Source organism: Cannabis sativa, chromosome 9 (genome assembly GCF_029168945.1).
Source record: "Cannabis sativa cultivar Pink pepper isolate KNU-18-1 chromosome 9, ASM2916894v1, whole genome shotgun sequence".
Taxonomy (NCBI): domain Eukaryota; kingdom Viridiplantae; phylum Streptophyta; class Magnoliopsida; order Rosales; family Cannabaceae; genus Cannabis; species Cannabis sativa.
Window position 1 is genome coordinate 47,054,517 of NC_083609.1, and position 144,179 is coordinate 47,198,695.

General features: G+C 33.7%; 4 protein-coding genes and 1 long non-coding RNA gene across 6 annotated transcripts; 1 reads left to right on the forward strand and 4 right to left on the reverse strand.

The window, feature by feature from the left end:
* The first annotated feature begins 7,615 nt into the window (after window positions 1-7,615).
* Window positions 7,616-8,215, forward strand: LOC133031432 (secreted RxLR effector protein 161-like). The gene has a single exon (XM_061104930.1). The coding sequence runs from the start codon at window positions 7,616-7,618 to the stop codon at window positions 8,213-8,215; it is 600 nt and encodes a 199-aa protein (XP_060960913.1).
* Window positions 8,216-33,786: 25,571 nt separating this feature from the next.
* Window positions 33,787-34,224, reverse strand: LOC115723623 (uncharacterized). The gene has a single exon (XM_030653108.2). The coding sequence runs from the start codon at window positions 34,222-34,224 to the stop codon at window positions 33,787-33,789; it is 438 nt and encodes a 145-aa protein (XP_030508968.2).
* Window positions 34,225-37,500: 3,276 nt separating this feature from the next.
* On the reverse strand, window positions 37,501-38,044 carry LOC133030767 (uncharacterized). The gene is made up of 3 exons (XM_061103629.1): window positions 37,923-38,044; window positions 37,740-37,832; window positions 37,501-37,660 (listed from the first exon to the last, which is right to left on the reverse strand). Exons 1-3 carry the CDS (start codon window positions 37,995-37,997, stop codon window positions 37,502-37,504), a joined length of 327 nt encoding a protein of 108 aa, XP_060959612.1. The 5' UTR covers window positions 37,998-38,044; the 3' UTR covers window position 37,501.
* A 3,611-nt stretch (window positions 38,045-41,655) lies between these two features.
* On the reverse strand, window positions 41,656-66,478 carry LOC133031433 (uncharacterized). Its single transcript, XM_061104931.1, has 5 exons — window positions 66,168-66,478; window positions 64,203-64,381; window positions 57,334-57,456; window positions 42,067-42,145; window positions 41,656-41,956 (listed from the first exon to the last, which is right to left on the reverse strand). Exons 1-5 carry the CDS (start codon window positions 66,476-66,478, stop codon window positions 41,656-41,658), a joined length of 993 nt encoding a protein of 330 aa, XP_060960914.1.
* A 75,191-nt stretch (window positions 66,479-141,669) lies between these two features.
* On the reverse strand, window positions 141,670-143,130 carry LOC133030769 (uncharacterized). Of its 2 annotated transcripts, XR_009684304.1 has the most exons (3): window positions 142,801-143,130; window positions 142,627-142,696; window positions 141,670-141,902 (listed from the first exon to the last, which is right to left on the reverse strand). It is a non-coding gene; the product is annotated as an uncharacterized LOC133030769 (long non-coding RNA). The 2 variants fall into 2 exon arrangements; XR_009684303.1 differs by having other exon boundaries at window positions 141,670-142,696.
* Window positions 143,131-144,179: the final 1,049 nt, after the last annotated feature.

Genomic DNA, 144,179 nt, shown 5'->3' on the forward strand with positions numbered 1-144,179 from the left:
ATAATATTATTTATTTATTGCGAAAATATGAATCTCATTTTTCATTTGATGATGACTATAGCTTGCTGTTTAACCATGCAACTACCACTTTGACGATAAAAGGGACAAAATTGATTCCATAATAATAATAATAATAGTTTGTTTTGTATGAATTTTTTTGATTAAGTTACCATCAAAAAAATGTTTTTTAATTAGTTGTTATGCAAGTTGTAAATATGGGCTATAGTAATTTTGGTAAATGGTTGGATCCATGTCATAAAAATAGTTGCCCTCGAAAAAAAAAAATAGATAAATGGTTGGATCCATGTCACAAAAATTCAACCAATGTTTGGTTGGTTGTGCAGATGTTTTTACCACTTTTCATCATGAGCTTTTGTTAACTCTTTAATACTTTAAGCGAAAATGATTATTGGTCAACAATTAACGTGGCAATAATCTATTCATCACTTTTTGTTAAGAGGAAAAAATATATGAAAGCGATTTTTACTAGTGAGTGTAGTACAATTTCCATTTTATGAATTCATTTATTTATTTATTTTAAAGGTTATAAATTCATTTATTTGTTTGTATATAATGAGAGTGAAAAGGTTGCTTTTAAATTTTCATTTTAGGTGATACTTGTGTTTATTTTTCTTCTATAAGTTTACGAGTACTTTTGTGTCGCCGGTGTTTAATATAGATAGTTTGACAAAATTAAGATTTTCTTTTTTTTTTTTTTTTAAACCACAAAATTAATCCTTTTAAGGTTTTCGGTTTTATGTGGCTCTAATTAGGAAATTAATACTCCGGTTACGGTATAACAAATAATCTTGTTTGTCCGGCTAACATATGTATATGAAAGTGTATATTACCAAAAAAGTCTGTTACATAACAGAAAGGGTCACTCCCTACACAAAGATGTGGGGCATATTTGCAATTTTTTATTTTCTTTTTACAATATTTATATTTGGCACTATTTTTTACATCTTAATTATAATTTTCACTTGCCACATTTAATTTACAATATTTTTTTTTTTTGCTGATAGATTTATATTGTTTTTTTTATGCTGATAGATTTATATTGTATTCTTTTAGTTTGCTATATTTGAGACTGATTTTTCAAATATATTAAGAAAAATAGCACGTGCACGTTTGACCTAACATTTATTATTTTTATTTATGATAATTAAAAAACATAGGATAAAACATAAATGTATTACTTTATAATAATTGTTTGTACTTTTTTCTAAATAAAACGGAAATATTCATCGATAAATAAAATAAATAAAGTCTATTCCATGATATATGATATGATCACTCTAAAGAGTAAAATCAACAAAAATAAATTATTAAATCATTTACAATAAAATGTAATAAAATCTTAAAAACAAAAATTTCTTATTAGAGAGCATAAATGTAATTAAATTAAAAATTATTTTGAGATGTTAGTAAAATAAATTTATATATGGCACAATTTAATAAGTAAATGATAGAAGTAGACATAGAAATAACTTAATTATTAGTTCCACTTACACTTCTTCTCACAAAGAAAAGATTCTAAGTTTGGATCTTCTCGTGTAAAAAAAATGGATCTTCTCTCCCCTATGAACAAAATAAATAAATGGTAGAAGTTTTAAAATATAAAAATTATGCAAACATACATAAATAATATTTTTTAAAAAATTATTTTTGAAACATAAATGTTGTAAAATAAATTATACTAAAAAACTCTGTATGGATAATCTTTAATGTATTGATTATTTAAATAGCATAATTTAATTGATCTTTCAATATATGTGTGCTTAAATATATTTTGTAGAATAAATAGGATATATACTCCCCGATTATTACCAGATATAATTCTTGCTCCTTGAATTTTTTCTTTCGTTAAAAATCTTTCCTAAACTTTTTTCTATTATAAAAGTTGCTCTTTTAATTCCATTCCTTTATATATTTTTAAATGTTGAATGATATGGCTATTTTCTTGCTTGGTGGCACATGATGAGGTGGTTATTAATTTACACAGTAATGGCACGTTTACTATACAGTAATCAGAATCGAAATAAATTAATGGAGAAATGTAACGGAATAAATGAAAAATAATCGGAATCAATATTTGTAATATGTTGTTTACTAAAATTTTTTAGAAATGGAATAGTTGTGATTTATCTTGTTTACTTTATTAGGAAACGTAATCGGAATGCTTAAATTGACTAAATTGCCCTTTTGAGTTAAACTATATTATATGGTAGTTATTTTGCAAGACATATTTTAAAGGACAAAATTGTCATTATATATTTAATAATAAAAAATAAAATAAAAATAATTAAAATCCATTACCCTTAATGGCATTCCTTATAAAATTGGTGGGAGAAGTTCTCCCTTTCTTTTCTCCCTTATTTAATCAACTTCTCCCTTTCCTAATTTTAATAATGCAAGTAAACAAATGTAAGGGAATGATTACCTTACTATTGATTCCCATTACTTATTAGTAAACATGCCATAAGTGAATAATCCCCACCTATTAAAAAATAAATGATAGAATGAGTTACATAATAGGATATATATGAAACCCTAAAATCTATCTACTTTCTTTTTTCTTTTTTTCAGTCGCTCAATTTTTTTCCCTTCATTGACTCATCTTCTTCAATTTCAATGATCTAGTTTCTTTAAAATTTAGTTGTAATAGTTTTTATTTTTTTTGGCAACTCAACACAATGTCTTGCTCAAGTAATTCCATGAAAAATAAGGATAGAAGATATGATGAAATGTTGAATTGGAGTGGACCCAATTGTCTTTGTCACTTAGAAAGTGACTCGCAAAGACAATGAGAAATTGGGGAAGAAGGTTTAATGGGTGTCCAAGATACAAGATTTGTTATTAATGTTTGATTTTAGTTTATTGTTAAACTTTTTGGGTCTAATTTACCTTATTTTTCTCAGAAAAATGTGGAAGATGGTTGCGGGTTCTTGTGTTAGATTAATACAAACCCAAATGAAAGACATGTGAATGATTTAGAAAGATTAGCTAGAAGGGTAGAAGAGGTTGAGTACAAAGTTGAGGAGATGCAACTTATTATTTAGAGAAGAGATGATGATGTTGCAAGAATAATGAAGTGGGCGAGACATATTAAATTGTTATTTTGATTTGTGTAGAAATCTTAGTTTTTTTTTTGTGAGTTATTAATTAAGTCTAGTGCAAAATGTGACTTGTGTAATTTGTTACAAAATTTAGTACTGTTAACTTTCTCGAATGAATGTAGTTTTATGACATTTACAAAGTGCTAAGAAGACTACTACTGGAAGTTTGTTGTAAAATGAAGAAATTTTTTTTTAATCAAATGTATGTGAATTTGCATTGTAAATTAGAATTCATTACTACTGAAAGTGAATAACAATTTGATTGAGATAATTGAAACTGAGCTTACAACTTTAGTATCACTTTAGTATTTAAATATGTGTTTCATAATATAAGATTATTAGGAATGCTATAGACAAAAAGAAACTCAAAATATCCACTTGCTGTTTCAAATGCTATACAAAAAAAAAAAAAAAAAAAAAAAAATCTAAATTGCATTTCACAGAGCATGAAAGTGATCAAAAAAGTTGATATAATCTCAAGCATTCCAACTACAAAAAAGATGTCCTTAAAATATTGATAAGGTTGTTAGAAGTCATCACCTCCTCTAAACTTCTAGAAATTTCTAGTTATTATATATTTGTTAGTTAATTTAAGACAAAGCCCATTGTAATTGCCAAAGATTAGTAGAAAAGTCTAGATAAATGTAAGAAATGACTAGAAATTAATTGTCTAGAAATTTTTAGAAACAATAGTCACTAGATGTTTCTAGTTATTTGGGACAAGCCCAATGCTAGAATTCTCTAGTAAATTGAAGTAGCTTCATCAACCAACCATGAGGCACTATAAATAGACCCTTGGTCTCATGGATGTGGGTGCACAAAATAAGTGAAGTCTTAGTGTGTGCTAAGTTATCTATACACAAGTGTGTGTGTTCTTAACAAGTGTCTAAATACAAAGTGTCCCAAAAGTGTGAGTTATACACAAGTGTGTAGTTAAGGTGTCTAGTGATAAAATAAAAAAGTGTGAGTGTTTGGTGTATTGTGGTCTAGTAAAAAGTATTCAAGTCTTGGTGTAATTACTTTTACAATAATAAAGTAATTACGTTTTTCACGTGTTGTGGTGTCCAACAAGTGGTATAAGAGCCGGATTGAGTTCGTTCCGAAAGAGTCTTTTGTTGAGTTTCTTAGAGTGATCGTGTGTGGTTTAGTACTACAGAGTTTGCACGATGGGTGACCTTCAAGTGGTCGGCGGAATTAAGAAACTTAACAACCAAAATTACAACACGTGGTCGATGCACATGGAGGCATATCTCCAAGGCCAAGACTTGTGGGAGATCATTGGTGGCAATGAAGTCACACAACCGGAGGATTCATCCGCTTTAAAGAAATGGAAGATTAAAGCGGGCAAAGCCATGTTTGCGATTCAGACCACAGTCAAAGATGAGATGTTGGAGCACATCAGGCCGGCAAAGACACCAAAAAAAAAGCATGGGATACTTTCACATCATTGTTCACCAAGAAGAATGATACGAGATTGCAGCTTCTGGAGAACGAGCTTTTCTCAATCAGGCAGCGCGACATGACGATCAACCAATACTTCACCAAGGTAAAATATCTTTGTCGCGAAATCTCTGCATTAGACTCTGGTGCTGGCATGTCAGATGCTAGAATTAGAAGAATTATTATTCATGGATTAAGGCCAGAATTTAGAACTTTTATTGCTGCAATACAAGGTTGGCCAAACCAACCTTCTCTTGTTGAGTTAGAAAACTTGCTAGCTGACCAAGAAGTGTTAGCTAAGAAAACGTTTGGAGTCTTATTAAAGAGTGACGAAGAAGCACTCTTTAGTAGAGATAAGAAAGGACGACCCCGACCAAATACTAGTCGAAATACTAGAAAATATGATGACAAGGATAGTCATCATGGGAGCTCCCAAACAGGAAGAGCTCAGAATAAAGACAAACGGGGTGGTCAATCAAAGAACAACAATAAATTTGATGGAAAATGCTACAACTGTGGCAAGTATGGCCACATGGCTAAAAGTTGTTGGTTCAAGAAGAAAACTGCAGAAGGCAATGCAGCCACATCAAATGCAGAAAGGACAAGCGATGAAGAATGGGACGCAGAAGCATCATTCGCAGTGGAGGAAGAAGAATTAGCTTTGACAGCTTCTGTTCCAGGAAAGATCGACTACAATAATGATTGGATAGTCGACTCTGGCTGCTCAAATCATATGACAGGAGATGAAGAGAAGCTGCAAGATATGACAGAATATAAAGGTGGTCGCGTTGTGGTGACAGCCAACAACTCAAGATTACCGATCGCGCACATCGGTAAAACAACAATCATCCCGAGATTCAGCCCAAAAGAAGTTTCACTCCAGGATGTCTACCATGTACCTGGGATGAAGAAAAACTTACTATCAGTGGCGCAACTTACGGCGACAGGCCACCATGTCGTATTCGGCCCTCAAGATGTCAAGATCTATAAAGATCTTGAAATCTCTAGAACACCGATGATGAAAGGACGCCGCTTAGAGTCTGTCTATGTAATGTCAGCAGAGTCTGATTATGTAGACAAGACTCGGAAGAATGAAACAACAGATTTGTGGCATGCAAGGCTAGGACATGTCAGTTATCATAAACTCAAGGTGATGATGAAGAAGTCTATGCTGAAGGGTCTTCCTCAACTCGAGGTCAGAACAGAGACCGTATGTGCTGGCTGCCAATACGGTAAGGCGCATCAATTACCGTATGAAGATTCAAAGTTCAAAGCTGAAGCACCATTGGAAGTGGTCCATTCTGACGTGTTTGGGCGAGTCAAACAACCATCAATCAGCGGTATGCAATACATGGTTACATTCATCGACGATTTCTCAAGGTACGTATGGGTTTTCTTTATGAAAGAAAAATCCGAAACTTTTTCAAAATTTAAAGAGTTTAAAGAAATAGTAGAAGGAGAAGTCGGCAAGAAAATCCAATGCCTCCGAACAGACAACGGTGGCGAATATACCTCAGATGAATTTTCTGAGTATCTTCGAGAATGCTGCATACGCCATCAATTCACATGTGCAAATACGCCACAACAGAATGGAGTATCCGAGAGGAAAAATCGCCACCTTGCAGAAACATGTCGAAGCATGCTACATGCAAAGAATGTTCCAGGGAGATTTTGGGCTGAAGGTATGAAGACAGCCGCTCACGTAATCAATAGGCTTCCCCAAGCTAAGTTAGGGTTCGTTTCACCCTTTGAAAAACTGTGGGGTTGTAAACCTGCAGTAAGTCACTTTCGAGTATTTGGTTGTGTGTGCTACGTATTTGTGCCAAGCCACCTACGTAGCAAATTTGACAAGAAGGAGATACGATGTATCTTTGTGGGATACGACAGCCAACGGAAAGGGTGGAGATGTTGCGACCCTACAACTGGAAAGTGTTATACATCAAGGAATGTGGTCTTTGATGAGACATCATCATGGTGGTCATCGCAAAAGGAAGCATTACCAGATTCTAAAGAAATGGAAGATGAATTGCAGAAGAAAATGGGGGAGCAAACTGTTGAGTTACCTACAACTCAAGATACAGATGAAGAAGAAAACACCGAGGACGAGGCACCTCAGAATCCATGGAAAACGGGGGTGCATCAAAGAGAAGGACATGATGATAGTCAACCAGAACTTCAGAGATCAACAAGAGTGTGAAAGCCAAATCCAAAATATGCTAATGTTGTTGTAGCTGAAGAAGAAAAGTTCAGAGAACCAGAGATATGAAGAGGCATACCAAAACTCCAAGTGGCTAGGAGCTATGAAAAAAGAAATTAGTGCGCTAGCAAAGAATCAGACTTGGGAGTTGGTGCCAAAGCCGAAGGAAGTGAAACCCATTTCGTGCAAATGGGTCTACAAGGTAAAAACTCGTCCTGATGGTTCAATTGAGAGATACAAGGCTCGGTTAGTTGCTCGAGGATTCTCTCAACAATATGGGCTTGATTATGACGAGACATTTAGCCCAGTCGCTAAAATTACAACAGTGCGGGTTCTGTTAGCACTTGCAGCTAGTAAAGACTGGAGGCTATGGCAGATGGATGTGAAGAATGCATTTCTACATGGAGAACTGGATAGAGAGATATACATGGTGCAACCAAGAGGATTTGAGGATAGAGCACATCCCGACTATGTTTGCAAATTGAAGAAGGCTCTCTATGGATTAAAGCAAGCTCCACGAACATGGTATGAAAAGATTGCCGAGTTCTTAGTAGAAAGCGAATATTCCATGGCACATGCAGATTCAAGCTTATTCATTAAAGTAAGGAAAGCAAAGATTGCGCTTGTTCTGGTATATGTCGACGATCTCATTATCACTGGAGATGATGACACAGAAATTTATCAAACAAAGGAGAACTTATCAGTACGCTTTCAAATGAAGGAGCTTGGATAATTGAAACACTTCCTTGGATTAGAAGTTGACCGAACTAAGGAAGGTTTATTTCTCTGTCAGCAAAAGTATGCTAAAGATTTGCTGTAAAGATTTGGAATGCTCGAGTGCAAGCCCATCTCAACACCTATGGAAGCTAATGCTAAGCTATGTGCTCATGCTGGGAAGGACTTGCAAGATGGAGCAATGTATCGACAACTGGTGGGAAGTCTAATCTACCTTACATTGACTCGACCAGATATTTCTTATGCAGTTGGAGTAGTAAGTCGATATATGCAGCAACCAAAGAAGCCACATTTGGAAGTAGTACGACGAATACTGAGGTATGTCAAAGATACCATTAACTATGGTCTCTGCTATAAGAAAGGTGATGAGGTCAAGATCGTTGGCTACTGCGATGTTGATTATGTTGGAGATCATGATACCCGACGATCAACTACTGGGTATGTATTCAAGATTGGATCTAGAGTAGTGTCTTGGTGTAGCAAAAGGAAACCAACAGTGTCTTTGTCAACCACAGAAGCAGAGTATAGAGCAGCAGCAATGGCAGCTCAAGAAAGTACGTGGTTGATGCAACTAATGAAGGATTTACACAAATTCACAGATTTTGCAGTGCCACTTTATTGTGATAATCAGTCTGTTATCCGCCTAGCAGAGAATCCAGTATTTCATGCTCGAACAAAGCATGTGGAAGTGCATTACCATTTTCTCAGAGATAAAGTACTTTAGGGAGAATTAGAAATGCACCAAGTGAAGAGCGAAGATCAAGTAGCAGACTTATTCACTAAAGGACTCAGCACAACGAGATTTCAAAAACTCAGAGAACAACTCAATATGAAGAGTCAGTGCTGAGGGGGAGTGTTAGAAGTCATCACTGTTGGAAATTATTTTACCAGGATCTTAGATCTACTCACAAGTATGTTTATTAACACCCTAAATATGAACTTTCTAAAACGATGAAATAAACACATACAAAGTTTAGGAAACCTTACATTGGGTGCAACGGAATATAATGACTCCTTCCATTCAGATATCTAGCCCTTGATTCCTTTCTGTAGCAGAGCATTATCAATATCTGAACCTGGATCTCTTTCTCTGAATCTTTGATGCTGAAACCTCCTTCTTGCTGAAAGTCTTTCTTTACAATTTCGCCCTTACTTAGTGAAAAATTCACAAATAGACATAGTCTAATTTGAGAATTATAATTGATTAATCAAAACCAATTACATGAGTCTTACAAGCAATATTATCTCAACTAGTGCGGGGACCATGGGTCTACATAACCGAGCTTCCAATAAGTAGATCAAGAATTTAGCACTAAAATTCACTAACGTATTAATTCTTCGTTGAATCCACGCATAGAACTTAGAATTGCACTCTCAGTATATAGAATGCTCTATATGTTCCACCATATAGATGCATCATTAGTTATCCATTGTTATAATCCTAATTTGATCAATGATCCTCTATATGAATGATCTACACTGTAAAGGGATTAGATTACCGTTACACCCTACAATGTATTTATTCCTTAAAACACTTGACCCTGTATAAATGATATTTCAGCTTATGTGAAATGAGTACTCCACCATTTATGTTCGTTTGGTCAAGCTCGAAGGAGATCATCCTTTGCTTACTATTCGCCAGATAGAAGCTATAGATTCCATGTTTATGCTAGCGCTCCCACTCAATTGCACTACCGTGTTCCCAAAATGTACGTATCACCCTGACCTAAAAGTAGGCTTAACTAACAAATCAAAGAACACGAATAGCCTTTCAAGATTGAGCCTAATCATAATAGGATTAAGAACATTTGATCTAGGATCAACTAGGCGATATTGACTTGAATAGATATTACGGTAAGTTTAATAAATCTAAGTCAAAGTTCAATATCGGTCCCTTCCGATGCATACTCCATGCATCCAACCTGAGCTTTACTTTAACCAATGCTCTGGAAAGAACATAGCACTTCTCCAAATGCAAGTAAACTCTGTTGTAGATTATCATATCAGTAAAACCCTATGTGTGATAAATCTAGGAAACTTTATTCACATAGTCATGTTTACTTTCCAATGTGTTGACGGCACAATAAACAGGATCAAGTATGTGAAAAGGGTTTCAGATGAATTTATACATTATGTACATATAATCATGAAATAAATCATGTGAACCATGCAACATTAAATGTTATTTCTGATCTATATTAATAAGTAAATCTGATTATATTGAAATGAGTTTTATTTAGGGCATAAAACCCAACAAACTCCCACTTGCACTAATATAAAACAAAAAGTGCGTTTCAAATAATCTCAACACCTTGATATACAAATCAAGTGTAGTAGTAGTAAACTCCTCGTAATAGGATCTGAAAGGTTGAATTAACTACAACCTTTTCTCCACCATTACTCTTCCTTAATCACAAAATCATTGATAATGTGAAATTCCTCTCTATATGTCTACTCTCTTGGGATACTGGATTCTATATCTTTGGCAACTACTTTTGGTTAATCAGGAAATTAACACTAGTAGTTTAAGGCAATTTGGAATGGTTCCAAAGATGTATAGAACTTTCCTTAGACTGAATAAGTACCTTTCCTGCAACTTTAACATTCAGTCCCTTCCTGGTAGACCTAGAGACTTCAGATAGGTTTTTACACTTCTCCAAAATCACTATTCCACCCCCAGAGTAACCACCATCTTATCAGAAAGATTTACTAGCACAAAGGCAAATTTCGAAATCTGATATGGTGTAGTCTAAGAGTTTTAAACACACCCTTATAGACTAACATATAGTTCCTCTTCTTAATCTTAAGATTTACTTGATTGTCTTCCAATGTTCTTCTCTTGGATTAATCTGATACCTACTCATTACTCCCACTCAAAAGCAGGTGTTTGGTCTAAGGCATACAAAAGCATATCTAAGACCTCTCACTGTTGATTTAAGAAATTCTTTCATGGCTTTATCTTTTCTGGAATAGTAGAGACTTCTCCTTAGATAAATAAAATCTATGCCTAAGAAGTTGTGAAGCTTCTATAGATTGCCATTAGAAAGAAAATGCTTCAGCATCTTACTAAAGTAAGTTGCTTGCATTAGAGTAAGTAATTACCAGGTATACCATAAGCCATAGGTTTAGATAAACTCAAACCTATAATACTAGGAACAGGAAGTTTGTTAAGTCCATTGAATAGACTTATAAACGAAAATTTCCTTTTATGTCCTTGTAATAGAAAACTTTAGGTTACTCCATGTGAATGGATTAAACCATAGTTCTATTGGCTTTCTTCTTAGTTTCTTATCTTGACAATCCATTACTTGTTTAAACTCACAATGGATTTTAATCACTAGTGTCTCCTAAGTCATAAGAAAGTGAGTTCCTAGAAACTCTCCCACTACGACAAGGTACCGTGAATTATGTCGAAGAAAACTAAATGGTATTAACCTCTTTGGTTGTGACAAGACAACAAAGGCAGTGAGATCATCATATGTAAGATGGTAGAACACTTATGGAATCAAGAATTAAATATCTCCTTTATTTGCTACTTGCTTTTCAGACTTAGTCATTATCTTAGAAAAGTAGTATTTGTTTGAACAAACACTTTCTTATCTATTGACAATGGGATGACCCACCCCTAATCACTTAGAACAGCTAACAAACCATGGTTAACAGTTCTAGCTTTTCTTAAGATTTTGATTAGGTCATCCATGAATCTAGTAATGATTTACATTAAGTATACAATCATTACATCATTCTGAAATTGTATTACCATAGAAGGAATTAGGCAACGACTAGTAACTAATCATCAACATGCAACTCGAAATTTACGGGAGGTAAGTTTGGATATAATTCAAAAATCAATTTAATGATCTTTGAACTGCATATCTACTAACTATTTCTCCACCCCTATCAGTTCGCAAGATCTTTAACCACTTACCTTAATGGTTTTAACCATTGCTAGAAATTAATGAAATTTTTCAAACATTTCAAATTTCTTGCTAAAAGGTATAATCTAGAGTGATCGTTTTAAGAATACAACGAAAAACTCATATCCACCCCTGAATGTACATCCATCTGCGAATGAGATGAACTACTTTCAGTGGATATAGGCATATTAACTCTTTGCAGAGATTGATCTTGTCAAATCCACTATGAACAAGATACAAATGCCATAGATTAAAAAACATGTGGTAGTGTCTTTTGATGACTTAGGTTTAGTTACATCAAAGAATTCTTAGAATAGTGCAAGTGGATCCTGGTCACAGAATACCTAACTCATATTCCATATAGTTTTAATCCATTAATAAAAGATGGATATTAAACACTTGAGAAAGTGTAACTGTATTGTATCTGGAATTAGAAATATAAGAAAATTTCTGTTTGGATTCTAAAATTAAAGTCAAAGACTTAGATTCAACCAAATATAATGAGTAATTCTTTCTTGGACCACCACTACTAATAAACTCTAAGTCAGATTTGCCCATACAAGTAGGAGATTTCTAAGATTGAGGGTTTATATCAATTGGGAATAGAATTTCGGGATTATAATCATATGCGTCATTTAATTTCTTAAGAGAAAATATAGAATGACATGAAATGATTTATAGACCATTCATCCAATGATATATTATTGAGCTAATTCAAAATGAATAAGCTAAGAGGAATTAGGATAATTTCGTTTATAAATAAGAATCCAACGATGCTTCGATTAGCGAAAGACAAAGTAATCTTATTTATGTAATCTTCTTGTTTCATATTATAAAAATACTAGTCTAAGGTGTCATCAATCGATGAACAGCTAGATGTTGCATATACAATATTTATCTTTCAAGATCTTACACTATTATGTATGTCTAATGGTGAAAATCCATTAGGGATTTATCTCATTAGAAAAAGAAACATGTTAGACCAACAATGAAGATTCGAAATTAAACTACAACTTAATAACAGAAAATAACATGGTTCAATATAAATTCATACACAATTCAGAAATTATAAGCATATAGCAAGTAGGAATGACAAGTGAAAATACTAAAACTTACAATCCTAAATAATTTCCAAGGTTTTTGAACAAACTGATACAGTGTCCCGTTTAGGCGAGAGTCAAAGCATCATCCATTGAATAGAGTTGTCACCTCATCTGAAATGATAACCATTCTAGCAACCTTTTATTCGATCAAGATTGGAATTCAGCGTTGTCCCGTTTAGGCGAGAGTCAAGGCAATTCTATCTTATGAGCTTCCACCATTGTTTCATAATTTGCAAGTCAAGTATGGTCGCCACCATTAGGGTGATCCATACCATACAAAACACTTACAAACTACTTATCATGCGAGGTTAAACGGTGCGAAATTGCTAATGAACGTTCCTCCATTAGGGAGGATTACTCACTAAAACAAACGCGGTGTAAAACCCACAATGGAGATCGAATATCTGAATAATAAAGCTCATTATTTAAAAAGAGTTGTATTTTCTTTGATTCTCTTTATTTATTCTATTTATTTTAAATATATATTTATTTAATTAAAATTTCCAATTTAGAATGAAAAAATCTAAATATAAATTTTAATTTAATATTTATCAATTTTACTGAGATGGATATGAAAATAACATGAATTATTTCCATCTTAGTAATAATTTCCAATAAATATTTAGAAAAATATTCAATTTAAGTTGTTACAAAATTAATTTAAATTAATTTACAACTCAAATTTTATTTTCTATAAATATATATATTGCATTTCGAAAAATTAAAGTATTTAAGAATACAATTTTCGAAAAATGCATGTTAAAATAAAAAATAAATCCTGGAAAAATTATTCTAATTTAATGTTGGCCCAAAATTAATTAATAAAATTAATTTACAACAAAAAAATATAATTTTCCTATTTAATTAAATATATAAGAAAAATTTCAAATATTTAAGTATGATGATGAAAATCAACTTAAATATTAATTTTTTATTTAATTAAATACACTAGAAAAATACTTCAAGCAAAAATATCATATATCTAGATTTTCCTTTGACTAATTAATTCAATTTCTAATAATATACTTTAATTCAATTTATTTTTAAATTAATCAATTAATGAAAAAATCATTGATTTAAGTTGGTCCAAAATTAATTAAAATAAATAATTAATTTACAACTTAATCTATTTTTCAAGATAAAATTCGAAATTCCAGCATTTAAGAAATGCAATTTCGAAATTTGATTAATAAAATAAAGAAAAAATATATTTTGAAAATTATTTAAATTTAGTTGAAAAAATAAATTTCAACTAAAAATAATTTTCTATTTAATTAAGTGTCATGAAAAAGAAATATTTAAGTATCATGATGAAAATCAACTAAGATATTTAATTTTTCAAATTAATTAAATGTATTAAATTCAAGAAATAAATAATTAAGTGTAGAGAAGGCTTAATTATTAATCTCTAGTTTAATACTAGGAAAAAATATACTTAAAATAAATTGTACCAAAATTAATTATTTAAATAATTAATTTCACAATTTATAGTATTTTCCTATTTAATATTAGAAATAATAAGTAGTCTAGAAATAACTATCTAGAAAATATCTTATTTGACTAAGTATCTTTTCCACAAAAATTTGAAAAATATCTAATTTAAGTTGTATTAGAAAAATTCTAGAACTTAAATATTTTCAAATTTAAATTTAATTAAATATCAAAAATTAAGTTGTAACCACTTAATTTGAAAATATTCCATTTTAAGTTAATATTCGAAAAGATATTAACTTAAAAATATCTAAAATATTCCATTTTAAGTTAATATTCGAAAAGATATTAACTTAAAAAATATCTAAAGAATCTTAATAACCAATGCCTAAAATTCCTCAACTTAATTTTGAAATTTTAAATCCAAAATATATTCAGATTTAAGTTGGTTAGTTGTAGATAACTAAATATCAACTTAAATAGGAATATTTAATGAAAAATTTAAATTAAGCTTCAGAAAGAATCTAGATGGTTATAATTCTATATTTAATTAAATACAAGAAAATACATATAGTTTAGCTTAGAATAAAGAATTCTTTAAACTATAATTTTCTTAAATTAATTTCAAAATAAATGAAATTAATTATGTTGCTAATCAATTTTATTAGGTTAAACTAGTTTAATTAACCTAGTACAGTTATTCAAATCAGGCAAATGGGCCTTCACAATTGGGGTGGTTCATGTGAGGGGGTGCTGGGTTCAGTATGTCGTACCCACTACTATGGCTCCCAACTCTCACACAAGGCCCAAAAGAGAGGAATTTAACCTTAATAAGAACAACTGTTATTAATTGAATAGGCCCAAAAACTAAATGGGCCTAAATAAATTCTATCAAGAACTATGATAATTTATTTTAGCAACAGCAATCTATATGCATCTATAATAAAATTAAACACATAGGCTCACACAGGCACACTTTGGATGGGTCCTATCATGTTGCTAGGTCATACACAGATGAAAGAAGATTGTAAATATACCTGTTACAAATTATTAACTTGACCAAGGGAGCCATCAGATCATTAGATCTGGCAAAAAGTAACCATGGCTATTTGCAATCAAGTAATAATAGGTTTTGAAAACTTACAAACAAGCTAAAATACATACTCCTGCAACAAGGTTAGCTGGATAGTTGGATGTAGGATTTATTTAATTTTAAATTAAATAATTAATTTCGAAATAATTAATTAATTAAAAAATAATTTTTCAAAAATTTTAAAAAAAATTTGAATCATTCGAATTTTTAAAAAAAAATTTAAATTTAAAATTAAACCTACAATTTTGAAAAATTAGGTTTCAACCAACCTAAATATCATTTCAAAATTTGCTAACTACTTTTAAAATTTAAATGTTATTTTATAAATAAAAATTAGAAAAGATAAGTTAAATATCTTATTCAGATTTTAAATTTAATTTAAATAAATAAAATAACAAAATTTAAAATTTAGCAAAATATCTTACATCTATTTAAAATTACATGCTTATTTTAAATTTAAATAAGGTCAAAATATCTAAAAAAAAAATTAATTTAAAAATATATATAAAATCTGACCTTAAATTTAAAAATAAGATAAGATATAATCAAATTTAAAAATAAGATAGATTTTTAAGCAAGAAGATAGATACTAATTCTATTCAAATTCAAATTACACTAATATCTTGAATTAAATTTTAAAAATATTAAATTAATTCAAAATGATAATTAGAATTGAATTAGGAATAGTAATAGTATATATACAAAACTATACAAAAAATCGGAAGTTAATTCCATGAAAAAACATGAAAATCGAAGAAAAACGAAAAAATTGTGAGCTGTACGGACAGTTTTCGCGATCGCAGGAAAATTTCAGCACAGCTCCGATTTTTTTCGAATCTTCAAAAAATCATAACTAATTCAAATAAAATCGAAATTGAGTTCTGTAAAAGGCTAACTTGCTTAATTTTTTCCATACTATCCAATAAAAATAATTCCAGAAACAGAATCGCAATTATTTTTTACGAAAATTTACAAACATCAATCAATCATCAAATAACACTCAATACAACATGATACCATCCAAAAACAAACAAACAATCATTTTAAAGTCCAAATTTCTTGCAAGTAAATCAATTACCATGGCTCTGAGGCCAGTTGTTGGAAATTATTTTACCAGGATCTTAGATCTACTCACAAATATGTTTATTAACACTCTAAATATGAACTTTCTAAAACGATGAAATAAACATATATAAAGTTTAGGAAACCTTACATTGGGTGCAGCGGAATATAATGACTCCTTCCGTTCAGATATCTAGCCCTTGATTCCTTTCTGTAGCAGAGCATTATCAATATATGAACTTGGATCTCTTTCTCTGAATCTTTGATGCTGAAACCTCCTTCTTGCTGAAAGTCTTTCTTTACAATTTCACCCTTACTTAGTGAAAAATTCACAAATAGACATAGTCTAATTTGAGAATTATAATTGATTAATCAAAACCAATTACATGAGTCTTACAAGCAATATTATCTCAACTAGTGCGGGGACCATGGGTCTACATAACCGAGCTTCCAATAAGTAGATCAAGAATTTAGCACTAAAATTCACTAACTTATTAATTCTTCGTTGAATCCACGCATAGAACTTAGAATTGCACTCTCCGTATTAGGGGTGTACGTCGGTCGGTTTAGTCGGGTTATAGCATATTTTTATCAACCCAATATAAATATCGGGTTGCAAATATTTAACCATAACCCGCCCAATCAAAAATTAGAGAAAGTTCAACCCGCCCAATGATTTCGTCGGTTTGGTCGGGTTAACCCGTCCAAACCGTTCTTCAATTTTTTTTTATAATTATTATTGTTAGTTTCTACTATTCAAATAATTAGATTTTTTAAAAAATAAAAATATATTATTTATATTTCAAGTTAAAAAATACTATAGTTTAAATTAATTTTAAAAACCTTAATATAAGATAAATATAATTGAGTAAACATAAAATAATTGAATAAAAAAAGTAATAAAATATGGTAGAGATTTTAAACTTTAACTTCAATATCCAAATACAATAAAAACTATTAACTATAAAGTCTAAGTTTAAGTTAAACACTAAAATGTTTAAACTTTAAATACAAAATAGTTTAACTAATAAATGTAATTTATGTGATATAATATATAACTTTTATAAAAAAAATATATAAATCGGTTTAATTCGGTTTATTCGGGTTAATTGGGCGGTTTAGAATAATTTGTAAACCACCCAATATATTCATTGGGCGGTTTGGATTTTTATTGTATTATTTCGGGTTGTATTTTTTATCGGTTTATTCGGTTTGGTTTGGGCGGTTTATTCGGGTTGGGCGGTTTGTAAATTTTATTGAACACCCCTACTCCGTATATAGAATGCTCTATATGTTCCACCATATAGATGCATCATTAGTTATCCATTGTTATAATCCTAATTTGATCAATGATCCTCTATATGAATGATCTACACTGTAAAGGGATTAGATTACCGTTACACCCTACAATGTATTTATTCCTTAAAACCCTTGACCCCGTATAAATGATATTTCAGCTTATGTGAAATGAGTACTCCACCATTTATGTTCGTTTGGTCAAGCTCGAAGGAGATCATCCTTTGCTTACTATTCGCCAGATAGAAGCTATAGATTCCATGTTTATGCTAGCGCTCCCACTCAATTGCACTACCGTGTTCCCAAAATGTACGTATCACCCTGACCAAAAAGTAGGCTTAACTAATAAATCAAAGAACACGAATAGCCTTTTAAGATTGAGCCTAATCATAACAGGATTAAGAACATTTGATCTAGGATCAACTAGGCGATATTGACTTGAATAGATATTACGGTAAGTTTAATAAATCTAAGTCAAAGTTCAATATCGGTCCCTTCCGATGCATACTCCATGCATCCAACCTGAGCTTTACTTTAACCAATGCTCTGGAAAGAACATAGCACTTCTCCAAATGCAAGTAAACTCTGTTGTAGATTATCATATCAGTAAAACCCTATGTCTGATAAATCTAGGAAACTTTATTCACATAGTCATGTTTACTTTCTAATGTGTTAACAGCACAATAAACAGGATCAAGTATGTGAAAAGGGTTTCAGATGAATTTATACATTATGTACATATAATCATGAAATAAATCATGTGAACCATGCAACATTAAATGTTATTTCTGATCTATATTAATAAGTAAATCTGATTATATTGAAATGAGTTTTATTTAGGGCATAAAACCCAACAATCACCTCCTCTAAACTTCTAGAAATTTCTAGTTATTACATATTTGTTAGTTAATTTAAGACAAAGCCCATTGTAATTGCCAAAGATTAGTAGAAAAGTCTAGATAAATGTAAGAAATGACTAGAAAATAATTGTCTAGAAATTTTTAGAAACAATAGTCACTAGATGTTTCTAGTTTTTTGGGACAAGCCCAATGCTAGAATTCTCTAGTAAATTGAAGTAGCTTCATCAACCAACCATGAGGCACTATAAATAGACCCTTGGTCTCATGGATGTGGGTGCACAAAACAAGTGAAGTCTTAGTGTGTGCTAAGTTATCTATACACAAGTGTGTGTGTTCTTAATAAGTGTCTAAATACAAAGTGTCCCAAAAGTGTGAGTTATACACAAGTGTGTAGTTAAGGTGTCTAGTGATAAAATAAAAAAGTGTGAGTGTTTGGTGTATTGTGGTCTAGTAAAAAGTATTCAAGTCTTGGTGTAATTACTTTTACAATAATAAAGTAATTACGTTTTTCACGTGTTGTAGTGTCCAACAAAGGTTTCTTTGGTCCTTTCTTCAGCACTGTTGCTTTGCTACATAATAGAAAATATGACATATCATAAGTCCAAGTAATATAACAAAACAATATACAATAGAAAAACACATTATAAGCTCCTGCAATTACCTGGCTTGTTGGAGTTGAGGAACTAACTGAAGCATAAAGTAATTCACTTGTTGGAGTAGAGGACCTAACTGAAGCATGGGGTTGTGGATTGCTATTTCTAGCATAAGTTCCAAGATCTTGAACTAAATTGTGTTATTTTCCTACCAAAACTATTACAAGAATTATATATTAATGAACTCATTTTAGTCATGCAATATAGTTAATTTAATTAACAACAAAATACTAACCGAGTTTGCTTTATTCCTCACACAAGTTTGGAAGTTATGCCATGATATATCTCAACCAGAACATCTAAACTTCATTCCTATCCTTCTTACTTTGTGTGAATCTTTTGGAGCTAGTTGATCAAGTTCCACCCTTCACACTTCTTAAGTCTACCTGGTTATACTTTACTTTAATAGTTTTATCATTCCCACTTTTCCAGTTTTAGGCCATTCATCTTGATTCCTAAGTAGAAAAATTTGATTACAATAGGTCTTCAAGTAGTATCCTTTGGTGTACCATTTACTCAAAGGATCCTCTCTTTTTGACTATATTGCAGCCACTACATGACTACAAGGAATGCTAGTGAGCTCCTATATTCTGCAAGAACATACTCAGTTACATAAATCAAAAGAGTACATCCCACCATATATGGTGTCAACTTGACAAAACATGTCTGATGATTTCTGAGGCAGATGCGAACCTACTTGAATCTTATTTTTTTCAAGAATGGTTGATATCTTAGGAGCAATGTTGGTCTTCCACATTAATACAAAATTTCTATTTTTGACATCATTTGCATGAAATACATCCTAATACGCTCTAGAATTGACAATATTGGTCTATTTCTGGTAGTTAATATTGAAGGAGTTCCATTAAAACTCTTACACATATTGTTGGCAAGTATATCACACTTAGGACCAGTTCTAAAGTGTGATCTAGCCTAGTGTACAGACCTACAACCATTAACCATTTAAAAGTCTCCTCATTTAGTTTCTTAATCTCTTCCATGGCAACTTCAAATCTACGAATAATTGGTTCTCTACCAGCCTTCCACATTCGATCTTTCAACGTCTTATCCCTATATACCTTGATAAAATTCTTCACTAAATGTCTAGCACAATGCCTATACTCAGCCTTAGGTACCCCTTCATCTTACATACCCTTTAGAGCTTGTTCCAAACCTTTTTATTTGTTTGTGATGAAGCTCCAATGGTTCGAGTTTTCAATTTTTAGATCCACTCTCAACAAGTTCACAAACTAACTCTAAGAGTCATTATTTTCTATTTCAACAATGGCAATTGTAATTGGAACATTTGATTGTATTCATATATTCCTACTGAAGTAAGTAACTGCCCCAACCATCTAAACTAGTGACTGGTCTACAACCCTCATTGAATCTCTTTTTTAACCCAACATAGCATATGTGCATCCTTTTAAAACGACGTTGTCCATTCTCACCTAGCTCTGTCAAAAATTCGATAATAGAACCTTTGTTTGTACTCTTAATCTCCTTACCATAATCCCACAAAGTAGCATACTGCTCCTCGTAACTGTCCTCATTTTTTCTTGTTACAATTAGTCAAGCTCTGTTTGCCTTATCCCTTGATATTTTAATAATTTGTTCCTTACCAACCACATGCTAGAATGAAGTGATAGTCAATTTGTCATTCATCTTGAATTCATTTAAATACTTTTCACTTAGCCATTTTGCACTTGCAAATCTAATTTTAAATATAACCAATAACAGTTAGTTATATACAAACAACAACATTATAAAAAATAACAATAATTTTAGGTTTCTATAGATTAAGCAATAATAACAAATTAAGTAGTGACTTCTAATTCAATCCTTATATATATCAATATCCTAATATCAGTTTTCAAAGCTGGTCATATAATATGTAAGGTTGAATTTATTCTTAAAAATCCAAAGTAATAAATAAGGTAGTATATTTTCAAAGTAAATCTAAGTTGATCATATAATATGTAATCAATAAACAAGGTAGTGTATTTTTAAAGCTGATACATGATTATAATAAATAAATAAGGTAATGTCTACATCAATTTTCAAAGCTAATCATATGATATGTAAAATATAAGGTTGAATTTATTCCATAGAAATCAAAGAATAAATTATTCAATTAGGATAAGTTAGCATGTTTTCTTGATCAAAATAAAATATAGCATGTTCATGATACCTATTTTTATACTTTTGAGATCACTTGTGAACATCAAAACATGTTATGATGACAAATATTTGAGTTTCATCAACTTTAGAAGCATAACACACCCAAGAACATCCAATAGCCTTATATTGAACCCTAACTCTATGAAGATCATTCTTTTTAAACCAAATGCTTTTTCTATTCTTTATTGCATATTCTCTGATTGCTTGTCTAAATTCAATAGGTGATGAAAAAGCTAAACCCTTCTCAAATAATGGTTTTTCCATGTCAATAGATGTTCTAAACTAAGGCAACTCAGATAGCTTCACTTTCTCATATTTTTATTTGGCTTGTGTAAATTTGAACTTCTCACATCCTTTTCTTCACTTGTCTCACTGTCGGAGGAGCTATTCTTTGGCAGGTACTCACTGTCATCACTAAAATTTACTCCATTCTCTATGTCAAGATCCACATATGTCCTCCCTAACCCTCTCAAATTACTCTCAGCTCTCTCATCAACCTTCAAATCATCTTCACTTTGTGCATACTCGGGATCTACCTCATAATCTTCATAATCACTTGACTCATCACCATCATCATTTGATCCTCATTTTGTGTCACATTGATATTATTTAAACCACCATGAATGAAAATAGTTTCAGAATCAATAACAACCTTCTTACTTTTTGATTCTTGTTGCTCAACTAAACCAACACCACAATCTGTTGTTTGTGACCTTTGTGTGTTACCAAGCCCAACATTAGCACCCAAAGTATGCCTATTTCTATCTATTGCAGCCCCAATTCCCTCATCCAACTCAAGCCCAAATTCAACATCTAAATCTGGCGTTAAGGTCTCGCCAATTTCATTTTGACAAAAGTAACATTCAAGTAAATAAGTCTTCTTCACATTAGACCAATATTTTTCCCAAAAATAATGTGTTCATTTGTTACATATTCCAATACATCACTATTTTCCCACTTAAAATAATAGCCTAATTTGGATGGATTAGTGTATCATAAATTCTTGCAAAATCATATAGCTCATATAGACTCATATGATTAACATCACAATGATGCACATAGTCAACAACCCCACAAATAAAAGTTATACTTTTACCTTTTAAATTTGATTTTCCTTTATGATGCACCTTCAAAATAAACCTAGAAGATGATGGCTCTCGATAAAGACAAAACAACATAAAATACTTTAAGTTGTGGTCTCAAAATATTTTTTTTTATATATTTTTATTCACTGTTAGCCGACAACAATTTTTAACTCACATACACACATCGATGCAACCGTACATCATTTACACAGAGACAACACAAGCATACTCAAAAGGACCAAAAAAACCTCTCCCATTGTGTAAATAAAAAAAAAAAAACAATTTCCCCAAAGTTCTCTTCTTAGACGCATTAAAAACACTACATCACTCATCTCTCAAAACCAAAAAGTACCTATAATTAATTGAAAATGGAATAAGAAACACTTACCGTAAAATGACATAATCTTTTCATTTGATGGTTTGGGGTGTCTCTTCTCTTCAAAGCTGCTTTGCTTCACCATTATCGTGCAATATTTCTTTCAATCGCAAACCCAAACACTGAAGAAATCGCAAGTCTCCTTCAATCATACTTTAAGTCGTAACCCTACTATTTTTTCCCTAAACATATACGATAGAAGAAGGAGATTTATTAATCAATATTATTTTCTAAAAATAAACCTCTAATAATTAAAATAGTTTTTAAAAAGAAAATAATCTAATTATAATTTTAACCTCTATATTTTTGCCATGTATGAGGTTTACATGTCAACTAAGCTAACAAAATCCCACATCATTATTTATTTAGTAAAATTCCACATCATTATTAAATACACGAAATAGAGTTAAAGGAACAATCTTTATAACAGAGAAAGTTTGGGGGGATTTTTAACGAAGAGAAAAGTTTGGGAGACAAAAATTACATATGTTAATAATGTCCTACCTATTCTATTTTGTATGTATAAAATTGAGTTGTTACAAAGTTTATTTTTGTAACGATTCGTAATTTTCAGTTATGAGAATTTCATATTAGTTTTTTTTTATTTAAATTATGTCTTAGAACTTGTTAAAAAAATTTAAAAAAAAAAACATGTGACAAGCTTCATTTAAGTATATACTAATGAAGAATAAAATTGAGAAATTTGCAGTCAAATCCGTGTATATTTCAATTGTTAAACACTTAATTCATTTATTTATTTTTTTTTTGTGGTAATACCCCCTTATGTTTGATTCTATTTGTAAACACGATACATTTGTTAAATTTGGGTGTTAAGTGCCAATTAGGATTGCTACTATGTACAAATACATAAACGTGGCATATTTTCATTGACCCAAATAATTTTAATGATTTAAATATTATTAAAATTATTTTACAATTAAACATAAATAAAAATAATATATATTCTTTTATTTATCATATTAGATTCTTTTTTAAAATAAATAAATAAATAAATAAAAAAATTCTAATGCCTCTGTTGACCTCGCTTTTAGCCAACGACAGTGAGTCAATTAATAAGCGATTACAAATGTAATTAAGAGAGAGCAAAAATCAATAAGCAATAAAGAACACAATATTTTGAAGAGGTCGGCCCCTTTAGTTCGGTAATAGCCTACTCCACTAAGATTGTATTGACTTGAGAACAAAGAACACAGTGTTTCCTCTCTCAAAACTCTCACAATGAAATCTCTGAGTATTTTCTCTTAGATCTCTTTCTAAAGCAATTCTTTTGACCCCTTTCACAATGAAGCTAAATCACTATTTATAGGGCTAAATGCGTGAGGGAAGGTTTCCCTTTTGCTTACAATATCTATAATTGGTAAGTAATATATTACATATTTATAATACATGAAATGGGGGATTGAGACAGCTTGCGTATCTCTCTGGCACGATCCCATGATTGTAGGGATTGCTTTTGTGCTTGAGCTTCACGATATCAGCTCTGATATAGTTAAGTCTTGATACACGGCTCAGAGAGGTAACTTCACTCTTTGCTCGGATCATCCGCCCTTTGCTCTACTCGGTCAAGCAGACTTTGGGCGTGCAAATGTGTTACTTGAAGTTTATTTGAAACATTTCTCCAGCCAAGTGTAAGAAATAACTGACACTTGTCACTAGTACATGCCGCCACGTCAGAGTGAAAAAAATGCGATAACATTTGCCCCCAAGTCTGCACGGGACTTCTGAAGTCGCGCGTTGACTTCACTCAATTTGAATTCTTGTTTGAACGGGTGGCACGTGTTCGATGCGCCTGTTGGTGATCCGATGTGATTTTGACCAAAGGTCTCTTTGATATTCGGCTCATAAACGCTGATTGATTCGTACCTCGAAATCTTCCTGAGATTTGCATGCTTTTGACGGTTGCTCTTCTTCAGGTACTTGATTACTTGATTTCCCAACGTTTACTATTGGGGGAAATCGAGGCATTTAAATTTCAAAACGATTACACTTCTTCACTAATTTGCTTATAAATAGCGCAAAAAGTCTTAATAAACTATTTTTAGCATTTCTTTCTCGACGATTTCAGAGCAAAAACATCTTTTCCTTAAATTCTTCAAAGAATTTCCAGAAAGTGTCGATCAGCATCATCCAAGCAATCCCAAAGCTTCGAACAGTGAGTAAGTTCTTCATCTTTTTATTCTTTAATATTTGAATCTATGATTTTCTGGATTTCCTTTGTAGAAAATTCAATAGTCTTGAACTTGTTTTAGGAAAACCGGAGAGAATCTAGGTTTTGGAATATGAAATTTTGATTGTAATGGCATTCTGACTTTAATTTAACGATAATCGGTTTCACTTGCCCATTCGGGGTTTAGTGAAGATTAACCGTTAATATGAAGTCTTGAAATTATGGGTTATAAACCTAAATCATGCAAAATTTCCCCTTTTAATCCTTTGCTCGGACCTAGTCAATATACTTTATTTATTTTTGTTCGATATCCCAGCCAAATACTCATCTTGTGTCCTACCTTTTGTAGATGAACCCTGGTGAGCTTTGGGAAGGAGAACATCGTATTTACCAGGATCTTCTCCAACTTCTGTATGAGGATTAACCTCGTCTCTGTGCTAGTCCGTCTTCATCAAGCGACGGTCTTTCTAATTTGAGTTTCGAGGACTAGGAGGTAAGTAGTGAATGCACACTTCCCTAAAACTCGAGGTGCAACATAATTTCTATCCTGACAAGATAGTGCGTGAAGGTTATGAATGCTTCATTTAGGAACTCAAGAAGGGGTGGCGACGATATTTGTCGTCTAGCTAGACATACATCGTCCGGCCAGATATAGTTGATACTATACTCGTGGGTCGACCAGATCCTATTGCCGTTGGTATACCTATTGCCACCTTTGCCGTGAACGTTGCTAGGCACACCAATCAAATGTCGCCAAAGGATAGGATGATGGCCCGCACTAAACAAACAATGCAAAGAATTGCTTCAACTGATCCTCACGTGGCTCGGCTTGCCACGATGTCGAGCGCTGAACAAGCCTAGCCTACTGCTGAGGAGGAGGATAATGAAGGGGACATCGAAGTCCAGAGGTGGAGGATCAGGGTGAGGTCCATCCTGACAGTCCATCTAAAGCTGAGGAGGAGGAAGTTGCTCGGGGATCGCCCTTCGGTGGTTACAATGAGGAAGGCGAACCCGTGTCCGAGGCCGATGAAGTCTTGGTAGAAGGTGAGGACTACGTAATTGAGGAATACACCGAACCTGTTCCTCAAAGAAGGCAAGGTGCCTTAGGAGCTCGGTGGGTTTCTCTTCCATCTATAGTAACCCAAGCCAAGATGAGAAATTTGGAAAGAGACGAGGACCTGGGAGGTGTCAAATGCTTTTTTCCCTTCTCCAAATTACCGGGCAGCTAGTCCAAGACAGGGATATTGTGCCTTTTCGGGTGCTCATACTAAGCAGGGTGCAATGCTGCCTTTGTTTCTGTACTTCTAGAGGATTGCCGATTACTATCATCTCTGCCCAACCCAGTTCACTCCAAAGGGCATCAAATATTTATCCACCCTGTTCATCCTCTATGCTTCTCAAGGATGGGGTGAGCCATCTCCGCGCGACACCAACTGGCTTTTTGACCTGAATTCAACTCCTAAGTAGTGCAAGTCAGGGTATTTCTACTTCTGCCAATTGTACGAGAAATGGCTGAAAGGTACTGTGGACACTGATGTCAGTAAAATAGGGCATTTTGTGGACGAGTACTTTGTGCTGTGTATGGATACCGTCCACACTCAGTTCCAGCAGATTCCCTCGTACTGTCGTCCTCCTTTCGCATTGGGACTTAGGGAGAGGCACAAAAAATTCTTCAACTGCCTGAAGTTGCTCGGAACATCACTTTGTTGACCACTGAGGCCAACTATGTGAAGTACAAGCTCTTCCCAGAGGATTTTATGCTGAAATCCTTGAAGGAAAAGAAAAATAAGGCAAGCCAAGCCGGACTGGTGGTACCAAGGCTAAAATTAATTTATAGCCTTATTAATTTTAGCTGTAAATATGTGTTTAGAAAAAGTTAGTGTCAATTTGTTTTTAGGGTAAATACTATTTTGAACCTTATGTTTTGCAAAAGTTACTAATTGGACCTTCTGTTTTGTTAAATGACAAAATGGATCATATATTTTCCAAAATGGTAAAAATAAGACCCTCAACTTAATTTTTGACAATTTTTTTTTTTAATATAATCAACTTTAAGATAATTTCTAACACGAACAGATACAGAACATATAACCAGTTTTGTTATAACATCTCTAGATCGGATTATTATTAAGTCTTATTTTGGCAAAGAATCTGTTCAAGGTCCTATTTGTACAATTTTGGAAAATATAGGGTTTATTTTGTCATTTAACAAAATAGAGGGTCTAATTAGTAACTTTTGTAAAACACAGGATCTAAAATATTATTTACCCTTATTTTTATCTTTTATTTTTGTACACACCCACATGCCAATTCTTTCTAGTTCTTCTTCACCGATTAGTATCATCTATCATCTTTATAATTTTTGTAATGGTTATCTACCTTTACAATAAAAAAAAATAGCAAAAAAATAAATATGTAGACTATTATTTTTTCTCTTATTTCTTGAAAGTGCTAGCTCTCTCAATTCATATCACTACCCACCAGCAAATATTACACAAGATCTATAACCGTATATTAATTACACTTTATCACATGCAGTATAAATACAAATGTTGAATTTGTTATTTTTTTTAGGTAAAAACGTTTTGATCTAACTTTTTTTAAAAAAAAAAAAATTACACGAAAAGTTCTTTTTTTATATATAATTATTTGAATAATTCTATTTGTTTGTATTTTCAATTAATTAAATGTCTTTTTTTGAAAAAAATAATTATTATTTATTTCACAAATTTATCTTAAAAAGGGGTAGAAGTCTAATTTTTGTAAGAAATAATATTTTATTGCAAATATTATAATCAATTGGTTTGACTATTAAGAAAATTATATTATAGACCCCACAAAATGATAAGTACACTCTAATATTTTAAAAAAAAAAAAAAAAAAGCTTAAAATAATTTTTAAAAATTACTCTTCATATTTTCTTAAGGATTTTTTTTTCTCACATTAATTTATAATAATTTCAATACTTATTTTAATTTTATTTTCATAATTTTTTTTCTAAATCATGTATAACTCTTTTTATTTTTTTCTAATAAAATTTCATATAATTGATTATTTTTTTGTTATAATATTTAAAATACTTTTAGTAGGTATATATATTTTTTTAAGAATATGAGTTGGAAGAAAAAAATAAAAAGAAAAAAACTAATATAATTAGGATCAATTTGGCACAATTGGTTTGATAACATAATAAATGTGTATTTTTCGGGTAGATATGGTATGGGTGTAATTAGTTGGTGGGTTGGAGCATGTTGAATGGATATTTTTGTTTGAGTTATTTTATTTAACTAGTTTCTTTGTGTGAGTTTTTATCTTAGTTGTTTTATGAGAGTAATTTTTTTGTCATAAATTTTTAACTAGTTGATAAATATAATCTGTTTCTTTATTTTATATTTAAGTTATTATTTGTATTTATTTATTTTGTTATGAAATCGGTTCTTTTCATATTTATGCCTCAATATTTTTTAGAATTGATCCCTATTTTTTTTTAAAAAAAAAAAAATTATAATCGATTTTATGAGATATTATGTGGTATGATGTATTTTGTTATGGAACTAGTTTTGTTTTTAATTTATGTTTCAGTGTTTTAGAAACTAATTTCCTCTTTATTTTTTACTTGTAATCAGTTTGAGTTATTAAGTGTTACTTGTTTGTATTCATTATATTATATAACCGGTTCTATTTTAGTGATAACCAGTTTGAGTTATTTCGTGTTATTTATTTTTATTCATTATAACACTGTAATAGAACTGGTTCTATTTTAATTATAACTGATTTGAGTTATTTTGTGTTAATTGTTTTTATTTATTATGTTACGAAACCAGTTATATTTCAATTATAATCGGTTTGAATTATTTATTTTTATTCATTATGTTATAGAACTTGTTCTATTTTTTGTTTATATTTGAGACATTTACTTGACTTTTTCAGTGACTTTTTCCGGCGACGGTGACTTTTTCAGCAATTTTTTCGGCGACTGTGACTTTTCCAACAACTTTTTCGGTGACTTTTCGGCGAGACTAACTTTTCCGATGACTTTTTCGGCACCGACGACTTTTTCGATGCCTCTGACTTTCTCAGCAGCTTTCTGACGAACCTTATTATTAAAAATTTTAATCAAATTTATTTATTGTTTTTTCCCATATTTTAAACTTTAATTAATTTTTAACTCCATATTTTTTTGCATTATTTATTTATGCCATAAAAAAGTAAATTCTACTATAATTTTTCATATTTATGAGAAAACCCCATTTTAAAAAGGAACTTTTAGTTTTTTTAAAAATTGTGTGAAGTGGGCCTCAAAGATATATATTTTATGTAAAATAAAAATTATTGAAAAAAAAAGGTAAACTTATAAGGTTTTAGGATAAAATTAAATTCTCTTAAAATTTTTATTAATATTAATTACTAAAAAATATTTATTAAATATTTTAGTTAATCAATATTTGTAAGTATATAATAATTTAATTAATATAATTCTAAAAAAAAAGAAATTTTACTTGTTAACCTGATGGTTATATAATGTTACTATTGAGTAGTTTCTTATATTTTTAAATATATATCTTAAACTACTTTTTTTTAAAAAATATATTAAATTATTGTTTGAGATTTTTATTTTTATACTTCAAAATAATTTTGTAAGGGAGCTCTATTTACACTTCATAGAATGATAAATACACCCCATTATTAAAAAAATATAAACTCAAATAATTTTTAAAAATTATTCTGAATATATTTTTTAAAATTTTTTCTTCAAATTATTTTATGTTAATTTCAATACTTATTTTGAGTTCATTTTCATAATTTTTTTCTAACTCATGTATATATATTTTTATTTTTTTTAAAAAAAAAATTCATATAATTTTTTATTTTAATTTTTTTGTCATAATATTTAAAATATAATTTATTTTTGTTTAATAGGTATATTTTTAAAGAATATGAATTGGAAGAAAAAAGTTAAAAAAACTTAGTACAATTAAAGATATAAATTTTATATAAAATAAAAATTATAAAAATGGGGTGTGTTTAAAAATTTTAGGGGTGCAAATAAAATTTCCCATTTTTATATATATTTTTTTTACGTAAAATTACATAAAAACTACCGGAACAACCACCAAAATAACCCAAAGTATAAATTTTTTTAAAAAAAAAATAAAAACTAATATATAGAAATGACACTGTTTCAACGCCATGTGATGTACACTTAGAATATATTTTGTTATCAAGTTTAAATTTTATTTATAAAATACAGATTTTTTTTTTTTTTTAATATCTATTCGTTTAAAAGAGTTACAAATCTAGTTGTTTCTCAAACTTTAGTTAGAACAATGTCTTTTACAATAATATATTAGAACGCATTTGTAACAAAATTTCAGTAAATGTGTGTTACATAAATTATCGATATTTTTTTTAATAAAAATTAGAGAGAAGTTGAAGAATATTTCTTTTATATATGGATTAAAGGGATAATTACATAAGGCACCAATTTTTGTAAAAAAATTACATTTTTAGATTTAAAGATTTTTTTTATATATATATTTTTACGGCTTTCTATAAAAACAACACTAAAATAACAAGAAAATTACGTAAAAGTAACATGAAGATAACATCTAAACAACAACAAAAAATAGCATACAAATAATAAAAAATCAACAACAATTAACAAGAGTGCAACATAAAAAGACTGTATTTTTTGTAAATAAAATTAAAAAAATTGTAAAAATATTTAAAATTTCGTGAAACCGTATTTTTGTAGTTTTTTTGTTGTTTTTGTATATTTGTGAAATAATTCCCTAATTAAATTTACCTCCAAATAAAATTAATTCAAATATACCTCTTTTTATAAGTATTAATGTACTTAAATTATTCTGACACTCTCATATAATTAAGATATAATTTTAACTATAATAGATTCATGTTCTTTAGAGATGGATGTGTAGGTTTGTTGAAAAATTAGAATAAATTTTTTATTAGAGAAAAATGAAGAATATCGTGAAGTGATAGGAGTAAAATTAGTAGAATAATTGAGAAAAAAAAATAAACATAATAAATTTAAAATAAAAAAAGAGATAAAAATGAAAAGTATCAATTCGAAAGAAAGAGATATATAGTGTAATTTATGTAGATATATTTTGGGAAATTTACATGCTATACTAACTTTTGCCATTTTTTTACAAAAATACTGCCAGACGGTATTTTTTACTTTTTTACTGTATTTTTTTATAAGTTTCATACTGCAGTATACTGTGTTAAGTTTTCACTGGTGTTCTACTGGTGTTTTACTAGTGTTCTACTCTTGTTTTGAGTTGTTCTGCTTTGTGTTTTATTGGTGTTTTATAAAAGCATAATATTTTTGAAAAAAATTCCATGTGACAGTATTTTTGTAAAAGTTAACCCAAATTCCAGTATTTTTGTAAATTTCCTTATATTTTTGCATTCAAAAGCTTAGCCCAGCCCATATGTTAAAGATAAGTTGGCTCAACATTCATGTCCTTTTTTTTTTGGCTAATAAAGGACATGGCTCTCCATTGATAAAAAAATAACACATGGTTGTCCAAGTATATATGTCATTTTTTGATAATTTAGTTATTAAATATTATTAATTTATTATGCAATTAAAATAGCTTTTTTGTATTAATTTTGTGGCATTAATTGTTATTTTCCATTTAGAAAATTTTTATTTACCGTTGTTCTTTTTTGTTTAGGAAATTTGTCATACAAAAGACGAAATTTTCTTTATAGAAAGTTGCGTATTTTTAAAAAACTTAGACTTTTTCTTTCTTTAAATATTACTTTCGGTTTTGTTATGTATTTATCAAATCAAATAATCATTATTTGGTAGGTATTAAAGACCAAATCGTGATTAAACCACTTGAGGCTAGCTCAAGTGGCTATAAGTGGGTGTGTGAGTGTTGGAGGTCCTGAGTTCGAGTCTCAACTAAAACATGTTGTAATATATAAACGCTTAAATCAAAAAAAAAAAAAAAGACCAAATTGTGATCTTGGTCCTTTTTGAAAAGTTTTCCATTCTGCTGTAGTAGAATTCGATTTTGATGTTGTATATCGGGGATTTTTTTTAAGAAAGACTTGTACATCTTTGAAAACGTATTTGTAGCTGTCTTTAGGATTTCTATGTCCTATAAATAGAACGTAAAGAGCAGCCAAATGTTTATCATCTCTTCAAATCTCATATTTTTGTATCTTAGTTTTGTGAGAAGAGTGTTTTTTATTTGTAAAAACTTAAAGTGTTTGATTAGGTTTTGGCTTTCTTGTAATGATTTCTTGTTGTTCATAGAATAGATTGAAGAGAAGTTTTGAACGAGTGTGGGTCTTCGAAAGAAGACTTTTCTAAGTCTCATTTCGGAAGGAAGTGATCATATATCTTCGGCAGAAAATTTTTCAAAAGCCTTACTTTAAGCTTTAAGAGGAAGTGAGCACACATCAATAACTAAAGCGAGTTCATTAATTGTGTGTTTCAGAGATAATATTAGCGAGGTGGATTGAAACAAATCATTAGAGGGAATTTAATTTTGTTTAAGTCAATTGCTTTTGTAATCTTTGATATTTTACTAATTGATTTTATTCCTTAAGCGTAATTCTGTAAACTAGTAGTGTTTGAAAGAGTACTCATACCACGTATAATTTTTTGTGTCAAGTTTTAATTTTGCATAATTTATTTATGTTTTTATTCAATTACTACAATCATTACAGTCACCTTTAAGTTACAGTTTTAGTTTTTAAAGAAGTATATTGGGATTTACAAAAAATACAGTTTTTCATATAATTTCTAGATTTTCACAAAAAAAATGACATTTTTCTCTTCTTTTATAAAAGTCTAGCGGATAATGGCTTTTTCTTTTGACAATTTACATAAAATACCACTTTTTATAAAAATATTACATTTTACCTTCAAATATTTTTTTTTTTATATATTTTTACAATATTTTATAAAAATATAAAAATAAATAAATGAAAGTAACAAGAAAACAATATCATAACAACATAAAAAAATTTAATATACAAATAACAAAAAGATTAACAACAAAATAACAATATTACAACATAAAAATATACTAAAAAATTGCATTTTATGTAAATAAAATCTAAAAAAATCATAAAAATGCTAAAAATTCTTTACATACCGAATTTTTGTAAAAAAAAAATTTTTTTGTAACTTTTGTGTTTTTTTTGAAATTATCTGGTTTTTCTTTTGTTATGATTCAACATTTTTTTTCTGAAATGGGTTAAGATTCAGCTTAATGTATATTTTGATGTTGAGAATTGTGATATTTACAGAATTGAACATATATATAGAGCTAGCGAATAGAACAAGATTGTTTATTAATTATTATTATATTTTGAAGTCATTTTCAAATAATATTATATTTTAAAACTTACATCTCTCTGTTAATATTTTTTTTGACGTGTCTGTTATTATTATTAATACTATTACTTGGACAAATAAGTATCTCTATTATTATCCTCATTTTTTATTTGGAAAGATTACAACTGATAAGCATTAAGGCTAATGAAATTAGGAACCACAAACGGGTTTCCCCTCCCTTCTATGTAGAGGTCATAGCTTCACTAATTGTACACCTATTTTTGCTATGCTATCTGGCATCTGCGATAGCATTAACAGCTTTTTCATAATAGAGTTATTATAAGCACAACAATTGTTTTCATAATCTCCAAAACTCTCAATGAAAAAATACACACATGAGACATGACCTTCCAATCAGGAGGCCGCCTGGTTGAAAATCTTATATGATATTTACTCCACAACAAGAAATAATGTCTTATTAATTGTTGTTTCTAGCAAGCTATGGTAGATGGGTCCAGGACCCAAATTCAATAATATTGCAAAAATATTAAATAATGAAATAATAATATATTTATTTTTTATACACAAAACATCCCCAAACGTTACCGATGAGGGAATCCAAGAACAATATATATTAAAGTTTCAAAAAGAGATCTAAAAGTTTATAACATATTATATTATTATGTTCAATCAAGCTCTTCAATTAAACGGGTCCTAGTACCTGTACTTAATGATCACCATGTTGATCATGATCATGAGCCGAAATTATCTGCAAAGCCTTATAGATCTCAATAACCAATCTTCTCTCCACTTCATCCCCAGAATAAACGATTGTATTACGAGCTGGCTTAGATTTTGGGATTCGTTTTGCTCCAAAAACATTATTAGTGTTCAAAGAACCCACGTTACCTGCCAAGCTGACCATCATGTTAACATACCCACTCTTTATTTTACTCCACAGCTTCAGAGGCGATCTTCCAATTAATCGCAGTATTCGCAGCCTCTTTGGAGCTCTCAACTTCCACTTTCGCTGCACCGGCTCACTACCAAACCGCGCCACCGCTAGCTTCTTCCGCCCTCTTGCCGCATCGTCCAGCCGCCGGTATTTTCTCCGCCGCCAAAATCGGTTGATGTTTCTATACAAGGGTTTTGGAAGCAACTCCATAATTGTGCTGAGAATTTGGTAAGATAGAAGTGCAAGGAAACTTTTCTCTCTTTTTTTTTCTTGGTTGACGAAAAAATTAAACTAAGTCTGTTAAATAGGGTGATGGTAGAGAAAAGTAGTATGGTTGATATTTGAAAAGTATAGAAAAGCTATATATTTATAGAGCAATGTTTGAATGAAAGGGTATTATTGTCATAAACATTTATATTTGTCAACAAAGTCGGTAAAATGTATGACCAAATCGTTTGCCACATTTTTTTAATGGTTGCACACTTGTGTTTCTTACTCAAGGAGAGGTTGGTGCCACCCAATATTATTATATTTTACATTGAAATTGTTTAATTTTTAACATTATTGGTTCAAAGTGAATAACAGAAAAGGTCATGGCTTGTTCAAGTAGAGAAAATGTATATACACCGGATTTAATGTAGTGTTAAAAAAGTCAACAGTTATTTTACTATAAGAATACGTACTAAATAAATAAATTTGTAAAACTTTGATTTACATATCATGAATTAGAACTAGTAATAAGTTAAAAATATTAACGATTTTTTCCTTTTGTTGAGCTAATAATTAATATATGCCGGTGTAATAAGTGTTTGCTGAGCTTTTTCACTATATATCTAGAAGTATTTGACAATATTATACGTTGTGATTGGTAGTTAAAAGGGGACAAAGCAATTGACATTTAGAATTCATTAATTAGCGGATCGTATATATATATAAGCTTTTAAAAATTAGGTTTATTTATATCTGTTTTCTAAGTGTTAGCAAATTGCAATTAATTAATTAGAAGCATTAACACGTATTAGGACTATGACATACTCATGAACGATTGCATGTTCCAATTCAAATTCAAAGAGTCATATTGGAATAGATTATTATATTAATATCATTACTATAATGTGTCAAATGTTACTTCGATCGAAATATATGTATATTTTATTTTGAAAATCCGCTTAATTATAGAAGGAAAAGATATGTAGTCGTATGTGGTGTACGGTAGTGGTTTCTTGCACTTTGGTCAATTAGTCATGCTGTGCTGCCATAGTACTAATTTTCTACTTTTTCTTCTGAATAACGTTTGGAATGGATAACCCACCGCCGATACACTGTCCATATTACTTCTCTTATTGATTTTTCTTTTTCATTTTGACATCAGCTTTTCACTTTGCTATATGATTCTCCATTAATTTATTCATTTAGATATTGCGGAAAAATATGAAGTACACCCAAAAAAAAAAAATATGGAGTACACCCAAAAAAAAAAAATATGGAGTACACCCAAGAATTTATTAATTTAATTTTTTCTTCATGGTTGTTGTAGTTATAGTTTTTTTTAGGATGATTCTCAAATTTGTTAAAAAATTTTGAATGATTACTGAAATTTTTGAAAACTAAAATATTCAAGAAGTAAAAAAATAATAAAAAGCGGAAAATAAGAGAGAAATTTTTTTTACGTGGTTCAAGTATTAACAAATTCTAGTCCATGAGTCAGTCTATTAGCCTTGTTCAGCAATTTTGATGAATTTAATATTATGCAGGAAACCTTAACTCTTTTTCACTTAATTTATTTTCTAAGAAGAAAAAGAAGATCAATGATGATTTTTTGCAGAGTTTTTACTATGTGTTTGGTTGGCTTGTCCCTTTGCATTAAAAGGAAGGAGGTATTATAGGCTTAAGTGATGGGTGTGGGTCGCCTTAAACCCACCTAGAGTTTCTGCTTCGATCCCACTATTGGGGTAAATTATATATAATGTAGAGCTAACTGGTTGATCTCGTGGGTAGCATCATGCCTGTGCGTGTAGCAACTAGATAATGGACACCACCTTGTACCGCTTCAGACACGTGTCTCTCAAAGGTTTAACCTTTAAAATGAAAGGACACATGTCTATCAAAGTTGGTTCCTTTTTTACGTAGAAGTCTGTATTGTTCACCTGGTAAAGAGATGGTAGTGATGCGCGCACTACCATGCTTGATCGTGGGGAACGAGATCAAATTATGTCAGGAAAAGTGTAACCATCACTTGATGACATGTTATATGGAAAAGGTTGACATTTGCATTCACCCATGAGGGTTAGTGTCCATGTTTGGTCTCACTAGAACGTATTCGAGACCTTCTCAAAATGGGCCTCCTCGTTAGGCCCTTCTAGATCCAGGCACTACAAGAAAACCAGCTTTTACCGGCGCATTGTTGCGCCGGCAAAAGTACTCCCGATCGGCGGCAAAGCTTTGCGGCGCATGCGCGCCGCAAAGCTTATCTGGGAAGCTTGGTCGGTAAAGGACTTTTTACCGGCGCGTATATTAACTGCGCCGGTAAAACGTCCTTTTACCGGCGAGGAACAACGCCGGCAAAAAATAAGCGCCGGTGTAAAAAATGCCCTTATCCGCCTTGAACCTGCTATGATTAGGTTTTGCCTAAGATAGTGCCAAGAAAACAATTGGCGCCAACAATGATTGGCGCCAATTGTTTTTGCCACTTTTTACCGGCGCACTATTGCGCCGGCAAAAGTATTAAATTTTATTTTTAAAAAAATTTAATTAATTATATTTAATTAATTTTAATATTAATTAATTAAATATAATTAATTATATTTTTTTAAATAATTATAATATTATATTAACAAAATAAACCAACATAATTTACATTACAAGATAAACCAACATTAATTACTACTAAAATCAGTATATAAACAAAATGTTAAATGTTCGAACTGGATAATAAAAAAAGTACAGTTCTATAGGCGGGTAATGTCGTCATCGTTGTTTCTCTGAGTCTCGGGAGGCTGCGATGACGATCCAGCACTGACGACAGCTCGATGATCCAGCACCAGGAGTGGGCAATGGTGGAAGATCCATGGGAGGCAAGTTGAAACCCGCACGCTCGAGAAAGATACTCAAACTGATCTTGGAATCGTCTGAGGTAGAGTTGTTGTGTCTCATACTGCTGCCTCGTATGTTGAGTTGTCTGCTCCGCTTCCTCCACTTTTTTCTGTAAAGCCTCGTACTGTTCCATTGTAACAGTCGGTTGGGCTGAAGGATGCGTGGCAGGTGCTCTTTTGGCCCCAACTCCCTTCAGTCTGGGGAGATGGCCAAAGCCTCTAAGATGCCGAGATCGTTCCCCGAGTACTTGCGTCATAACAGGTAAGTCTCGGGGGTACTGTGTAGGATCGACAGCAGGCTCTTCGGGCTCATCTGCAGTGGGCGCTGGTTGAGTTGCCACTATTTCAACCATTTGCTCCTAAAACAATTAAACAAGTAAGTTAAATGGTTAATTTTAACACAAAATAAATTGAAAGAAATAAATAAAAATTGAATTAAAACGTAAACTTACGTAAGCTTGTTGCGCGAACTCGTTGCGCCAATCGTTGCCTTTATGGTGAAACTTTTGAAAAGTTTCCACCGCAGTTGGCAGTTCTCCTGTGTCGGGGTTAGCCTATTTTCAAGAGAAAATATATTAGTACTGTTATTTTACTAGAAAAAGTTAAATGAATGATAGTTAAATATAAACTTACCCCTTCGACAACATGTGAAACAATGGGCTTGGAGCCCCAGCCTCCTAGAAATTTCATCTTACCCCGACTTTCTTTATTTTTCGCTGCTCTCGCCTGAAATTAATAATTTTTCTAACAATTAATTATTTATTATTGACTATATAAATTAAACATTACCAAAATTTCAAATTTTAAAAAATGTACCTTTTGTTTGTCTGTGCTCCAATAAGCGATGCAGTCACTCCACACCTCTTGAGTTACTCCCTCAGGAGGTGACATGTCGGCCCTCTCCTGTCCAAGCTCCTCAATGTTTTGTATCCACTTCTTCTTGCGGTACCGCCCTCCGGTCACGTAAACCCTTTGACATCTCGTACTCACCGTAGTCTACGAATGTAGGGTTATCTCGTGGGAGGATAAACTTGGTCTGCAAAAAGTTACACATTAATACATTAATTACAATTTAATAAGAGTATAGTAATTTAGAAATTAAAAAAATTAGTAAGGCATACCTCAAGTCTATCCCAGAGTGCGTTGATGTCAGCTCTACTGACATCTTCCCATTTGAATTTATTAATGGGGATAGACATCCGAGTCATCCATTTGGCCATATTGTTGAATTTTTTACCGTTTTTGCCTACGGGGGTGCCAGTCTCTGCGTGCACCTCAATCGGTAACTTGCGTATTGTGTTTTGGAGAGCTCCTCCTCAACATTCTTGCCCTTGTATTTACCTCTGACGCCTTTCTTTTTCGAACTGCTGCCACCTGGTGTAGACATACTACATATACAACACATATTGTTTATTTAAAATAAACTAACATATTGCAAACATATTAAAGAAGAAGGGTTGTAATTTTTATTTTATTTAAAACACTATGTCAATTACAATTCATCATCCTCATCATCAGTTACATATACAGCATTATCATCACTGTCACTCTCTAATTCTAAGGAGTTGTCTTCTTCGGTATTTAGACCCTCGTTGTCATCATCGACAATGAAATCATCTAATTGTTGAGGCTGTGAATTCACACGATGGATGTTTGCAACTTCAGTTGGGTCGACATCATGGCGAACATAGTCAACATCATCCAACTGTGGAAGTTGAACAACGAACTCGGTTTCAGCTGAATTGTTTTCCTGTACAAAGGGTGTCTCCCCATCCGTGTCCGGGAAGTCCCAAACATTGCGCGGTATGTACTCATTTACAATCAGCCAGTCTTTACCGTTCTTTGAATCAGGAATGTAGTAGATCAATTTTGCTTGAGATGCAAGTATGAACGGTTCATTTTGGTACCACTGTCGGTTGACGCAGATGCTAGTAATAACACCGTCACTATCCATTCTACTCCCGTTAGTGTCAAACCACTTACAAAAAAATAAGAGAACACTGCAATCTTTCAAATAAGTGAACTCCATAATTTTTTCAAGTGTGCCGTAAAAATTTTGGCCATCTTCACCGGGGACCATGACACCGCTATTCTGTGTTTTGCGGTTATCATCCCTTTCCTTGACCAAAAATTTAATACCGTTCACTATGCACCCTGGATAAAAATAAATTGCTGTATTCGCTGGGTTAGCGATAGCATACAACTCATCTGACACTGCACTCTGGTTGGTCAACCATAGTTCATTAATCTACATATCAGGGAAAATATTAAGTTAAGAAAAGTTGAACAGTTATTGAGAACAATATTAACAGTATTGAGAGGCAACAAGGCTTACTTGAGTTTTGAACCATTCAGGGAACTCAGTCTCTTGCACTGTCTCAATATTGCCTACACCCCTTGCTTGAAGCAACTCCTTGTGCTCACTATATAATGTAATCCACTTATTAGTAAGTTAAGAATTTTTTTAGATGAAGTCGACTATTGTGTGTTTGTGTTTATGGAATTTATACTTACTTGATATACGGTTCAACCTCTGTGCAATTGTTCAAAATGTACCACTCCGCCTTACGCTTGCTTTGCATGGGTAAGGTGTCGACTGTCCTCATACCGAGGGGTCGACCAACATGCTTGAATACAGAAAATTGTCGAGTTGGCATGTTTTGGACAATGTCATTGTTCCGGTCAGGACGGTTGAATCGAGTTTCCACTTCCCGAAAGTACATTGAGCAAAAGGTTAATGCCTCATTAACCACAAAAGATTCAGCAATAGAGCCTTCCGGACGGGCACGATTCCTGACATATTGCTTGTACACAGACATTGAGCGCTCAATGGGATACATCCACCTGTACTGCACTGGTCCACCTAGTATAGCTTCTTTAGGGAGATGCATAACTACGTGAACCATTATGTCGAAGAAGGCCGGTGGAAAAATTGTTTCTAACTTGCACAAAATAGTTAAAATATTTGTTTGCATTTTTTCTAAATCCGAAACATGAAGTGTTCTTGAGCATAATTGTTTAAAATACACACACAGCTCAATGATTGTGTCCCGGATTTCTTTTTTCAAGAACTTACGGATACCTGCCGGTAGTAAACGTTGTAACAACACATGACAATCATGTGATTTGAGCCCGGAAATCTTGCCCGTATCCAAGTTGACATTTTTGTCTAAGTTTGCTGCAAAACCGTCAGGAAATCGTACAGACTTTATGAAGTCTGCAAATTCAATCCGTTCTTGAACACTAAGTGTGTAACTAGCTGGAGGCTTCTTCCACTTCCCGTTCCGGTCTTCATACAACCACAACTCTCGTCGTATTTGCAAGTCTTGCAAATCCATTCTCGCCTTGTCGGTATCCTTTGACTTCCCGTCGATACTTAGAAGAGTACCTACTAAGCTATCACACACATTTTTCTCAATGTGCATTACATCAAGATTATGTCGTAAGGACTTTGACTTCCAGTACTCAAGCTCAAAAAATACTTTTTTTAGACCAATTGAGCTCTTCACTAGAACGCTTCCGTTTCACACCCCCGAACTGTTTGTGTTTTCCAGGCAAAGTCAATGGAATTCGGTCTAATTGAGATAAAATATCATCCCCGTCAATACAGGAGGTGGTGCTCTCTTCTCAGGCTTACCATTGTACTTTTTGCTTCTCCTTCTCGGATCACTCATTTCGAGAAAGCGTCTGTGGCCAACATATCCAATCTTACTATTTAGGCCAATGGAAGGAGTATGTTCATTGCAAGTGGGACACGCCATATACCCTTTTGTGCTCCAACCAGACATTAGAGCATAAGCAGGAAAGTCATTTATTGTCCACAACACTGCCGCACGCATTGAAAACATGCCCGTTGTAGGCATCTCGGGTTTCAACACCCGTCTCCCACAACTGTTTCAGTTCATCAATTAACGGTCTCATGAATACATCTATGTCTTTCCTGGAGATGATGGACTCGGAATTAATAAGGTCAACAACAACGATTCGTAACTCATACACTTCCACGGTGGCAAATTATAGGGGACACAAATAGCGGCCACAGTCGTAAGAGTTGCTCATGTTGCCAAATGGATTAAAACCGTCAGTCGCCAATCCCAGTCTGACATTTCTAGGTTCAACAGCAAAAGACGGATGAAGGCGGTCAAACTGCTTCCATTCTTCAGCATCCGCAGGATGCCTAAGCACACCGTCTTCTTTTGGTCTCTGCGAGTAATGCCACCGCATATCCTCCGCAGTGTGTCTTGAGCAATATAATCGTTTCAGCCTAGGTGTGAGTGGGAAGTAACGCATAACTTTGTGAGGAACTTTTTTCCCCTTACCCTTTCTTTTCACCCATCGTGATTCGCCACATACAGGGCAAAACTCCTTCTTCTCATTCTCCTTCCAGAAAATAGCACAATTATACTTGCACACATCTATTGAGTCGTAACCCAAACCTAGATTGCGCAATCGCATCTTCGACTCATAATGCGACTTCGGTAATTTTGTCCCCTCTGGAAATAGATCAATCAAGATGGACAGCAACATATCGAAAGAGTGGTTGCTCCACCTATTCAAAACCTTGCAGTGCATAAGCTTTACCAAAGGCATTAAGGGCTGATTTTTTGCAACCTGGATATAATTCAGCCTCCATCTCCTTAAACAAGTCATCGAACTTGTTGTTGTCGTTGATAGGGTGTTCATTGAAAGAATCAGTAGTGTTAGCAGATTCGTCAAACCCAGGGTCCCCTCTTAACATGTCCGCCAACACATCTGCCATTTCCTCTTCGTCATTTTCAGGAAGTTCAACTGCGGGCTGAGAGAAAGTCTCCCCGTGGAAATACCAGGGGTTGTACGAAGGTTGGATCCCGCTGAGAAATAAATGAACCCTTATAGTTGCAGGTGTGTGAAAATTGACATTCAAACACCGCATGCATGGGCATCGAGCTAATCCGTCAGCGTTCACGTGGTTCGTTGCTACCGCAACGAACTCGTCAACGCCACTTCGAAACTCTGCAGAGCGCCTGCGCCTTCATCCAACTTCGGCGGTGCATCTTCCACTACGAAGTATTTAACAAAAACAATTTAAAAACAAACAAAAAAATGTGCAAGTGTCCTAATCCACCTTCTCACTCCATTACTAAAAGGGTAAAGAACCTATCCCATTCAGGTTTGTAATATACATATAGTGCAATCTACGCTCTTAAGATTATTTCATTTTTGTAAAAATTTCTAAGAAGATTTTCCCCACAGTTCTTATAAGTTAGCAAACTTGTAGTAATTAAGTTTGCCGACTTACAAGAACGTGTAAGAAGACGTTGTACCAAAATATCTACTAATGAAATAATCAAATAAGCAATAGATCATACTATAAGTATAAAACAAGCCCAAACTATCCATGCGGACAAACAGTCCTGGATAATTTGGAGAAGCGTATTTAAGAGTCCTTACTGACTCAGCCTCTCCAAACGGGTCTAAGGTATTTCGTGCATGTGTAAATTTAAAAAAAAAATAAAATTATCACTATGTGATAATACAATTTTACTATCCTATCTTTGGTGTATAACCAAAGAGATCAAGAAAAGATAATAAAAATTTAATTTTATGCTATTTTAATATCTTATGCTCATTTGTACTTACTTTATAATTACACTTACTTTATGCTAATTAGATTAAATTCTTACTATAATTACTTTAAAATTTTATTTTATTTTATTTTTAAATTATAAGTATAAATATTTAAAATTTATAAATATCACTTCATTACATTTTAAATTTTATAATAAACATTAATTTATAACTTTTTATTTAATTTATTTAAAATACCCCCCTCTCACTCTCTTCGTCTCTCTCTCTCTCTGACCGAACTGAAAAAAAAAACATATAGTCCGATGGTCGGACCACATGGTCCGATGGGTCCGACCAATCGGACCCATCGGACCATGTGGTCCGACCATCGGATCATGTGCATTTGTTTTTTTTTTTTGTTCGGTCCGAGAGAGAGAGAGAGAGAGAGAGTTTTGAAAAAAGTGTCATATTTTTTGTAGTGTAAAATGTATTGGTTTTAAAAAAAAAATTGACCATTTTTAAGTATAGAAAATCAAATTTCCCATTACAAATTACAAAATTTTTAATCTTCAAAATATCATTTGCTTTCATTTTCAATTTTGTAATAAATATTCATTTATAATTTTCTATTTTATTTATTAAACTTAAAAATTACAACCTTTTTAAAGTTCATCACTTACTTACTTTTTAAAATTAAACAATAATTAGTAATTACAAATTTTGACATTTATTCAATTAAATTAAAGATTACAAATTTTTTTTTTTTAAAAAAAAAAAATTGATTACCTATTATATTTTATAATATATACTAATTTTTTAATATTATTTATTTAAATTAAAGATTACAAATTTTTTAAAATAAAAAAGAAATTTTGATTACCTATTATATTTTATAATATATATTAATTTAAATTAAAGATTACTAAAACAAATATTTTGATTACCTATTATATTTTTTAATATATACTAATTTATATTTTTCTATTTTATTTATTTAAATTGAATATTATAAAGTTTAAAAATTTCAAATACATTTTTTGGAATACTTTTGACATTTTATGATATACATTATTTTACAAATTTTTATTTAATTTATTTAAATTAAAAATTACATTACATAACTATCTACCAAAATTTGGGCAGCATAACGGCTTAAAAAGCGTAAACCCAAAATTTTCAAAACCTATCAATATAGCACAAACAAACTTTCGATAACAACATATGAAAAATAATAAATCACACCACCGATCAGACTGCAGTATTTTATCACAGAACCTACTTCACTAACATGTATAGGCATACTAACTTATAACAAAACTATTAAATTAATTACTAATATAAAGAAAAAAAAATAAACTCCGAAGCCGGTCAAAAATGACAACAACAAGCAGAGGCGGTGCTTGGCCATCAACGGGACCTAATTTCATAAAAATAAAACTCAATAATTAAAATATCAACACACATATACACACATAAATATATATACATACACTTATACTTAAACTTAAATATATATACACATACACATACATACACACACACATAAACACATACACATATACATATACACACATAAACACCTATATACTCTCACATATTTACATATACTCTCACATAAATATATATACACATATACATATATATATACATACACCCACATACACATACACATATACACATACACATATATACATATATACACCCACATACACATATACATATATATACATACACCCATATACACATATATACATCCACATCCACATACACATACACATACATACATACACATACAGAAATACATATATATACACATATATACACTAATAAACACATTTACACATACACATACACATTTACATAAACTTTTCAAAAAAAAATTAAAAAATACCAGGAGGTGGGGCTTCGGGGTGTGCGGTGGAGGCTACTGCGGCCGGTGGTGGTGCCCGACGAACGGTGGTGAGTGGCTGCCGGCGGTGGGGATTTTTTTCCAAAAAAAAAAACAAATTTTTTTAGAGAAATGAGTGGGATTTTGAGTGAGATTGATAGAGAAGTGAGATTGAGTGAGAATGAGTGAGATTGAAAGAGAGGGATGAAGGAGATGAAGGAGAAATTTTTTGAGAGAAAAAAAAAATTTCTGAAAAAAAAAAAGCAGAAATGGGCTCTGCTCGTCGAAGGGGATATATGAACACTTTTACCGGCGCATTGAATTGCGCCGGTAAAAGTGGTCATATAACCCTAAAACCAAACGCACCGTTTGGCTTAACACTTTTACCGGCGCAGTAATGCGCCGGTAAAAGTAACCCCACCTACCACGCGTTTTATTTCCCCCCAAATTTTCACGAGGGCGGTTAACATTCCCACCAAAATTTGGGAAACTTTTACCGGCGCAATTGTGCGCCGGTAAAAGCCTTACAGAATTGGACATGTGTTCGCGCCATTTGGCGGTTCAGTATTCATCTTTTACCGGCACATTTCATTACGCCGGTAAAAGGTATAGCTGAATCCAATCCCAAATTCAGCATCTCATTAATGCTGACAACTTTTGTCGGCGCAATTGGTCAACTGCGCCGGCAAAAATTGCTTTTCTTATAGTGAGGTAGGACGCTCCTATCCTGCTCTTCGAGAAGTATATGATACCGTAAGTAAGCTTCCTCATGTTTGGCCCTAGGCTCGGGAAGATCTTTTAAAGTCTGTGTGTCTTCAAAAGACTCTAATCATGAAAGTTCGATTGAGCATTTTCCATCTAAATGCCAAGTGCTATGTCTTGTGTACAACACAGATAATATTTACCCAAAGCTTTCAGGACGTGACACGGCCGGTCCGAGAGCTTGCAACCCTTATCAATTTTTCGAAATAAACCAATGGCACGTGTGACTATCTGAGACCTTTTCTATTCCAAGAGTTGTTGTAGTTAATAAGTCACTGGATGTATGCATTGTTAACGTGGCATGTAGGCAGTTCCTTAAATGTGATTACTAGCGTCACGCGCGTGTGGGAGCGTGTCCCTCAAGGGTAGTCATAGTGACAGCTGAATGATTAAAACAACTCTTCTTTTAATGAACACATTACTCAAAGCAAGCAATGATGAACGTCAAGTGTTAGGGCTGAACATTAAATGATAACTTTTTAACTTCTCTGTCATTCGATTGGATGATACTCTTTATTTGAGATAATCAGGGTCGTCCAGTTCAAAGGGTAAGGACATCAATCGATGCATAAGTAAATTTTGAAAGTTTATTTTTCTTCAACCTTAGCAAGTTTCTTCTATCTTCTTAGAACTCAAAGCTCATAAATCTCAACTCACCTTACCCCCTGTTCGACGAAGACTTAGGCCATTCACGTTGTTGCAGCTGGACATTTGGGTAAGCCTTGGACACTTAGGCTTAGAGTCCAACACCCTTCCTTTACCTGCCTTATAATTCTATAACCAAGCCCACAATCTGCTGACCTTTGCATAATCTCGCGTTTGAGGTAGAAATGCTAAATTCAAGCTGGATTCGATACTTATTGCGTGTCAGACTTATAGGACACTTGTTCATAGATGTGCATTGTTAAGATTGTATTGCATGTGTATCTCTATGCCTTTATCTTACAGGTCTTATTCGAATGGGTCGAGTATGGTCATGTTGTAATTCTGAATAAGCTTGTATGACTCCGAGGCTAGAAAATTATTAGACTGACCCACTCCCTTCACTTTTTAATAGGGATAAGAGGTGGATCTTTTTTAGAAGGATACCTCATCCCCTCACGTGCGCCTGCTTAAGGGTTTGTTATTGCATGCCAGGTAACATCCCATGTTAATTATGTCTGTAGGTACCTTCTCAACAATTGAAATGTTAAGTCCTGGAAGGAATCTAGCTCGACAAGCTTTGGGTGCGAAAAAAATTCCCTGGGGAAGAGGAGGAGGCTAGACATCGACTCTCAACAAGCCAACAATCTAGCCCCACTTGACTCGTCACCCTCTGCCCCACAAATATATCAACAATATCTACGCTAGTACCAACCGCAACAACAACCTCCATCACTCGTTTTGGTTGTTGTGCCAGTGGCCTTCCTCTCTTCCTGAGATCCCAACGGTAGGTTTTGAATTTCCCACGAGGACAATTCCCTTGGATTTTGATACTATGCAGAAGAAGATGGATGCTAAAGAAACCTTGAGAAGGTGGCACACAAGGAAGAGAAGAGTATTTTGTGAATGAGGATGACTAGGCTTGTTGCCGTGCAAAGGGTTAAGACATCAGAAGGTCTCTTTGCCACCATCCCTAATGTGCCAATGGTGGATATTGAGGCTCTAGAAAGACGGATCACGCCCAAGGTGGGAAGGGAAGCCGCACCCTTTGCTGCTGAACTTCTCAATCAAGTGGCCAGTAGTACATCCAAGTTGTCCCTAGAGACATGAGCTGTTGGGTTTTATGCCCTAAATAAAACTCAAATTCAATATAATCCGTGTTATTCAATATCAATAAAGAAACATAAGTACTTTTCATTCATTTGTGTATGTTTTGGTTCACCTTATCAATTATTTGTCTATTTAATTTATAAATTCATCCAAACCCTTTTCACATACTTGTTATTGTTTATTGTGTTGTCAGTACAGTGGAAAATAAACATGACTATGTGAATAAAGATTCCTAGATTTATTAGAACACTAGGGTTTTACTGATATGACAATCTACAACAGAGTTTACTTGCATTTGGAGAAATGCTATGTTCTTTCCAGAGCATTGGTTAAAGTAAAGCTTGGGTTGGATGCATGGAGTATGCATCGGAAGGGACCGATAATTAACTTTGACATAGATTTATTAAACTTACCGAAATATCTATTCAATTCAATATCACCTAGTTGATCCTAGATCAAATGATCTTAATCCTGATATGATTAGGCTCAATCTCAAGAGTGTTATTCGTGTTCTTTGATTTGTTAGTTAAGCCTACTTTTGGGTCAGGGTGATACGTACATTTTGGGAACACGGTAGTGAAATTGAGTGGGAGTGCTAACATAAATATGGAATCTATAGCTTCTATCTGGCGAATAGAAAGTAAAAGATGATTTCCTTCGAGCTTGACCAAACAAAAATAAATGGTGGAGTACTCATTTCACTTAGCTGAAATATCATTTATACGGGGTTAAGTGTTTTAAGGATAAAATACACTGTAGGGTGTTACGGTAATTTGATCCCTTTACAGTGTAGATCATCTATATAGAGGATCACTGATCAAATTAGGATTATAACAATGGATAATTAATAGCGTGTCTATATGGTGGAACATATAGAGCGTTCTATATAGCTGAGAGTGCAATTCTAAGTTCTATGCATGGATTCAACGAAGAATTAATAAGTTAGTGAATTTAAGAGGTAAATTCTTGATCTGCTTATTGGAAACTCGGATATATAGGCCCATGATCCCCACACTAGTTGAGACAATACTACTTGTAAGACTCATTTAATTGGTTTTGATTAATCAATTATAATTCTCAAATTAGACTATGTCTATTTGTGAATTTATCACTAAGCAAGGGCGAAACTGTAAAGAAAGAGTTTCTAGGGTATATTTGTTAATTAAGAGACTTTGGTTGGTCTGATTAATAAATATAATAAATGACAATATTATTTAATAATTATTTATAGTTATTAAATAGTTGAAATTGACATTTAAATGGTTGAATTTGAAAAATTGGCGTTTTTAAGAAAATGGGATGGAGAAATGATAAAACAGCAAAATTGAAAAAGTGAGGCCCATATCCACAAGCCATGGCCAGCCACATGCATAGGGTTTATCATTTAATATTTTCATTATTTTAATGACAAGTAATTCAACCCTAACCCTATGTGGTATTCAACCCTAACCACATGCATCTCATTCCTTTCAGAGAAAAACCTGAGCCATCTTTCTAAACCTAGCCGCCACCTCTCTTTCTTCTTCTTCTTTAATTGTTTCGAAATCCCTAAGTGATAGATTAGTGCCCACAAACAGCAAGTGGTACTTCAATCATAGTGTGGAAGATTGTGAAGAATCCAGATTCAACAAAGAAGGACATTCGGGCTCAGATCTTGATAATACTCTGCTAAAGAAAGGATACAAGGGTTAGAGATCTGAGTGGAAGGAGATGTTGGAATTATTTTCCCAGGATCTTAGATCTACTCACAAGTATGTTGATTAACATCCTAAATATGAACTTTTAAAACGATTATAAATAAACATATATAAAGTATGAGAAACCTTACATTGGGTGCAGCGGAATAATATGTCTCCTTCCACTTAGATCTCTAACCCTTGTATCCTTTCTGTCGCAGAGTATTATCAAGATCTGAGCCCGAATGTCCTTCTTCGTTGAATCTGGATTCTTCACAGTCTTCCACACTATGATTGAGGTACCACTTGCTGTGTGTGGGCACTACTCTATCACTTAGGGATTTCGAAACAATCAAAGAAGAAGAAGAAAGAGAGGTGGCGGCTAGGTTTAGAAAGATGGCTCAGGTTTTTCTCTGAAAGGAATGAGATGCATTGTGTTACTTTCCTAAAGCCATTACTTTCTATTTATAGAATACCACATAGGGTTAGGGTTGAATTACTTGACACTAAAATGATGAAATATTAATTGATAAACCCTATGCATGTGGCTGGCCATGGCTTGTGGATATGGGCCTCAACTTTGCAATTTTGCTGTTTTATCATTTCTTCATCCCATTTTTCTCAAAAAATGCCAATTTTCAAATTCAACCATTTTAATGTCAATTTCAACTATTTAATAACTATAATTAATTATTAAATAATATTGTCATTTATTATATTTATTAATTAGACTAACCAAAGTCTCTTATTTAACAAATATACCCTATAAACTCTTTCTTTACAGTTTCGCCCTTAATAAGTGATAAATTCACAAATAGACATAGTCTAACTTGAGAATTATAATTGATTAATCAAAACCAATTAAATTAGTCTTACAAGTATTATTGTCTCAACTAGTGTGGGGACCATGGGCCTATATATCCGAGCTTCCAATAAGCAGATCAAGAATTTACCTCTTAAATTCACTGACTTATTAATTCTTCGTTGAATCCATGCATAGAACTTAGAATTGCACTCTCAGCTATATAGAATGCTCTATATGTTCCACCATATAGACACGCTATTAATTATCCATTGTTATAATCCTAATTTGATCAGTGATCCTCTATATAGATGATCTACACTGTAAAGGGATCAAATTACCGTAACACCCTACAATGTATTTTATCCTTAAAACACTTAACCCCGTATAAATGATATTTCAGCTAAGTTAAATGAGTACTCCACCATTTATTTTTGTTTGGTCAAGCTCTAAGGAAATCATCTTTTACTTTCTATTCGCCAGATAGAAGCTATAGATTCCATATTTATGTTAGCGCTCCCACTCAATTGCACTACCGTGTTCCCAAAATGTACGTATCACCCTGACCCAAAAATAGGCTTAACTAACAAATCAAAGAACACGAATAACACTCTTGAGATTGAACCTAATCATATCAGGATTAAGATCATTTGATCTAGGATCAACTAGGTGATTTTGAATTGAATAGATATTACGGTAAGTTTAATAAATCTATGTCAAAGTCAATATCGGTCCATTCCGATGCATACTCCATGCATCCAACCCAAGCTTTACTTTAACCAATGCTCTGGAAAGAACATAGCATTTCTCCAAATGCAAGTAAACTCTGTTGTAGATTGTCATATCAGTAAAACCCCAGTGTTCTGATAAATCTAGGAATCTTTAATCACATAGTCATGTTTACTTTCCACTGTGCTGACAACACAATAAACAGGATCAAGTATGTGAAAAGGGTTTGGATGAATTTATAAATCAAATAGACAAATAATTGATAAGGTGAACCAAAACATACACAAATGAATGAAAAATACTTCTGTTTCTTTATTGATATTGAATAATTCGGATTACATTGAAATAGAGTTTTATTTAGGGCATAAAACCCAACAGGAGACATATTATTCTGCTGCACCCAATGTAAGGTTTCTTATACTTTTTATGTGTTTACTTAATCGTTTTAGAAGTTCATATTTAGGATGTTAATCAACATACTTGTGAGTAGATCTAAGATCCTGGTAAAATAATTCCAACATGAGCTACTTACATCAGCACCGATGTGTTCACCCTTACCCACGCGACCAATCAGCAAGTTTTGGAGGTAAACTTAAATCCTCACATTCTCATTCTTATTTTCGTGCATTGTTTTTGTTTTCTCATATTTCATTCTTGTGCCAAGCATCTTTCATGGCGGAGAAGGCCGTAAAAGAAGTGGGCACCCTTATCACAGAGCTCGAGCAAGTCAAAACTAAAAATCAATAGTTACAAACTGCCAATAAGGGCTTGCTAGATGAAAATGAGGTTCTGAAGAGAGACCTTGAGGACCTAAAAAAGGAGAAAGACTTGTTGGATATCAATCATGGCCAGCAGGCTCTCCTTCGCCAAGGTGTTTACATGTGGTATTTAAGTGTATAAAACCAAAAACGTATGGTATTTATACCACAAATATCCCTTAATTAAATAATATATTTAAGAAAAGAAAAGATGACATCATATATTTTTAAATGGTTTCGTAATTAAATTTACATAATTCACGAGTTAACATTATTTCTGAATTTTAGTTGTATATACAATTTAGTTTTTTGTTTTGAACAACCTTTACTAAATGACAATATTAATTAGCTCGATCGAATGTTTTATGCATTAGATTTTTGGACATTCCATCCAACATTTGATCTGATCTAATTAGATATTCAAAAATAATATCCAATTTAATATGATCACAATTAAATATCCAATGTTTATTGGTCGATTGTAATTAGATCGGTCGGTTGTCATTGGATTGGATTGATTTATGCACACCGCACACTGTGTCCATATTGACAATACACTGTGTACACATTGACAACCTGATATAGCAGTTTACAATATAAAAAGAGTAATTTGCGACATAACCTCCTTAAGTGGTCAGGTTTTTTCAACTAACCCCCAATTCTAAAATTTTGGTGGTAAAACTCCCTAAACTCGTATTCTGTTAGCAGTTTAACATTTCCATCTATTTTTAGCTTTTAACTGCCATGATGGAATTGTTAGGATTTTATGCCCTAAATAAAACCCATTTCAATGTAATCTGATTTGTTATCAATAGAAGATTAGAATTCATTTATGTTTACATGTATTTTTCATGTTTATGGTTTAATGTGTACAAAATCTGTTAAATCCAGAACATATAGTTATTCACAATTACAGTGATGTCAACACAGTGGAATGAAATTGTGATTATATGCTTCAAAAGATAATGTCCCTGATTCATCAGTGCACTGGATTTACACTGATGTGATAATCAGTGATAAAGTATACTTATACCTTGGATAAGTGTTGTGTTCTTTCCAGGACATTGACAAAGTATGCTAGTTTCAGATGTATGGAGTATACATTGGACTAGGACCGATATTGATCTTGGTAAAGATATTATAATCTTACCATTGTATCTTTCTAAGTCAATATCACTCGTTGATCTTAGATCAAAAGATCTTAATCCTGACATGCTTAGGTTCAATCTCAAGAGTGTTATTTGTGTTCTTTGATTTGTTAGTTAAGCCTACCTTTTGGTCTGGGTGATACGTACATTTTGAGAACATGATAGTACAATTGAGTGGGAGCGCTAAACATAGATATGGAATCTATAGCTTCTATCTGGACATAGAAGTGAAATGATGATTTCCTTCAAGCTTGGCTTAATAGAGATAAATGGAGGAGCTCTTATTTTAGTGATTATATTAGTTTACTGAAATATCATTTATAGGAAGCTAAGTGTTTTAAGGATAAAATACATTGAGGGGTGAAACGGTAAATTTTTCCCTACTCGGTGTAAATCAACGATAGAGGATCTTGTTGGAATTATTTTACCAGGATCTAGATTTACTAACAAGTATGTTTTTAACATCCTAAAAATAAACTTCTAAAACGATATGAATTAAACACATATAAAGTTTCAGAAACCTTACAATGGTTGCAGCGAAATTTAATGTCTCATTCCACTTAGATCTCTAACGCTTGTATCCTGTCTATAGCAGAGTATCACCAAGATTTGAGTCCAAATCTCCTTCTCTTGAAACTTGATTCTTCACAGTCTTACACACTATGATTGAGTACCACTTGATGTGTGTGGGCACTTATCCTAATCACTCTAGGGTTTTGGTTTTGAAGAGAGAAAGAGAGAGAGAGGATTTCAAAATAGGTAGAGAGAAGGTGGCTCAAAATCTTACTGAAGGAAAGAGTTTGCATCATCTTTTCGTTTGAGACCATCACCACCTATTTATAGGAAACCACTTAGGGTTATGTTAAATTTATTTAGCATTAAAATAATAAAAAAAATAAAATGCTAAATTGCTCCCCAAGTGGCCAGCCATGGATAATGGGCCCCACTTTGCTATTTTGCCATTTTTCCAATTATTCATTTTATTTTCTCAAAAATACCATTTTTCCAATTTTACCACTTATATGCCAAATCTAATTATTTAATAATTAAAATCAATGATCCTCTATAGATGATTTACATTGCATGGGGATTAATTTACCGTTACACCCTTCAATGTATTTTATCCTTAAAACACTTAGCCACCTATAAATGATATTTCAGTGAACTAACATAATCACTGAAATGAGTACTCAACCATTTATCTCTGTTTAGCCAAGCTCGAAGGAAATTATCGTTTCAATTCTATATCCAGATAGAAGCTATAGATTCCATATCTATGATTAGCACTCCCACTCAATTGCACTACCATGTTCCCAAAATGTACGTATCACCCTGACAAAAAAGTAGGCTTAACTAACAAATCAAAGAACATGAATAATACTCTTGAGATAGAACCTAACCATGTCAGGATTAAGATCATTTGATCTAAGACCAACTATGTGGTATTGAATTGAATAGATATTACGGTAAATTTATCATATCTAATCCAAGTTCAATATCGGTCCCTTCCAATGCATAATCCATGCATCCAACCCAAGCTTTACTTTAACCAATGCCCTGGAAAGGACATAGCACTTATCCAAGGTGCAAGTAAACTATATTGTAGATTATCATATCAGTTAAATCCTGTGTACTGATAAATCTAGGAATATATTTAATCAGATAATCTAGATTACTTTCCACTATGCTGCCGACACAATAAACAATAATATCAACGTGATAAGGGTCTGGATGAATTTATAAATCAAATAAATTTATAAATGATAACATGAACCAAATGACACATTAAATAAGTGATAAAAATACTTCTCTCTCTTTATTTATAATTGAATTATAAAGATTACATTGAAATAGAGTTTTATTTAGGGCACAAAGCCCAACAAACTCCCACTTGCACTAATATAAAACAATCAGTACATTTCAATTAATCCTAAATTCTGTCGGTGCTTTTCAAATTGCAGTTCCTGCAAAATTTTTGGTGAATGGATCAGCTAGGTTGTCCTCAATGTCCACTTTCTCCACCAGTACATCCCCTCTTGCCACATACTCTCTAATGATGTGATATTTCCTTTCTATGTGTTTGCATCTCTTGTGGCTTCGAGGCTCTTCACTGTTGGCAATGACTCCAGTGTTATCACAAAGCAAAACCAGTGGCTTTTCCATTCTAGGAACAACACCGAGTCCTGTGAAGAACTTTCTAAGCCAAACAAGTTCCTTAGCAGCCTCCGCGACAGCTATGTATTCTGCCTCCATGGTAGAGTCTAAAATTGCAGTTTGTTTGGCACTTCTCCAAACCACGGCTCCACCACCAAGAGTAAACACCATCCCATATGTAGATTTCCTATCATCAAGACATGCCTGAAAATCTGAATCGGTATAGCCTACGGGATTCAAAGCACCACCCTTGTAGACTAATACGAATTGCATTGTACTTTTTAAGTACTTTAGGATATGCTTAACAGCATTCCAATGTTCCTGTCTTGGATTTTTCTGATACCTGCTCACAGTTCCTACTGAATAACAGATGTCAGGTCTAGTGCATAACATTGCATACATTAGACTTCCAACTGCTGAAGCATAAGGAACCCTTCTCATGTCCTCTATCTCTTGAGGATCAGTGGGACACTGTTCCTTAGATAGACGGACACCAAATCTAGAAGGCATTGCTGCCCCTTTGGTGTTTGTGATTGAGAATCTCTCTAAAACCTTATCTATGTAAGTTGTTTGAGAGAGAGCAAGGGATCTGTTCTTTCGGTTTTTGATAATCTGAATACTGAGAACATATGCAGCTTCACCCAAATCCTTCATTTCGAATTGAGTGTCAAGCCATTCCTTGATGTCAATCATTTTCTTGATATTGTTGTCAATAATCAAAATGTCGTCAACATAAAGGACCAGTAAGACTACCACTTGATTTTCCTTGAGTTGGTAAACATAAGGTTCATCTTCATTCTGAAGAAAGTCGTAGGTCTTGATGATTTCATCAAATCTTTTGTTCCAGGAGCAAGAAGCTTGCTTAAGTCCATAAATGGACCTATTGAGTTTGCAAACTTTCTTTTCTTGCCCTAGAAGAACATAGCCTTCTGGTTGCTCCATATAGATGGTTTCTTTAAGAATTCTGTTCAGGAAAGCTGTCTTGACATCCATTTGCCAAATTTCATAATCGAAAGCGGCTGCTATGGAGAGAAGAATTTGGATGGATTTGAGCACGGCGATCGGACTAAAAGTTTCCTCATAGTCCACGCCTTCTCTTTGGGTATAACCCTTGGCGACCAGTCCAGCTTTAAAAGTTTCGACTTCGCCTCCAGCGCCTCTTTTCTTCTTGTAGACCCACTTACATCCAATTGGACGATAGTCATCAGGTGCGTCTACATATTCCCAGACTTTATTCTTTTTCATGGAATCCATTTCTGAATCCATGCCGACTGACCATTGTTTCTGTTCGGGACTTGCCATTGCCTGTTTATAGATTAATGGGTCGTCATCAATACCGTCACCAACGACCATATTGATTTCACCATCCAAGCCATAACGAGATGGTTTAGTAGAAACCCTCCCACTACGACAAGGAGCAGTGACCTTCTAAACAGGAACTTTTGTGGTAGTTCTCTCAGTTGTAACATCTTGTGTTATTTCAACTAAGGGAGTGGGATTATCCTCTACTTGAGTAGAAGAGGATGGAACATCGGAAGAAGTTATACCTGAAAGCATTTCTTCTAACACAACTTTACTTTTTGGCTTGAAGTCTTTAATATAGTCATCTTCAAGGAAGGTAGCATTTGTAGAAACAAACACTTTGTTATCCTTGTGACTGTAAAATAGTCCACCCCTAGTCTCTTTAGAATTTTTGACAAACAAGAAAACTTCAGTTCACGATTCTAGTTTGCCTTCTTTCTTTCTTAAGACATGAGCAGGGCACCCCAAATCCTATAATGGCGTAAACTAGGTGTACGACCATTCCATAGTTCGACGGGTGTCTTAGGAACTGCTTTAGATGGAACAACATTTAGAATGTCGTTTGCCATCTGTATAGCATATCCCCAGAAGGACGTAGATAGAGTTGAATAACTCAGAACAGACCTAACCATTTCTAAAAGTGTGCGATTTCTCCTTTCTGCTACTCCATTTTGCTGTGGAGTGCTAGGGGCAGTATATTGAGATTCAATTCCAAGTTTAATTAAATGATCTTTGAAGGGCATATCCATATACTGTCCACCCCTATTAGTTCGCAAGATTTTTAATGTTTTACCTAATTGGTTTTGCGCCAAAACATGAAACTCTTGAAACTTTTCAAACGTTTCAAATTTCTTTTGTATTAGGTAAATGAAACTATATCTTGAGAAATTGTCAATGAAAGTGACAAAATACTCATAACCACCTCCGACTTTGACATTCAGGGGTCCACAGACATCTGAATGTACTAACCCAAAGGGTTGTTTGACACGCTCTCCCTTTGTAGAGAAAGAACGTTTGGTCATTTTTAGGAAAGATTCATATACTGGTAATTCACCCAAGACAACATTTTTCAATGGATTGTCTTTGGTTAACCTATGAAGTCTTTCATAGCCTATATGACCTAATCGTAAATGCCATAGATAAGTTTTATCATCATTATCGATCTCTTTTCTTTTATAATTTCTAGGTTTAGCAATATTGAAAAGTTCATTGTTAAGTGCGATTTGTATTTTCGGTCTTAAAACATAAAGCCCTTGTTCCATGTGAGCAACACATAATTGAAATCCATTATGAGAAATTGTGCAAACAGAACTCGAAAAATTCAATTTCTAAAATTGTGTTTGTAAACATGAAACACTAATTAAGTTTCTACTAAAATTAGGAATAAACAAAACATTGTCTAAAACTAAAAATTTCTTCTGAAACTTGAGGCGGGCTCTTCCTTTAGCTTGGACCGATACTAACTTGCCATTTCCAACTTTGAGCTTCAACTCCTCTGGATTTAGATAATCTCAAGTTTCAAGCAGCTGCAATGAAGAACAAACATGGTTAGTAGATCCAGAATCAACAATCCAGAAGGATTTGTCATTCTCTAAAACACATGATTCAAAAATAAAAGCATTACCTTCATTCGAATTATTTAGAAGTTTGGGACATCGTTCTTCCTGATGTCCCTTCTCATTACAATTTTGAACAATGAATAGTATTACCATCAATTGTACTTGAAGAAGCAGCATTGTTAGAAGCTTCATCCTTAATTCTTTTCCTCTTACACAAGTCTGCGACTCCGGGGGGTGGCATTGCAATCAAGTTTCGTTCATAAGCTCGCAATTCTGCTTTGGAAGAGTTAAAATTGTTGATCATATAAGATACAACAAATCCATTATACTCAGGAGGAAGACTATTAAGTATGAAGTGAACCCATTGTTCTCTTGATAATTCAATTCCAAGCAAGTTTACTTTTTGGAATTTCAAATTCATCATTAACAAGTGCGAGTTAATGCTCTTTTCAAGGAGCATTTTTACACTATAGAGTTCATTTGCAAAGGCATTTACTAGGAGTGGGTCGGGGTGTGGGTTGTTCATTTTGACACTACAAATATCAATAAACAGAAGTAAATCATTTGGTTCTATAAATTCATACACAAATTCAGAAAATAACAAGTATAACAAATATGTTTATAAAAATACCAAAAATGAAACATATTTTTATTTTCTAAGGTTTTCAACAAACTGATACAGTGTCCCGTTTACGCGAGAGGCAAATCATCATCCATTGAATAGAGTAGTCAACTCATCTAAAATGACAAACATTCTAGCAACCTTCTATTCGATCGAAAAGAGAATCTGATGCTGTCCCGTTTAGGCAAGAGCTAAGGTCATTCCTATTTCATGAGCCTCCACCATTGTTTCATACTTTTGTAAGTCTTACTAATAGTCCCACCATTAGGGTGATCCAAAAATAAAACACTTACTAATAATACTTATCTTTCGAGATTCTACGACGTTAAATTGCTAATGAACGTTCCTCCATTAGGGAGGATTACTCACTAAAACAAGAACTATGTAGAACCAACAATGGAAATTGAATGTCTCTTAATTAAAGCTCATTATTTAGAAAAAATGTATTTTTATTTAATCATTTATTTTAATTATATTTTAATAATGAAAATTATTAATTTAAAGTTGGTCCAAAATTAATTAAAAATTAAATTTTCAACTTTAATTTAATTTTCAATATTTAATTTTCGAAAATTATATATAAATATATAAAATTCGAAAAATAAATAAATTAATTAAAATATAATAAAATAAATATTTAAAAAATATCTAATTTAAGTTGTTCTAAAATAACTAAATTTCCAACTTAAATTAATTTCAAAACAAAAATTTAATTAAATAACAAATTAAGTTACTAACCATTTAATTTGAAAATATTCTATTTTAAGTTGATCCAAAATTAACAAACTTTCAACTTAAAATAATATTCAAAGAATCTTTCAATAACTAATTCCTAGAATTCTTCAACTTAATTATGAATTTTAAAAATATTCAAATTCAAGTTGATTTAAAAATTAGTTATAAATAACTAATTTACAACTTAAAAAAATATTCAATGAAATATTAAATAATTATGCATCAGAAGAATCTAATTAGTTATAATTCTTTATTTAATTAAATACAAGAAAAATACATATAGTTTATTTTGAAAAAGTTTCATTAAACTAAGTGTATTTTTCTTAAATTAATTTCAAAATATTCAAATGAAAAATTAATTTCATATATTTCGAAATTAATGATGTTGCTAATCAATTTTATTAGGTTAAACTAATTTAATTAACCTATAATTATTCAAATTAGGCAAATCGGCCTTCATAGTTGGGGTTGTTCATGTGAGGGAGGGCTGGGTTTAGTATGTCGTACCCACTGCTATGGCCCCCTAACTCTCACACAAGGCCCAAAAGAGAGGAATTTAACCTTAAAATGAATAACTGTTATTAATTGAATAGACCCAAATACTAATTGGGCCTAAATAAAATCTATCAAGATGTGACAATTTTCTTTAGCAACCTAGTCCATTTTAATTACAAAAAATTAAATGGGCTACCAATATACATCTAAGCCAAAAGCAAATATATAGGCTCACACAGGCACACTGATTTGGATGGATCATATCATGTTACTAGGTTTATACACAGATGAAAGAAGAATGTAAAAATTTGTTACAATTGAACCATGGGTTAAAATCAGATCATTGGATCTGTCAACAAGTTAACCATGACAATTTAGATCAAACAATAATAGATTTCATTAAAAATAATTTAATAATTAAACAACATATAAAACACACAAACATGTAACAAGTTGGATAGTTAGATATAGGATTTATTTAAAATTAATTAATTAATTTATTAATTTCGAAAAATAAAAATTCGGAATAAAATAAAAAAATAAATTAAATTAAACCTATAAATTTGAAAAATTAGGTCTCAACTAACCTAAATATCTATTTCAAAAAAAAAAAATGCTAACAACTTTTCAAATTTCATGTTATTTAAAAAATTAAATATTCAATAAAATAAAATGATAAATTAATATCATTTTTCTAATTTTACAATTTAATTTAAATAAAAATAACAAAATTTAAAAATTAGCAGAAATATCTTATTTCAATTTAAAATTTCATGATTAAAATAATCTTATTTTAAATTTCAAATAAGGTCATTTTATTAAAAAAAAAAATAATAATTTAAAATATTAAATATCTGACCTTAAATTTAAAAATAAGATAAAATAATAAAATTTTAAAAAATAAGATAACTAATGAAGCAAAAAGATAGATTTTTAGCTATTTTCAAGCTTCAAATTTCACGAATATCTTAAATTATTTTAAAAAATATTAATTAATTTAATTCTGATTATTAGATTTGAAATATGAAAAATAAAAATATAAATACAAAATTACACATAAATTCAAAATTAATTCCATGAAAAAGCATGAAAAAATGAAGAAAAACGAAAAAAAATTGGGTTTGATGCGGATGGTATGCACTGCATACCATCCACGCGCGCACACTAAGGGGGCAGGCCGAGAAAACTTGGCCAAGGAGGCTGCATGCAGCCTATCCAGCACGCGCATGGCCCATGCTTCAGACAAAACAAGCCCTTTAGATCGAGAAAACTCGGACAGGGCATTGTCCTAAGCGCGTGCAACCGAGGGATCACTCGGATCCGCGCGCGCATGAGGGTGACACCACCCCTATCATTTTTTCAAAACTTCAAAAAATCATACTAATTCAAATTAAATCGAAATTGAGTTTTGTAAAAAAGTGAATTGCTTAATTTTTTCCAAACTATCCAACAAAATAATTCTAGAAAAATATTCAAATTATTTTTTGTAAAAAATTTGCAAACATCAAACAATCATCAAAAAACACATAGATCAACATGAATCACATCCAAATCACACATATATCGTTTTAAGTCCAAATTTCTTGAAAGTAAATCAATTACCATGGCTCTGAGGCTAGTTGTTGGAATTATTTTACCAACATCTAGATTTACTAACAAGTATGCTTTTAACATCCTAAACATGAACTTCTAAAACGATATGAAACAAACACATATAAAGTTTCAGAAACCTTACAGTGGTTGCAGCAGAATTTAATGTCTCCGTCCACTCAGATCTCTAACCCTTGTATCCTATCTGTAGCAGAGTATCACCAAGATCCGAGTCTGAATCTCCTTCTCTTGAAACTAGATTCTTCATAGCCTTACACACTATGATTGAGTACCACTTGATGTGTGTGGGCACTTACTGTAATCATTATAGGGTTTCGGTTTTGAAGAGAGAAAGAGAGAGACGATTTCGAAATAGGTAGAGAGAAGGTGGCTCAAAGTTTTACTGAAGGAAAGAGTTTGCATCATCTTTTCCTTTGAGGCCATCACTACCTTTTTATAGGAAACCACGTAGGGTTAGGTTAGATTTATTTAGCATTAAAATAATGAAAAAGTAAAATGGTAAATTGCACCCCAAGTGGTCGGCCATGGATAATGGGCCCCACTTTGCAATTTTTCTATTTTTCCAATTATTCATCTTATTTTCTCAAAAATGCTATTTTTCTAATTTAACCACTTAAATGCCAAATCTAATTATTTAATAATTAAAATTAATTATTAAATAATATTGTCATTTAATATATTTGTTAATTAGACTTAATAAAGTCTCTTAATTAATAAATAAACTCTAGAATCTCTTTTCTTCACAATTAAGCCCTAGCTTAGTGAAAATTCATAAACTAGACATAGCTTAATTTTATAATTATAATTGATTAATTAAAATCAATTAACTGAGTCTTACAAGTAGTATTGTCTTAACTAGTATGGGGACCATGGGCCTATATATCCGAGATTCCAATAAGCAGATCTAGAATTTACCAAGTACATCCACTAACTTATTAATTCCTCATTGTATCCACCATAGAACTTGGAATTGCACTCTCAGTTATATAAAACGCTCTATGTGTTCCACGATATAAATACGCTATTAGTTATCCATTGTTATAATCCCAATAATCAGTGATCCTCTATAGATGATTTAAATTGCATAGGGATTAATTTACCGTGACACCCTTCAATGTGTTTTATCCTTAAAACACTTAGCCACCTATAAATGATATTTCAGTGAACTAACATAATCACTGAAATGAGTACTCAACCATTTATCTCTGTTTAGCCAAGCTCGAAGGAAATCATCATTTCACTTCTATGTCTAGATAGAAGCTATAGATTCCATATCTATGATTAGCGCTCCCACTCAATTGCACTACCATGTTCCCAAAATGTACGTATCACCCTGACAAAAAAGTAGGCTTAACTGACAAATCAAAGAACATGAATAATACTCTTGAGATCGAACCTAACCATGTCAGGATTAAGATCATTTGATCTAGGATCAACTAGGTGATATTGAATTGAATAGATATTACAGTAAATTTATCATATCTAATCCAAGTTCAATATTGGTCCCTTCCAATGCATACTCCATGCATCCAACCCAAGCTTTACTTTAACCAATGCCCTGGAAAGGACATAACACTTATCCAAGGTGCAAGTAAACTATGTTGTAGATTATCATATCAGTTAAACCCTGTGTACTGATAAATCTAGGAATATTTTTAATCACATAATCTTGATTACTTTCCATTGTGCTGGCGACATAATAAACAAGAATATCAATGTGATAAGGGTCTGGATGAATTTATAAATCAAATAAACATATAAATGATAACATGAACCAAATGACACATTAAATAAGCGATGAAAGTACTTCTCTCTCTTTATTGATATTTGAATGATAAAGATTACATTGAAATAGAGTTTTATTTAGGGCACAAAGCCCAACAGATCTTTGATTATTGGGATTAGAACGATGGTTAAATGTTTATAGCGTATCTATATCGTGGAACATATAGAGCATTCTATATAACTGAGAGTGTAATTCCAAGTTCTGGGTGGATGCAATAAGCAATTAATAAGTTAGGGAATTTATTTGGTAAATTCTAGATCTTCTTATTGGAAGCTCGGTTGTATAGGCCCATGGTCTTCATACTAGTTGAGACAATACTGCTTGTAAGACTTAGTTAATTGATTTTAATTAATCAATTATAATTCTAAAATTATGTTATGTCTAGTTTATGAATTTTCACTAAGGTAGGGCTTAATTGTGAAGAAAAGAGATTCTAGGGTTTAATATACTTATTTAGTACCTTGTGTTTTTACGAAAAACATATTTGGTACCTTATGTTTTGCAATAATACTTACTTGGTACCTCATATTTTTAAATTGTACATATTTGGTACCTTAAAATAAAATTTAATCAATACAATTTTATTAATTTAACCAAACAATTCTGAGTTATATGTAATCAAATAAATAAATTAAAATTTAGAATTCATAAAATTTTAGACTATTGATAGTATTGATAAAATTTTATCAAAAAAATTTGAATTTAGGGTACCAAATAAGTATAATTTTAAAATACAGGATACCAAATAAGCATTATTAAAAATATAGGGTACCAAACTTGTATTTAGATAAAACACAGGGTACCAAATGTGTAGACACCCTTTGTTAATTAAGAGACTTTATTAAGTCTAATTAATAAATATGTGAAATGACAATTTTATTTGATAATTAATTTTAATTATTAAATAAATAGTTTTGGCATTTAAATGGTTGAATTGGAAAAAATGGTATTTTTGAGAAAAATAAGATAAATAGTTGAAAAATGGAAAAATTACAAAGTGGGGGCCCACATCCATGGCCAACCACTTATGGCTTATTTTACCATTTATTTTATTATTTTTTAATGCCAAATTATTCAAACATAAACCTAGTTGGATTCTTATAAATAGATAGTGATGGCCTCAAATTAAAAGATGATGAACACACTTATCTTCACTCAAAATTATGAGCCATCTTCTCTATGCCATTTGAATCCTTCATCTCTCTTTCTCTCTTCAATATTTTGAACCCTATAGTGATAGAGTAAGTGCCCACACACATCAAGTGGTACTCAATCATAGTGTGTAAGACTATGAAGAATCCAATTCAAGAGAAGAAGAATCGGGCTCAGATCTTGGTGATACTCTGCTACAAAAAGGATACAAGGGTTAGAGATCTGAGCGGAAGGAGTCATTTAATTCCGCTGCACCCAATGTAAGGTTTCTCAAACTTTATATGTGTTTAAATTACATTGTTTTAGAAATTGATATTTAGGATGTTAAACAACATACATGGTAGTAAATCTAGATCCTCGTAAAACATATTCCAACATGAATGTCTACGTGGACACAGTGTACACGTGACACAATTTTATTGGTCCACGTAAATAAATATTTAAAAAAATAATTTTTTTAAAAATAATTAGAAATTAGTAAAATAAATAAATTTTGAAATAAAAAAATAAAACAAATTATAAATTAAAAATCAAAACAAAAAAAAACATAAAACCAAATTAAAAAAAAAAACCCTAACGTAAACCTAAAACACATTTCTTTCACCCTCTCTCTCTTACCGGACCCCAACCCCAAAACCCCTTCTGCTCCTCTCCAAACCAGGTACACCGCTGCCGACCGCCTCATAACAGTCAGAGATGTCCACGGCGACCTCGAAACCCCTTCTGCTCCTCTCAGCCGAAACCCCAACCCCGAAACTCCTTCTGCTCCTCTCAACCGCATCTCCCACTCACTTCCTCTGTTCATTATCGCACAACCACAGCTCAGCCATTCTCCGACCACCCCAAGCCAAACCACCCTCTGAATCAAACCCCACGACCCAATCCCAACCCGATTTCTTTTTTTTTTTTCTTTCTCTCTCTCTCTCTCTCTCTCTCATTTTTCTTTCTTTCTCACTCTGCGTTTAGCTCAGTCCAAGAAGAACAAGAGAAGAAGGAGGTGCGATTGGAGGTGTGAATAGAAGAAGATAGAAGAAGAAGAAAAAGAAGAAGGAGGAGGAGGCGTCAGGGAATGTGATAGGGAATTAGGATTTTTTTTTTTTGAAAAAGAATTTTTTTATTTTTTATTTTTAAAATAATTAATATTTTTTTTAATTTTTTTAAATATTTATTTACGTAGACCAATAAAATTGTGCCACGTAGATATTCCACCATGACAGTTAACAACTAAAAATAGATTGAAATGTTAAACTGCTAACAGAACACGAGTTTGGGGGGTTTTACCACCAAAAATTTAGAATTAGGAGTTAGTTGCAAAAATCTCACTTAAGGAGGTTATGCCGCAAATTACTCATAATAAAAAAAATATAAAAATGGTAAACTCCTAACAAATTTGGAAGATTTTATCGCAAAAAAAAAAAATTGAAAATTAATTAATAGGGAGTCGAAATTTTTGAGAGTTTTACCTTCTTTATTTAATTACATATAAATAAAAATAGCATGGTTAATCTAATAAATTTTAGTTTAAGGTAACAATTTTAAAATATAAGGTACTTCATGAGTATTATTAAGAACACATGACATATTAAACTTGTATTTTGGTCAAACTCGGTACGAACTGTCGTTTGGTTGGAAGTAATGAAATAGAATGGAATGAAAATGAAACAATTTTCATTTTGAAATGGAAGGAAAGACCATTCCAATTCATGATGAGAAAAAATTTAATAATTTTTTTATCAATTTTTTTTTTATACATTTTAAATTTTATTCCATTCCATTCCTATGCTTATTCCTATTCCTATTCTCATTCTTTTCATTTCTCCCAACCAAACACCACCTAATTATGTTATTATTATCCATTATAAATTATATTTTTATTGAGATTCACCTTGTTTCTAAACTCTCTTAAAATAAAATTACAAGCTATAATTTATTAATTTCTATTAAGTATGAAATTACACATTAACTAAGAATGTAGTGAAATCTTAGTACATGTTTCTTTATTTTTTATTTTTTTTACAGGAAAATTTTAATGTATTATTATTTTTTTTTTTTTGAGCTTTTTTATTTTTATATTTTAAAATAATTTTTTTTTATATATTTTTTCAAAATTCTATATAAAAATTATTAATTCAATTAACAGCAACTTAATTTGTATAACAATTCACATATAAACAGTTATTGCTATTAAAGAGTAGTAGCAGTAAGACATAAATTGACTTAAATCATTCAAAATTATATTATGAAAATTTAAAATTATAAGAAAATTAAAGAAAAGTGCCAAGAAATTCTTCCCGATAAAGAAAAAAAAAAAATAAAGAAAAGATCTCAAATCCGTTTCGAAAATAATAAATAAATCTCAAACATTATCCTCAAGAATAGGAGTGCCAAGAAATTCTTCCAATAATCATAAATCCCGAACATTATCCTCAAGAATAGGAAGCCAAGTACATAAAAGTCTCCCCAAAAACAGAAATCGTTCGTCCATGAAAGCAACGGGAAAAAGGGAAATGTCATATATTAATGAAACTTGTTTTGTTGGAGTCGGATCTGTAAGATTCTAGGGATTCAAAAGAGTATCCATACCCGATTCCTTGACCGTACCCGAATCCAATTCCAACACCACAGCCGACTCCGACGCCGAAGACAAGCTTCAAGTGGTTCCAGGGCCAGCCGCCGAAGCCGAGTCCGCCGACCAAACCGAACCCGAGTCCGGCGCCGCACCCAATACCAGCTCCGCCACCGGGACCCGCAAGAGTTTCATCGGCCTTACGCTTTGTGCGGTTGAGAAATTCGGAGATCGGTAATAGTGGATCTTCCTTACTATTCTTATTGTTATTCCACTTCCACAAGGAGGAGGACGCATCTTCCTTGTACTTTTTGGAGTTGGTTTTCATGGTCACACTCACTTTCTTATCCCATTTTTTCTTTTCTTTTTATATTGTTAATTTCCACAATTTTTACTTTTTGATCTTCGGAAAATATATAAAATAAGATAAAAAATAAGTTTTTTTTTTTGTTTGTGTTTTTTTTTTTTTTATACAAACAAAGAAATAAGTTTACTTTAATTAACGGAATTTTATGTAAACTAGATAGATGTTATGTATCTTAATTTTATTTTAGTTTTTAATTTTTTTTAATACTATAATTTTAAAATTAATAATATTCAATGTAATGATATAATCATTGAAATTTGAAAGTATAATAGTAATTTAAATAAAAACAAAAATTACTATTATACTTTGTAATAGTAATTAAAAAAATTATTATTCGTCCTAAATTTATCTTCGTAATTAATGAAAATGCGGTTAAACTATCAAAACATTCAAATTTAATTTAAAATTTAACTAATTCTAAATATCAAAATTTAAAAATATTTTTTAATAAAAAAATAAATAATATGAATAAATTTATTATTAATTGCAACACTTTATGTGGATTAATTATATTTAGGTTTAACTAAATGGATGTCTACCTTTTAAGTGACAACATCTAATAATTTGTTATTTTTTTTATTTAAAAAAAAAGTCACCCAATAATTTTTTATAAACCAAGAATTATGTTATATAACTACATTTTATATAGAATAGATATAAATATAGTGTGCTTTTCTTATTTACATACAAATTGTGTTATATTTTGAAAAAAAAGAAGATTTTGTAATATTTTTGTAAATGTAAAAATTATGTTATTTTTGGTATAAAGAATAATTTGTAATATATTTACATAAGTAAAAATTATATTATATTTTATAAAAAATAATTTTGTGATAAACTTGTATCTATTTTTAGCTTACAAAATTTAATGTTTTTTAAAATATATAAAAAAAATAATCACTTTACAATTAATTATATCATTATTATTTTACATTTTATTATGTAAAATAATAATAATAAAAATATAAATAGTCCATCAAACTAAGTTATAATTTCTTTCAAAAAAAAAAAAATAAGTTATAACTAAATATATTAATAAAATAATAAAAGTGACATAGAAGTAAGTATATAATGATAAAAATTTTACATTATAGCAAAAATTGTATTTTGTTATACCATCTCCAATAAAAAATGTAAAAGTTGAGCTATATTTAACACAAAAAATAGTTTTGTGATATCTTTGAATCAACTTTACTTTTGTGCTGCAATGTATAGTTGTAAATTTCGATTCAAAATTTACTATGCATGTAATGTTCACTTAATAATTTATTAAATAATAATAATTCAAGTTATTTAATGTAAAAGTGCATATTAATTAAAATTATGTCTTGTCGTATGACATTGTCTGAGCTTTTCTCTTTGTGTTAGTGAGCGACTCTTTGCTTGTTTTTTGGCAAAAATTTATCTCTATGAATCCTAGATAAAGAGGCGGTACTAGTATGGAACCACAGTTTGTGAGTGATAATATTGGTGAGGATGAAGATGTTGTTATACGATACAATGATAATGTAGATGATCTTTCTAAGATAGACGACAAATGGTGTTTGGTAGGACATTTTTTTAACAAATCGTTCTATTGACTTTCAAGCCATGCAACACAAAATGGCCACCTTGTGGCAACTAGGTAAAGGAATGTACTGAAGGAATTGGATCCTAATCACTTTTTCTTTCAGTTCTACCACAATGTAAATATTGATCGGGTTATTGAAGGAAGTCCCTGGACTTTTGATCACGTTCCCCTAATTTTTGAGCTCTGAAAATCTAGTGAAAATCCTCGGTTGGTCACTTTGAATCGCTTGAATTTTTGAGTGCAACTGCATGAGATGACATTGGGCTTTATGTTGGCACGTGTAACTAGAGATGTTGGTAACTATATTGGAATGTTTCTTGAATCAGACCGAAGGAATTTGGAGAGAATATCTACGGATTAGAGTGAAAATTCGTATTGATTTGCCTTTAATGTAAAGACTGCTTAATTTTAGTATGAGAATTAGCAGATAATTAGGGTTTAATTTAGAATTAGACTTTTAATTATGATCTATGAATTTATGGTGATGTATTTGAATTCTAGGTGTGCTATCTATGTTATATATAAAATTTCATATTTTTCATATTTTATGTCCAGTAAAAGTAGAACATGACGTTTGGCTAATAAAGTCACTTTTTTTGTATGGTTTAGTAATTTTAGTAATACCGGGGCAACTTAGATAGACATTGGGAATGTCAGGAATATTCGAGGTATTAAGTTTGACCAAAATGCCCCTAGTTGGTAAGAATGCTTTTTGGCTTAGGCAAGGGCAAATTAGTCTTTTGCCATAAGATTTTATTTGTCCTTCAGTGATTTATAATTGAATTAGTTAATCTGAAATTAAGTTAATGAAATGTTAGATAAACATTAGGTTTTATCCTTTTTATTTAAAATAGAAAATTAGGAAAAAAAAAACACTTTCTCTCTCTCCGTTCAACTCTCTCTGTTGACCTCTCAGGAAACCAATATCAATTTAAGGTTTCTTCATCTCAATTCAGGATATTCTAGCAAGATCTTATTGATTCAATCCAAGGTAAACATCATAACTCCCTTCTGTTTGTTTTCTTAAGTTCAAAGCTAGGTTATATGCATGGAGTTAGGGTTCTATAAGTTTGAATTGTTGTTATTCCTATTTTCAGAAGTGATTTTGAGGTTATTTATGCTAGATTAAGTTGAGTTAGAGGCAGGTTGTGAGGTTTGATCAAGGTTTAAACTTAAGAGCTCAAACTTTGCTCTTTAATGGTGTTTTTAATTTTTGGGTGTATTGCTTGAATTATGCTTGTTGTGGCCTAATTAGGTGGTCTGGAGGTGCTGGTTCTTTTGGGGATTGATTTGAGTTTATTAGAGGTTTTTGTGGTCTTTGCACTGAACTGGTCAACTGGTTCAATTTGGACCTGTAGGAACTAGTCTACCGGTTCCTCCTTTGGCAATCCCCATAGAACTGGTTTTCTGTATGGGAACCGGTCTACCGGTTAGGGCATTTTACGGTACCCTAGATTTTCTTGTTTTTATGATATTTAGGGTATTTCCATGTAATCCATCGATCGAGAAGCTTTTAGTTTGATTTCATGTAACACCCTAACTAGCATAGGCGTATTACGTGATTTTAAACATACTGTGCAGCTCGTTGCTAATCAACGAGGTTTATGGAAAAACGTGATTAATTAAAATTTTTGCTTTTTAATTAAACTTGTAAAATATTTATACAAAAGACTCGGGATCCCGATTACAAAACAATTTACAAAAGTTAACTGTTTATACAAAATATATGTCGCCTCGCGACTAATTACAAAAATAGCCTCGCTGTCCCGATGATCGTACGCTCCAGGCCTAACCGCCCCGACATGTACAATCTTCACCGGCTCGCTCACGGTCCATCAGCTCTAGCCTTGCCCTTACCTACACATAAACATAGCATTGTGAGTCGACAGACTCAGTAAGAAAAGCATAATAATACTCATACATAAATCCCGGTTATGATCAGACGCCCATACCCCTGACCATAACCCTAACTGCCGTGTCCAACACGATACTGAGTCCCCCTAACTGTCGTGTCCAACACGGTACTGAGTTCTGAACGTTCATAGGGATGGTACTATTGACAAGTAACAGCCTAATCGGTCGAACCGGTCATACTCTGGCTGCTGGTCATACTCCAGCCTGTACCGACGTGTTACAATATCAGCCTAATCGGTCGAACCGGTCATACTCCGGCTGCTGGTCATACTCCAGCCTATACCGACGTGATACGTCAAATAGTACGGAACCTCCAACCTAAGTATCAGCCTAATCGGTCAAACCGGTCATACTCCGGCTCGTGGTCATACTGCAGCCTGTACCGACGTGATACAGTGTCAGCCTAATCGGTCGAACCGGTCATACTCCGACTGCTGGTCATACTCCAGCCTGTACCGACATGACACAGTTGGATGGTTCGAAGCCAACATACATATCTAATGTAATCTAACAGGCTTCCTACATGCACGCTAAACATGTAATCTACATATGCATACTGTTATACTAATCTTACCTGGATTCCGAATTCAGGTGTGCCGGTCAACCTGACTGGAACTATCTGCGCGGCGGATTACAGGCTCCTAAACCATAAAAATCACAACACTATAAGTGATACGCTAAATCACTTCTCGGGGACTTAAACTAGGAACTAAAAGTTTCCCTATCGATAAAAAGCATGGCAATACCCCAAAAAATATAAGAACGAGTAAATCTAGGGTTCCTGAAAATTCCCCAACCGGAATTCCGGTTCTGAGAATTCCTGAACCCTCATCCGAAATTTCGGTTGCACAACCAGAATTCTGGATCCTCGCAGGAACTTTTCAAAAATTCACATCTCAATCAAATCCAACCCAAATCATACAAGACCTTCCAGACCTGTTCTATAGGACCCAAATAACATTTCTAAAGCAACAAAACCACCCAGAACTCACGTAATCAAAAATCACCATTGGAGGTTCAAGATTGAGTTCAAAAACTCAAAGCTTTACCAGACCTCCAAACAGCCACTAAATCAAGCATAACTAAACCTATTTCAGCATAAATTAACACCAGAAAACACAACATAACAGTAGCAGCAACCACAGCAACGAAAATCAAAACTTTACTTTGAAAACCATAGCTTTTGAACAAAATTTCTCAAACTTGAATAAAGATAACTAGCATGCATTACTAACAGCTCAAATATCCTCAATTTAACATGCTTAAATCTCTGAAAATAACAACAACATACAGCAGCAACAACATCCATTTATCATGCATGCAATACACCATTTTCATCAAAAATTCAACAAACTTAAAGAAGAATTGCTTAGAAGCTAACCTAGCTTGAATTGAACACCAAAGAGGAATGAAATCACAAGGAAAAATCCCAAGTCCCTTGCTGCACCAAGAGGCCGAAAAGAGAGAGAGCTTTGAGAGAGAAAGAGTTTTTCCAATTTTTTCTAACTTTGTAATTTTTTTGGTAAAATGAAATAAAAAGCTACTAAACACATAACAACTTCATTTCAGCCAATATTAACATAAATAAACATATATAACTCAATTACTAAGTCCACTAAAGGACAAAATATCATTGGGGCAAAAATACCATTTTGCCCCTCCACACTAAAATAACATAAATAACACTAAAGGTGTATTTTTGGGAAATTCTAAATTCCTGGCCATTCCCGACATTCCCAATGTCTAATAAACCGTCCCAAACTACTAACATACTAAGTTGTGATTTTACTGAGCCAAACACCGAGTTCTATGTTACCGGGCACCGGAAATGCAAAATTATGAAAACTACTGACTGACATAAAATGCATCTCAGAATTCAATAATAACAGTATAAATAATTATAAATAATTCCATAATTAAACGTGATTAACTGCTAATTTCCAAATTAAACTAAGCGGTCGTTACAACGATTTCCCCCTTAAAAGGATTTCGTCCCCGAAATCTAACCTGAATAACTCTGGATATTGAGCTCTCATATCTGACTCTAGCTCCCAGGTGGCTTCCTCCACCTTGCTGTTTCTCCAGAGAACTTTGACCAATGCTATGGTCTTATTCCGAAGGACTTTATCCTTTCTATCCAGGATCTGCACTGGCTGTTCTTCGTAAGTCATATATCTCTGCAGTTCTAGGCTCTCATAACTGAGTAAATGAGAGGGATCTGAAACGTATTTTCTCAACATTGAGACATGGAATACGTTGTGAACTGCTGATAAGGCTGGAGGCAACGCTAACCGGTATGCCACTTCACCTATCTTCTCGAGAATCTCGAAAGGTCCTGTAAATCTAGGGCATAACTTGCCTCTTTTCCCGAAACGTTTGATCCCCTTCATTGGAGACACTCGTACAAACACGTGGTCCCCTACTTGGAACTCAACATCTCTGCGTTTCGGATCTGCGTAACTCTTCTGTCTACTCTGTGAGGCAAGCATTCTAGATTTTATCTTCTCTATTGCCTCATTGGTCCGCTTCACTGACTCCGAACCTAAGTACTTCCTATCCCCTGTCTCATCCCAGTGGATGGGAGACCTACACTTCCTACCATATAACAGTTCATAGGTAGCCATCCCTATCATACTCTGATAACTACTGTTGTAAGAAAATTCTATCAACGGTAGATATTTATTCCAAGAGCCTTCAAAATCCATAACACAGGCTCGTAACATGTCCTCCAATATCTGAATTGTCCTTTCGGACTGACCATCTGTCTGAGGATGGAATGCTGTACTGAATTTCAGCTTTGTACCCATTGCTCGTTGCAAACTCTGCCAAAATTTGGAGGTGAACTTCGGATCCCTATCCGAAACTATAGACTTTGGTACCCCGTGAAGTCTTACAATCTCTCTGACATACAATTCTGCCAACTGATCCACTGTAAACGTTGTTCTAACAGGCAGAAAATGAGCAGATTTTGTGAATCGATCCACCACTACCCAGATGGAATCAAACAAACCCGTGGTCCTAGGTAACCCGACCACAAAATCCATCGTGATATCTTCCCACTTCCATTCAGGTAGGGTTAGAGGCTGCAACAACCCTGCTGGTCTCTGATGTTCAGCCTTAATCTGCTGACAAGTGAGGCACCTCGATATGAATTCTACCAAATTCTTCTTCATACCGCTCCACCAGAAGTACGGTTTAAGATCTTGGTACATCTTAGTGGTGCCGGGATGCAGAGAATAAGGGGTAGAATGAGCCTCCTCAAAGATCTCATTCCTGAGTTCCACACTACTCGGAACACAAACCCTAGATTTATACAGAAGCCTTCCGTTGTCTGACACCGAAAAGTCCCTGGCTTGACCAGTCAAAACCTCTTCTCTGATTTTCACTAACTCTGGATCTGTCATCTGAGCGGTTTTAATTCTATCCAACAGATCAGATTGCAGTGTTAAGTTGTGAAGCTGACCTACCACAAACTCAATGCTGGATCTAACCATGTCTTCTGCTAGCTGAGGTGAGATGTGAACCATGCTAGCCATCTGCCCGGGACCCTTTCTGCTCAGGGCATCGGCCACTACATTGGCCTTCCCAGGGTGATAGAGAATCTCACAGTCGTAATCTTTCACTAATTCCAACCAACGTCTCTGTCTCATGTTCAAATCTTTCTGAGTAAAGAAATACTTGAGACTTTTATGGTCGGTATAGATTTCACACCTTTCTCCGTAAAGGTAATGCCGCCAAATCTTCAATGCAAAAACCACCGCGGCCAATTCTAGATCATGAGTCGGGTATCGCTGTTCGTAATCCTTTAACTGACGGGAGGCATAAGCGATGACCCGATCGGCTTGCATCAACACACACCCCAGACCCTGTCTGGATGCATCACAATAAACTACAAACTTCTCATTGTCTGAAGGCAAAGCTAGCACTGGAGCGGTAATCAACCTCTGTTTCAGTTCCTGAAAACTAGCTTCGCACTTGTCCGACCAGACAAACTGCTGATTCTTCTTTGTAAGTTCGGTTAAGGGCATTGAAATTTTTGAGAACCCTTCCACGAACCTACGGTAATGCCCAGCTAAACCCAAGAAGCTTCTGATCTCTGTCACTGTCTTCGGTCTCGGCCAATCCCTGACGGATTCTATCTTCCCGGGATCCACCTTGATTCCATCTTTGCTGACGATGTGCCCTAAGAAGGACACCTGAGATAGCCAGAATTCACATTTCTTGAACTTGGCATAAAGCTTGTGTTCCCGAAGCCGTTGCAGTACCATCTGAAGATGTAACTCATGCTCCTCTTCTGATTGAGAGTACACAAGGATGTCGTCGATAAACACAATCACACAGATATCGAGGAAATCCTTGAATACTCTATTCATCAAGTCCATGAATGCTGCAGGAGCTTTGGTTCGTCCAAATGACATAACCAGAAATTCATAATGTCCATACCTCGTACCATTAGCCGTTTTAGGAATGTCCTCCTCTCGGATTCTCAACTGATGATAACCCGAGCGGAGATCAATCTTAGAAAAGGCCGTCTTCCCCTGAAGCTGATCGAACAAATCATCGATCCTAGGTAATGGATATTTATTCTTCACTGTTAGCTTGTTCAATTCTCTGTAATCGATGCACATCCTCATAGTCCCATCTTTCTTCTTGACGAATAAAACTGGGGCTCCCCAGGGTGACACACTGGGCCGAATAAACCCGATGTCAAGCAACCTCTGGAGCTGAATCTTTAATTCTTTAAGTTCAGCTGGAGCCATTCTATATGGGGCTTTGGAAATCGGTTCCACCCCTGGTGCCAAATCTATCACGAAGTCAATCTCCCGCTGAGGTGGTAACCCTGGAAGTTCTTCGGGAAAAACATCTAAAAATTCTCGAACCACCTTGATGTCCTCTGGCCGAATGGTATCTGGCCGAGTGGTGTCCACCACCACGGCCAGAAACCCTAAACATCCACCATGCAATAATTCTCTAGCTGACATGGCCGAAATCATCGGCATTCGAGATCCCCGAATTGAACCAACAAACACAAAAGGTTCTTTACTTTCCGGTTGGAAGATCACCATCTTCCTTTTGCAATCAATACTCGCCGAATATTTAGATAGGAAATCCATTCCTAAAATAATATCGAACTCTACTAGGCTCATCTCTATCAAGTCAGCACTTAATTCTCTACCATCTATTCTGATCGGCATAGACCTAATCCACCTTTTGAAGATAACTAACTAACTCTCCGCCAGGTAATAGGGTTCCAAACCCTGATTCATATCTATCATACGGTCTATCCAATTTACTAAAGACTCTGGCTGCCACATAAGAATGTGTAGCCCCAGAATCAAACAGCACTGAGTAAAACGAGTTATTAACTGAAAGCTGACCTGTTACAACTAAGGGGCTGGCATCTGCATCAGCCTGAGTGATGGCGAACACCCTAGCTGGAGTGGGTATCGCCGGAGCCCTCGGTGCCTCTGAGCGGAGCTGGGGACAATCTCTCTTGAAGTGTCCTGGCATGCCACAGTGAAAGCATCCCTGACCTTTGCATTCACCCTGATGGTGCCTTTTGCAGCTGGGGCACTCGGGATAGGAGAACCGGGTCTCTACACCACTAGGACGGCTACCTCTATTCTGGTTCCCCCGGAACCTCTTGTTCTGACTCGAGCCTCCGGCAGTGGATGCTCTCCTCTTCTGGTCCATGGCCGAACCACTACTCCCCCTGCTAAAGCCTGATGCAGGAGGGGTAGGAGCCCCGCCACTCGCTGGAGTACTAGCCGACTCCGACATACACCCAACTGCGCCCTCAGCTCGCAGTGCCTTCTCCACCATCTCAGCATAGGTGGTCTTGTCGTCAGTGGTGATCATCAAATCATGTTTAATCTTTGCATTTAACCCGTCCAGGTACTTCTCTTTCTTGCTGAAGTCGGTTGGCACTATTCCCGAGGCTAACCTCGCCAACCGGTCAAACTGAGTAGTATACTCGGTCACGCTTATATTCTCTCGCTGGGTCAGGTGGGTGAACTCTTTCCTCTTAGCGCTTCTGACCGCCTCGTTATAATACTTTGCGTTAAAGAGTTCCTGGAACCTTTCCTAGGTCATGGTGGTAACGTCATGGATCTGAGACACCATGTCCCACCAGACCAGAGCGTCTTCCTAGAACTGGAAAGTGGCACACACCACTCTGTCATTACCGGTGACACCCATAAAGTTCAAAATTTTGGTGATCACCGTTAGCCACTGTTCGGCCTTCATCACATCTGGACCTCCCACAAAGACCGGAGGTGCTTGCTTCCGGAACTGTTCATACAAAGGTTCCAATCTGTTGGCCGCCACCACTATTTCGGCCTGAGCAGCAGGGGCGGGTGCCACAGGAACTTGTGGCACAGGCACTGCAGGAGCACCCTGCTGCCTCAATCTCTGTATCTCGAGGTCTTGCTCTTCAATTCTGGCTTGCATTTCAGCAAACCTAACCTCCCAATTCTGGGCTCCCTGATCGGCTTGGGGAGCCTGGGCAGCCTGTGGCGGGTTCTCATCACCCCGACCACGAGCCCTGCCCCTGGGACCTCTACCTCGGCCCCTAGCTGGTGGGGGAAACTGAGCTCCCTGACCTTGATTCGACCCCACTGAATTGCCCTGGCTCCTGGTAGTCCGCCTGGCGTCCATCTAGTCGGAACCGCCTGCGAAACCAAGAGTTGGCATATCAGGTCGTATTCAAGGAGAGCTTACTAATGCCGCTTAATTTGGAAATTAAAATCGAAACATGCGCCTATTCTACTATCAGGCTACTAACATGCTTCCTATCAGGCTTTTCTTATTCATAAAATAAATAAATAAACTACTAAAGCAATAAAGGCTTACTGAACCGTAGAACGAGTTAACTGCTGATGATGATTGTACATGTCGTGACGATCTTCGGAAGACAACCTGGCGGCTCTGATGCCAAATTGTAACACCCTAACTAGTATAGGCGTATTACGTGAATTTAAACATATTGTGCAGCTCGTTGCTAATCAACGAGGTTTATGGAAAAACATGATTAATTAAAATTTTTGCTTTTTAATTAAACTTGTAAAATATTTATACAAAAGACTCGGGATCTCGATTACAAAACCATTTACAAAAGTTAACTGTTTATACAAAATATATGTCGCCTCGCGACTAATTACAAAAATAGCCTCGCTGTCCCGATGATCGTACGCTCCAGGCCTAACCGCCCCGACATGTACAATCTTCACCGGCTCGCTCACGGTCCATCAGCTCTAGCCTTGCCCTTACCTACACATAAACATAGCACTATGAGTCGACAGACTCAGTAAGAAAAGCATAATAATACTCATACATAAATCCCGGTTATGATCAGACGCCCATACCCCTGACCATAACCCTAACTACCGTGTCTAACATGATACTGAGTCCCCCTAACTGCCGTGTCCAACACGGTACTGAGTTCTGAACGTTCATAGGGACGGTACTATTGACAAGTAACAGCCTAATCGGTCGAACCGGTCATACTCCGACTGCTGGTCATACTCCAGCCTGTACCGACGTGTTACAGTATCAGCCTAATCGGTCGAACCGGTCATACTCCGGCTGCTGGTCATACTCCAACCTGTACCGACGTGATACGTCAAATAGTACGGAACCTCCAACCTAAGTATCAGCCTAATCGGTCGAATCAGTCATACTCTGGCTACTGGTCATACTCCAGCCTGTACCGACGTGATACAGTGTCAGCCTAATCGGTCGAACCTGTCATACTCCGGCTGCTAGTCATACTCCAGCCTGTACCGACGTGACACAGTTGGATAGTTTGAAGCCAACATACATATCTAATGTAATCTAACAGGCTTCCTACATGCACGCTAAACATGTAATCTACATATGCATACTGTTATACTAATCTTACCTGGATTCTGAATTCGGTGTGTGCCGGTCAACCTGACTGGAACTATCTGCGCGGCGGATTACAGGCTCCTAAACTATAAAAATCACAACACTATAAGTGATACGCTAAATCACTTCCCAGGGACTTAAACTAGGAACTAAAAGTTTCCCTATCGATAAAAAGCATGGCAATACCCCAAAAAACATAAAAAAGAGTAAATCTAGGGTTCCTGAAAATTCCCCAACCGGTAGATCGGTTCTGCAACCGGAATTCCGGTTTCCGAGAATTTCGACCCTCATCCGAATTCCGGTTGCACAACCGAATTCCCGGCTCGCAGAACTTTTCAAAAATTCACATCTCAATCAAATCCAACCCAAATCATACAAGACGTTCCAGACCTGTTCTATAGTACCCAAATAACATTTCTAAAGCAACAAAACCACCCAGAACTCACAGAATCAAAAATCACCATTGGAGGTTCATGATTGAGTTCAAAAACTCAAAGCTTGACCAGTCCTCCAAACAGCCACTAAATCAAGCATAACTAAACCTATTTCAGCATAAATTAATACCAGAAAACACAACATTACAGTAGCAGCAACCACAGGAACGAAAATCAAAACTTTACTTTGAAAACCATAGCTTTCGAACAAAATTTCTCAAACTTGAATAAAGATAACTAGCATGCATTACTAACAGCTCAAATATCCTCAATTTAACATGCTTAAATCTCTGAAAATAACAACAACATACAACAGCAACAACATCCATTTATCATGCATGCAATACACCATTTTCATCAAAAATTGAACAAACTTAAAGAAGAATTGCTTAGAAGCTAACCTAGCTTGAATTGAACACCAAAGAGGAATGAAATCACAAGGAAAAATCCCAAGTCCCTTGCTGCACCAGGAGGCGGAAAAGAGAGAGAGCTTTGAGAGAGAAAGAGTTTTTCCAATTTTTTCTAACTTTGTAATTTTTTTGGTAAAATGAAATAAAAAGCTACTAAACACATAACAACTTCATTTCAGCCAATATTAACATAAATAAACATATATAACTCAATTACTAAGTCCACTAAAGGACAAAATATCATTGGGGCAAAAATACCATTTTGCCCCTCCACACTAAAATAACATAAATAACACTAAAGGGGTATTTTTAGGAAATTCTAAATTCCCGGCCATTCCCGACATTCTCAATTTCTAATAAACCGTCCCAAACTACTAACATACTAAGTTGTGATTTTACTGAGCCAAACACTGAGTTCCATGTTACCGGGCACCGGAAATGTAAAATTATGAAAACTACTGACTGACATAAAATGCATCTCAGAATTCAATAATAACAGTATAAATAATTATAAATAATTCCATAATTAAACGTGATTAACTGCTAATTTCCAAATTAAACTAAGTGGTCTTTACATTTCAAGTCCCCAAAAAGTGATTTAGCATGTCACTCATCAGTTTTGCAAATATTGTGACCTAAGGGCTTGTAAACTATCGAGCAGTTGTTCCACTTAGGTTGACCGTCACACCTGAATTCGGAAAAAAGGTAAGATTAGTATAATGATATGCATATGTGATTACATGTTTAACGTACATGTTTATGATTAGCTGTTAGATTACATTAGAATAGCGGTATCAGTATATTTAGAATATTATTGGATACCGATAAATGTATGTTTAGCATAAGTATTTATTGACACTATGACATCAGTACGACTAGAGTACCGAGTATAGGTTGATATTATGGTCGATAGTACTGTCGTATGAACGGTCTTGACTCAGTACCGTGTAGGACGCGGGGAAGGATTATGGTTGGGTGTATGGGTGCCTAATTGTAATCAGGTTTATATTTATGTTATGATTATGCTTTTCTTACTGAGTCTATCGACTCACAGTTATTATATGTATGTGTAGGTAAGGGCAAAGCTAGGTTGAACAACAATGAGTGCGAGCAGATGAAGATCGTACATGTCGGGTCGGTTAGGCCTGGAGCGTACGATCTTTGTGACAGCAAGCTGTATTTTGAATGGTCACTAGGCGACAACTTTTGTATCGAATGTTTTGTATTACGATAGTAAATATCTTAAATACAAAAGATATTTATTTTCATTTAAAGATTAATTAAATAAAAGTTTTAATAAATCACAATTTTCAACAAACCCGTTGATTAGCAACAGATTGCACAATTAATATTAAATAACGACAACAGGCCTAAACTAGTAGTGTGTTACAATTCGGTATTAGAGCCACCAGGTTGTCTTCCGAAGATTGTCGCGACATGTACAATCATCATCAAAGATAAGCTCGACTCACGGTTCAGTAAGCCTTTATTGTTTAGTAGTTTGCTTTATTAGTATGTTATAAGAAAAAGCTGATAGGAAGCATGTTAGTAGCCTGATAGCTGAATAGGTGCATGTTTTAATTTCTAAAATAAGCAGTAATTAGTAATTTATTCTTGACCATGATCTGACTAGGCTAGTGCTTTGTTTTGCGGGTTGTTCTATTAGAATGGACGCCAGGCAGAACACGAGAAGCCAGGGAAATTTGGTCTGATCCAGTGGCAGTCAGGGAGTTCAGTTTCCCTCGAACATTCGTGGCTGAGGCAGAGGCCCACGAAGCAGGGCACGTGGTTGGGGAGATGTTAACCCACCACTGGCTGCCAAAGATTGGAAAAATAGGTTTGCAACATAGCAAGCCAAAATTAATGAACAAGACGAAGAGATCAGGCGTTTGAGGCTACAAGGTGCTCTTGCACTGCCTGCTCCTAAAATGCAGGTGGCCATTATCCCTGTTGTGTAGGCAGGGCCAGTTTCTGCTATGAACCAGATGAAACCACTGTACAAAAGGTTTCGCAAGCAGGCACCTCCAGTCTTTTTGGGAGGTCCAGATGTGATGAAAGTCGAACAATGGCTGACTGTTATTACAGGGATCCTAAACTTTATGGGTGTCACCAGCAATGATGGAGTGGCTTGTGCCACATTCCAGTTCTAAGAAGATGCTCTAGTCTGGTGGGATATGGTGGCTCTTACTCGGGATGTCACTACCATCACCTGGGAAGAGTTTTAGGAGTTATTTAATGTGAAGTATTACAACGAGGTAGTGAGAAGTGCAAAGAGAGAAGAATTCACTCAGCGAATTCAGAAAGAGAATATGACTGTTACAGAGTATACATCCCAGTTTGATAGATTGGCTAGGTTGTGCCAACTGACTTCAATAATAAAGAAAAGTATATGGGTGGACTGAACCCTAAAATTAAACATGATTGATGATCAGAACCGATGATCATACCACTTATGCTGATATGGTGAAAAAAGCACTACGAGCTGAAGGCGCAGTTGAGTGCATCTAGGAGTCCCAAGGGACAGGTTGTTGGTGCAGCCACTGCTCCTCCTACTTCTTGTTATGGTGGGGGTGATAGTGACTCGATCATCGATTACAAAAGAAAGGCACCATCTGCACCTGGTGGCTCAAATCAGAATAAGAGGTTCCCTCAAAACCAGAGTCGTGGAAACTATCAGGGTACTTCTGAAACCCGGTACACTTACCTGGAATGTTCCAACTGTAAGAAGCATCATCTGGGTGAGTGTAAAGGGGGAAGATGTTTCCAGTGTAGTTTGCATGGACACTAAAAAAGAGATTGCCCGCAACTCAAGAAAGAATAGTAAAATACAGAAGCAAAACCTGTTCTAGCAAGGGTGTTTACTCTTACTCAGGCTGATGCAGAAGCTAGTCCCTTGATTATTAGAGGTCAGCTCTCAGTTAAAAACTCTTATTTCTCTATAATATTTTATTTTGCGGCCACTCATTCATATGTGGCTGCCAGAATTCTTGATAAATTAGGTAGACCGTTTGATAGTTTTGATAAAGGGTTTGGAACCCTACTGCATGGCGGAGAATTAATTATCTCCAAAAGGTGGGTTAGGTCTATGCCGATCAGAATTGAGGATAGGGATTTGAGTGCTGATTTAGTAGAATTGGACTAAGAAGATTTTGATATCATACTTGGAATGGATTTCTTGTCCAAGTATTCTATTAGTATTGATTGTAAGCAGAAAATGGCAATCTTCCAACCCAAGGGCGATGAACCATTTGTATTTGTGGGATTAGTTCAGGGATCCCAAATTCCAGTAATCTCGATATTGAAAGCTAGGGTTTTGTTACAAGATGGATGCCTAGGGTTTCTAGCAGTGGTATTGGATACCACATGGCCTGAATCAAGCTAAAGATCCGAATTGATAAAGATCTGAGAAGAGGTTTTAGCTGGTCATGCTAAAGATTTTATAGTGTCAGGTAAAGGGATGCTATTGTTCAAAACCAGAGTGTGTGTACCAAAAAATATAGAGCTTAGAAATGAGATCCTCGAGGAAGCTCATATGTAACACCCTAACTATCTTAGGCGTATTACGTGATTTTTAAACGTACTGTGCAGCTCGTTGCTAATCAACGAGGTTTAAGGAAAAACGTGATTAATTAAAATTTTGCTTTTTAATTAAATTTATAAACCATATTACAAAAGACTCGGGATCCCGATTATAAAATCATTTACAAAAAGTTTCAACTGTTTAACTGTTACATAAAATAAAAGTCGTCTAACGACCAGTTACAAAAATTCACTTTTTGCCGTCCCGAGGATCGTACGCTCCAGGCCTAACCGCCCCGACATGTACAATCTCATAAGCTCGCTCACGGTCCATCAGCTACAGCCTTGCCTTTACCTACACATGAACGTAAACTGTGAGTCGACAGACTCAGTAAGAAAAGCATAATAATACTCATACATAATACTAACTGCCGTGTCCAACACGACATCGAGTCCCGCCATCGCCATGTCCAACATGGTAATCGAGCCACTACCGCCATGTCCAACATGGTACCGAGTTTTGAACGTTCACAGGACAAGTACTATTGACAAGTATCCTCCCGATCGGCCGAACCGGCCATACTCCGCCGCCGGTCATACTCCACCGTACCGACGGGATAGGTCAATAAAGACCGAACCACCAACCAAATGTCGACTGACGGTCACAACTGTCATACTCCGCCGTCGGTCATACTCCAGCCTGTACCGACGTGACAGGGTTGGATGGTTCGAAGCCTATATACATAACTAATGTAATCTAGCAGGCTTCCTACATGCACGCTAAACATGTAATCTACATATGCATACTGTTATACTAATCTTACATGGATTCCGATTTCAGGTCAACCTGACTGAACTAAAGTGAGCGGTAATTATCGGCTCCTAAACCATAAAAATCACAACGCTATAAGTGACACGCTAAATCACTTCCCGGGCTAAAACTTGGAACTAAAAGTTTCCCTATCGATAAAAAGCATGGCAATACCCCTAAAAACATAAAAACGAGGAAAACTAGGGTTTCGAAAATTCTCAACCCAGAGACCGTTGCCCAACCGAATCTCGGCTCGGGAATTATCGGACACCCATCCGAATTCCGCTGCACAATCGGGCCCCAGCCATTCCTCAGAATTTTTCAAAAATTCATAACTCGATCAATTCTAACCCAAATCATGCAAGATCTTCCAGACCTATTAAATATGCCCCAAATAACCACTCAAAGGCAACAAATTCACCCAGAACTCACAGAATCACAAAACACCATTAAAGACCAAGCTTTGAGTTCCAAAACTCAAACTTGGTTAAAATCCACTAACATGCAATCAAGCTAGATCAAACCTACATAAATATGCATAACTAAGCCTCTGAAAATGAAAATAATCAACCACAGCAAGTAAATTACAGATTCAACATATATTTTCAAAATTCATGCTCTTGAACTAAAAACTCCCAAAACTTGTTTCCAAGTAACCATCATGCATACACTAGCTCTAAATTACTTAAAAATAGCAAGATTTAAACTTTAGCAAACAACAACAAATCACAGCAGCAAGAACTTCAAATTAACATGCATTTACTCAACTTTTTATCAAAAATTCCAAGAAAACATAGAAGGACAAGTTCAAGGATCTTACCAACAATTGAATTACACTTAAAATGGTTGAAAAAAAGATTGAATTGATGAGAAAATACCCCACTTCTAATACACCAAGCCGAGAGAGAGAGAGAGAGTTTAGTAGGTTCTTTTCTAACTTTTCTAACTTTGATTTTTGATAAAATGAATAAAAGTTAAGTAATATAAATCAACTCCATTTCAGCCAAATATACCATGAAATAAACATTTAATTTTTCAAATAAAAAGTCACTAAAAGACAAAAAGTCATTGGGGCAAAAAGACCATTTTGCCCCTCCACCATAAAATCACATAATCACACTAAAGGGGTATTTTAGGGAAATTCTAAATTCCCGGCCATTCCCGACATTCCCAATGTCTAAAACCCGTCCCCAAACTACTAACATACTAAGTTGTGATTTCTACTGAGCCAAACGCCGAGTTCCAAAATACCGGGCACCAGAAATACAAAATATGAAAAACTACTGATAACGTAATCATGCATTTCTGAATTCCATAAATAACCGTAATAAATTATTTAAATAGCTATAAATAATTTCATAATTAATCATAAACAACTGCTAATTTCCAAATTAACTAAGCGGGCTTTACAACTATCCCCCTTTAAAAGGATTTCGTCCCGAAATCTAACCTCGAATAACTCGGATATCGAGCTCTCATATCCGACTCTAGCCCCAGTGGGCCTCTTCCACCTTACTGTTTCTCCAGAGAACCTTGACCAATGCTATGGTCTTATTCCGAAGGACTTTATCCTTTCTATCCAGGATCTGCACTGGTTGTTCCTCATAAGTCATATCTGGCTGAAGCTGAAGACTCTCATAACTGAGTATGTGAGAGGGGTCTGAAACGTATTTTCTCAACATCGAGACATGGAATACGTTGTGCACTGCTGATAAGGCTGGAGGCAATGCTAACCGATATGCCACTTGACCTATCTTCTCGAGAATCTCAAAAGGTCCTGTAGAATTCTGTGGCATAACTTGCCTCTTTTCCCGAAACGTTTAATCCCCTTCATCTAGAGATACTCGTAAAAACACATGGTCCCCTACTCGAACTCAACATCTCTGCGTTTCTGGACTGCGTAACTCTCTCCGTCTACTCGTGAGGCAAGCATTCTAGCTTTTATTTTCTCTATTGCCTCGTTGGTCCGCCTCGAACCGACTCGGGACCTGCATTTCCTCTCCCTCGTCTCATCCCAAAGGATAGGGGATCTACACTTTCTACCGTACACCATAGGGAGCCATCCCTATCGTACTCCGATAACCTCGTTGTTGTACGAAAATTTATCAACGTAGATATTTACTCCATGAGCCTTCAAAGTCCATAACACAAAGCTCTCAACATGTCCTCCAATATCCGAATTGTCCTTTCTGGACCGACCATCCGTCCGAGGATGGAATGCCGTACCGAATTTTAGCTTTGTACCCATTGCCCGTTGCAAACTCGCCAAAATTTGGAGGTAAACTTCGATCCCCTCGTCCGAAACTATAGACTTCGTACCCCGTGAAGTCTCACTATCTCTCCGACATATAACTCGCCAACCGATCCACCGTAAATGTTGTTCTAACCGGCAGTAAAATGAGCGATTTCGTAAATCGATCCACCACTACCCGCATGGAATCAAAGAAACCCGTGGGCCTAGGTAACCCGACCACAAAATCCATCTTAATATCTTCCCATTTCCATTCTCGGTGGTTAGAGGCTGCAACAACCCCGTCTTGGTCTCTCGATGTTCACCCCTTAATCCGCCGACACGTGAGGCATCTCGATACGAATTCTACCAAATTCTTCTTCATACCGCTCCACCGAAGTACGGCTTTCAAATCTTGGTACATCTTGGTGGTGCCGGGATGCGTAGAATACGGGTAGAATGAGCCTCCTCAAAGATCTCATTTCTCGCTCCACACTCGTTCGAACACAAACCCCGGCTTTATACAAATGCATCCCACTATCCGACACCGAAAAGTCCTTGGCTTCGACCAGCCAACACCTCATCTCGATGTTCACTAACTCTGATCTTTCATCCGAGCGACCTTTATTCTTTCCAATAGATCGATTGCGCCGTTAAGTTGTGAAGCCGACCTACCACAAACTCAATGCCGGATCTAACCATATCCTCCGGCAAATTCGAGGTGAGATCCGAATCATACTAGCTACTTGCCCGGACCCTTTCTCGCTCGTACCTGGCCACTACATTGGCTTTTCCGGATGATAGGGGATCTCACAATCGTAATCCTTCACTAATTCCAACCAACGCCTTTGTCTCATGTTCAAATCTTTCGAGTAAAGAAATACTTGAGACTTTTATGGTCGTATAGATCTCACACTTCTCCCCGTAAAGGTAATGCCGCCAAATCTTCAAAAAACCATCGCGCCAATTCTAAATCATGAGTCGGTATCACTGCTCATAATCCTTTAACCGACGGGGAGGCATAAGCGATGACCCGATCGGCTTGCATCAATACACACCCCAAACCCCGTTTGGATGCGTCACAAGAGACTACGAACTTTTCCTCGTCCGAAGGCAAAGCTAGTACGGAGCAAGAATCAATCTCCGCTCAGCCTCGAAAGCTAGCTTCGCAATTATCCGACCAAATAAACCGCCGATTCTTCTTTGTAAGCTCCTGCTAGTGGGCATTGAGATTTTGGAGAACCCCTCCACGAACTCACGTAAGACCCACTTAATCCCAAGAAGCTTCGATCTCCGTCACCGTCTTCGGTCTCGCCAATCCCCGACGGATTCAATCTTCCCGGATCCACCTTGATCCCATCTTTACTCACAATGTGCCCTAGGAAGGACACCCGAGACAACCGTAACTCACATTTCTTGAACTTGGCGTAAAGCTTATGTTCTCGAAGTCGCGCACTTCATCCGAAGATGTAACTCATGCTCCTCTTCCGATTGAGAGTACACGAGGATGTCGTCGATAAACACAATCACACGTATATCGAGGAAATCCTTGAATACTCTATTCATCGTGTCCATGAATGTTTGCAGAGCATTGGTTAGTCCGAATGACATAACCAAACTCGTAATGTCCATACCTAAGGCGAAAGCCGTCTTTGGAATGTCCTCCTCTCGATTCTCAACTCGATGATAACCCGAACGGAGATCAATCTTAGAAAAGACCGTCTTCCCCGAAGCCGATCGAACAAGTCATCGATCCTAGGTAATGGATATTTATTCTTCACCGTCGCCTTGTTCAATTCCCCGTAGTCGATGCACATCCTCATAGATCCATCCTTCTTCGACGAACAAAACCGGCTCCTGTGGTGACACACCGGGCCGAATGAACCCTATGTCAAGCAACCCTTGAGCCGAATCTTTAATTCCTTAAGTTCAAATTTCGGAGCCATCCTATACGGGCTTTGGAAACTCGGTTCCACCCCGGTGCCAAGTCAATCACAAAATCAATCTCCCGCCGAGGTGGTAACCCCGGGAAGTTCTTCGGAAAACGTCCAAAAATTCCCCGAACCACTCGATGTCTTCTCGGCCGAATGGTATCCGGCCGAGTGGTGTCCACCACCACGCCGAAAACCCTAAGCACCCGCCGTGCAACAATTCTCTCGCTGACATAGCCGAGATCACCGGGATCCGAGATCCCTGAACTGAACCCACGAATACAATCGGTTCTTCACTTTCCGGTTGGAAGATTACCATTTTCCTTATACAATCAATGCTCGCCGAATATTTAGATAGGAAATCCATTCCTAAAATAATATCAAATTCGACTAAACTCATCTCTATCAGATCAGCGCTTAACTCTCTACCATCTATCCCGACGCATAGACCTAATCTACCTATCGGAGATAACCAATTCTCCGCCAGGTAAGGTGGTTCCAAACCCCGATTCATATCTATCATAGGTCTACCCACTTACTAAAGACTGCCGCCACATAAGAATGGTAGCCCCGTAATCAAACAAAGACTGAATATAGCGAGTTGTTAATGTAAAGCCGACTCCGTGACAACCGATGGGCCGGCATCCGCATCGGGCCTCGCGTGATAGCGAATACCCCGTCGGGAGTGGGTATCGCCGGAGCTTGCCCTCCGGCCCAGGGCCGGGGACATTCCCCTCTGAAGTGTCCGGCATGCCACAATGAAAGCATCCCCGACCTTTGACCACCCCGATGGTGCCTCGCAATGGTGGGCACTCGGGATAGGAGAATCGGTCTCATTACCACCGACGACTCCTGCTTTGGTTCCCCCGAACCTCTTGTTCGACTCGAGCCACCGAGCGTGGGTGCCCTCTTCCTTCCGGTCAATGGCCGAAACACTACTCCCCGCTATACCTCGATGTAGGAGGGCAGAGCCCGCCACTCACCGAGTAATCGGCCGATTCTCGACATACACCCCATCGCGCCCCTCGCAAGGCTCTCTCCACCATCCGAGCATAGGTGGTACCGTCGTCGGTGGTGATCATCAGTCATGCCCGATCTTGGGATTCAACCCGTCCAGCATACTTCTCCTTCTGCCGAAGCCTGCCTAAGACAATTCCCGAGGCTAACCTCGCCAACCGATCAAACCGAGTAGTATACTCGGACGCTCATGTTCTCCCGCCGGGTCGTGTGAACGAACTCTTTCCTCTTGGCGCTTCGACCGCCTCATTGTAATACTTTGCATTAAAGAGTTCCCGGAACCTTTCCCAGTCATGGTGGTGACGTCATGGATCCGAGACACCATGTCCCACCATACTGTGGCGTCCTCCCGAAACCGAAACGTGGCGCACACCACTGCGCGACGGCGGACGCCCATGAAGTTCAAAATCTTGGTGATCACCGTCGCCCACTGCTCGGCTTTCATCACGTCCGACTCCCAAGACCGGCCAGGCTGCTCGAACCGCCTGCGTCGCAGGTTCCAATCTACGGGCCGCCACCACTATCTCGCCCGGGTAGCAGAAGGTGTGCCACCGGAACTACAGCACCGGAACCCGCAGAGCACCGCCGTCTCAACCTCTCGAATCTCGAGGTCTTGTTCTTCGATCCGGCTTGCATCTCCGCAAACCGTAACTCCCGCCCGGGCTCCCCGACGGGCCGGGAGCCCGGGCAGCCCGTGGCGGTTCTCATCACCCCGGCCACGAGCCCCGCCTCGGGACCCCACCCCCGCCCCCCGGCGGTGGGGAACCGAGCTCCCCGTCCTCGATTCGACCCCACGGAGCTGCCCCGACTCCCGGTAGTCCGCCCGGCGTCCATCCGATTAACCGCCCGCGAAACCAAGAGTTGGCATATCGCCCGTATTAAAGGCGAGCTTACTAATGCTGCTTAATTTGGAAATAAAAAACGAAACATGCGCCTATTCTACTATCAAAGCACTAACATGCTTCCTAACTGTGCTTTTCTTTTTATAACCGAATAAAATAAACTACTAAAGCAATAAAGGCCATCGAACCGTGAACCGAGCTAATCTCGCCGATGATGATCGTACATGTCGTGACGATCTTCTAAGACAACCGCTGGCTCGATACCAAATTGTAACACCCTAACTATCTTAGGCGTATTACGTGATTTTTAAACGCATCGTGCACGTTGCTAATCAACGAGGTTTAAGGAAAACGTGATTAATTAAAATTTTGCTTTTTAATTAAATTTATAAACCATATTACAAAAGACTTTGATCCCGATTATAAAATCATTTACAAAAAGTTTCAACTGTTTAACCGTTACATAAAATAAAGTCGTCTAACGACCACATAAAATTCACCCGTCGTCCCGAGGATCGTACGCTCCAGCCTAATCGCCCCGACTCGCCCATGCCCTTGCCTTTACCTACACATGAACGTAAACCGTGAGTCGATAGACTCGCAAGAAAAGCATAATAATACTCATACATAATACTAACCGCCGTGTCCAACACGATACCGAGTCCCGCCATCGCCATGTCCAACATGGTACCGAGCCACTACCATCGCCATGTCCAACATGGTACCGAGTTTTGAACGTTCACGGTGGACAAGTACTATTGACAAGTATCCTCCCGATCGGTCGAACCTGGCCATACTCCGCCGCCGGTCATACTCCGGCTCGTACCGACGGATAGGTCAACAAGACATCGAACCACCAACCAAATGTCACTGACGGCTGGCTGGGCCATACTCCGCCGTTGGTCATACTCCTACCTCGTACCGACGTGACAGGTTGGATGGTTCGAAGCCTATATACATAACTAATGTAATCTAGCAGTGCTTCCTACATGCACGCTAAACATGTAATCTACATATGCATACCGTTATACTAATCTTACTCCGGATTCCGATTTCTGTAAAAAGCGGCCAACTCGATCGGAATCGAAGCCGAGCGTTGACATCGGCTCCTAAACCATAAAAATCACAACGCTATAAGTGACACGCTAAATCACTTCCCGGACTAAAACTTGAACTAAAAGTTTCCCTATCGATAAAAAGCATGGCAATACCCCTAAAAACATAAAAACGAGGAAAACTAGTGGTTTCGAAAATTCCCCAACCTAAGGTAGACTGGTTGCCCAACCTAATTCCGGCTTCGGGAATTATCGGACATCATCCGAATTCCGTTGCACAACCGGAATTCCAAGCTCCTCAGAATTTTTCAAAAATTCATAACTCGATCAATTCTAACCCAAATCATGCAAGATCTTCCAGACCTGTTCTATATGCCCCAAATAACCACTCAAAGGCAACAAATTCACCCAGAACTCACAGAATCACAAAACACCATTAAAGACCAAGCTTTGAGTTCCAAAACTCAAACTTGGTTAAAATCCACTAACATGCAATCAAGCTAGATCAAACCTACATAAATATGCATAACTAAGCCTCTGAAAATGAAAATAATCAACCACAAAGAAGTAAATTGCGTATTCAACATATATTTTCAAAATTCATGCTCTTGAACTAAAAACTCCCAAAACTTGTTTCCAAGTAACCATCATGCATACACTAGCTCTAAATTACTTAAAAATAGCAAGATTTAAACTTTAGCAAACAACAACAAATCACAGCAGCAAGAACTTCAAATTAACATGCATTTACTCAACTTTTTATCAAAAATTCCAAGAAAACATAGAAGGACAAGTTCAAGGATCTTGCCAACAATTGAATTACACTTAAAATGGTTGAAAAAAAGATTGAATTGATGAGAAAATCCCCCAGCCCTAGCAGCTCACACCAAGCCGAGAGAGAGAGAGAGAGAGAGAGAGAGAGAGAGAGAGAGCTTTGAGTGAAAATTTTTCTAACTTTTCTAACTTTGATTTTTGATAAAATGAATAAAAGTTAAGTAATATAAATCAACTCCATTTCAGCCAAATATACCATGAAATAAACATTTAATTTTTCAAATAAAAAGTCACTAAAAGACAAAAAGTCATTGGGGCAAAAAGACCATTTTGCCCCTCCACCATAAAATCACATAATCACACTAAAGGGGTATTTTAGGGAAATTCTAAATTCCCGGCCATTCCCGACATTCCCAATGTCTAAAACCCGTCCCCAAACTACTAACATACTAAGTTGTGATTTCTACTGAGCCAAACGCCGAGTTCCAAAATACCGGGCACCGGAAATGCAAAATATGAAAAACTACTGATAACGTAATCATGCATTTCTGAATTCCATAAATAACCGTAATAAATTATTTAAATAGCTATAAATAATTTCATAATTAATCATAAACAACTGCTAATTTCCAAATTAACTAAGCGGGCTTTACATCATACCACTCCTTATTCATTGCATCCTAGCACTACCAAAATGTATCAAGATTTATAACCCTTCTACTTGTGATACGGGATGAAGAAAGATGTGGTAGAATTAGTATTCCGGTGCTTGACTTGTCAGCAGATTAAGGCTGAACCCCAGAGACCTGCAGGGTTGTTGCAGCCTTTGACTCTTCCTGAGTGGAAATGGGAAGATGTCACCATGGATTTCGTGGTTGGGTTACTTAGAACTACGGGGATGTTTGATTCTATTTGGGTTATAGTGGATCAATTTACTAAACCCATACATTTTCTACCAGTGAAAATAACTTTTACAGTGGATCAGTACGCATAATTATATGTGAAAAAATAGTGAGGTTACATGGGGCTCCAAAGTCCATCATATCAAACAGGGATCCGAAGTTTACCTCAAAATTTTGGCAAAGTCTCTAGCAAGTAATGGGTACCAAACTGAAGTTTAGTACAACTTTCCATCCTCAGACTGATGGACAATCCGAGAGGATAATACAGATTCTTGAGGATATGTTGCGAGCCTGTGTGATGGATTTTGAAGGCTCATGGAGCAAGTACCTACTACTGATAGAATTTTCATATAATAATAGCTATCAGAGTACTATAGGGATGACTCCCTATGAGAAGTTATATGGAAAGAAGTGCAGATCTCCAGTTCACTGGGATGAAACTCGAGAAAGGAAATATTTAGGTCCAGAATTAGTGCAACGAACCAATCAGGCTATAGAAAAGATCAATGCCAGAATGCTTACCTATCAAAGTAGGCAAAAGAGTTATGCATATCCAAAACACAGAAATATAGAATTTCAGGTAGGAAATCATGTATTCCTACGAGTGTCTCCAATGAAGGGGATTAAACGTTTCGAGAAAAAGGGCAAGTTATCCCCTAGGTTTACAGGGCCTTTGAAGATTCTCGAAAAGGTTGGATGATAGCTTACTGTCTAGCCTTGCCTCCAACACTTTTAGAAGGCCATAACGTATTTCATGTTTTATGTTATGGAAATACATTTCGGATCCTACTCATGTGCTGAGTTATGAAAACTTAGAACATCAAGCCGAATTTATCATAAGAAGAGCAACCAGTTCAGATTTCAGACAGAAAAGATAAGGTCCTTTGGAACAAGACCATAGCTTTGGTAAAGGTACTCTAAAGGAACAATGAGGTGGAGGAAGCCACTTAGGAGTTGGAGTTCGACATGAGGGCTTAATATCCAGAGTTGTTCAGGTTAGATTTTGAGGTCAGAATCCTTTTAATGGGGGGATACTTGTGAAGACCACTTAATTTTAGCATGAGAATTAGCTAAGTAATTAGGATTTAATTCAAAAATAGACATTTAATTATAATTTATGAATTTATGGTGATATATTTGAATTCTAGGTGTGCTATCTATTTATATATAAAATTTTATGTTTTTCATAATTTATGCCCATTAACAGTGGAACACAACGTTTGGCCAATAGTGTCACTTTTTTATGGTTTAGTAATTTTAGTAGTAGTAAGGAAACTTAGATAGACATTATGAATGTCGCGAATATTCGAGGTATTAGGTTCGACAAAAATGCCCCTAGGAGGTAATGATACTTTTTGGCTTAGGCAAGGGCAAATTAGTCTTTTGCCATAAGATTTTATTTGTCCTTCAGTGATTTATAATTGAATTAGTTAATCTGAAATTAAGTTAATGAAATATTGGATAAACATTAGGTTTTATCTTTTTATTTAAAATAGAAAATTAGAAAAAAAAAACACTTTCTCTCTCTCCCTTCTACTCTCTCTCGACCTCTCAAGAAACCAACAACAATTTAAGGTTTTTTCAGCTCAATTCAGGGTATTCTAGCAAGTTCTTAGTGATTCAATCCAAGGTAAACATCATAGCTCCTTTCTGTTTGTTTTCTTAAGTTCAAAGTTAAGTTCTATGCATAGTTTTTGGAGTTAGGGTCTGTAAGTTTGAATTGTTGTTGTTCCTATTTTCAGAATTAATTTTGAGGTTATTTATGCTAGATTAAGTTGAGTTAGAGGTTGGTTATGAAGTTTGATCAAGGTTTGAGCTTAAGAGCTCAAACTTTGCTCTTTAATGGTGTTTTTAGTTTTTATGTGTATTGCTTGATGTTATTGGTTGAATTATGCTTATTGTGGCCTAATTAGGTGGTCTGGAGGTGTTGGTTCTTTTTGGGATTGATTTGAGTTGATTAGGAGGGTTTTTGTGGTTCCTACACTGAACTAGTCGATCGATTGAGTTTGGACCTGTAAGAACCGATCTATCAGTTCCTCCCTTGGCAGTCCCCACAGATTCTGTTTTCCCTATGGGAACCGGTCTACTAGTTGGGGCACCCTAGATTTTCCCCTTTTGTGATATTTAGGATATTGCCAAGTTATCCCTCGATAGGGAAACTTTTAGTTTTGGTTTTAAGTCCCCAAAAAGTAATTTAGCGTATCACTCATCAGTTTTGCAAATATTGTGACCTAGGGGCCTGTAAACCGTGGAGCAGCTGTTCCACTCAGGTTGGGCGACACACCTGAATTCAGAAACGAGGTAAGATTAGTATAATGATATGCATATGTAATTACATGTTTAGCGTACATGTTTATGATTGCGTGTTAAATTACATTAGAATAGCAGTATTAGTATATTTAGAATTGTATTGGATACCAATGAATGTATGTTTGGCATAAGTACTGATTGATGCTATCATATCGGTACGGCTAGAGTATGACTAGAGTACTGAGTATATGCTAATATTATGGTCGATAGTACTGTCGTATGAACATTCTTGATTTAGTACCGTGTAGAATGCGGGAAATGGTTATGGTTGGGTGTATGGGCGCCTAATTGTAATTCAGTTTATATCTATGTTATGATTACGCTTTTCTTACTGAGTGTGTCGACTCACAATTATTATATGTATGTGTAGGTAAGGGAAAAGCTAGGCTTAATAGCAGTGAGTGCGAGTGGATGAAGATTGTACATGTCGGGACGGTTCAGCGTAGAGCGTATGATCATTGAGACAGTAGGCTGTATTTTGAATGGTCGCTAGGCGACAACTTTTGTATCGAATGTTTTATATTACGATAGTAAATATTTTAGATACGGGATCCCAGTTATGTAAAAGATGTTTAGTTTCATTTAAAGAATAAAGAGTAATTAAATAAAAGTTTTAATAAATTATGATTTTCAATGAACCCGTTGATTAGCAATGGATTGTACAATTAATATAAAATCACGATAGCATGCCTAAATTAATAGGGTGTTACATTTAAAGAAGAGAATGAGATTTGAGAAATAAGGAGGGGAGTTTTGTTATGCTGTTTTTAGTGTGGAGGCCCAAGGTAGTGGTGGTGTATGATGAGTTTGGTAAGTTATTGGGCTTCTCAAGTAACTATATTGACTTTTTGGTGGAGTATGAAGATAATACTCAATGGAGATTAACTGTTTCTATGGGAAACCTAATCGTTCTCTTCGTCAAAGCTCATGGGATCTACTTCGTTTACTGGCTAGCAATCAACCTGCATGTAATATCGTGAAAACCAATTATGAATAATTAAGATTTATTATATATTATAGATTAATTAAATAGTAATGAGTAGGATTATGATCCTACTAACTTAATTTAGCATAAATTATAAATTTTGTTATAAGTGAACAACTAGGCGTAATTTATTAATTACTGAGATTTATTTGGAATATGAAGATATAATGTAAGTTATTTGTGAAATAAAAATAATTTCAAGTTTGGCAACCCTGGAGACCTGATCGGAGGCCAAAAATGTCACAAAAGTTTTAGTTAATAATATTGATAGAATTATTGAGATAAGTTGATTTTAGAATTACTTGAGTATTTTGGGGTACTCGGAGTTGACCAAATACCCTAAGGTTAAAGATTTCTTAGTGGTTAAGAAATAGTAAAATAATTATTATTTATAAAAAATTTATTTATAATATTTATATTATTATTATACATATAATTAATAAGTAATAACTTATCAGTTAAGTTTATGTATATATATATATTATATTTTTAAAACATAAATGGAAGAACGACGAAACCTTCTCCTTCAGTGTGACAAAATCTTCTTCCCCCTGAATTTATTTTCTTTAATTTTCAATCTAAAACCTAGTAATTCAAGCTCCCGTAATATCATGATAGTAAATCATGCTGAAAGTATACTCCTCTTTTGTGAGGGAAGGAGGGTTGCACACCTCAACAAACGGGAAAAGAAAAGTGTTGAATGATCATCATGAAGAGGTTTCTTATTAATTAATTAGCGTAAGTAGAAACAATGAAATCACTTACTAGGCATTCAAAAGACTTCGATCACGCTCGCTTGACTGGGACAAAGAAGAATTCTTGTTTCGAAGTTTTTCCCGTGTTTGGTCAGTTGAAACCTTCTTGTGCAAGTAATAGAAACCCCAAAATGTGGGGTTGTGTCGAAAATTATACACATAATGCACCTCCTTTGCAGTAGGAGCCCTACCAGTTGCCTCCTTAAAGGCGATAAAGAAGAAAGTTAGGATGTTCGCCGTTAGGCATAAGCTGCAAGGGAGCATTGCCAAAGTAATTCAAAACCTTCACATAAAAAGAGTGAAGCGGCCAAGCAACACCTGTCTTGAGCATGTATTTGCTAAAAGCCACCATGTCTTGAGGTGACAAAAGAGTGCGATCACTGGACAAGGGTTTGTAACCCTACATTACTGTAGACTAATTTACCATCCTTTTGAGTCTAGACCGAGTCACAACACTCTCCATGTCAGACATCCCGAAGGGGATAGATCGGTCACGGGTTGGAAGTGGCGCACTGGGCTTGTTTGAGAAGCATGGTTTATCCATATCTACAAAATCATAAAATGAGTTAGAACGAGAAACGACACACTTCATGTTCTTCATTCGGGGAGTAGGAGCCTTCTGACTCAATCTAGGCTCAACAAAGGCATCGTCACTTGGGTGACCCTAAGCAACAACATATGGTGAGGGGTAGTAGGTGGAACTACCACCTTTGCCTGGCTGATAGACAGTTGGCTTCACAGCCAAAGGCATGGGAGCTGAGTAAGGGTGAGACGACTCAGGAGGGAAAATGTGCTCTAAGTGAGTAAGTTTCTCCGCTCTGTCACCTTATAATCGTTTGAGGAGGGATAGACATGCATCCATATTAGCATGATCCTGACCCTCCAAGAACTCAATCTCCTCCTCAAGCCTAGACAGATGCTCCTAAAACTCACAAATTTCTTCTAAACATTCCCAACGCTCAGACATCAACTGGTGATACCGTGCCCAATGGTCAACCACGTCCCCGTTTGAATTTGATGAGAGCTCAATGGGGGAAACCCCCTCGAGAATGAAGGATGGTTTGTGGTTTTCCATAAAAAAAAAAAGAGTGGAAAAGAGGACAAGGTAGAAGTATTGTTCAAGAAAAGTGAATCTGGACGCCAATTCCCGCTGACCAAGTGTAATGACAGAACACCAACTATAACTCTATCACAAGGGGGTCACCTTAAACACACGCCTAGTCACCTGACAAAAAAATAAAAGGAGGGGGAGCATATGAATGGACAAGATTAGGGGCCAAAGATTAATAAGATTTTAACAAGAGTTATTATAAACTTGAGTTGTGTTCACGAGTATGGTAGGTGTATAAATATAAAAAAAAAAAAGTAATGTGAATAGAGATAGAAGGCACCTGACAAGATTGGCGTGAGTAAGAAGAGACTCATTATGTCGAAACTCGAAGAATAAACAAACATCAAATGGCTTGGAATGCAGGAAAAGATTAGAAGAAATAGAAAGCAAAGAAGGACAACAAAAGATGAGAGGTAAGAATAAGAAAGGGATAGGTAAAGGTAGAAGATTGGAAGCATATTTATAAGGTGAAGAAGTGAATGGTCTTGTCCTCCTCGTCAAAGGGTCAAAGGGTGGCCCCCACCCTTTTTGTCCTTGTCCCCCTCGTCACATTTCCACACGCGCCCAGCCTCCGCCCAACTCCCCCGAGCGCCCGGCTCCCCTTGCGCGCCTGACTCCCCCGCGCGCCCAGCCTCCACCCAACTCCCCCCGTGCGCTTGGCTCCCCTTGCGCGCTTGACTCCCTTGCGCGCCCGACTCCCCCGCGTGCCCAGCCTCCTTACACCTCCTTTGACCCCTTTTCCCTCCTCACACAAATGATATGTGTGCTTAAGCTCCATATTAGCGTCTTGAATGTGCAAGTGGATAATTATGGGGAGCAAAGATCGAGGCTAGGGTTGTTTAAGCACTAAAATCATAGACAAGATAGCGACTACACGATAAGTATTAATAATTAAGACAAAGTTTACCTCTTCCCAAGTACAAGTGGAAGAGAGAGCTTTTGTGCTACTGAGGATGCCTGAAGACATCAGACTATCAGAGGTACTAGTCTACCTAGTATGAAAGTGACCTGACAATCTTCAATTAAGGGGTTTGATGGACTTCAAAATTGTAGAGAACTCACTATAAATAGGTCCTTTGAGGTATTTGTAAAGGGAACCATTTTTTTTTGGAAAAAAAGATCAATGAAATAGTAGTTTTCTGAGGAGAGTTTAAGAATTTAAGATTTTTCTTTAATCACTCTTCAATTAAAATCTCTGAATATTACATTTTGGTTTTTAATATTTTATTGACGAGTTCTCACCGTTAACACTGGGTAACTGCAGTTACAAAGTCTCGAGCATACAAACTTGGTCGACATGATGAAAACATGGAACTAGTTTAGAATGGTGAACAACTAAGAAAAGGTCCGGGGACCACATAAGTTGCATAGTGCTTGAACACCATTCCTAAGTAGTGGCCTTCTAAGCAAAACTCACTCAAAGGTTTAGAAAAACAACTAGTATCAAGGTCAGGTGACCACTCTGAAGTTATAGTTAGTTCAAAATCATTGGTCTTAAGTAATGTCTTTTGGCAAAATATATCGTTAAAATGTCTATCTTTTAATTAGCTAAAGATTAGACAGATGATGTAATAGCTTTTTATAATTCAATAAATGTATGTTACCATGGTAACAATACATATCGAGCAATAAATGAATAAAGATATTAATTATCATTCAAATTGTATCAATTTTATACCTTTTTTGTAAAATTATAGCAAGTTATTTAATTACCTAAAATGCATACAAAGGGTTCGCCTAAACCTAAAAACCAGACAGACAAAATTCAACTTGTGAAATACTAGTGACCAGGAGTCAAAAGTTTGTTCGGTCACTTGGGGGGCAACCATACCCATATAAGCATTGGTAAAAAAATAAGCTCAAGCAAAAAATTAAATTTAGACTTAGAAAATATTCATATAAAGATAACAAGGCAGGATAAGTCTGGGATTAAAAGCTACTTGGCTGATAACTCTACAAAATAGAGTTATTTTACCATATTTTATAAACAAAAATTGGTTTAGTTCTTGATTTTTTTTAATTATTTTATTTTTTAAATTTTTTAGTCTTAATATTATTTTTATAGATTTTTGTGTTGTTTAGAGTAATTTTATTATTTATTATTTTATTTTGTTTAGTTTTAATTTTATATTAATTTTCTATATTTTTAGGTGTATTTATTGGCCAAAGTTTGGAGCTAAATTGGAAAAAATGTGAAGAAGTGGAGCCAAAATTCAAAATTTCAAAAGTAAACTAAAAATTGGATTAGTCGAAGCCCACTCGCACGGATCCACTCTCCTCATCCCAACAGTCCGCGCATTCATCTTGTGGCCTAGCCAGGCTCTTGAGGCTCACCACCAGACCAGGCGCGTGACCCGCCTCATCTCCCTCCTGCCAGCCTGCAAGCTTTAGCCGCGTGGATCCTGTTGGGTTTTGTGTCATTAATAAAACCCATTTCAATATAATCAGATTTACTGATTAATAAAGATCAGAAATCACATTTTATATTGCATGGTTCACATGATTTATTTCATGTTTATAAATTCTATTAAGTCCAGAACATATGTATTTGTTCATGATTATAGTGTTGTCAGCACAGTGGATTTACTCTGGCATGATAATCAGCGATAGGTATACTTACACCTTGGATAAGTGTTATGTCCTTTCCAGGGCATTGGCAAAGTTTACCAGTATCGGATGTATGGAGTATACATTGGAAGGGACCGATATTGAACTTTGATTAGATATGATAAATTTGCCATAATATCTATTCAATTCAATATCACCTAGTTGATCCTAGATCAAATGATCTTAATCCTGACATGATTAGGTTCGATCTCAAGAGTGTTATTTGTGTTCTTTGATTTGTTAGTTAAGCCTACTTTTTGGTCAGGGTGATACGTATATTTTGGGAGCACGATAGTACAATTGAGTGGGAGCGCTAATCATAGATACAGAATCTATAGCTTCTATAGGTATTTAGAAGTGAAACAATGATCTCCTTCGAGCTTGACTGAATAGAGATAAATGATTGAGATCTCATTTTAGTGATTATATTATTTCACTAAAATATCATTTATAGGTGGCCAAGTGTTTTAAGGATAAAATACATTGAAAGGGTGTAACGGTAATTTTATCCCTATGCAATGTAGATCATCTATAGAGGATCATTGATTATTGGGATTATAACAATGGATAATTAATAACGTATCTATATCGTGGAACATATAGAGTGTTCTATGTAACTGAGAGTGCAATTCCAAGTTCTATGGTGGATGCAATGAGGAATTAATAAGTTAGTGAATTTACTTTGTAAATTCTAGGTCTGCTTATTGGAAGCTCGGTTATATAGGCCCATGGTCCCCATACTAGTTGAGACAAACTGCTTGTAAGACTCAGTTAATTGATTTTAGTTAATCAATTATAATTCCAAAATTAGACTATGTCTAGTTTATGAATTTTTCACTATGTTATGGCTTGATTGTGAAGAAATAGTGTTTTGGGGTTTATTTGTTAATTAAGAGACTTTATGAAGTCTAATTAATAAATATTATAAATGACAATTTTATTTGATAATTATTTTAATTATTAAATAAATAGTTTTTGCACTTATAGGTTTGAATTGGAAAATATGGTATTATTGAAAAGAAGAATAAGTGGTTGAAATAAAGCGGCAAAATTGTAACTAGAGATTGGCCCTTTGAAGTGTACGGCCAACAAGTTATTTTTGCCCAATATTTTATTCTTTTTAATCCATATAATTCAACCCTAACCCTATTGAAGATAGTATAAAAGGAAGGCTATGGTCTCTTCATCCAAACTAATGCCTCCAAAGCTAAAAACCTAGCTTTCTGATGAGACCTCTTCCTTCTTCTTCTTCCTCTTCAATTTTGAAAAACAATAAGCCTTTCTTCACAAATATTATTCAGCCATTAGTGATAGATTGAGTGCCCACATACATCAAGTCAGTCCTCAATCATAGTATGTAAGACTGTGAAGAATCCAATCAACAAGAAGGAGAGAAAGAGATCTAGGTTCAGATCTTGATAATGCTCTGCTACAGAAAGGAATCAAGGGCTAGAGATCTGAACGAAATGAGTCATTATATTCCGCTGCAATCAATGTAAGGTTTCTTAAACTTTATATGTGTTTATTTACATTGTTTTAGAAATTCATTTTAGGATGTTAATGAAACATACTTGTTAGTAAATCTAGATCCTGGTAAAATAATTCTGACAGATCACTCCTCTGACCCGCCTGTCCCCATGCCAGCCTCTTCAGCATGCCAAGTGTCTGCCTTTCCTTTCAGCCACCATTTCAGATGCTCTCCATGTGCGCCACTTGACAAATTCTCCTTCCAAGCTGCCTTTTTCAAGCATTTTGAAGCTGCCAAGTGTCCCCAATACATAGAAAATGAGAATAAAATGCCAATTTCAAAAATACACTACTATTTTCTATTATCTTGCATTTATTTGGCTCACTTTTCCATCTCACACTATTTTCTCAGCCAATAAATTGCACATTATCTATTTTACCTTTTTACCCTTTCCATATCCCACCTACCTCATTTATGCCAGAAATTTCTAGAAAATATTAAAATAAATAATTTATTAATTATTTTAATTTACTCACTTTGGCTATAAATAGAGAGTTTTGGAGACCTTTTAAGACCATAAAAGCAAACCAAGAACACTAAACCATCCACATCCTACATCGTCTTCCGTTACTTTTCTTTCATTTTCTCTCTTTCTTAGAATGTATTTTCTTTGTAATATTTATTCTAAGAAAGTTATGAGCTTCTAAACCTCTTAAAGTTGTTAAGATGGAAGATGAAGCAATATGTAACTAAATAATACTTATGGTGTGTTGATTTCCTATTATATGCTTTAAAGTTTATGGAATTTTCTTCTTCAAATATGTCTTTCATCTTTAATATCATGTATTTTGGATTGTTAGCACATATTTTCACTTCGTTTTTCATTGTGTAAAAATTATAATTTACTTTGATTAAGTGTGGTTCATTAGATTGTTCACACCTAATTCTTAGAATATAAAAATTATATTTTTACCTAAAAATAATATCTTTGATTTGTTGTAGTTTCATTAACTTGTTTCACAACTAATGCTTTGAAATTATACTTTTATAAGTGAAGAAAATTCCTATCTTATGAAAATAATTTGTGCTTAAATGGAAAATATATTTTGAAAAATGATAGTTTGATTGAGTTCAACTATTAAGGAAATTTTAGAGTCAATACACTATTAAATATTATTAATATATATTGTAGATTCTAAAGTCTTAATGATCTTTTCTCTACCATTTATTCATCAAATCCCTTTTAACTTGTTTATTTTAAATCTTATTTATTTTCTTTTCTTTTATGAAATAAATCTCATCAATTATTGGAGCTAGATTAGAGATTAATTAATTTTGAGTTTAAAAAATCTCTCTTAGATATAAATCAACTCCTTTGGGTTCGACCTCGTACATACATGAACACTATATTCCATATCCAATTCGTGCACTTGCGAGTATAAATATTTAAAACACACATCACCAATGAGTGTACAACATTGGCCAACCAGTTGTCTTAAGCATAATAAAAGTATTTTTTCAAATCTAAAAGTCGCTCGGTCAGTCATATTGTATTAAAAAATAGGCCCTTAGGTCGAACAGATGAAAAAAGTTTTAAAAGTCTACTCCAAAGGAGTCCTAGGTTCCTTATACAGATCAGTTGAATATTCAACAACAAAAGTTAAATCTTCAGTAGCAGGCTTCTCATGCTCTTGGGCAGTAGAGGAGTCTTTATCAGCCATTCTTGCTTCTTCCTCAACTTTCTGTCCCTAAGCACATGTTATTCAAAGTTAAAAACCCTAATATCTTATATTCTATGATTAGTCAAGAACAATTCAAGAGCATAGAAATATTACAACAAGAAATGCAAGAAATAATGTATATATTCAATAGAAATTTTGTAAAAAAAGGCATAGAGATAACTTACTCACTATTTGAAGTTTTGTGAACGTGCTTGGAGGGTTTTGGTGATGGAAAATCCAACAAGGTTTCTTCAAAAATTCACGAATGAGAAAAGGAGATTTTTTGCTTTGATTTTCTAAAAAATAAAATGGCTAAAAGAGTCCTTCTAAAGGTTAAAGTCCCTTTTATAGATTTGAAAGGGATAATTTTTTTTTTTTTTGAATAATGATAGAAACTTCATTAACTCAAATCTTCCAAAATCAAGGAAGAAATTACAGTAGGTAATTCAACACCAAGTAAAGTACGGTCAGCCTCCGTAAGAGAAGATCGCGCCAAAGCATGCGCAACCTTATTAGCAGACCGCTTAACAAAATTAAAAGAAACATTATCAAGAGTGGCCAACAGAGCCTTACAATCTAAAATTATATGACCATAAGGAGAGGTCATATTTTTATTACTTTGAAGATCCAAAACAACTCTTTGACAATCAGACTCGACGATCACAACTGACCAATTATTATTTTTAATCCAGCTTAGAGCTTCTTTTATTCCAATGGCCTCCACTTCATGAGGTTGAAATGCACCAGCCTTCTTAAAAGATTTCGCTTGAATGACCGCACCAGCCGCACTTCGAGCCACCAAACCAATACCAAAACTTCCAACATCCGAAAAAAGTGCACCATCAACATTAACTTTAAATAGAGGAAAAATAGGAGGGGTCCAATGCTCATTTCGAATCCGATTGGATTCATTAGGAGTACCTAATTCTTGGTTTTGAGAATTATACCAATCATCAAAGTTTAGTTTTGCCAATAGTAACACTTCATCAAACGTAGGTTGTTTAGCATTCCAAACCACCTCATTTCGAACTCTCCAAATTGACCATAAGATCATCCCAGCCTCTAGACATTCAGCCATCTTCCACGCACCCAAACCTTCTTCCCACCAGCTGCAAAATGTCATAGCAGTAGTACCAATAGTGGGGATCCGAACCTGCCTCCATCACCCTTTTGCAAAATCGCAGCGAACAAGAACATGAAGTGCCATTTCAGGAGCAGCCATACACATCGGGCAGCAAGAGTTAATGGGAACATGTTTCGTTGTTAGCTGAAACCGAGTAGGAAGACTATTAGTACACACACGCCATAGGAAATCTTTGACCTTCGGGGGGAGTTTAAGCTACCATAACTTCATCCAAACACCCGAATTACTGGGTTGCATGTTGCTGGATTTTTCCTGCTGCAAAATAGCATAGGCACTTCGGACAGAAAATAAACCAATAGACTCCTTCCTCCAATACCATTCATCACACTCAGCCTCATCAAGCAAAGGAATTTTCCACACCTTTTCTTGATCCCTCACAGTAAGAACATCCTTCAGCACCTCTTCATCCCATTCACGCACCTCCACTTTCATGAGAGCATTCACCATTCTTCCCACAAGGCATTCTTACCGAGACTCAACAAAAGGATTAGCATCATCAACTAACCAAGGGTCATTTAGGATATTAACTTGTGAGCCACTTCCCACCAATCTTCTATCCCCTGCCCGAACCAAGCTTGGGATTCCAAGACACTCCTCGAAATGTAACTTGGGTTATTTCCTAAAGATGCTGAAAGGAAATTACCATTTGCAAAATATCTTGCTTTGAAAATTTTCCCCACCAAACTGCTCTCACAAGTAAGTAGTCTCCAACCTTGCTTAGCTAGTAAAGCAAGGTTAAAATCACGAAAATCACGAAACCCCATCCCACCCGTAGTCTTGTGCTTCGAGAGTTTATCCCAATTCAACCAATGAATGCCTTTGTTAGTATTTGATCGCCACCAAAACTTGTTAATTGATCGTTCAATCTCTTGACAGATACCAACCGGTATGAGAAAAACATTCATAGTGTAAGCAGGTAACGCTTGTACCACTGATTTAAAAATTAGAATTTTTTGGGAATTCCCCTAAAAAATAACATTAGCACTCATTACAGTAGTACAAACGTCATGCATGCTGAACCATATAACCGTTAGTACACGATTTGAGTTACAACTTTCAAGACAGGCATTAAATACCTTAGACATCGAAGAAACATCTGAACGATTCACGTCGGATCAAAGATGACAACTAGACACGCGTCACCTATCCAAACAGCTTCTTGGTCGAATAAGTCCACGTGCAACCGAGAAGATCCCACGCTAACTTGAGGTAAAAATGTTATTTACCGAATAAGTCCACGTGCAACCAAGAAGAACCCACGCTAACTTGGGGTAAAAATATTATCTAAATTTCGGTCCTATGGCGTGGCATCCATCTAGGTGACACATGTAATATATTTCAAAACCTAGGCAAATAATTTTACTCTTAGTAAGTTGTACAGGTGGTTATGATGTTCGAAGTCACACAGAGAAGGTGGGATGTCCGAACAGATCAATGATAGACATCCGACCAGCTTCCATGACACAGATTTCTCACTTACACTGACCAGGGGATGCAAGGTAGTAACTTTTTAGATATATCTTGCATATTCCAAGCTTGCAACTCACGACACAATCCCTATGGGACAAATTTATGTCTTCAAAGAATAAAGGCAATCAGGCTAAGTTTCACATTTTCTTCATTGTAATTATGGAAACAAATTAGTTTCTCATTTTATTTCTTATTAATTTAGGGAAACTAATTTCATGTAATTAATCTCTATAAATAGTGGTCTCATCTCACTATTCAGGGACACGAAAGTATTCACACAGAGAACACTCAAGAGAGAAACCTTGATCCAAGAATAAATTACTCAGAGATTATTGTAAGAACTTTCGAGAAAGAATAAATCATTCTTGTTCTTACAAGTCAATATAACAAAAAGGGGAGTGGGCTATTACCAGCTACACTACAACAATTTATGTTATTAGCGGCGGACTTATTAGCGGCGGGCACTCTCCGCCGCTAATAACAGGGGTATTAGCGGCGGAGAGTGGGGTCCGCCGCTAATAATGGGCAAACTTTTTTTTTTTTGAAGAGTATTAGCAGCGGGCAGTCCGCCGCAATTGCTCCGCCGCTAATACTAGTAGCGGCGGGCCTGCCGCTATTAGTATTAGCGGCGGACCCCGCCGCTAATACTCCGCCGCTAATAAACGGGCGGGATAATTCCCGCTCATGTATTTCAAACTATTAGCGGCGGACTATTAGCGGCGGGGGTCCGCCGCTAATAGTATTTTTTTTATTTTTTTAAATTTTATATTATTACATACCCCCGCCGCTAATAGTCCGCCGCTACACATATTATAAATACCCCCATCAGCCCCACTTCCCCAACTTTTCTCTCCATTTCAAAATTTAAAAACCCTTCAACCCCTCTTCCCCCCCAAAACCGAGCCTTCCCCATCAGCCCCACCCCGAAGCACCCCACTCGGCGCACCACCACCTCGGCGCACCACCATCCCGACGCACTCCGACGCACCAACATCACCATCCCCACGCACAACAGGCTTTTTAGTAAGTTTTTTTTTTTTTAAATTTTACATTTGTATATAGTTTTAGGTTATAAATTTGTATTTGTATGCATATCTTTGATTTAAAATCTGGGTATATATTTATGTTTAGATCTGATTTTTTTTTGTTTTGTGATAGATCTGTATATATATATTGTGTATTTGGGTGTATAATTAATAATATGTGTATATGTATATATCATTTAGGTATTAATTTTTTATTTTTTTGTATATAGATATTGTATTATATAATTTATTTCTGTATATATATATTTCTGTATATGTATATATTTATATATATATATTAATTGTTATATATATTTTCTGTGTATTTATATAATTTATTTGGGTATTTATTATTTTATTTATTTATATATTAACTGTATATAAATATTTCTGTATATATATTTCTGTATATATATATTTATTTAGCTATTTATATATATATATATTAATTGATATATATATATTTTCTGTGTATTTATATATATTTTCTGTGTATTTATATATATAATTTATTTGGGTATTTATATAAATATCTCTGTCTATATATATACACTGTATATATATATTTTTTATGTTTTATTTGGGGATAAATATATTTTATTTGTATATTAATTGTTTTACATTAGTATATATTTTCACTGTATATATATATATATTAATGAGATATATTTTTAAAATATAATGTAGTTTTTTTTATATATTATATATATAATATATATTTTTTATGTTTATATATATATGTAAATTTAATATATATAATTTTAGTAAGTGTATATACTAAATAAATATATTTTGTAAAATTTATATATTTATTTTATTGTTGTAATTTTTTTTACTTTTTTAATTTATTTGTTGGAATTGAAAGTATATATTTTTGTTATTTTTGTTGTTATATTATAATTTTTATTTGATTTACTTTAATTTATCGGTTATGTTTAATATGTAGTATTATCATAATAAAATTAGGATAGTTAAAAAATTATTTGGTATAATTTTAGCCTAAAATTTTTAGGTGTTAAGTTTTGTAACTTATTATTTTTTAAATAAAGAAAAATAAAAATAATGAAAAAAATTAAAAAAAGTATAATATTACATAAAAATTTGAATATTAAAAATTAAAAAGTTATAAAAATAATTTTTTTAATTTTAATAAAAATTGTAATTAAATTATTAAATTTTTATGTAAGTTTTTAAGAAAAAATATGTTAATGGAATTTTATGTATTTTTAAGGTGGTAAAAATTAATTATTTTATATTTATTTTAATTTAGAAAATAAATTTATTTTTATATAAATGATAAGTAATTCAAAAATTTAAAAATTAAAAATTAAAAATTTAGTAATTTAATGAATTTTTTTTATAATATAATTAGTTTAAATTTTGATAACTAATTTTAAGTTTCAAAAAATAATAATTCATTTAAAATTTAATTATTTTATATTTATTTAAATTTAGAAAATAAATTTATTTTTTTATGAATAATAAAAATAACACAAAAATTTAAAATTTATAATTATAATTATATTTAAAAATATATCATAAAATTTGTACTCATAAAATTTCATAAGACTTTACAAAAATTCAAAAATTAATAATAAAGAACAATAATAATTCATATTTATAATTATATTTAAAAATATATCATAAAATTTGTATTCATAAAATTTCATAAGACTTTACAAAAATTTAAAAATAAATAATAACGAATAATAATAATTCATATTTATAATTATATTTTAAAAAATATATCATAACTTTTGTACTCATAAAATTTCATAAGACTTTACAAAAATTTAAAAATTAATAATAAAGAACAATAATAATTCATATTTATAATTATATTTAAAAATATATCATAAAATTTGTACTCATAAAATTTCATAAGACTTTACAAAAATTTAAATATTTAATACTTCATTTGTCATCGAAATTGTAGATGGCGACAATTGATAAGTCTTGGACCAAAATCAGAAATCGTGGTTGCCATGAATTTTGGAATGGTCTACAAGCCTTTTTAGCAATGGCATCAGAACATAAGGATTGTGATGGACGAATACGATGTCCTTGTGTGAGATGTATAAATAGTAGGTTTGAAAAAATAGATAGGGTTAGAGCACACGTATTTGATCGAGGTTTTATGCAAGGATATGAGAAGTGGATTTATCACGGGGAGCCTGAGGATGCCGTCGTTGATGTACAAAGCTTGCCGATGTTGAATCAGAGGATGAAATGATTCCTATTTTAGAAGACTTCTTTCCCTCGACAACTGAGGAACCACAAGGAGAAGATGAACAACCAACCACAAACCCACAATTTGATGACTTATTTGAGGAAATTGAAGCTGAATTGTATCCCGGTTGTGATTGGATTTCATCTCTTAACTTTTTAGCAAAGCTATTGCATTTAAAAGTTAGGGGAAAAATTCCTAATAACATCTTTGAAGAATTATTGAAGCTTTTAAAGTTTGTGTTTCCGAAGGAAAATAATATTCCATCAACTTACTACGAGGCAAAAAAGAGATTGAAGAAATTAGGCTTGGGTTATGATAATATCGATGTCTGTTTGTATAATTGCTGCTTATTTTATAAGGAGAATGCATCCAAGGAGGCTTGTCCAAGCTTTGCGAACTAGTCGTTGGGTTACTTCCGAGAACTAGAAAGGAAAAAAAGTTCCTTGCAAAGTCATGCGATACTTTCCGTTGACACCTCGACTTAAAAGATTATATAGTTCGAGGATTATACGAAAAAAAGCATGATATGGCATCATACCGGAAAATCAAAAGATGACGGGGTGTCGCGACAATCGGCCGATGGTTTAGCTTTTGAAAGACTTTGATGCAAAACATCCCGAGTTTGCAAGGGACCCAAGAAATGTTCGACTCGGGGTTAGCCGCCGATGGATTTAATCCATTTGGCAACATGAGTCTTGCATACAAAGATGTGGCCAAGTGGTGTTGGCTAACTATAATCTACCACCTTGGTTATGTATGAAAGATAATTATTTTTTGCTCTCTACCCTAATTCCCGGTGCAAAATCTCCAGTAAAGACATGGATATATTTTTAAGACCTTTGGTGGATGAATTAAAGGAGTTGTGGAATAATCGGTAGCAACGAGAGATAGTTCTACCAACTCGATGTTCACCATACGTGCCGCGCTTTGTCAGGATGCTGAATGATTTTCCCGCTCGTAGTAGCTTGTCTGGGTGGAGTGGTCAAGGTTATAAAGCTTGCCCTACTTGTAATGAAGACACGACGTCCATTCGAGTGATCGGGAAGACATCATATGTTGGTCATCGAAGGTTCTTGCCAAGTAACCATGCAATGAGAAGGGATACTCGATTTGATGGTAAAGCTGAAAGAAGACCTCCTCCAAGACGATTTACTTCGTGAAGAAATATTATCACAAGTTAATGCTCTCGAACCCCAAATTCCCGACATCATGAAAATTTTGGGGGCGTGAAACGTAGAAGAGTTGCGTAAAATTGTAATTGGAGGAAAAAAGTATTTTCTACGAGTTGGAGTATTGGAGCACGAATATTTTAAAACACAACATTGATGTGATGCATGTCGAGAAGAATGTGTGTGATAGTCTCCAAAGAACCATCTTGGATAATGAAAAATCAAAGGACACAACCCATGCGCGCCATGATTTAAAGAAGATGGGAATTAGGGAATCGTTGTGGATTTATGAAGATGGGAATGGGAGGCTAATGAAACCGCATGCTCCTTATGTTTTGACTCATGAGAAAAGACAACTTTTTTGTCACTTGTTAAAGGAATAAAGTTTCCCGATGGCTTCGTTCAAATTTAAAGAGCAAAGTTTCTCCAGCATGAGTCTAACATTATCAAGTTAAAATCCCACGATTGTCATGTCATTATGCAAGCCGAGTACTAGCGTTGGTGTCCGTAAATTTCTACCTCGTGACAATCGCAACAACTATTACTCACTCGTGTAATTTTTTTCAAGCTATGCTCTAGAACTCTAAATGTAAAAGATATGGAGGATGCTCAAAATAATTTAATTCTATTATTGTGCAAGATGGAATTGATTTTTCCTCCAGCCTTTTTTTGACATAATGATACACTTGGTATTACATTTGCCCGAAGAAGCGATATCAGGTCTTTTTATGAGATGGATGTATCCTTTTGAAAGGTACATGAAAAAATTGAAGAATTATGTGGGAAATAAGGCACGTCCCCGAAGGGTCAATTGCAGAAGGTTATGTTGCCGATGAGGCAAGAATCCTTTGTTCAATGTACTTTAAAGGGTGTGAAACAAGATTTAATTCCATTGATCGAAATGAAGATGCGCCTTCGTTTGTCGCTATCTCTCGCCTTTTAATTCTCAATCTCGTCCTTTAACTAGCGTACTTATCAAGCCTTCGATCATATCGTGAAAAGCTGAGTGGTACATTCTTCAAAATTCTCCTGAAATCCAAGCTTACTTAGAGTAAGTTTGTTACATTTTTATAAATTATTTTATTAAATTTTTAGTTTTTATTTTCTATCTCCCTCTATCGTATCTTGACATTATCATACTTTATGCTGAACATTTGGACAAGATCAGCATGAATATCCTAATGGTAATCACGATGTCTTGCATAGGCAAACTTTCCGTCCGTGGTTTCATAAGAAGGTATAACGACAAAATTGTAAAGTTTTAATTCAATCATTTATATTCCTCTCATATTAATACATTTTATGTATTTAGATATATGACTTGCACAAGCTTGGAACTTTACAAAATGGTGATGAGTTACTCGCTCTCGCTTCCGGGTCCGATTACTTAGCAACATTTTACGAAGGTTGTGTAGTGAATGGTGGTCGTTTATTGCATCAAAGCGAGACCAAAAGTTTTAAGACACAAAATAGTGGTGTTACCGTTGTCGGAACCGAAGGGTTTAATTATTACGGCACACTTGAAGATGTACTCACTATATCTTATACTGGTGCATATACAGTGTCATTGTTTGAATGTAAATGTTATAACACTAATCCATTAAGAAAGAAGACAATCACTGAAAATAATATAACTAGTATAAATACTCGTGGATATTGGTATCAAGATGAACCGTACATCCTTGCTAACCAGGCGAAGCAAGTTTTCTATCTTGAAGATCCACTCGCAGGTCGCGATTGGAAGGTTGTTGAAGATATTAGTCATCGACAAATTTGGGACATTACCGACAACGAAGATGAGATCGATGTAGATGTTGTTAGTGATTTTAACTCTGCCAATTTTGTGTTGACGGTTGATCTTGGAGAGTTGATTATGCAATCGAATGAACCTCCAATAATTGTTGAATCGTCCGATCGCCATGGATTCCGAGATGTAGAATAATGAACTTGATGAAAATTATGTTGCTGAAGAAGTAGATGATTTACTAGTTGAACATGTGGAGGATGAAAATGTAAACTTGGTGAATGATGGAAATGATAGTGATTCTTCAGTGTAACTTTTATTTTGTAAACATTTGTTACTTAAATTTTTTACAATTAAAGGACTATTTAATTTCTTTCGCATTAACATTTGTGTGATATTTCAATTATGTGTTTCACATTTGTGAATTCTTACATTTTTTTCCGTCTTCAAAGTAAAGTAAAATGTCAGCTACGTTAGCGACATACCACGGTGGGGATGGCGATGGCAGGGATCCCCCTGATCCTTCTAGGGTACCGTCGTCTTGCGAAGGTGTTTTCATATTTTTTCAAATCTACAATTGTCCTGAATATAAATAGTGAATGTATGATTTACTAATAAAATTATTTTTCCCTCGAATATATATAGTTCCACCTCCGGTCAGAAAGGGTCGTGGGGTTGCCGCAAATGCTAATCTCGAAAAAAAAAAAAAGGAGAGATGCTGGTAAGCCCTTACCGGTGGAGGTAGATCTTGAAACAGGCAAAGTTGTTGGCACTGAAGCAAGCAATTATGTTCGATTTCTTGGCCAACAAGTAAGCATGTTGTGCCCGGGTGGTCATCTAAATTTTTCTGATGTACCCCAACAATACAAGGATCAAGTGCTCAATCGAATTAGAGTGAGTGATTTTTTATTATTAAAAGTTGTAATAATTTTATGTCCTCATTTATAAATTAACATAACTTTAAATTACTTTTATCACATAGTACTACTTTGATATCGATGGGAATCCCCATCGAGACCTACTTATGGGGACTTTATATTCGGTGATGGCGGAGCTAAGATGCTGAGCGAAAGACACTCGTACACAAGCATTTCAAACAACATTACAAAAAAAACCGTAAGATCGGGACACAGCTCTCAAATTCCCCCCGACTACTCGAATACCGAGACTTGGAAACCGGTTTGCGAATTGTTCGTTAGCGAGGCATTTTTGAATCGTTCAACTAAAAATAAATCGAATCGGCAACTAATGAAATATCCAACAACGCAAGGCACAAAATCGTTGGCGTCCATTCGCCACGGAATGGTATGTATTAATTTTCAATTCTTAAATGTTTCATAAAAAAAAATTCTTTAATAGTTAATAATATTTTTTTTTATAATAAACTAATTTAATTGTTTATATTTGTATAGGGGGGTCCTCCTGGAGAGCATGTAGTTGAAGCATGGAAGGAGATCCATGTGAAAAAACCGTCTGGAACTTTCGTTAATGAATTAGCTGCAAAAGATTATGTAAGTGATTAAAATGATTTATTATTAAAATTTATATTTTATATTAATTACATATTCTAATAATTTTGATTTAAATAGGAGGAACTGATCAAGGAGCTTGATAGGAAGCGACTGGAACGACAATCCTGCAGCGATACCGGACCGAATCCGAATCCGATAATCGGTTACCGCCTGACGTTATGGAAACAAATTCTAGGCCAAAGATCTGACTATCAAAGAGGCGTGGGTAAAAGGCTCAAGGGCAAAGGAAAGAAACCAATCCCTCAAACTCAATCAACGGTGCCTCCCCAACCAACTACTGAAATGATGAGCACTGTGGCAGACATATTCTCAGCTATGCGTGCCACTTGGGGGGGTAATTTGACGCCTGATCAACGTGCCCAAATATTTAACCCACGCTTTGACAATTTCATTCAAACGTATAAATAGCCGCTCGGTGGTTCGTCTTCTCGTAGTCATGCCGCTCCTCCGGAACAAAGAAACAACAACCTCCTTCGCAACCACAATTTCACTTTCCGCAACAACAATTCCAAAATTTGTCACAAAGAAAGAATTTGAAAATTTTTGCAGCAAAGAACAACCCCAATCTTTTCCTCAATAGCTTTCCTCAAAGAAGAACAAATACCGCTCCACCAATGGGAAATAAGTTCTTATACCGAACACCGTCGTAGTCTCTCCGCACGCTCAAACTTTGCCGATTTTGGATTATTTGGGAGTTCATCCGCAGAGAACCAATTTTTTTCAACTCCCATTTTCAACCAAGCCGAGCTCGTAATTTAACGTTGGGTTTATCATCGACCAAGCGTATGTGCCTTCTCCGCCACGGGCTTCGGGGACTCGTACCGAAAATAATCCAGATCAAGACTTCATAATTAGAGACCTGAATGAAGATGTTAATGAATAATTTATTTATGTTTTGTAATAATTTAGTTTAATTTTGAGACAATATTTTACTAGGATTATTATGTTAAAGTTAATTACTTTGGAGACAATTTTAAATTATTAATAAATTTTATTAAATTGTTTTAATTATATTAATTAGATTTATTTATTAAATATTCGTATATTAATTAATTATTTATTTATATATAAGATTAATATATATTTATTATTATTTATTATTTATAAATATTTATAGTTTTTTTTTATTCTGATGGCTGGATTGGCGCGGATTCGTCGTTGCCCCGTGTCGCCCCGAAACACGAATCGACACAGGCAGTACATAGCGGGTCCCGCCGCTATTGCTCCGCCGCTATTAATAGTATTAGCAGCGGACACTGTTTTTGGCCGCTAATACTAGTAATAGCGGCCAAGCAATAGCGGCGGACCCATAGCGGCCGAGGTCCGCCGCTATTACCCTTTAGCGGCCAGGATTGAGACTAATAGCGGCGGAGAGGTCCGCCGCTATTAGTGTTAAATGTTGTAGTGCTATAAGGGGTCGAACCTCTATAAAATCTTGTGTTTTCTTTATTTTATATTATTTACTTTCTGTTATTTAATTATTATCAATTGTTTCAATTTAATCCACTGTTGTTGGCTAAAAGCGAGGTCAACAATGGAGATCTTAGAAAATAGAATTCAAGGATTTTTGGAAGTTTGAGAATCCTTGGAGAAATATCAACATAGGAGGAGAAGAAGAAATTTCTCGAAAAAAAAAGAAAAATGACGCCGAAAAGGGAAAAAAGAAAAAAATCTACCTTGGAGATGAAGAACACTTAAAGGCTTGATGAAGATAAAATTATAAGGAGCTTTTCTAAAGGCTTGGGTGTGGGCAATTTAAAGTGGAAGTGTTAAATATTGAATGGAAATTCTCTTATTTATAAGTAAGTTCATTCTACTAATTCTATAGCTATTGAGAGTCTTTTAAATTTAAAACTTCAAGGAAGAGGAAAATGATAATTAAATGTGGCGTTTGGTAACACTTTTTTAATCAGGTTTCTGTTTTTAAAAGTAGAAAAGTGAAAATATTTTTCAAAAATATGTTCTATAAAACTGTTTTTACTTCAATTTTATAATTAGAAATCAAAATTTTAAAAACAACAAAAATCACTTTCAATATTTTTTTAAACAGTTTTTTTTCTTAATCAATCTTTTGGATTACGACCAGACCCGGACCCAAATCCCCTCCCCACGGCCCTGGCGCTGAACCCGGATTTTGACTTGAACCCGAATCCGACCCCGGACCTAGACCCGACTTTAATAAAATAAAAAAATCAAAATAAAAATGAACTTTACAGAACACACTTTTGTTTTCTGTTTTTAAAATTGAAAAACAAAAGTAGTTACAGAACGCATTTTTGTTTTTCAAAAATAAATTTTTTAAAACAAAAATTTTACTTTCATTTTGTGATTAAAAAATTAAAAAACAAAAGTGTTACCAAACGGCACCAAAATATATAAATATATCTTTTTCATTCTCTTTTAGGCTAAATTTCAAAATTCCTATAGTAATAGGAATAGATTTTTTTAAATTTAAAAGGTAACATCCATTCCTAATGCTACTAAGATTGACGAAAAATAAGAGATTTAAAAGAAAAAGATAAATAATAAGTAAAAGATCAAAATCTTTTCTCTTCTTCTTTCTCTCTCTAATTTTCAAATGGAATTATCAAAAAAGGATTAAGATTCAAATCCAATTAATCCTAATGCCATAATAAATACAAGAAAATTTCAAATTTTCACAGAAAAAGATAAAAGATAAGTGAGAAAAAAAATAAGTTTTTTTCTCTTTTTCTTCGTTAATTAATTTTTAAAAATTGCCAAGGACAAAACAAGAGAATCCAAATTCCTAATTTTATTGGGAATGCTTGAAGAACAGAGACACTTTCCTATGAATGTCAAAATTGATGTCCATATGGTAGTTTCAAGAGAAACAGGCTCGGTTTACGTCATCAAGTCAACTCCACACAAGTATGAAGTTAACTTAAGGAGTAAATGCTAAGCCAAAAACTTTCTCTGGTGATGTGGACATCAATGTTTGACATGTGGCAAGAAAGATGACATCACGAAGTTGAGTAGACCTTAGTCATAGCAGTCGACTTGGGAGGGGACCCTAGCCCTGAGCATAGGTTGACTCTAGGAGCTTCAGGATGGAAGTTCAGACTTCAATAGCTTGAATCCAACTCACTATCTTTTAGTATTCTGTATCATAGAGACATGGATCAATCAAATCCAAGCCTTGAGAGCTAAAATTACACGAACCTATACCCTGAAAGCTAACTTGGGCACCTAGGGTTTCACGTAGCGCCCAAGTTGACACTCCCAACTAGGATTTCAATTTCCAGGACCGTCTTAGTGCAAATGGGTCAAAAATTACATTGGGACATTAACTAGACATACCATAAATATATTTGAGGCATTAAAATAAAATTTGAAGCAAGTTCATTTTTGAGCACTCGGAGAACCTGATCATCGGGCACCCAACGCCCAGGTTGGCAATTTGTCAATCTGGGCACCTTCCAAGTATCAGATCGATGATCCGACTTTTGCATCTTCTTTGTATTCATAAAAAATAGGGAATTAGGTACTTTTAGGGAACGAAAAACATTTCGTGGGTGCCAAAATCAAGGCCCAACACCTAGGTTAACACTTGGGGCTGGCCTAACACCCAGGTTGACATTTTTGATGATGATGTCAACCTAGGCCAATTTTGATGATATTTTCTGAGAAATCTTCTAAGCATCTTCTTTGTTTTTAGCAAAGAGTAAGATTTAACTAGTTTTGTGGAGCAAATAAAATTTTCGAAGGGCCAAAACTGGGACCCAGTGCCTAGATTAACACCTAGCACTAGGCTCAGTGCCCTCGTTATCATATTGTCAACCTAGGCTATTTCCAATCAAGTTCTTAAAAAAGTATTCCATAAATTTTTTCCTTCATCACAAATAATAGATTCAAGCAAACTCGGGGAGAAAACCACAGACTTGAGACCCTAGAAACAGGGCCCAACCTTGGTTGACCTGGTACTGGGCCTAGCACCCAGGTTGATAATCAACTTGGTGCGCTGGTTTTGATTGCTCAAATGTCAAATTTGAGTCGACCATTGACTCTTGAATGGTCAAAAATGGTGCAGGAGACCTCGTCCTCAAGTTGAAGATGTTGGGCTTTGTGCCCTAAATAAAACTTTATTTCAATGTAATCTTTTCTATTCAATTATCAATAAAAAAACAGATTTATTTTCATTACTTATTTAGTGTGTTATTTGGTTCATGTGATTATTTATTTGTTTATTTTATTAATAAATTCATCCAAAACCTTATCACATTGATATTCTTATTTATTGCGTTGTCAACACAGTGGAAAGTAATCAAGATTGTGTGTCTAAATGTATTCCTATGATTTATCAATACACAGGATTTAACTGATAGGATAATCTACAATGTAGTTTACTTGCACCTTGGATAAGTGCTATGTCCTTTTCAAGGTATTGGTTAAAGTAAGCTTGGGTTGGATGTATGGAGTATGCATCGGAAGGGGCTGATATTGAACTTGGATCAGATATAATAAACTTACTGTAATATCTATTCAATTCAATATCACCTAGTTGATCTTAGATCAAATAATCTGAATCCTGAGATGGTTAGGTTCTAGTTTAGTTGGATTATTCTTAAATATGTTCGTTAAAGTCGATCAAATGGTTCTTCTCGTGACATATAGATTAAGGACATGGTAGTTCAATTGAGTGAGAGCGCTAATCATAGATACAGAATTTATAGCTTCCATCCAGATATAGAAGTCAAATGATGATTTTCTTCGAGCTTGGCTTAATAGAGATTAATGGTTGAGTACTCATTTTAGTGATTATATTAGTTCACTGATTATCATTTATAGGTAGCTCAGTGTTTTAAGGATAAAATACATTGACGAGTGTAACGGCAAATTTGTCCCTACTCAATGTAGATCATCTATAGAGGATCATTGATAATTAGGATTATAACAAATGGATAATCTCATAGCGTATCTATATCGTGGAACATATAGAGCGTTCTATATAATTGAGAGTGCAATTCAAAATCTATAGTGGTGCAAGGAGGAATTAATAAATTAGAGAATTAACTTGATAAATTCTAGATTTGCTTATTGGAAGCTCAGTTATATAGGTTTATGGTCTCCATACTGGTTGAGACAAACTTCTTGTAAGACTTAGTTAATTGATTTTAATTAATCAATTATAATTCTAAAATTAGACTATGTCTAGTTTATGAATTTTCACTAAGATATGGTTTGATTGCCAATAAATAGGATTTTAGGGTTTATTTATTAATTAAGAGACTTTGTAGAGTCTAATTAATAAATAATATAAATGACAATTTTATTTGATAATTAATTTTAATTATTAAATAAATAGTTTTGGCATTTATAAGATTGAAATTGCAAAATATGGTATTTGTGAATAATAGATAAATAGTTGAGAAAAATATCAAAAATATAACTAGTGTTGGGCCCACATATGGCCAACCACTATGCTCCTATTTTTGCTATTATTTTATCAGGGGTGGTGACACCCCATACGCGCGCGTATATCCTTGTCACTCGGGGTGCACGCGGGTTAGGACAGCAAGTTGTCTAAGAACCCTCGCCCATTAGGGCAAATTTTGTTTGAATAAGGGGGCCATGCACGCACAGGAATGCTGCATACAACCTCCCTGTGCGTGTTTCCTCAGAAACCTTCCCCTAGCACGCGCGCGGATGGTATGCAATGCATACCATCTGCACCAAATGCAATTGTTTCCATTTTTTTTTTCATTTTTTCATGCTTTTTCATGGAATTTATTTTGAATTTTTTGTGTAATTTTGCATTTAGATTTTTATTTTTCCAAATCTAAAATCTAATTATCATAATAAAATTAATTATTTTTTAATTAATTTTAGATATTAGTAGATTTTGAACCTAAAAAAAATAAAATCTAATTTTTTGCTTAATTGGTTATTTTTTTTAAATTTTTTTTTTGATTATTTTATCGTATTTTTAAATATAAGGTTAGATATTTTATATTTTTCATTATTTAATTTAATTTTATGAAATGACCTTATTTGATATTTAAAATAAGATATATTTTAATAATCTAGAAAATTTAAAAATCTAACTAGATATTTTGTCGACTTTAAAATTTTTTGTTATTTTATTTAAATTAAATTATAAAATCAGATAAATGATATTTATTTATCATTTTATTTCGTTAGATATTTAATTTTGTTTAAAATAGCATAAATTTTGAAAAGTTAGTTGGCATTTTTGAATAGATATTTAGGGTTGTTAAAAACCTAATTTTTCAAATTTAAAATTTAATTATTAATTTTATTTAATTATTTTCGAAATAATTATTTATTTATTTATTTATTTTCGAAAATAAATTTTATTACTTAATTAATTTAAATTAAATAAATTCTATATACATCTATCCAGTTTGTTGCATGTGTGTATTTTACATATAATGTTTATTATTAAAACTTATTTTATAAAACTTATTTATTTTTGATCTAAATTGCTATGGTTAACTTGTTGACAGATCCAATGATCTGATTTTAACCAATAGTTCAATTGTCAATAGGTCAAATAAATAATTTGTAAAAGGTAAATTTTGTAATCTTCTTTCATCTGTGTATAAACCTAGTAACATGATAGGATCAATCTAAATCAGTGTGTGTTTGTGCCTATATATTTGCTTTGGGCCTAGATGCATATAGGGAGCCCATTTAATTTTTGTAATTAAAATGGACTAAGTTGCTAAAATAAAATTGTCACTTTTGATAGATTTTATTTAGGTCCAGTTAGTATTGGGCTTATTTAATGAATAACAATTGTTTAATTAAGGTTAAATTCCTCTCCTCTGGGCCTTGTGTGAGAGTTAGGGGTCATTGTTGGGAATATTTTACCAGTATCTAGATTTACTAACAAGTATGTTGATTAACATCCTAAATATGAATTTTCTAAAATAATGAAATAAACACATAAGGGTTTAAGAAAACCTTACATTGATTGTAGCGGAATATAATGACTCATTCTATTCAAGATCTCTAGCCCTTGATTCCTTTCTGTAGCAGAGCATTATCAAGATCTTAACTTGGATCTCTTGACTCATTCCGTTCATTACTCCCACTCAACAGCAGGTGTCTGGTCTAATGCATTGCAAAGCATATCTGAGACCTCTCACTGTTGATTCAAGGAATTCTTTCATTGGCCTTTATCTTTTCTGGAATAGTTGAAACTTTTCCTTAGATAAATAAAATCTATATCTAGAAGTCGAGAAGCTTCTATAGATTTCCATCAGGAAAATGCTCCAGCATCTTACTAAAGTAAGGTTCTTGCACTAGAGTAAGTAAATTACCAAGCATACCACAAGCCATAGGTTTAGATAATCTCAAACCTATAATACTAGGAACAAGAAGTTTTGTTAAGTCCATTGAATAGACTTATTTTCAAAAATTTCCTTTCTTGTCCTTGTAATAGAAAACCTTTGGTAACTCCATATGAATGGTTTTAACCATACTTCTCTTGGCTTTACTTCTTAGTTCCTTATTCTGACAATCCATTACTTGTTTAAACTAACAATGGATTTCATTACAAGTGTCTTCCAAGTCATAACAGGGTGAGTTCCATGAAACCCTCCCACTACGACGAGGTACCGTGACTTTCTGTCTAAGAACATAAGTGGAATTATCCTCTTCGGTTGTGTCAAGATAACATAGGCAGTGGGATCATCTTATATAGAATAAGATGATAGAATACTTTTGGAATCAAGAAAAATATCTCCTCTACTTTGCCACTTTGTTTTCAGACTTAGTCATTTTCTTAGAAAAGTAGTATTTGTTGAAACAAATACTTTCTTATCTTAATGACCATCGGATGGTCCACCCCTAATCACTTAGAATAGCTATCAAACATGCAAACCTTAGTTAACAGTTCTAGCTTTCTTAAGTTCACGATCAGGACATCCATAAATCTAGTAATGGTTTACACTAAGTACACAACCATTTCATCATTCTAAAATTTTCCTATCACTAGGGTATTTCCCTAGAAGGACTTAGGCAACTGCTAGTAACTAATCATAAAACCTTATACTATCATCAATATGCAAATCGAATTTCTAGGGAGGTAAGTTTGGATACAATTCAAAAAATCAACTTAATGATCTTTGAACTGCATATCTACCAAATATTTCTCCACGCCTATCAGTTCGCAAGATCTTTAACCACTTACCTTAATGTTTTTCAACATTGCTAGAAATTCATGAAATTTCTCAAACATTTCAAATTTCTTTGCATAAGGTAAAATCTAGAGTGATCGTCTTAAGAATATAACGAAAACTCATATCCACCCCTGAATGTACATCCATTTTCGAATATAGATGATCTTACTTTCAAGTGGATAGGCATATTAATTTTTTGCAGAGAATGATCTTGTCAAAACCACTATGAACAAGATGCAAATGCCATAGATATATTAGAATGTGGTTGTAGTCCTTTGATGACTTAGGTTTAGTTACAATAAAGAGTTCTTAGAATAGTCCAAGTGGATCCTGTCACAGAATACTAAACTCAAATTCCATACATAAACTTAGAGTTTGAATCCATTTATACAAAATGGATATTAAAAACTTATGAAAGTCACTGTATTGTCCAATGTATTCTAGGAAACTGAAATTTCTATTTGGAATCTAAAATTTTAAAGTCAAAAACTTAAATGTGTACCAAATATTTCTTGAGTTATTATTCTCTCTTGGACCACCACTACTAATCTAACTCTAAGTCTAATTTGCCTAAAGTAAGCATATATAAGTAGGAGATTTCTAAGATTGAGGATTTATATCATTTCGGGATAGAATGTCGGGAATATAGTCATTTGTCCCATTCAATTTCATAAGAGAAATTAGAGTGACATCATAAGCAAATAATTTATAAACTATTCATCCAATGATATACTATGTAAGCTAATTCGATATGAATAAGCTAAGAGGAAAAATTAGGATAATTTCGATTTAAATAAGAATCCAACAATGTCCCGGTAGGCGAGAGTCAAAGTTATTCTTATTTTACACGAAATTTACAACTACAATTAATAACAGAAAATAACATGGTTCAATATAAATTCACACATAATTCAGAAATTATTAAGCATTTAGCAAATAACAAAGACATGTGAAAATACAAAACTATCATATCTTAAATAATTTCCAAGATTTCTAACAAACTGATACAGTGTCCCGGTAGGCGAGAGTTAAAGATATTATTCATTGAATAGAGTTGTCAGCTCATCTAAAATGGACACATTCTAGCAACTTTTTATTCGATCAAAATAAGAATCGAACGTTGTCCCGGTAGGCGAGAGTCAAGGTTATTCTTATTTTATGAGCTTCTACCATTGTTTCATACTTCGTAAATTTATCTCTAAGTAGTCACCGAAGGGGAGAGTCTAATAGAGACGAAAACTTACAAAATACTAATCATAAGAGATCGTTACGGTGTTAAATGCTTCAACGAATAACCATCCATTAGGGAGACAAAGTCTAGCGTCTCGAGGTTATATTGAAACCAAATTAACCATGTAGGACCAACAATGGAGATCAAATATCCTTATAACCAAAGCTCATTATTTTAAAGATTTGTATTTTTTTATACTTGTTTTAATCTATTTATTTTTATATATATTTATTTAATTAAATTTTTTAATTTAGATAACTCTAAATATAAATTTTAATTTAATATTTATAAAATTATACCTTAGGAAGATCTACAAAATAAAATATTTATTTTCTATCCTTAGTATTAATTTTTCAATAAATATTATGAAAATTACTTAATTTAAGTTGATCCAAAATTAATTAAATTAATTATCAACTCAAATTTAATTTTCTATAAATATGTAATTGAATTCGAAATCCAATGTATAACAAAACATTTTCGAAATCCTCAAAAATAAAATAAAATAAAACTGGAAAAATTATTCTAATTCATGTTGGTCTAAAATTAAATAAATTAATTTTCAACATAAATATAATTTTTCTATTTAATTAAATCTCTTAAGAAAAATATCAAATATTTAAGTGTCTTGAACAAATTAACTTAAATATTAATTTTCTTATTTAATTAAATATATCTAGAAAAATACTAAAAAGTCTACCTAGAAATTATCTATCTAGATAATTCATAAACTAATTACTAATTTTCTAATTAAAAACAATATATTTTAGTCTATTTATTTTAATTAAATAATTAATAAAAATTACTTGATTTAAGTTGATCTAAAATTAATTAATAAATTAATTTTCAACTTTAATCTAATTTTCAAAATTGAAAAATTTCGAAATATCTCCATTTAAAATAAATAAATGCAATTCGAAATGAGGTGGGAAAATGATTATTAAAATAAAATAAAATATATTCTGAAAATTATTCTAATTTAATTTGATTTGAAATTGAAAAATTTCCAACTTTAATATAATTTTCTATTTAATTAAATTCATTAAAATAGAAATAATTAAGTATCTAGAATAAAATCAACTTAATTATTAATTCTAATTTAATATTTAAGAAAAAATTCTAATTTAAGTTAGTTTAAAATTAATTAAATAATTAATTTTCAACTTAAATATATTTTATAATTTAATTAAATTTCATGAAATAAAAACAAATAATTAAGTATCTTGAATAAAATCAGCTTAATTATTTATTCTATTTAAATTCTAAGTTCTAAGAAAAATATTCTAATTTAGGTATTAATTAATTTTCAACTTAAATATATTTTTCTACTTAATTAAATATTAGAAAATATAAATTAGTTACTAGAAATCACTATCTAGAATATTTCATTACACCAAGTGTATTTATTTAAATTAATTTTAAAATAATCACTACTACAAAAAGGAAATTTAGCAACAGTTATGTAGCAACACTACAAACAAAAGTGTTACTAAATATGCTATTTTTTTAATTATAAAGACTTGTTTGAAAAAAGTGTTGCCAAATCTCTATTTAGTTAGATTTTTCATTTATTTATTTATTTTAGTAGTTTATTAAAAATATCAAGTACAACACTTCTAAATAAGCGATGCGATTTCAATTTACACCATTAAAATAGCAACAGTTTTTATAAAAGTGTGTCTAATGATATTTTTAAGTAATTTTTTTTCTAGTAATAATTAATAATAATATATTTTTTTAAAACTAAATTAAGAACACGTACTCAAGTACATATTCTAATAACTGCTCATACTTCTTTCGTGCTAAATTTCCCATTCCTGCGCATAAAGAACTTGGTTTCCTCTGGTTTTTTTTATGCTGCTGGTAAGCTCTTTTGAAAGTTTTCAAAGCTTCATCCTCACTCTCCCATCAGAATTGAAGGTGAGCTTCTTTAGAAAGGTTGAAAGGTCACTCCCATTCAACCCTTCTCTGGTTTTTAAACTTTTTCTTATTTTCTCGTATGTCGTATGCTTAGGGTGTTCTACTTTTTAGTTGAAAATTGTAAGTTTAATATTTATAATGATTACTTATAATTTTTACTAACCATGGTTCAAAGAGACAGTGCTTCTATATTTTACGAGGACTATTGAGGAAAGAAGAACAAATTAAATTTAAAGAATGAGAGACAATAGAGCAGAGTAAATTTCAAACCAATTAAAACTAAGCAAGGTAAACCCTTAAGAATAAAGCTCTATATATCAACTTTTTCTTGTCGAAGTTATAAATTTAGGACTATTTGAATTTCTTCTTACACAACAACCATTTTGGATTTTAATTATGTTTTAGTTTCTGCATTTATTTTTCTTAATAATTAATTAATTATTTTTCTCCATGATTCATTGATCATTGTATGATTAATTGATTACCTCATTTTTTTTCTTAAAATTGTTCTATTTGATGTATCTATTAGTTGCTTTCAATATATACATATGATTGACTTACCAGGTACTTTTCTTATAAGCAACATTCATTTATTCAATTTTTGAAAGTAAATGCATTTTCCATGGCGGCTTCACTTGACTATTAGTCGTCCATTTTATGCAAAATAATGTGTCTAAATTCTAATAGTGAAATTTATTATAATCTAGTGTTTTGATGGATGACTTGTTTCCTACTTTTTGTTCAATAAAGAAGTCATTCTAGTTCTTTATTTAATATCCATCGAAATGTGCCCTTGGATCATGTTAGATTAGGAATGACTTTTTCTAGCGTATTATGTTCTTAAGTACAATATATTGGCTTACCATTAATGTGGTAACATGTCCACTAGATTTCATACTGTCAAATGGTAAGTAATACATAGTAGCTAAAAAGTACTCAAAGAACCGAACTATCAAAAGGCTTTGAATTAACTATTTCATCCATTGTAGATGGCTTTCTCTAATGAAATCTCAATATTAGTTCATGTAATCATAACAAAAATCAATATCTATCAATAGGTTCAACATTATAATTTAAAACTAAGAAATACACTCATATAATCTATGAAAATAATTTTTTTGTGAGAAGTGTCAATAATATATCAAATGAAATAAAAAAAAATGGCATCTTGACCATTTATGCTTAACAAGCCTACTTGAATATTATTTTCTAGTTGATTTATATTTTGTTCGTACTTTGTTCTTTAATTAATTTAGTCTCATTATCTTTTCTTTGTTTTCTATGAAAAGAAAATTATATTAAACCGAAAATTTCTAAAAACAGGCACAAGAAAACAAGTTCAAGAGGATATGATATAATCCACCTCCACGAGTTCAAAAAATCAAAGAAAGACACAACAAAGCCCATGCAGCAAGCTTGTGAGCATTTACATTAAGAACTCTATATTATCTTGGTATATATGCTTGTTGAATGTTGTTTCAATATTGTCTTCATCAGTCTAAGTGGTAGCATGGTATTATAATTTATACATTTTTAGAAATTGAAAGATGGACAAGGATAGAATTCTAATTATGAAAGAAACATAGAAGTTGTAATTGAGAGATTGATAATTATAGTAAGGAGCTGTTAATTTGCTTCATATAACATTCTAGATTGTGTTATTGATCAGGGAACAAACACTTAAGGGATAGAAGGTGAGGAGCTCTAAACCTGAAATTTCGTTAAGTATTGTGAAATAAATTCATAAAAGAAATAAGGATATACTAGTTGAAGTAAATTTATAATGTTTAGATAATACTTAAGATTTTTAATTTTCTTAGAGTACTACGTGATTGGCCACTCATTGAAATGACATAAGAACCCCAAGCTTACTAGAACTGTGAATCGAACCTCCTCCTAATATAAGTTTCCTCTGTTTCTAATTTTATTTAAAAAGAAGTATATTTTTGCACCATGTTGAAAAATAGGTGAATTTCTTTCTTTGTGATTATGCATCTTGTTTTAATTTCTCTATTTATTATGTATTTACACATATAGTTCAAGTCTTAGTCGAAGAAATATATTTCTTTCGTCAAAATATATTTAAATAATATACATACTTGTGTGCACTGTCTTTTTGACTCTTTTTGTGTATAATAACTCACCAAGTGTCGATTATCTTATTGAGGAACATTACGATTTGTTGCAATGATCTATTATAAGACGGCATGTCGAGTGATTCTTAGAACGTGCATGTCGAGTGGTCCTTGTAGCATGCATGCTTAGTGACTCTCGTAGCATGCATATTAAGTGGTTCTCGTACGATGCCTGATGAGCTGACCTTTGTAGCCTTGCATGCCGAGTAGTCCTCATAGCATGTATGTCGAGTGACTCTTGTAGCATACATGCTTGGTAGCATGCATGTCGAGTGGTCCTCGTAGCATGCATGTCAAGTGTAGCGTGCATACTGAGTGGCCCTTGTAGCATGCATGTCGAGTGACTGTGCCAACATGCATGTTGAGTCACTCTCGGCAAAGCATTCATGTCGAGTGAGTCTTGCAACATACTTGCCAAATGACTCTTGTGGCATGCATGTTGAGTGACCCTCATGAGCATGCATGTCGAGTGGCTCGTGAGCTATATATATATACATGCCAAGTGTGTACAGTCATACCTAACTTTGGAGGCTAATCTCGGTAATCTTTAGAATAAATCATTAGCTGATCTCGAAAATTGTCTTTGCTAACTTTTGGGGTTAACCTACACACATACATATATCTTACTTTTTTTCAATTCTTCAATCATATATTTTTACTATTATCTTTATAAAATTATAATTATAATTTTTATTTTTATTTCACATATTTATATATTTAATAAATAATTTTAATTTATTCTCATATATTTATTTATGTTAAATTTATATTTTTCTTTTCTATAAAAATAGATATAGTTTTTTTATTAATGTAGAAAAGAAATTTTTGTCTCCCACTGTAGATATATATATCTTTTACCGTTGGTTGATCTAAATAATTTATCTCTAATAGTAATATGTATTGTACGTTATAGTCAAACTTATTATGGTAATTGATCCCAATGTTTGTACTGTAGCAAATATTAAAGTAAAATTTCTAGCAATGACAGATTAAAAATGTATGCTATGATGAGATATTTTTATATGTACTAAACATGAAATCGATTTAATTATACTTGATTCCGCATTTAATATTCTTTTAATGCATTTATATCACTATATAAGTTACTAATAATAAATATATTTTTTTTTGTGCAACAGTGATTCGGATGGACTAATTGCGCTTTGATGAAGAGAGTGGACAACACATTATTTCTATGAATTTTTTGTTTTTATTTCATTTAATTGTCTTGCGTTAAATCAAAGTGATAAATTAGAAATTCACATTGTCGATATACACAATTTGACATATTTATCGTCTTCATTGTAATAGTTTATGTAGAGCTTTGTAATACTTAAATAATTTTGTATTAATTTTAAACTATGCCCTATAACTTTTACATTTAATGCGAAAAAATTTATGCAAATTCTATTTGATGTACGTATTTGATTTTTTATTTATTGTTTTCTTTTATATATATATATTGGGTGGCAATACTAATACTAATGTATGCTCGGTGAAAAATTCAAATTTAATTATATAATAATTTTTATAATACAACACTTAAAGAAAAAGTGTTGTTGTATGCTATATTCCATATTGCAACGTTTTTTAAAAAAGTGTTAGCTATATATGTTTATAAAAGCATTAAAAACTAGGGAAATTTTATTTACACCCCAAAATTTTCTAAAGGCACCCTATTTTAATAATTTTTATTTTATATAAAATTTATATCTTTAATTGTACTAAATTTTTTTAACTTTTTTTTTCCAATTCATATTCTTAAAAAATATACATATCAAACAAAAATAAATTATATTTTAAATATTATGAGAAAAAAATTAAAATAAAAAATTATATGAAATTTTCTTAGAAAAAATTAAAAAAAAATATACATGAGTTAGAAAAAATTATGAAAATAAAATCAAAATAAGTATTGAAATTAACATGAAATAATGTGAGAATTTTTTTTAAAAAAAATATTAAGAGTAATTTTTAAAAATTATTTAAGTTTATATTTTTTTTAATAATGGGGTGTACTTATCATTTTGTGGGGTGTAAATAGAACTCCCCTAAAAACTATCTTAAGACAACACTTATACAAGTGTTGTCTTATGTTCTTATTTTTTGGCAACGGTCTAGGAGGTAACACTTTTAAAAGTGTTGCTATTTAGATTTACATAGTTAAAAAAAAGTGTTGCCAAACATCATTTTTCTAGTAGTGAATCCAATGAAAAATTAATTTCATTTATTTTAAAATTAATTATGTTGCTAATTCAATTTTAATTAGGTTAAACTAGTATGATTAGCCTAATACAATTATTTAAATAAGGCAAATGGGTCTTCACAATTGGGGTTATTCATGTGAGGGAGGGCTGGGTTCAGTATGTCGTACCCACTACTAATGACCCCCTAACTCTCACACGAGACCCAAAGGAGAGGAATTTATCCTTTCATTAAAAAATTGTTATTCATTGAATAAGCCTAATACTAATTGGGCTTAAATAAAACTATCATGGGTGATATTTTATATTGGGATAAGTTGATAAATACCACTTTTATTAATCAATTAATCAAATTTACCTCTAATTTTATATTTAATTGAAACATACCTCTTTTTATATGTATTGTACCCAAAATACCCTAACATAACATAGTCACATGGAGAGTATCTTGAAGTAACAGGGGCAAAATTGGTACAATGTTTAAAAAAGAAGTAAAAATGATAGACTTTAAAAAAGAAGGTAAAAATAAAAGAGGGCAATATAAAAAGGGTATAGAGTGTAATTTCTTCTTTTATTTTAGCAACCTAGTCTATTTAAATATCTAGAAATAAATGGGCTTCCAATATGCATCTAAACCAAAAAGCAAACATATAGACTCGCACAGGTCAAATTGATTTGGATGGGCCCTATCATGTTACTAGGTTTACACAGATGAAAGAAATTACAAAATTTACCTATTGCAAATTATTTATAGGATCTATTGACAATTGAACTATGATTAATATCAGATCATTGGATCTCTCAACAAGTTAATCATAGCAATTTAGATCAAACAAATAATAGGTTTGTTAAAAAAAAGTTTTGAATAAACAATTAAATAAAACAAACACAATATCCATGTAACAATATGTGAAATAAGATATTAATATAATTAAATTATTATTTTAAACAAACATTCAAAAATGAAAACTAATTTAAAATATCTAGGTTTATTTGAATTATTTTTATCAAATTAAATTAAATATCTAATAAGATAAATGATTTGAAAATAACTAAATAGATATTTTCAATATAATTTTCTAATCTTATAATTTAATAAAATTAAAAATAACAAAATAAACTAATTTTAAAATAGATATGGTTAGGCAATTATTATTTTAAGAATAAAATAATAAACAAATAATAATTATCCTAATTATATGTTAAAACATCTCAAATTAAGAATTTTTCAAATTTCTTCAAAAATATCTAGGTTATTTAAATATTTAAAATACAATTTATAAATTTCTAATAAGTAAAATGATATAAAATAGCATAAATACTATTTTTCTAACTTATAATTTATAAACAATTAAATATTTAATAAAGTAACCAATTTTTGAATTTAAAAATATTATGGTTAGAATATCTATAAAAATATCTAGGTTAATTTCAAATTTATTAATTATTTAATTTATTATAAGATCATTTTAATATAATATTTCAAATTAAAAGATAAGGCTATCATTTAATTTAAAATATGTCCAATATTAAAATATCTTATCTTATAATTGAATAATATATAAATATTTATGAAATTAACAAATTTTTATAAACTGACCATAATTTAAAAAATAAAATGATCAATTTTAAAACTTAAACCTCAAAATATCAAAAATTAATAATAATCTATTAAAAATTAAATATTATTAATTTAAAATTGATATTTAAGTTTAAATATTTAAAAAATAATATTTATTTTAATTTTAGTGTTTGAAAATTACAAAAATTCAAAATTTGGAGAAAAATTCCACAAAAATCGAAAAATTTGGGGCTGCCCACGAGACAGGCTACACGTGCAGCCCAGACAGGCTGCAAATGATCATGCAGCAGGATGAGGTGTCGAGAAACCTCGGCGGGTGCAGCCTCATGTGCGTGCCATCACGTGGGCGAGAGCAGGGGACAACCTTGTCCCTTGTCCACGCGCAGATGCAACTTGTCCAAGTGCTCTGTGCGTGCGATTGCTCGACCCTGTGCATCAATGGACCCCAATTTTCAAAACACCATAACTTTCTCAATTTTTATCGGAATCGAGTTCCGTAAAAACCAAAATTGGTTAATTTTTCACAAGAAATCCAAATAAAATATTTTCAGATTGAAAATAAAATTATTTTCATGGAAAAATTTCGTAATTCACATTCAATCATCAAATAATCACATAAACCAACAAGAACACATCCAAATCAACATACAAACAATATTCATCGTTTTAAATCCATATTTCATGAAAGTAAATCATTACCATGGCTCTGAGGCTAGTTGTTGGGAATATTTTACCAGGATCTAGATTTATTAACAAGTATGTTGATTAACATCCTAAGTATGAATTCTCTAAAATAATGAAATAAACACATAAGTGTTTAAGAAAATCTTACATTGATTGCAGCAGAATATAATAACTCCTTCCATTCAAGATCTCTAGCCCTTGATTCTTTTCTGTAGCAAAGCATTATCAAGATTTGAACCTAGATCTCTTTCTCTCCTTCGGGTTTGGTTACCACCGTCTTACTCACTATGATTGAGTAGTTGACTTGCTATGTGTGGGCACGTTACTCACTCACTATGGGTTCAAATATGGAAGAACAATGAAGGAGGTGAAATCTCTATAGAAGGAACTCTCTTATCTAGGTTTGGTTGAATAGTCAAGTTGACATTTTTAATTGGATGATTGAGAGTCTCATGTTCCTTTTATAGTGTTTCAACTAGGGCTTAGGGTTGAATTATAAGGATTAGAAAAGAATAAAATATTGGGCAAAAAAGACCTCTTGGCCGTACACAATAAGTGGACCAACTCTAGTTACAATTTCGCCATTTTATTTCAACTACTTATTCTTCTTTTCAATAATACTATATTTTCGAATTCGATCCAATAAATGTCAAAACTATTTATTTAATAATTATAATTAATTACTAAATAAAATTGGCATTTATGTAATTTATTAATTACACCATATAAAGTCTCTTAATTAACGAATTGACCCCAAAACCTCTTTTCTTCACAATTAAGCCCTTGCTTAGTGAAAATTCATAAATAAGACATAGTCTAATTTTAGAATTATAATTGATTAACTAAAATTAATTAACTGAGTCTGCAAGCAGTATTATCTCAACTAGTGAGGGGACCATGGGCCTATATAACCAAGCTTTCAATAAGCAGATCTAGAATTCACCAAGTAAATTCTCAACTTATTAATTCCTCATTAAACCACTACAGAACTTGGAATTGAATACACTCTCAGTTATATAGAACGCTCAATATGTACCACGATATAGATACGTTATGATTATCCATTGTTACAATCCTTATAGTCAAGGATCCTCTATAGATGATCCACACTGAATAGGAACAAATTTACCGTTCTACCCTTCAATGTATTTTATCCTTAAAACACTTAGCTACCTATAAATGATATTTTAGTAAAATAATATATTTAATGAAATGAGATCTCAATCATTTATCTCTATTCAGCCAAAATCGAAGAAAATCATCATTTCACTTCTATGTCCAGATAGAAGCTATAGATTCCATATCTATGATTAGCGCTCCCACTCAATTGTACTATCATGTTCCCAAAATGTACGTATCACCCAGACCAAAAGGTAGACTTAACTAACAAATCAAAAAACACAAATAACACTCTTGAGTTCGAACCTAACCATGTCAGGATTAAGATACATAGACCTAAGATCAACCATTGATATTGACTTAGAAAGATATAACAGTAAGTTTATGATATCTTATCTAAGATCAATATCGGTCCCTTCCAACGTATACTCCATACATCCGATACTGGTAAACTTTGCCAATACCCTGGAAAGGACATAACACTTATCCAAGGTGTAAGTATACCTATCGCTGATTATCATGCCAATCTAAATCCAGTGAACTGAAAATCAGGGAATTAAACTTTTGAACCTATAATCATGATTGTATTCCACTGTGCTGACAACACGATAATCATGAACAAATACATATGTTCTCGACTTAATAGAATTTATACATTAAACATAATCATGAAATAAATCATGAAAACCATGCAACATAAAACGCGATTTCTGATCTTTATTAATTAGTAAATCTGACTATATTGAAATGGGTTTTATTTAGGGCACAAAACCCAACAGTCATTAGTAGTGGGTACAACATACTGAACCCAGCCTTCCCTTACATGAATAACCCAAATTGTGAAGGCCAATTTACCTTATTTGAATAATGTTAGTAGCTTAATTACATGAGTATAACCTAATAAAATTGATTAGCAACATAATTAATTTCAAAATAGATGAAATTAATTTTTCATCAGATTATTTTAAAATTAATTTAAGAAAAACACACTTAGTTTAATAAAATATATTCTAGATAAACTATATGTATTATTCTGTATTTAATTAAATGAAGAAGCTATAACCAATTAGATTTTCTAGATACTTAATTATTTGAATTTTCATAAAAAAAATATATTTAAGTTGAAAATCAGTTATTCAAACTAATTTTGAATCAACGTAAATAAGATTTTTTTAAAAAAAATTAATAATAAGTAGAATTTCTAGGAAATTAGTTATTCAAATATTCCTTAAAAAATATTTTTAAGTTGAAAATTTGTTAATTTTAGATCAACTTAAATAGGAATATTTTTCAAATTAAGGTAATTAGTTCAAGATACTTAATTTGTAATTTAATTAAATTTTAGAAAATTATTTAAGTTGAAAATTTTATTATTTTAGAACAACTTAAATTAGATATTTTTCAAGAATTTATTTTATTATATTTTAATATAATTTCAAAATTTATATTTATTTATAAATATATTTCGAAGTTATTGTTTGAAAATTAAATTAAAGTTGAAAATTAATTTTAATTGATTTTGGACCAACTTAAATTAAGTAATTTTCATTATTAAAATATATAGATTAAAATAAGTGATTAGTTAAACATACATTTTTTTAAATAATGAGCTTTAATCAAAGAGGTATTCGATCTCTATTGTTGGTTTTACATAGTTCTTGTTTAAGTAAGTAATCATCCATAATGGATGATTGTTCAATAGCAATTTAACGCCGTAGAATCTCGAAAGATAAGTATGATTTGTAAGTGTTTTATTCTTAGTAACGTCCACCCCAATACTAGTTGGTAAGAGTAAGACTTACAAGGTATGGAACAATGGTAGAAGCTTATGAAATAATAATGACTTTGACTCTCTCGCCTTAACGGGACAAAGTCAGATTCCCTTTTTGATCGAATAAAAGGTTGCTAGAGTGTTATTCATTTTAGATGAGCTAACTACTCTATTCAATAAATTATATCTTTGACTCTCGCCTAAATAGGACACTGTATCAGTTTGTTGGAAACCTTGGAAAATAAATGAATATGTTTTATTTTGGTATTTTCTGAACATATGCATGAATTTAATTGAACCAAATGATTTATTTCTGTTTATTGATATATGTAGTGTCAAAAATGAACAATCCACCCCCAATCCTCACCTTTTACATGTCTTTGTAAATGAACTCTATAGTGTGAAATGTCTCATGGCAAGAGCATTAATTCACACTTAATCATGATGTTACTGAAATTCTAGAAAGCAAATCTGTTGGGAATTGAATTATCAAAAGAGCAATGGGTTTAATTCATTCTCAACAGCCTTCCACCTGAGTATAATGGATTTGTTGTATCATACATGATCAACAATTTTAACTCATCTTAAGTAGACAAGCTAGACGCGGAATTGTGTGCTTATGAACAAACTTTGCCTGCAGGGAGGCCTCCCTCCAGCTTTGCAGACAGGAGAAAAAGGAAAGTTGTAGTGGTTGAGAACGATGCTTCTGGCAATGCTGCTTCTTCAAGTTCAATTTTGAGAACAAATGAACAAACGAGCAGGCGTACTCTTCTATGTTCATATTGTGGAGAGAAGGGACATTTGGAAGAAAGATGTCCCAGACTTCTAGACCATTGGAACGAAGGTAACACTTTAATTTTTGAAACATGTGTTTTAGAGAATAACAAATCCATTTGGATTGTTAATTCTGGAAATCCATTTGGATTGTTGATTTTAGATCAACTAACCATATTTGTTCTTCATTACAGCTGCTTGAAACTTGAGATTATCTAAATCCAGGAGAGTTGAAGCTCAAAGTTAGGAATGGCGAATTAGTATCGGTCCAAGCTAAGGGCTTCTCCAATGGGACAATAAAATCCTAAATATAATGGAGTCTGGACAGAAAATTGGTCCAATAGAACACTAAATGCTATCCTATATATGTGGGAGTCTATAGTGTCCCACTATTTTTAGTGGGACACTATAGACTACACCAAAATTTCTTTTTCTTTTTTTTTTACATTAAAACAATATATTTATGATTAAATTTTTATATTTATATATATTATAGTGTGAGATAATTTAATAAAATAATATAATAATAAAGAATACATTTTTAGTGTTGTGGTTGGAATTGGAAAAAAAAATTAGTGTTGAAAAATAGTATCCTTTTTGTGTTAATTTAACACTAAATTTGGGTTTCCCCATTAGAGTTGCCCTAAGGGAAAAGCTCGCCTCAAGTTTCAGAAGAACTTTTTAGTTTTAGATAATATTTTGTTTATTTCGAATTTTAGTAGAAACTTGATTAGTGTTTCATGTCTACAAACACAATTTTATCAATTGAACTTTTTGATAACTATTTGCACTATTTCTCGTAAAGGATTTCAATTATGTGTTGCTTACATGGAACAAGAGCTTTATGTTTTACGACCAGATATACAAATTGCGCTTAATAACAAAATTTTCAATACTGCTAAACCTAGAAACCATAAAAGGAAAGAGATTGATAATAATGATGAAACATATATATAGCATTTACGATTAGGTCATATAGGCTATGATAGACTTCGCAGGTTAACCAAAGATGGTCCATTGAAATAGTATCCTTTTCGTGTTAATTTAACACTAAATTTGGGTTTCCCCATTGGAGTTTCCCTAAGGGAAAAGCTCGCCTCAAGTTTCAGAAGAAATTTTTAGTTTTAGATAATTTTTTGTTTATTTTGAATTTTAGTAGAAACTTGATTAGTGTTTCATGTTTACAAACACAATCTTTTCAATTGAATTTTTCAATAACTATTTGCACTATTTCTCGTAAAGGATTTCAATTATGTGTTGCTTACATGGAACAAGGGCTTTATGTTTTATGACGAGATATACAAATTGCGCTTAATAACAAACTTTTCAATATTGCTAAACCTAGAAACCATAAAAGGAAAGAGATTGATAATAATGATGAAACATATCTATGGCATTTACGATTAGATCATATAGGCTATGATAGACTTCGCAGGTTAACCAAAGATAGTCTATTGAAATAGTATCCTTTTCATGTCAATTTAACACTAAATTTGGGCTTCACCATTGGAGTTGCCCTAAGGGAAAAGCTCACCTCAAGTTTTAGAAGAAATTTTTAGTTTTAGATAATGTTTTGTTTATTTCGAATTTTAGTAGAAACTTGATTAGTGTTTCATGTTTACAAACACAATTTTATCAATTGAAATTTTCGATAACTATTTGCACTATTTCTCGTAAAGGATTTCAATTATGTGTTGCTTACATGGATCAAGAGCTTTATGTTTTACGACCCAATATACAAGTTACGCTTAATAACAAAATTTTCAATATTGCTAAACCTAGAAACCATAAAAGGAAAGAGATTGATAATAATGATGAAACATATCTATGGCATTTACGATTAGGTCATATAGGCTATGATAGACTCGCGGGTTAACCAAAGATGGTACATTGAAATAGTATCCTTTTCGTGTTAATTTAACAATAAATTTGGGTTTCCCCATTGGAGTTTCCCTAAGGGAAAAGCTCGCCTCAAGTTTTAGAAGAAATTTTTAGTTTTAGATAATGTTTTGTTTATTTCGAATTTTAGTAGAAACTTGATTAGTGTTTCATGTTTACAAACACAATTTTTTCAATTGAATATTTCGATAACTATTTGCACTATTTCTCGTAAAGGATTTCAATTATGTGTTGCTTACATGGAACAAGGGCTTTATGTTTTACGACCAGATATACAAATTGCGCTTAATAAAAAACTTTTCAATATTGCTAAACCTAGAAACGATAAAAGGAAAGAGATTGATAATAATTATAAAACATAGCTATGGCATTTACGATTAGATCATATAGGCTATGATAGACTTCGCAGGTTAACCAAAGATGGTCCATTGAAATAGTATCCTTTTCGTGTTAATTTAACACTAAATTTGGGTTTCCCCATTGGAGTTGCTCTAAGGGAAAAGCTCGCCCCAAGTTTCAGAAGAAATTTTTAGTTTTAGATAATGTTTTGTTTATTTCGAAATTTAGTAGAAACTTGATTAGTGTTTCATGTTTACAAACACAATTTTAGCAATTGAATTTTTCGATAACTATTTGCACTATTTCTCGTAAAGGATTTCAATTATGTGTTGCTTACGTGGAACAAGGGCTTTATGTTTTACGACCAGAAATACAAATTGCGCTTAATAACAAATTTTTCAATATTGCTAAACCTAGAAACCATAAAAGGAAAGAGATTGATAATAATGATGAAACATATCTATGGCATTTACGATTAGGTCATATAGGCTATGATAGACTTCGCAGGTTAACCAAAGATGGTCCATTGAAAAATGTCATCTTAGGTGAATTACCAGTTTGTGAATCTTTCCTAGAAGGAAAAATGACTAAGCGTTCTTTCTCTGCAAAGGGAGAGTGTGCCAAAGAACCTCTAGGGTAGGGGCATTTAGATTCTGTGGACCCCTAAATGTAAAAGCCAGAGGAGGTTATGTGTAACACCCTAACTAGCATAGGCGTATTACGTGATTTTTAAACATACTGTGCAGCTCGTTGCTAATCAACGAGGTTTATGGAAAAACGTGATTAATTAAAATTTTTGCTTTTTAATTAAACCTGTAAAATATTTATACAAAATACTCGGGATCTCGATTACAAAACCATTTACAAAAGTTTACTGTCTATACAAAATACTTGTCGCCTAGCGACTAATTACAAAAATAGCCTCGCTGTCCCGATGATCGTACGCTCCAGGCCTAACCGCCCTGACATGTACAATCTTCATCGGCTCGCTCACGGTCCATCAGCTCTAGCCTTGCCCTTACCTACACATAAACATAGCACTGTGAGTCGACAGACTCAGTAAGAAAAGCATAATAATACTCATACATAAATCCCGGTCATGATCAGACGCCCATACCCCTGACCATAACCCTAACTGCCGTGTCCAACACGATACTGAGTCCCCCTAACTGCCGTGTCCAACACGGTACTGAGTTCTGAACGTTCATAGGGACGGTACTATTGACAAGTAACAGCCTAATCGGTCAAACTGGTCATACTCCGGCTGCTGGTCATACTTCAGCCTGTACCGACGTGTTACAGTATCAGCCTGATCGGTCGAATTGGTCATACTCCAGCCTGTACCGACGTGATACGTCAAATAGTACGGAACCACCAACCTAAGTATCAGCCTGATCGGTCGAACCGATCATACTCCGGCTGCTGGTCATACTCTAGCCTGTACCGACGTGATACAGTGTCAGCCTAATCGGTCAAACTGGTCATACTCCAGCTGCTGGTCATACTCCAGCCTGTACCGACGTGATACGTCAAATAGTACGGAACCACCAACCTAAGTATCAGCCTGATCGGTCAAATCGGTCATACTCTGGCTGCTGGTCATACTCCAGCCTGTACCGACGTGATACAGTGTTAGCCTAATCGTTCGAACTGGTCATACTCCAGCCTGTACCGACGTGACACAGTCGGATGGTTCGAAGCCAACATACATATCTAATGTAATCTAACAGGCTTCCTACATGCACGCTAGACATGTAATCTACATATGCATACTGTTATACTAATCTTACCTGGATTCCGAATTCAGGTGTGCCGGTCAACTCGACCGGAACTATCTCGCGCGGCGGACATGTGCTCCTAAACCATAAAAATCACAACACTATAAGTGATACGCTAAATCACTTCCCAGGGACTTAAACTAGGAACTAAAATTTTCCCTATCGATAAAAAGCATGGCAATACCCCAAATAACATAAAAACGAGGAAATCCAGGGTTCCTGAAATTTCCCCAACCGGTAGACCGGTTGTCCAACTGGAATTCTGGTTCTGGGAATTTTCAAAACCCATCCGAAATTCCGGATGCACAACCAGAATTCCGGTTCCTCGCAGGCAGAAATTCAAAATTTCATAACTCATTCAAATCAAATCCAAACAACCTCAAACCTTCCAGACCTGTTCTAAACCTCCTATAGAACATTTCTAAAGCAATAAAACTACCCAGAATGCACAGAAACAAAAAGTGCCATGTGAGCTCCAAGCTTTGAGTTTCAAACTCAAACTTGGCTAAAGCTCACCAACAAGCATCAAACCATGATTCAAACTACCTAAACATGCATACTAAAGCTGCAGAAAACCAAAACAAACTCATGCAATAATCACAGCCACCAAAATCTCAATTTCACTTTGGAAAACCATAGCTTTTGCATAGAAAATCCATAACTCTAAACAACCTAACTATCAAGCACCACAAGTAGCTTAATTAACCTCAAATAAACATGCTTAAATCTTTGAAAATAACAACAACATACAGCAGCAAGAATCCAAACAAAACTAAGCATGCAACCTATTAAACTTACTCAAATTTACATAAAACTTAAAGGGAAGGTAAGGGAAACATACCAACAACTTGAGATCACTAGAATTTTGCAAAATAGAGCTTGAATCACCAAGGAAATTGGCTGGTTCTTGCTGCTCCAAGAGGGCCGAAAAAGAGAGAGAGGTTTGAGAGAAAAAGCTTTGATTTTTAACTTTGAGAATTTCTAATTTTTTTCTAAGTTGGGAAAAGAAAATAAATGCCACATAACCCACTTACTTCAGCCAATATAACATCAAATAAAACACATATTTCTCATTTATTAAGCCACAAAAAGACAAACTAACAATGGGGCAAAATGACCATTTTGCCCCTTCACACTAAAATCACATAAATAACACTAAAGGGGATATTTTTGGGAAATTCTAAATTCCCGGCCATTCCCGACATTCCCAATGTCTAATAAATTGTCCCAACCTACTAACATGCTAAGTTGTGATTTTACTGAGCCAAACACCGAGTTCCATGTTACCGGGCACCGGAAATGCAAAATTATGAAAACTACTAACTGACATAAAGTGCATCTCAGAATTTAATAATAACAGTATAATAATTATTTAAATAGCTATAAATAATTTCATAATTAAACATGATTAACTGCTAATTTCCAAATTAAACTAAGCGGTCTTTACATTATGAGTAATTTGTCACTTTCATTGATGGATTTCTCTACATACAGTTTTTTTTTACCTAATGCAAAAGAAATCTGAAACATTTGAGAAGTTTTGGGAATTTCATGTTTTGGCTCAAAACCAATTAGGTAAAACATTAAAGATCTTGCGAACTGATAGGGGTGGGGAGTATATGGATATGCAATTCAAAGATCATTTAATTGAACTTGGAATTGAATCGCAGTATACTGCCCCTAACACTCCATAGCAAAATGGAGTTGTAGAAAGAAGAAATCGCACACTTTTGGAAATGGTTAGGTCTATGTTGAGCTATTCAACCCTGTCAACGTCCTTCTGGGGTTATGCAATACAGATGGCTAATGACATTTTAAATGTTGTTCCATCTAAAGTAGTCCCTAAGACGCCCGTAAAACTATGGAATGGTCGTATACTTAGTTTACTCCATTATAGAATTTGGGGGTACCCTGCTCATGTCTTAAGAAAGAAAGAAGGCAAACTAGAAGCGCGAATTGAGATTTGCATGTTTGTCAAAAATTCTAAGGAGACTAGGGGTGGACTATTTTATAGTCACAATGATAATAAAGTGTTTGTTTCTACAAACGCCACTATCCTTGAAGAGGACTATATAAAGAACTTCAAGCCGCAAAGTAAAGTAGTGTTAGAGGAAATGCTTTTAGAAATAACTCCATCTAATGTTCCATCCTCTTATACTCAAGTAGAGGATAATCCCACTCCCTTGGTTGAACCAACGCAAGTTGTTACAACTGAGAAATCTACCACAAATGTTCCTGTTCAGAAGGTCACGACTCCTCGTTGTAGTGGAAGGGTTTCTACAAAATAAGCTCGTTATGGCTTGGATGGTGAAATCTATATGGTCGTTGGTGACGGTATTGATGACGATCCATTAACCTATAAACAGGCAATGGCAAGTCCAGAACAAAAATAATGGTCAGCCGTCATTGATTCAGAAATGAACTCCATGAAAAAGAACAAAGTCTGTGAATATGTAGATGCATCCGATGATTATCATCCAATTGGATGTAAGTGGGTCTACAAGAAGAAAAGAGGTGCTGGTGGCAAAGTCAAAACTTTTAAAGCTAGACTGTTCGCAAAGGGTTATACCCAAAGAGAAGGTGTGGACTATGAGGATATTGTTGGGAATATTTTACAGGATCTAGATTTACTAACAAATATGTTGATTAACATCCTAAATATGAATATCTCTAAAACAAAGAAATGAAATGTAATATCCCAATAAACCTAATGGTAAATAATTAGGGTTTATAATTATATTATGGGTTAATTAGATAATAAGTGGGATTATGATCCTACTAATTTAGTTCAACATAAATTTTAAATTCGCTATAAGTGAGTAAATAAGCGTAATTTATAAATCACGAAGATTTATATAGTATGTCAAAATGTAATATAAGCTAAATGTGTATTAAAAATATTTTCAGGTTTGGCAACCTTGGTGTAACGCCCGTACTTTTATTAAAATATTAATTTTATTTACAAGCGTTAAACGCGGAAAATAATAATGTTTCATTTTTATTTAATACTTAAAAATGTTCACAACTGGCCAATTTTCGTAAAAACAAAAACATAATAATTAATAACTAAAATAATTGCGACATAAGTTTAATAACGTAAATAAATAAACAGAGCGCCCTAGACCGCCCGCAGTTATATGGCCCTCAGCGAGTTCACACACACAAGCATCCAAAGTTCCACTCGCCACCGGCTTTCTAAACTTTCAGTTACCTTGGTCTGCACATGGTAATTTGATAAGGGTGAGCTACTAAACTCAGTAAGGAAATGTGTGTCAGGTAGTCCCATAAATAAAAATAAAACTTAATTAAAATGCACATGCACATATTTAGGCAGATAGCAAAACATAAACTTAATCATATCACTAGTCACTAATAACTAGGTTCTAAGCTAAATCACATAGTAATGATTACGCCCGAGTCTAATTTTGGCAAATAAACTCGAGCTATTGGACTAAATAGCGGAGGGCTGGGTTCAGTAAAATTGTACCCACTACTAATGGCCCCCTATCTACCATATAGACCCAACAGTCAAGTATTTAACCATTATCTTCTCGGTCAAACCATGTCACATAAACTATAATCTATCTAATTTAAATAATGGCAAACTACTATACATTATTTAAATAACATAACAATCATAATTAAATAATGTGAATCTTATAAACACACTATTTACATACATACTTAAATAACATGAATCTTATAAACATATTATTTAAATATATACCTTAGCAATGGCCATGCTCTAATACTGTAAACATACATAAATAACATGAATCTTATAAACATATTATTCAAACATATATTATACAGTACATTAAATAACAAAAAATAAAGAGTCAGGCAGAAGACCTTAGTTAACTTCTCTTTCACTATTCTCACTCTTCCTATGAATGTTATTACATACAGAAAACTTATGTTTTTCTACTTAATTTCCTTACCTCGAATGTGGAGTTCTAGCCTTGATTGCAATGAAAGTGACCCTTGAGAAATAATTGTATTATGAAAAACCTAAATTTCATACTTATTAATTAGAACACATTATAGGGGTATATATATATATACATGAAACCTTAAATTTGAATTTAGAAACCCAAAATTATAAAATGATATACCTTAGCTTCCAATAAGATCTAGTTGAGCAATAAAACTTGAACATAAAATGATAGTGATGTGATGCTAATCTGATGAAGGAAATAATTATGGTTATGTATGGTATAGCTTGAGGTAGTATATGATGATATGATGTTTGTGGGGTAAGGTTTTGGCTATAGATGAAACAAATGAGAATAACAAAATGGGAGAAAGAGACTATGGCATGAATATTGGTAATGACGAGCTCGGAGAATCTTTGAGAGATTAGTTTGGCTTCTTTGAATGAGTGAGAAAATAAGTTAATTATATGGCTATTTATAGGCCTAGATCTTAACTATACTGCACCATAATTTGAAAAGAAACTATTAAATTATTAATAAGCATCATAATCACCTTTACAATCGGTCAAACCAGTTTAATACTATCTGTAATTAGTTCGAAAAAAAACTACCATGCAGAGAATATCATTCTTGACTGCGTATAATATGGAGTAACTCTCTCATTTATTGTTGCCACATAAACCACTATTAATTACTCCAGCTCTAAATTCTTAATATATGTCCACGTCCTCCACTAGCACTAGTAACTTCTTCTTATTATGTTATATATATTTTTTTGAAACAAAAGTTTCTTTAACTTAGTGGCCCACGATTACTCCAAAAAAAAAAGATTTAAATTAAAAAAAATAACTAAATGTGATGATGATAGAACACATAGAATTTAATATAACCTAATCTGCTTGTGAATTGATTAGAGATTCAAACCCTCCTACTCCTATGTATAAACTATCTTTGAACTTGAATTGATCCTTGGTGTGCCACATACCTAAAATTATTCATAAAAATAATAATTCTTTGATTTATTCCTTAATTGATTATATAAATTTAAATATAGTTTCTAATAAAATTAATCACTTAACTTTTGTAATCTCTTACTTACAAGATGTAAGAAATAAATAATTATTTTATTTATGAAGTAAAGAAACATACCACTTTCAAATAACAATAATAATAAAAAAAATACTATATTCTACGCAATAACTATTTTCACATCGAGATAACTAGACTATCGTAATAGAAAAAAAAATAATCAAATATTTTGGTTATTACAATCTACCCTCCTTAAAGGAATTTCGTCCTCGAAATTTACTTACTTGAGAATAACTCGGGGTACTGATTCTGCATGTCCTTTTCTAACTCCCATGTTGCTTCTCTATCAGAACTATCACTCCACAGGATTTTGACTAAGGGTATAGTCTTATTTCGTAAGACCTTTATTCCTTTTTCTATCACGCGCACAGGGCGTGCCATATAACTCATGTCCTGCTGCAAGTTCAAGTTCTCGTATTTAAGCACATGTGTCGGATCAGGTACATACTTTCGTAACATGGAAATATGGA

Coding starts and splice junctions, on each gene's coding strand:
- LOC133031432 (XM_061104930.1), top strand. CDS start 7,616: ATGGAAGCTAATGCTAAGCTATGTGCTCATGCTGGGAAGGACTTGCAA.
- LOC115723623 (XM_030653108.2), bottom strand. CDS start 34,224: ATGGAGTTGCTTCCAAAACCCTTGTATAGAAACATCAACCGATTTTGG.
- LOC133030767 (XM_061103629.1), bottom strand. CDS start 37,997: ATGTCACCTCCTGAGGGAGTAACTCAAGAGGTGTGGAGTGACTGCATC. Junction 37,833..37,922: donor GGAGCACAGACAAACAAAAG/GTACATTTTTTA, acceptor TATTAATTTCAG/GCGAGAGCAGCGAAAAATAA. Junction 37,661..37,739: donor TTTCACATGTTGTCGAAGGG/GTAAGTTTATAT, acceptor TCTTGAAAATAG/GCTAACCCCGACACAGGAGA.
- LOC133031433 (XM_061104931.1), bottom strand. CDS start 66,478: ATGAAAACCAACTCCAAAAAGTACAAGGAAGATGCGTCCTCCTCCTTG. Junction 57,457..64,202: donor GGTTTTGGGGTTGGGGTCCG/GTAAGAGAGAGA, acceptor CTTCCAAAGCAG/AATTGCGAGCTTATGAACGA. Junction 42,146..57,333: donor TTCTTCAAGTACAATTGATG/GTAATACTATTC, acceptor AATACTTCGTAG/TGGAAGATGCACCGCCGAAG.